We start from the raw sequence: 144,179 nt of genomic DNA, 5'->3' as shown, positions 1-144,179 counted from the left end.
ATGGCAAGCCACTCCAATATCTTTGCCAAGAAAATCTCAAATGGGGCCATGAAGCATTGGATGTGACTGAAACAACAGAACAAAAACAATACAACATGATCCAAGAGGTCATTTCAGAGGGGAAGTGAGGCAGCCACAAAAAGCAGTAAATGGGCACTGGGGAGATCCTGAAATGGACAAGGGTATGAAGAAAAGGAGGATGAAGAGCCTCCAAGGACCATTCTCGTGTATTTCATAAAGTTGCCCTATTTCTTAACCTTTTCTTTTATTCAACAGGCCCCCATCTTGAATCAAATGGATCTAAAATGACTGAAAAGACTGGATCTGAAATGAACAGACTCTTAAATAGAAGGAAAGCAGAAAATTTTATAGACAACCTCTTAAATAGAGGTCTCATATCTAAAATATATAGAGAATTTAATTTTATAAAGCCTTTCTAAATTGCTTCTTATGATAAAGGAAAGAATTCCAGTTTGGTGATTCACTTTTCTGATAGCTTGCTGATTTATTGAATGAGATCTGACATTGTGTAATTACTGCGCCTCTGTGGGTTAGTTCTCCCTCAAGAGTAAATTGGACCCTCACTTCAACTTTTGACTTGGTTTTTAGAAAACTTTATCCTATAGACTAGAATGTAATACACATATAGCACAAGAACTCTCCACATAAATGAAAAATTGCTTTTTTGGGCTCCAGAATTATCTGTTAGTAAGATTGGAGCTACTCATTGCAGAGTGGATTGAATAAATGCATTATTCAGTTTGGTGTTAGCAACCTCACCCCATTCTAAAAATCTCTGGAAATGTAATAAGTAGAAATGTTGACTGTCAGGTTCTTGTGTGATAAGAGTTTATGCAGGAATGTTATCTACAATGACCTAAGATTATACTTATTTCAGAGTGCTGCCTACCTGCATTGTTTTTGTCCTTTAAAGGCATATGATTCACACAAGAGGGCAGCTAGGTGGTGCAGTGAAAAGAGCTCAGGTCTTGGAATCAGGAGGACCTTAATTTAAACACTTACTATGTGACACTGACAAATCACATATTTTCTATTTGCTTCAGTTCTTTATGTGTAAAATAGGGACACACTGGAGGAGGAAATGTCAAACTACTCTAGTATCTGCCAAGAAAACCAAAAAGGGGAACATGAAGACTTGGAAATGACTGAGCACCAATTAAAAAGGGAGGATAGGCCAAGGTGTTAAGATTATAGATGTAGAGCTAGTAGGGACTTACTATATATGATCCAATCTCCCCATTGTTACAGATGTGGAAACCAAGGCCCAGGAAGGAAAAGTGAGTCTCCAAGGTCATGTAGGTAGTAATCCTCAAAGTCAGGTTCTTTGACTCCAGAGACAATGGTCTTTCCATTGTGTTACTCTGTCTCCTTGTGCAAGGGATGGAGAAATGGTTTTGTAGATGGCCCTGTAATAAGAATAACAATCACAGATGATGTATATTTAGTGCTATAAGGTCTATGAAATACTTGGCAGACATTTTTATTCCTTTGGTATCATAGAGACTATCAGGAGGAGAGCACAACCACTATCATTCCCATTTTGTGGGTGAGTACACTGATGAGCAAAGAAATTAAACCATTTGTCTAAAGACACTCTGAGCTATGGGTGACTCATGATCTAGGTCTTTTAATTAAGAATATTGGGCTGTTTCCAATCTTCCACTATCATTATAGTTCAACACATATATATAGCTACATATATAGGTAGTGTATAGCTACATCATAGTGAAATGGGATAGGGAATTGTGATCTTGGGTTTGATTATGAAGCAAAATGAAGAGAAGGCAGAAATAATATTGTATATATGTGTATGTAGATATATTTATTCATTAGAATCAATAGAAGGAAAGCAGAAAATTGGGAAATTTTTATAGTTAATCTCTCAAATAGAGGTTTCATATTTAAATTATATAGAGAACTTTGTCAAATTTATGAGAATTAAGAGCCATCTCCCAATTTATAAATTAGCAAGAAATGAACAGACAATTTTTGGATGAAGAAATCAAAGCCATAAATATAGGTATATAAAAATGCTCTAATGCACTAATGATTAAAGAAAGGCAAACCAAAACAATTCTGAGATATCATCTCACATATATCAGACTGGCTAAAATGACAAAAATGTGAAATGACATGTTCAAAGGGATGTAGAAAAAGGGGGACACCATATACCTTGTTGATGGAGCTATGAACTGATCTATTTTGGAAAGCAATTTGGAATTACACCTAGAGAGTTATAAAACTGTGTAAACCCTTACACCCAGTAGTACTATTGCTGGATTTGTTTCCCAAGGAGATCAGGGAAAAAGGGATAGAACTCATGTTCCAAAATATTTATATTGTAGTGGTAAAGAATTGGAAATTGAGGGGATGCCCATTAATTGGGGAATGGCTAAACAAATTGTGGTGTATGATTGTGATGGAATACTACTGTACTATAAGAAGTGATAAACAGGGTAATTAAAAAAAACTTGGAAAGAATTATATGGAGTAATGAACAGTGAAATGAATAGAAACAAAAGAACATTATGGAGAGGTACAGAATTAATACTGGAAGAAGAAAATTGTGATTGCCTCCAGAGCAAACTGAACGTTTAAAACATGAAAGACTTGTATGAACATTTGTTGGTCTCCCAGATGATGCCTTCTGTGATGTGGGGAGGGGTTGGGATACTTGGTGGAATTTATTATGTAGACATAAAGGAATATTTTTCCAACTAAATTGATTTTGTTTATGTACAATCTTCTTTTTCTTTGTATATGGAAATGTTTATTTCATAAAATTTGGAGTAAGAAAAGAATAAATGTTGTTTATTGGTTCCAAGGTCTCTAGAGCAAAGGCAAGGAAATAGGGATGTCTTGCCCAGGGTCAAGCTAGGAAGTTTCTAAGGCCATATTTGAATCCAGGACCTCCTGTCTCAGGCTTGACTCTCAATTCACTGAGCCACTTAACTGTCCCTTATTCTATACTGTTGTTATTGTTGTCCATTTGTGACTTTAACTCCATTTGGGAACAGATTGCCATTTCCTTCTTTAGCTCATTTTATAGATGAGGAAATTGTGGCAAATAGGGTTAAGTGACTTGCCCAGGGTCACACAGTTAGCAAGTGTTTAAGGTTGTGTTTGAGCTCAGGAAGATGAGTCTTTCTAATTCCAGGGCTGGGAATCTATCTACTGTGCAGCCTAGCTGCCCTATATTCTATATTATTATGCTTCTATTTTCTCAATTGGGTATTCTTGGACTGGAAAGGGCAGAACAAAAATAGAATTATTTCAAACCAATTGGGAGTCAAAGAGAAGGGTCTTTTTTTACCCATAGAGAGCAGAGGTGGAGCTAGAGCATCTGTACATATCAAGTAAAAGACAAGGGTTTACCTGGTGTGAGGGGAAGGTATGAGGGAAAAACACAAAGAGGAGGATGCCTTCTGAGGCTTGGATCTTCCATCTACTGATGGGTATCTGTATAGGTGAGTTCAGTAGATTATAGAAAAATTGTGATGGAGAAATTCAACCAACCATATTCCAAGGCTATAGAAAGAGAACCAAAATGATTCAGGCAATGGATAAACTGATCCTGAAGGAAAGATTTGATAGGTGTGTATATGAATGTGTGTGTCTCTGTGTGTGTGTGTTTGTGCACATGCTTGCAAAACATGCCAGCTAGTATGGGAAAGAACAGCCAAAGAAGATCAGAATTAACTGCCAACTTTGTAACTTTCCCTTTCATTTCTTGGGAAATCTTTTGCATGTTTCCAATAGTTCTTATCAGGATAACCTCTTAAATTTGTTCATTTATTTATTTGACACATGTATCAAGTGCCTATTCTGTGCCAAGTATTTGTGAGGGATTGGAATACAAGAAAGGATGGTTGGGTTGGGGTAGAGGAAGGGAAAGCAGGGTAGACTCTCCCAGAGTTCTAGCTTGGTGCTAAGAGTAGCCAGGTTAAAGAAAATAACTGGTGGCAGTTGGATACTAGGAGAGACTGGCTGGTAAACAAATTCTAGGGCTTGCTGGCAAGAGAAAAGAATAGGATGAAAGTTGGGTCACTAGATGAGGAAACTGCAGTCTCAATAGATTAAGAGGCTTTTTCTAAGTCACATAGTGGAAGAGCTAGGACTAGAACAAAGGATTCTTGATTCCAATCTTGTGCTCCTTCTACTGGTTCATGTTGGCTCAGAATTAGGAAATCTGGGCCTGGATAACTCATTGGACTGTGGATGATTTTACCAGAGCTACAGTCACAAATTTAGGTCCCAACTGGGGAAGGAAATGGCAAAATACTCAATATCTTTTCCAAAAAAATCTCGTGGGGCCACAAAGTGGAACATGATTGAAACAACTGAAAAACAACAACCTCTGACACTACCTTTGTGACCTGGGGTAAGTTACTTAACTGTTTGATGTCTCAATGATTGCCTCATTTCCTCATCTGTAATATGAAGTTGTTGGATTAGATAGCCTCTGTTGAGAGGCAAGTGGTGGCACAGTAGATAGAGGGTTGGGAAGACCTGAGTTCAAATCCAACCTCAGATACTTACTAGCTATGTAACTGGGCAAGCCTCTTAACTCTGTCTCAGTTTCCTCATCTGTAAAATGAGCTGGAGAAGAAAGTGGCAAACTACTCTATTATATTTCCCAAGGAAACCCCCAAAAGGGTCACAAAGAGTTGACATGACTGAAATAACTGAAAAATAGAAATGATGCTATGACTCAACCAGCACCTTCCCTGCCATAGATACACTCCTCATTCTGATAGCACAACTTATGAATGATAACTTCTAGTTGTAGGCAGGACTATGCAAAAGAGTGTGGAGGGATTAATACCCATCCATCATCACTACTGAAAAACAACTCTGAGAACATTCCCTACTAATTGCCTGAGTATATGGAGGACAGAATTTTTAAAAGGTCATTTGCAGCAAGCCACTCAAAGTCAAATAACGATTTCCCAGAAATTTCATCAAAGAATTTAAAGGAGGAAAAGGAAGTGAGTTGTTGGATGTCCAATGTATAGATTAATGCATCCATTATCAAATGTTCTTGCTCTCTTTTGGGCTAGAAACCAGTGTTTCTAGCCAAAATGACAGCTGACCCCTCAGTATAAACAGTGCTTTTTTCTAAATTGTTCCTCTGAAGTATGAATCATTTGGTTCGCAGGAGGCCTGTACAAAATGCTGAATGGATCTGCAGTGCATCAGAAGATTGCCAGAAATACCAGCGATCTGATTTTCTTGTCTGTTGCAATGTTCCAGACCCAAGGTACAGCTCTAACTCCCTTGGCCTTCCCCATTCCCCATATTCATTTGGTGAATATGTACTGATTACTGAATCTGTCCTGAAGGGCAGGTACATTGCAAAGTCCTTGGAAGGAGGCCAAGACATAAAAGAACTATGACTCTTGACAAGATTCTGCTAAATGGGTGATACAATTTTTATGAGGGTCATGCTCTATTAAATGTAATCTAGACTCTTGTCAAGACTCTGGCATCTTCATCTTTTCTGGTTTAGCACAATGCCTGGCACATAGTAGGTGCTTAATGTAATGAAGGAGAAGAGATGGTGAGGAGAAAGAGGGAATAGGGGTGAGAGATTGAAAGGATTGCTCTATTTGTTCTTCTCCTCCTTTACTTCTGGGGGAAGATAAGCCAGATCCAGTCCCCTTAAGAAAGGAGTATGTCTCCACAGAGATGTTTTCTGGGAGATGGAGGGCAGGAGACCAGAGTGGGACTGCCTCAGGGAGATGGCAAGATGCCTCCCTCAGAGGAGCCCAGGGCTCTTGGGGTCCAATCTGTCTTTGAGAAACAAGATGATCTCTTATGCCATTGCTTCCCAAAGGGCCATTAACTGTCAGCCCTTTTCAATATCTTAGAAGTGGTCCACTGCCAAGGAAAGATGTCAGTTCCTTTGGTCAGACAATCTTGAGTCATTGGGGTCTGAAAGTCAACTCTCTCTTAGGGAGAGGTGTGACCCTCCCAAATCTTCAAACCTCTTAACTATGTTATTTAGAGACAGGCCCAAACTCAAATCCTAAATGTTAAATGATTTATTGAGGTTCAAGCAGGAAGGAAATGTCAGGGATGTCAGGCAGTAAAGTAGGTAAAAAGGGAAGTCCTATAGACTTTCCCCTCTTGCAGGTTTCCCCGTCACCCCCCAGAATCCGGAGGTCACAGGTCTCTCAGCCCTGACCTCTCCCTTTTGCCAACTGCTTTCTTGCTCCTACTCAACTAACTAGACCTTGAAAGTATAAGTTCAGGGATAAGTAAGGGAGAGAGAGAGAGAAAGAGAGAGACATAGAGACAGAAAGAGAGAGAGAGAGAGAGAGAGAGAGAGTGAGAGAGAGAGAGAGAGAGAGAGAGAGAGAGACAAAGCGAGACAGAGAGAGACAGAGACAGAGACAGAGAGACAGAGACAGAGACAGAGAGAGATAGAGACAGACAGACAGACAGACAGAGACAGAGAGAGAGATCTCAGGAAAGGGTCTGTGGATGGCTCTGTTCAAAGTCCAAATCCATGATCCCTCTTAAGGGTTTTAGACTGCTGTAACTGAAAGTCTTAGTGGAGGTATTATTCAGGGTTTCAGAAGGGATAGTAGATCTCCAAAGAGGTAGGCTTCTTCTCAGCTTCAGGAAATCCATTTCTATCCTCTACCTCCCCCAAGCTAGAGATTAGTTGCCAGTTGAATCTTCAGGCTTCTGATTCTTCCTTAGAATTCTCAGGTTTTTTTCCTTGACCCCCCTCCACTCTCTCTTCAGATGGTCTCTCCCAGAGACTGGTCTTCCCTCAATGTAGAATCTCTCTTCTCTTATCATACATTAATAAATTTTTGTTGATTTACTGGCATCTTTGGTGCTGACTTCAGATCCTGGACTGTTATGGGATTCTCAAGGTGATGAAGAAGTGACAGGGGGAAATGGTGGCTGCTATAACATAGGTATGTCAGTTTACTATCTGCTTAGCTCTCAGTGGCATCAGCATAAAGAACTTTTAATCATTGTCTCTTTCTGATCAAAGGCGGGACTTCAAGGTAAACCAGATGCTTGAGCCATGGAGATAAGTGGCCCAAACTGACTTCAACAAGAGTGAAAATTTCAATCAATTAGTTACTGGGGAAGGAAGAAGCAGATGGAACTTAACTAGAGCAAAGTGGGCCTTCCAACTTCTCTAGCCATTGTGAGCAGCTCATGTGGTCCTGCATCTCAGACTTTGTCTCAGGATGTGGTCACTGAGGTGGGATGGACACCAATTGGACTGAGGTTCTTCCTGTTTTAGGGTAGGGTATATACATAGAGGTTATTCAACCTGCAACTGAAGATAATAAGCATTCTGTTAACGTTAACTGCAATTGATGTACCTACCTTTAATAATCTCGTTAAATTGAGTGAAAATAAAGACATTGACAAAGGATAGATGAGAGTTACAACAAAAAGAGAAGGTAATGGAAGGGTTGTGGCCAAGCAGGTAGGGACATACCTTGTAAGTTCAATGAATTGTACTCATTGGGACATAAAAGGAAGCTATGAGAAGTGGCATACAGGTTGATTCATAGCTATATCATTTCAGATGTGGATTATTGACCAAACCTAAACTTATACCTATATTTCTGCCTCTTACCTAAAGAAAAGATCTCCTGGATGATGATTTTAATACATGATAGTCCCAACCATGCTTCTGGGAAAGGAGACCTATCTCCTAGGCCAAAAAAAAAATAAGAAGGCACTCTTTAACCTTTCTGAGTTTCATTAGACATTCTAACCAACAAATATTTGTTGAGAATAATATTTATGAGCATCTATTACATACCCAACACCTCTTACTTCCTAGAATTCTTGGTTTCCTTTGGATTCAATGCAGATGTCATCTCCTTTGGAAACCCTTTCTTCCTTCCTTTTGTTGTTAGTGCTTTACCTTTCCTCATATTTTCCATACTTACTTATTGGACTGGATCAAAAAGTTTAGGCAGCTCCTGGAAAGAACTTCCTCTATTAGTAAAGTTTGATGCCTGTTCTGTAATTTAAAGACTGGGAGTCATTGAGAGGTTGAAACTTGCCAAAGACACAAAGCCAAAATTCCTCACCCAAATCTTCCAAGACTCCAAGATCCTGTCTTTTTCCACTATCAGTTTTTTGTCTCTCCAGTTTATTTATCCATGTAAATGTTGTATTTCCTCCTCTTCCTCCAAATGTAAATTCCTTGAGGGTGAGGAGACTCTTTTGTCTTTGCATATTCATAGCTCAGTACAGAAATTAGTATACAAAATAGATGCTTCATAAATTCTCAATTGAAATTGACTTGAGAGATCCCCAAATATAAGAAATAATCCTAATATTCAAAGACATTAGGATTATAGCTACTAGAGCTGAAAGGAACCTTAATGATCATTTTGTTCAACTTCATTTAAAAGATGAGAAAAGAGAGGCTGAGAGACACTTGCTCAAGGCAACAGAAGCAATTAGTGATAAAGCTCCTGCAAACTACTCCATATTGAATGTTCTTTCACATCAAATTAAGGACAGAGCCTACTATACAAATGGCTAAAGGAATGCCTTTAAATGAATTAAGTTAGAGAGGAAAAATTTTCTTTCCACCCCATTCTCAGGTGCAGATAAAGGTTGGACTTCTGCCTTAGTCCAAGGCAAAGAGTGTGAAGGAGGGCTTATTAATAGGGGGGATGAAGAGGGGTAGAACAAAAAGTAATGAAAACTATGCCATTAAGGCCAACGTTTCCCATTCCCTTGAGATGAGCAACAAGAATTAGGGAAGAGGATGTTGAAGAGCTAAGGTATATAAAGATTTGATAAACCAAATCCATAGATTGGAGAACAAGAATTGATAAGAGCGGAGAGAGAATTGTATTTATAGTTAGGAAGACTCATGTTCAAATGCTGCCCAAGATATTTACTAGATTATGGCCCTGGGAAGTCAATGAATCTCTTTTTGTCTTAGTTTCCACACATGTAAATTGAAGGTGTTGGAATAGATGACCTCTGAGAAGTCCATGACAGTTTTCAAACTATCATCCAAAGATACTCTAGAGTAGACCTACAAGATGAACAGTGAAATAGAAAATTAAATGTTCAGCTATGTGAATAATAGAAACACATTTTGAGTTGAGAGGGACTTCAGGGGTCAACTAGTCTAACCATTTCATACCTTTAATTGAATCCTTACATTCATATATCCAAAAAGTGGTCATCCAACCTCTGATTGAAGGTTTTAAATTAGGTAGAATCAACTATCTCTTGAGGCATCCCGTTTCACTACTTAAGGCTATCCATAATTAAGATTTTTTCTTGACATTTATACTAAATTTGTGGGACAGCTAGGTGGCATGATGGAGAGAGTGCTAGGGCTGGAGTTTGGAGGACCTGGGCTCAAATTTGACCTCAGACTGCCTTGCTTTATACCCTGGGCAAGTCATTTAACCTTGTGTGTCAACTCTTTGCCCTTCTGTCTTAGAGTTGTTACTAAAACTGAAAGTAAGGTTTTTTAAAAATTAATAAATTAATTTATTATTTATTTATTAACAATATTCATATTGTTAATGGTTCTGCTCTTTTGGGGGCCAAGGAGAACAATTTGAACTCCTTTTTGGCATAACAGCCCCATCTACCCTGAAGATAGCTACTATGATCCCTCTGAGACTTCCCTCAGGCAATTAAATGGTATAGAGAATAGAGCTTGAGATGTTGGGTCAGGAAGATTAGAACTCAAATCCAACCTTGGGCACAGTAGCTGTGTGACCAAGGGCAGTTCATGACCTCTATCTGCCTTAGTTTCTTCTTTTTTAAAAAAGGATAATAATGACATCTACTTCCTAGGGTTGTTGTGAGGATAAAATGAAATATTTGCAAAGCATTTAGCAAACCTTAAAGTGTTATATAAAATTTTATTAATATTATTGCCATTCTCTTCCTCAGGATAAATATTCCTAGTTCTTTTAATCCCCATATGGCATGGACTCAAATTCCTTCAGCATTCTGCATTCCTCTGAATTCTCTACAATTTATCAAAATCCTTACAGTATGGAGTCTGGTATAGAAAGAACATAATATTCTGTATCTGGTCCTACCAGAGAAGAGCAAATGCATCACTGGTCCTAACAAATTCAGAGAATAGAATATTCATTTGGATTGGTGTGGTCCATGAAGATTTAGAGACCAAAAATAGGTCTTGAAAGATGGGTAAGGTTGGATAGGCTGAACATAGTCAAGGGTATTGCAAGTATGGAGTTAAAAGGGCCCACTTCATTCCATAGATTCCAGTTCCTTTTGTTAAATGCCTACATTGCATTCTCTTCATGCCTCCATCTTATAGAATTGCTCTATTCCTTTCAGATGAAGTTCAAGCATCATATTTCATATGAAACCTTTCCTGATTCTCTTCCCCTCCCAACAACTCATTGCCTTTTCTCCCAAGCTATCTCATGTTGTATTTTGTATATATTTATATTCATAAACTTTATGTTGAGGCTGTGAATATTTTTATATATAATCTATATTCTCTGGACCCTATCTTAGGGTTCCAGAGTGGTGTTTCTCTTTTACTGACTTCATTGTGCATCTTCACCCCCTCCCCACTATCTAATTTCCCTGATGCTACTAGGGGCATGGGACCAGCACCCCAATGCCATTTAACCATTTAACATCAATTAGCTTTGATGAAAGGATATTTATTTAAAATATTTAACAAGTACAAACATTTCCTCCACCCTCCTTCCAACATCTCTGGGTCATACTTTTTCCTATACCATTTTGGTAACTAAGATAGTAGGCTCAAAATATAGGTCAGTTCCTTTACAACAATGGTCCAGATTTGGTATGACTTCCAGATGACTGAGAGTCTCAGTTTCCAGTAGTCAGAAATCTTGAATGTCACTGTCCAAGGTTGCTCATTGATCCTCAGGGTATTGATGCCATGTTGGTTTTGAAACTTGGTCTTGGAACTAAGCCTCCTTAGGCTTACCCATCTTTTTTTTTAAAACCCTTACTTTCCATCTTGGAATCAATACTGTTTATTGATACAAGTGATTTTCCAGAATCCAAGTGATTTTCACAGGGTCACATAGCCAGGAAATCTGAGGCCAGATTTGAACCTAGGACCTCTCATCTCTAGACCTGGCTCTCAATCCACTGAGCCACCCAGTTGCCCCCAGGCTTACTCATCTTAAACAAACCAAGCCTTGAGATCAGAGGAGTGTCTTGACTCCATGAACCAGGGGGTGCTTCAGGCTGTATTTTATGCAATTAGTACCATAGTTCTGACAAGGGTTCCATAGGTTTTACAATATTGGCAAAGGGGTCTAGCTCAATAAAAAATGGTGCCTTGCCCTACATTAAAGCAGAGGGAGATTCCCAAGCTACTCCTTTGATTGGATCACATGCCATTCTATTCCCTTTATTTTATTCCAACTTGGCAAATGCTCTCTGCCCCTCTCTGTCTCTTTTTCTCTCTCTGTCTCTGTCTTCTCTCTCTCTCTCTCTCTCCCTCTCTCTCTCTCTCTCTCTCTCTCTCTCTCTCTCTTAACTCAATTTATTCCAAGATTTGATCAACACTGGAAATTTTTATTCCCCCATATAGATAAATAAATTGACCTTCTATTAAAACAAGACAAATCAAAACATGGACTAGATATTGATGCCTAAATTTCTGTCGCTCACTACCTTGACCTTTCCTAATTCCCAAGGTTGGTATCTAATCCAACCTGAAACCATGATCACAGTAAAAATCTATTTAGGCCCATAAAGGCATTCATTTTTGGTTCTATTGTGTGCTTAGTGGTCATTCTTTGTTGGCTTTATGGGAATCATGGGACACAGTCAACCGTGAATGATTTTGGGTTGGAGCCTTCACATCACTCTTTTCCACATAAGTTCTTTGGAATTTAATTGGGAAGGGAATTAATTTGTTGTTTTCTAGCTTTTTGTGTTTGTTTTATGCTCAATTTATTCATTTATTCTTTTTCTCTTTTGTTCATGAAAGTATTTAGAGACATAATCTTTCCTCTAAGGACTGCTTTGGCTGCATCCCCCAAATTTTGGTATGTTGTCTCATTGTTGTCATTAGCTTTAATGAAATTATTGTTTCCATGATTTATGCTTTAACTTTTTTACTTTTTAGGATTAAGTTATTTAGTTTCCAGTTAATTTGCAATCCTTAATTCAGTGGCCCTTTATTGAATACAATTTTTATTGCTTTGCAGCCAATAAAAGTTATGTTTACTCTTTCTATTTTTTTGCATTTTCAATGAGATTTTATGTGCTAATACATGGTCATTTTTTGGGAGGGTTCTGTGCCAGCTTGGTTTGTTGTGATATTTGGGTTGTCCTTTTTCCAGGATAGAGTCAGAGCATCTTGTTTAGCACCCTTAGACCCACAGTTTTGGCCTTCAGGTTGCTTCAAAACCAGAATGTATCCTAGACATTTGGCATTTTCTTTTCAGTACCCGATGATAATATAACATAAATGACATATGTTCTGGGATACAATTCCCATTCCTATGTGGAGCTGTTTTGTGATAGAGATTTCCCTTTATTCAGAAACAATCAGCCACAATCTGGTCTCACCTTTCTTAGACAACCTTGGCTCTGCTCTCTCAGCTCCAGACTTAACTTGCCTTCCAGTCATCCTTGTCTCCTCTCTATTTATTCACAAAATAAAATTCTTTCTTTTAGGCTGTCTTTCTCTTGCCATTCTCCAGCATGGAGTATCTATCCATCTTTCCTTAAATGTTCACTGACCCCTCCTCTTTGGTCCAATTTCTTCATTTCTTCTTTGCTAAGTTTGAAGCCCAGAGGTCCCAGGGCCAACTCAACTTCGATTGCTCTGGTTCTATGTTTACTAAAGAAAGCAAATGTGTCTCTAGCCCCCAAATTCACTCAATTCTACTCTATAACTTGTTTTAAAATGGTTTTGTTTTATTATGATATGTTTTAAGAAAAATATAGCTCTGGGTTCTTTAAGAAATAGGATGTCCTAAATGAAGAAAGAATTTAGTATTCCTGATTTCTTTAGTTACTAGTGCTTAATTTATTCCTGAAATGTTTAGGTATTCTTTTATTTTGGGAGGTAATGTGGCACAATGGATAGAGACCTGGCCTTGTAGCCAGGAAGATTTTGGTTCATGTACTTTCTCTGACACAAACTGGTTGTGGGGCCTTGGGCAAGCATGTGTAACCTCTCAATATTCTTGGTAATTCCCTAATCCTATCAGTTATAGAGAAGGAGCTAATTTGAATTGTTGTTAACAGTTTATTATCCATTCCTTTCTCAAAACCAATCATGCTATAATGAGAAGCTGTGAATACTTTCCATTTAAAAAAAGTTTTTGTAACAGAAAATTAATCATGATTGCTGTGAAATTCCTATTCATGTTCTGTGATCCACAGCTAAAGAGAACTTACCATTTATCCTAAGACCCTATTAATCAACACATCAATTAGTCAGGAGGCATTTCTTAAGCATCTACCATATGCTAAGCACTCTGCCAAGCTCTGGGGATACAAAGAAAAACAAAAGATAGGCTCTGCCCTCAAAAAGTTTCGCAATCTATTGGAGAAGTCATCTTGTGGTAGGCAACTGAATTGTCATGCTGGAGAATTGTGAAGGAGAAATAGTCTATATGGATGGATTTGCATTTTCAAGTTTAATAAGTGATCACATCGCATGTCTAGTATAGCACTGGTATCAGAATACATATATATATATATATGTTTATATAAATACATGTATATATATATTCAATTCAATTCAATTTTACAAGGATTTATTGCTACATTTGCGGTTCTGGAGATACAAAGACAAAAATGGTTTCCATCTTCAAGGAACTTTGATTTTGGAGGGGAGTCCTCAAGAAACTACTCATTTGGATATAGTACCTAAGATGAACCTTAAAAGAAGCTAGCAATTCTTTGAGATGGAGATGAGGAGGGAGAGCATTCTGGGCACAAGAAGTAGCCAAAATAAAACAAAACAGAAAGAAAACCATGTTTGGGTTGCAACAAGTAGACCAATTTGACTAGACTCTGGAGTTTGTAAAGGGAAGTAAAAAGAAATGGAAATGTAGATAGGATCCAAAGTGTGAGGGATTTCAAATGCTAAGTTCAAGAGGTTTGAGGTAACAATGAAACTTCTTGAGTTGAAAAGGCAGGATCATGTCTGTGCTGTAGGAAAATGATCTGATTAGCTGTGTGGAAATTGAATTATCAAGGGAAGGGACAGGAAGCAAGAAGACCATTTAGGAGGCTATCACACTGATCAGATGAAAGGGCAGTCAGAAGAGGAGCTGAGCTTGGGTAGCTATGGTATGAGTGGAGAGAAAAGGATGGAGGTAAGAGGTAATGGAGCCAAAATTGGTCAGACTTGGGAACTGAATTATTCTGTGAGTGGTGGAGAAGTAGGAGTTGATGATGACTCCTAGCTTGTGACCTTGGAGACCTGGAAAGATGGTTGTGAGGCCCTTAGCAGAAATGAGGAATTTGGAGTAGGTTAGCTGGAAAGGAAATGAGTTCAATAAACACTTGGGTGGTTGAATTTACCCACAGTTTGGGTAAATATGCCATAAATAGATCATAAATTGGTGGAGAATAGCCTCATTTGGGTATGTTCATGTAGGAAGATAGTCAGAGTAAGTGTGAAGTGACCTTCCACATCACTGGGGAGACTAGGTAGGGAAGTATGCCTGTCCCTCTGCCTTCTGGAGACAGAGTCATACTCCCCAAGGACTCACTAAGTCATTTTCCATTTTCTGAGCACCTCTGAAAATATAAAGGGAAGGTCAGAGCCTGGAGTACATCTAAGTTACTGCCTTTCAGGTCAGTGAATCATCTTCAAGACAGGCTCAGCTCTGGTTCTGGATAGAAGAGTTGGTGTTTAGAACAGTTTGCTTTCTTTAATGCACAAAAAAGAATTGAGATTGATCATTTCAAAAGAAATGGCTTCATTTGCTGAATGTAGTCATTGCTGGAGGGGAGGAGTATAGCCAGATGAACATCTGGAGCAGAACACTCTAATGACTGGAATATGAAGCTTAATCCAAGAATATTGGGAGCAAGACTCTCTTTGTTTGGGAATTCTGCCAGGTGTTTAGGATTCCATGTTAAGGAGAAAAAAGGTCTCTATTTTTCTCTGGTTGGGAGCACACTTTACTATATGATGTGCATGGAAATGATTTTCTCTGGAAACCTTGTCTTCATTGTTCTTCTGTCATTTATGTGCAATTAAGTGATTTGCATCTTCTTGGAACCAGACAGTCTAAGAACTCTATTCTCCTCCAAATCCTCTTATTTTCACAGGAAACACAGGTCACCACATATCCAGCATGGCTCCCTGACTTGTTCTACTCAATGCACAATGGATGTTGCTTTTGGTTATCAGCTACCATATTGGTCATAATATATTTCTGGCTGTGACATTTACTAGCCATGCAACTACTGGCAAGTCACTGCATTTCCCTGAAATGGTTTCTCTTTTTGGAAAATAGGAATAATCATTCATGAATTATCTATCAAGCAGGTTTGTTGTGAGGACATTAAAGTGTTTTAGAAGTGCAAATTATAAATTATCAAGAAATTTAAATGGCAGTTTAGTTATAGTAGTAGTTATAGCAATTTTAGTCTATTTCCACAATGCCTAGCACACAGAAGGCACTCAATAAATACTTCTTGATTGATAGTAGTAGTAGTATTTGTAGAAGTAACAGTGATAGTATTATATGGGGGAAAGATAGTGATGATGTAATTTCTCTTAAGATGAAGCACTGGACTGGAAGTCAAGAGATTTGGACTCTTGTCCTGGCTCTACTAAACATCATTTGTTTGATCTTGACCTTGGCAAGGCTACTTCCTCTCTATGGATCTAGATTAATCTTTTTTTTTTTTTAATGAGGACAAGATGATATCTCAAGTACCAGAGACCATCCACAAGTATGGAGGAACATCTTTTGAAAGAGCTCTCTTTGAAAAGGGGAAATTGTAATTGAGTAAATGTAACAATAGAAATCACTGTGGCACTCTGTTGGACCCAGGAGGTTGGGGTGCTATACTTCCTTCTCTTTCCTAAAAGGCCCCCTTCAGCTTTGGGCACATGCACAAAGACTTGGTTCTACACCCTGACCACCTAAAAGAAGGCTAAAGTTCTTTGGTCTTGTCTCTGACTTTTTATATGTCTGCCTTTGAACCCCAGGAAAAATTGCATAAAGCTTAAATTTTAGCTTATCTCTAGGCTGCTTAATCTTTCCTGTGTATGTATGAGTGTGTATGGGTATGTGTGAGTCCTGGGGCAGTCTGGTGAAGCTAGTGGACTCCTTCTCACAATAATGCTCTTAAATATGTAAAATTAAATACATTTCTGTCTTTGTTTCTCTCCCATATGTGTAGATAAACATGTATGTGGGTATATCTGCATATATACAGATATATAATTAAATATGTATATCCACATATATGTATGCATATCTGTGTGTATAGATATGTATATATGTATCTATCCATCTGCTGATCTATCTATTATCTATATACCTACCTATAAAAATCAAGTTCATAGACCTTAGGCTGAATATCCTTTGTCTTCAGTCTAGTTATTTTTCAATCATATCAGATTCTTTATGACCCCATTTGGAATTTTCCTGGCAAAGATACTGGAGTGTTTGCCATTTCCTTCTCCAGCTCATTTTATAGGTGAGGAATTAGGGCAAAAGGGATTAAGCTGCTTGTTTGGGGTCACACAGCTAGTAAGTGTCTAGGACAGGATTTGAACTCAGCTTCTCCTGAAATCCAGGTCTGATATTCTACCCACTGTGCCACCTGTGGTCTCCCCAAAGTGGGGAGTAGAAAGGTTCTCAATACAATGTAGATCCTGTACAGGACAACTCTTTATTTCCTCTACATGAACTCAGTGATTAACAGATCTAAGACCTACAAGGGCAAATTGTCAGAAAAATTTAAACAAGAAACAGTCACTTACAGTGATTATTATATTCTCCCAGGTTGTCGATACTTAAAACATCAAGATATGAGGAGCTTGCAGACAGGAACTGCTAAAAAGGCAATTTCCATTTCACCTTGATTCTGCATCGTCCAAAGAACCCCGTCAGCTTCTCATGTAATAGTGGAGGAAGCCAAGCTAGGCTTAGATTCATTTTCCTCATGGTGGATTGTCTTGTCCTCCAAAAAATGCTGTCATGGAAATAGGGAGGGTGTCTTACTGAGTACAGCTGTGCCAATGGAGGGTCCAGGATCCATGTATCTTTCCAACCTCACAAGTGGCTTCCCAGCTGGAAATTGTTCTCATCAGGACTGTTGCTCAGTTGCCCCACTCCGGCAAAGCCACACCAACAGAATAGGCATCCAGGACTCTTGAGACCAGATCTCAGGCTTGCCCAGGCTGGGCATGTTGCTTTAGCTGCCATGAGCCCAGAGCTTCCATAGGACCTTTTCCCACCATTCAAGCAAAGATTCAGTTGGCCTTGACACAATCAGGAAACAGGAAGAGACGTCAGAGGGGATCTCTTTCATGTGAGATAGAGTGAATAAGCAGCAATTCCTCCTCTGAGACTAATAAGGGGATTACTTTGCTGCCTCGAAGCACAAAGCCCTTCCTATAAGTGACCTATAGGAATAAATGACCACAAGCCCCTGAAAATTTCCATGGGAGCATGGATGGCTGTGTGCTTTGTGGGATGGCCTCTCTGAGCCATTTTCCTCCTTGCTTCAGAGGGTACAAACCTTTTCAATGTATATAAATGTGCACTGAAAAAAAAGACCAATTATAGTTTGAATGCAGGCTTTTTATAGTATGTAATCCAGATGTTGGGAAAGAGTGTGGCCTATATTTGGATCAATATTGTAGCCAATTACATCAACAGTAACTGCCAATTTGAATAACTAGCACTACTAAAATCCACTTTGGGACTTGAATTGTCCATATTGCCTTTTTACATTAAGGAAAACAACATCCAGGCACATTCCTCAAATAGCATCTAATCTCATACGATACAATAAATATTTATTAAATTCCTACTATGCACAAAGGTTCATGGAGTAGTGAAGAGAAAAAGAAATTCATAGTCAGGAGGACCTGGGTTCCAGTTTTGCCTCTGACACAGTTTCCTACAACCAGTCAAATGGCTACTTTACCTCTCCTGGTCCCAAGACTATGAGTTGCAAGAAGGTTCTACTCTGTAGTAAATTATGTCCTGAGAGTTCCCAATGCTGATGTGATCAAAGCTCTAATAATCAAAATTACATAGGAGATCTTTTTCCAGACAGCTAGATGGTGAAGTGGTTAGAGCACCATGCTTAGAGTCAGAAGGACCTAGTTTGAAATCCAACTGTGTGACCCTGGATAAGTAATTTTATCTCTGCCTCAGTTTCCTCAATTGAACAATGAGGGCAATAATAGCACCTGTCTGTCACAGTGGTTGTCAGTATTAAATGAGATGATAAAATTGTAAGGCACTTAGCACAATGCATGGAAAATAGTAGGTTCTATATAAATGTTGGCTATTAAGTAAAAAAAAAAAACAAAACAGTTTTATCCCTCATGATGCTCATTCTACTTCCTTCAAAGTTTTTCTTGTTCTGTCTGACTTTTATCCTTTCTCCTACTCCCCAAGTTCCTCTGCTTCCCTTACTTATGCATTCAATACTTATTATAAACTGATTGCACTCCAAATGCTGATTCTTACTGTATGACTTTGGGCAAGTCATTAATTTGTCAGTTTCCTCTACCTGTAAAAGGAAGAAATTCTAAAGGATCTTCTAACCCTAAATCTGTGTAATCCATTATGTTCTCTTTGACTGTGTCTTGAGGGATGGCTGGGGTGTGTTGGCAGAAATGGATGGGGATCAGTACCTATCTAGTATGAATGGTTCTCTGAGTACAGCTCCAGGGAAGGATGGGAAGACCATGTAATTAGGAATCAAGAATATTTTCTGTTGGGCACTACCCTTTTTTCTGATCTGACCTTAGAATTCTTTTAAGAGAAAATTCAATTCAGGTAATTTCAAGATCCAAGATTTATGAGCTAGGTGCTAGGGATACAAAGCCAGCATTAAAATGGTCTTGTTAGAGAAAATGCAACGTGTACATGGATAAAGAAATATAATGTAATCTGAGGAGAGATAAAGCACAAAGACCTTGGGGGAACAAGAGAAGGATTCATGCCAGAAGTAGCATCTTAGTTAACTCTTTAAAGTAAGATTAAGCTTCCAAAAGGCAGAAATGAAGAGAAAACACATCCTAGGTGACAGATGGAAGACTCAGGGAAATTGATGAGGGGAGATAGAATATTGAATGCTAAGAAAAATTAGTGTCCTAGTTTGGTCCAAGTGTGCAGGGGGAATAATGTGAATAATTCAGGAAAGATAGGTTGTAGGCTATAACTAGTTCATCAAAGATCTTAAAATGTCAAGCTGGGGAATTTATATTTTAATTAAGGATAATAAGGAGCTATTGAAGGCTTTGGAGCAAGGGAGTGACATGTTCATATATGCTTTTTAAGTAGATCATTTTTGGCAACTGTGCATGATTAGACTGCAGAGATTAAGATAGGAAGACCAATTCAGAGGCTTTTCTAATGGATCAGGTCAGAAATGATAAAGGCTTTGAAACTAGGGTGGTATTTTTATAAGTGGAGAGAAGTAGATGTATTTGACAGATGATATGGAGGTAGAATTGGCCAGACATGGAAAGTGTTTGAATATTGATAAGCAAGAAAGAGGAATCAGGAAAGAGGCCAAATTTGAGTCAGAGGGATGGGTTTTACAGGGAACATCTTCCAGTGATTGATGGAACATGTAGGCACTGTTCCTATTTACCCTGAATATAACCTGGGGCCATTTGACTGAGGATGGAGAAAGGCAGATGTTACAGATGAAGTAAAAAAAAAAAACTCTATATTTCCAAGGACCTTTTGGGCAATCAAGTAGATTGTCCCAAATTCCAGATGAAACTTTGTTGCTTTTTTGGGAAATGGGATTCTGGAAAGAATACATGAATATGAATCAACAGAGAATAAACAATTAAATGTAGTAGAAAAATGATGGATTTAGATGCAGAAAACTTAGGCTCAAATATTGGCTCTACTACTGATTGTGTGACCTTGGGCAAGTCACTTTCTGGTCCCCTTGTTTCCATATGTAAAATGAGAGGGATGGACCTAATTAATGTCTAAGTGACTTTTCTCTGGGATTATCTCCAATTTTTCTTGTATAAGTTTGTACACAATTGTTTGCAAGTTGTCTTCCCCATTAGACTGTATGTTCCTTGCTCCTTGAGGGTAGGGACTGGATTTGTCTTCCTTTGAAATCAACATTTGGCACATATGAAGTGATTAATGGATTCTTGTTGTTTTGACTCGAATCTGATGTCTTTTCTAACTCTTAAATATTATAAGAATTCTACTGTTTCAGAGGCTAGATGAATGAGAATTTTAAGTTAAATTCTTAAAACTATTGCTCTTTAAGGATGAAAGGGATTTAATGGAGGGATCACTAGATAAATCACAAATCTTCCTTCCAAGATGCCAAGATTACAGACCCTCCAAGGCCCTTCTCTCTGTTCTGACAGTTCACCTGGGAGCAAGTTCCCTAGCATCCTCTACATTGAGAGGTCACATTAGCTGGGCCAGTGATGAGATGTGTACATGCACAGAATTCATCACATATATGGGTATCCAAATATATATGTATAAGTATGAATGGATAAAAAGTTGCAGAGATCCAACTGGTATCTTATATATGTAGTCAATTTTAGCTTTCTTTCCTTTTCCTATGTTATTCACACTGGCTTTGGATAGCAGGGGAGTCAAGGAATTAGGGGAAAGAAATGATTTCTCTCTTTTTTGAATTTAGTTTGAAGCCAAAAAAGAAATCTCAGCTACTAGTTGAATATCTGCCTATCTCAGGGCACTGAATTATTTTGGGAAATTCTTTGCCTGTAATTGAAATAAGGCAACAAGATAAATATTGAAGTTGAACAAGCTTGACACTTAGATCCATCAGAATATGCCACTTAACCTCTCTTCCTTGAAGAGGTGGAGGCCAAGGGTGTGCAGTGCAGAATATAATGGTTTTTTTTTTGAAAAATTTATTTAAGTCAATTTAGAATATTTTCCCATGGTTACAAGAGTTATGTTCTTTCCCTCCCCTTCCCCACCCTCCAGTAGCCGATGCGCAATTCCACTGGGTTTTACATGTGTCTTTGTGCTTATTAATAGTTTTGATTTCTTTATCTGAAAATTGCCTATTCATTTCCCTTGCCCATTTATCAAATGGGGAATGGCTTAATTTTTTGTACAATTGATTTAGCTCTTTATAAATTTGAGTAATTAGACCTTTGTCAGAGATTTTTGTTATGAAGATCCCCCCCCCCCAATTTGTTGCTTCCCTTCTTATTTTGGTTGCATTGGTTTTGTTTGTACAAAAACTTTAATTTAATGTAATCAAAATTCTTTATTTTATATTTTTAAATTTTTTCTAACTCTTGCTTGGTCTTAAAATGTTTTGTTTCTCAAAGAACTGACAAGTATACTATTCTGTGTTCATCTAGTTTACTTATAGTTTCCTTCTTTATATTCAAGTCATTCAACTATTCTGAGTTTATTTTGGTGTAGATTGTGAGATGTTGATCAAAACCCAATCTCTCCCATATTCTCTTCCAATTTTCCCAGCAATTTTTGTCAAATAATGGATTTTTGTTCCAAAAGCTACCCCAAGTATATTCCACTGATTCCCCTTTCTGTCTGTTAGCCAGTACCATAGTGTTTTGATGACCACTGCTTTATAGTATAGTTTGAGATCTGGTACTGCTAGGCCACCTTCCTTCACCTTTTTTTTTTCATTATTTCCCTGGATATCCTTGATCTTTTGTTCTTCCAAATGACTTTGTTATGTTTTTTTTTTCCTAATTCAGTAAAAATGTTTCTTGGTAGTTCTATGGGTATGACACTAAATAAGTAAATAAGTTTGGGTAAGGTTGTCATTTTTATTATGTTAGCTCATCCTACCTATGAACAATTAATGTTTTTCCAATTAATTACATCTAGTTTTAATTGTGTGGAGAGTGTTTTGTAGTCGTGTTCATATAGTTCCTGTGTTTGTCTTGGCAGATAGATTCCCAAGTATTTTATATTATCTAGGGTAATTTTAAATGGAATTTCTCTTTTTAATTCTTGTTGCTGAGATGTGTTGGAAATATATAGAAATATTGATGACTTATGTGGGTTTATTTTGTATCTTGCAACTTTGCTAAAGTTATTTCCACTAGCTTTTTAGTTAGTTCTCTAGGATTTTTAAATAGACCATCATATCTTCCGCAAAGAATGATAGCTTAGTTACCTCATTACCTATTTTAATACCTTCAATTTACTTTTCTTCTCTAATTGATACTGCTAGTGTTTCTAGTACAATATTAAATAATAGAAGTGATAATAGAGATAATTAAATTATAGAGGGTGTCCTTGTTTCATTCCTGATCTTATTGGGAAGGCTTCTAATTTATCCCCATTGCAGATAATATTTGCTGATGGTTTTAGATATATATTGTTCATTATTTTTAGGAAAGGCCCTTCTATTTCTATACTTTCTCATGTTTTCAATAGGAATGGGTGTTGTATTTTGTCAAAGGCTTTTCCTGCATCTATTGGGATAATCATGTGATTTTTGTTGGTTTGCTTGTTAATATAGTTAATTATGTTGGTGGTTTCCCTAATATTAAACCATCCTTGCATTTCTGGTATAAATTCTATCTGATCATAATGAATAACCCTCATGATCACTTGTTGAAGTCTTTTTTGCTAGTATCCCATTTAAGATTTTTGCATCTATGTTCATTAAGGAGATTGGTCTATAGTTTCCTTTCTCTGTTTTTGACCTGCCTGACTTTGGAATTAGGACCATATTTGAGTCATAAAAGGAATTTGGTAGAACCCCTTCTTTGCTTATTATATCAAATAGTTTGTATAGTATTGGGATTAGTTGTTCTTTGAATGTTTGATAGAATTCACTTGTGAATCCATCAGGCCCTGGGGATTTTTTCTTAGGGAGTTCTTTGATGGTTTGTACAATTTCTTTCTCTGCTTTGGGATTATTTAAGTATTCTTTTTCTTCTTCTGTTAGTCTAGGCAATTTATATTTTTGTAAATATTCATCTATATCACCTAGATTGGCATATTTATTTCCATATAATTGGGCAAAATAGTTTTTAATGGTTTCCTAAATTTCCTCTTCATTAGAGGTGAGGTCTCCCTTTTCATCTTTGATACTGTTAATTTCATTTTCTTCTTTCCTTTTTTTATTAGATTGACCAGTACTTTATCTATTTTATTTGTTTTTTCAAGATACCAGCTTCCAGTCTTATTTATTAATTCAATGGTTCTTTCACTTTTGATTTTATTAATTTCTCCTTTAATTTTTAAGATCTCTAATTTAGTTTTCATCTGGGGATTTTTAATTTGTTCACTTTCAAGTGTTTTGATTTGCATGTCCAATTTGTTGACCACTGCCCTCCCTAATTTGTTAATATATGAACTCAAGGATATAAATTTCCCCCTGAGTACTGATTTGGCAGCATGCCATAGATTTTGAAAGGATGTTTTATCATTGTCATTTTCTTCAATGAAATTATTAATTGTTTCTATGATTTGTTCTTTAACCAATTTTGGAGAATCATATTATTTAATTTCCAATTAATTTTTTATTTGGCTCTTCATGTACAATTACTAATTATTATTTTCATTGCATTATGATCTGAAAAGGTTATATTTATTATTTCTGCTTTTTCTACTTGTTTGTCATGTTTTTATGCCCTAGTACATGGTCAATCTTTGTGAATGTACCATGTGGTGCTGAAGAGAAAGTGTATTCCTTTTTTGTCCCTATTTATTTGTCTCCACATATCTATTAACTCTAATTTTTCTAAGATTTCATTCACATCTCTTACCTCTTTCTTATTTATCTTTTGGTTTGATTTATCTAGATTTGATAGAGGAAAGTTCAGGTCTCCCACCAATATAGTTTTACTATATATTTCTTCCTTCAACTCCACTAGTTTCTTCTTTAGAAATTTGGATGCTATACCATTTGGTGCATACATGTTGAGTACTGATATTTCCTCATTGTCTATACTGCCTTTTATTAGGATGTAATTACCTTCTCTATCTCTTTAAATCAGATCTATTTTTAATTTGGCTTTGTCAGACATCATGATTGCAACTCCTGCCTTATTTTTCTCAGTTGAGGCCCAATAGATTTTGCTCTAACCTTTAATTCTAACCCTGTGAGTGTTTACCTGCTTTATGTGTGTTTCTTGTAGACAATATGTAGTAGTATTTTGGTTTCTAATCCACTCTGCTATTTGCTTTTGTTTTATGGGTGAGTTCATCCCATTCACATTCAAAGCTATGATCGCCACTTGTGTATTCCCTAACATTTTAATATCCTCTCCTTGTTCTGCCCTTTCTTCATTTGCTATATCCTTTTAAACTGGTGGTTTGCTTTTAATCAGTCCCCCTAGTTCCCATCCTTATTATGCTTCCCTTTCTTCCCCCTCTTTTTTGTTCCCTCCTTATTCAGAATATAATGTTGAGCTTGACCGATGTGTTCATTAGTTCTAGTGAACTCTTCCACTTCTTTGAATTTGATTTTTGTTATAAGGTATAGCTCTCTTTGGTAGTAGGAAGAAAAAAAATGTTGAGAAACAAAGGTGATATAAAAAACTAAACCACAGCAATAAAAATTAATTTTAAAAAGTAGTGTTAGATGCCCCAAGTTGTCCAGACAGATCATATCTATAGGGAAAACTTCATTCCAATGACTAAAAAATGTCAAATCACTTTCATGGACACTTTTATTTGGAGACCTCAAAACTATGTTTTCTGGTAAATGATTTGATGAGGGTGAGAATGTTGTAATGTGCTAGGATATGATTTCATTAATGTTGAAACTAACTGGAATGTGGGGATGTTTATTCTTATAAATACTTTTATATCCCACAAGGGAAAATTGTAACCTTGGACTGATCAGAAGTTTTGAATCAACAGCTGGAAATATCACAGGAGAAACTCAGTACAGCAAAGAATATGGGAAGAAGAACTGAGACTTTGTGATTTGGCTACAGAGCACTAGAAAATTTTGGTACCTGATGGGTATAGAAGGGATAGAGTAGGCTGAGGCATCTCCTATGGGGTTCATGATTATCCTATCTGATTTTAAAAGGAATTACACAGTTTTTGAGATGAGGAGTGAAGCAACTAATCTTTTCTAGCAAAAATGTATGGCAACTATGAGATAGAATTAAGGTTCTTTTGATGGAGAATTGTGGGCTAGATCATGTTTTTTTTTTACTATTCTTGCTACAAGGGCATTTACTCCCTTCCTCAGTTTATTCCTTTTTTTCTCCTAAAATGGTAATTAATTTTTATATTTGTACATATTGTTATAATTTTCAATAATAATCTTCTGACTTTTTGTGATCCATGTTCTCTCTCCCTCCCATGCTTATCCCCTTCCCATGATGGCAAGCAATATAATAATACACATATTATTATATATTTTCATATTCATATTCATCATTTTGTGAAAGATACTCCATATAGCTTACCCTAAAGAAAAATTCATAGAGAAAAAAGTGAAAAATGGCATGCTTCAATCTGCATTCAGACTGTCAGTTCTTTCTATGAAAATGGATAGCCTTTTTTGTCCTGAGTCCTTGAGGTTTTCTGGATCTTTGTATTGTTGATAAGTTAATTCATTCACATTTGATCATTGTACATTATTGCTGTTACTGTGTACAATTTTCTCCTGGTTCTGCCTACTTTAGTTGGCATAATTTTATTTCCAGTTTTTTTTGTGATTGTTTTGTTCATTTCTTATAGCATAAGCCATCACAATCATATACAACCAACTTGCTGAGCCATTCCTCAGTTGATGGACAACACTTTAATTTTCAGTTCTTTGCCATCAAAAAAAGTCTTTTGGTTCAATAGATCCTTTTCTTCTATCTTTGAACTCTTTGGAATAAAACCTAATGGTGGTATTTCTGGGTCAAAGGATATGCATGGATGGCCCTGTGGGCATGGTTCCAAATTACTCTCCAGAATAGTTGTATCTGTTTACAGTTTCACCAACAGTGTATCAGTGTTCTAGTTTTTATCACACACTTCAACATTTATCATTTTTTATTTTTGTCATATTAACCAGTCTGATAGGTATGAGGTATTACCTCAGAGTTGTTTTAGTGTGCATTTCTCTAATTAGTAGTGATTTTGAAGAATCTCTGATTCTTCATCTGAGAATTTCCTGTTTATGTTCTTTTGACCATTTGTCAATTGAAGAAGGCTTTGTGTTATAAATTTGACTCTATATCTGAGAAGAGATCTCTGCCAGAGACACTTTTTCTTATTTTTTTCTGCAGTTTTTTTCTTTCTCTTCTAATCTTAGTTGCATTGGTTTTGTTTGTGCAAAATATTTTAAATTTAATGTAGTCAAAGTTATCTATTTTACATCTAGTAACATTTTCTGAAACTTGTGTGGACATAAATTCTTTCCCATTCCATAGATCTGACAGGTAAACTATTCCATGCTCCCTATTATTTCTGAATCATTTCCCATTTTTTTCTTTAATTTACCTTAGTATATGGCATAGGTGTTCATCTGTGTCTAGTTCTGCCAGTACTGTTTCCCAGTAGTTTTTGTTGAATAGTGAGTACTTCTTCCCAAAGCTTGACTCTTTGGTTTTGTTAAGCACTAGGCTTCTAGTGATCTGATCATAATCAGTTATTACTTCGTGTGTTGAGTGCCTAATCGATTCCATTGATCCACTACTCTATTTCTTAGCCAGTATCAGATTGTTTTGATGGTTGCCTCTTTCTAATATAGGTTGAGATCTGGTACTGATAAGCCTCCTTTCTTTTTTTCATTAATTCTCTTGAGATTATTAGCTTTTTATTCTTCTAGATCAATTTTATTATCTCAGTTCACTCTTAATATTTTTGCTAAGAGAACTTGGGTCATCCCCTCTTCCTGCCCAGAACCTACACCACTAGATATGCTATAGCAGGTATCAAAACTTGGAAACCTTGAAATGAGATTTAACTTGCTTTCACCAATGGTACTCCAACCAACCACTGATAGCTTTGTCTGAACTAATTTCCCAGTGGTTGATAAACTCCCATCCTTTCTTAATTTCTCCATTCCTATGCCATTTGTTTTCAGACTAATAAAGAGCAAATCTCCCTTTAACTGCTGCTGTTCACATTCTCATCCATGTCTATTTCAATTGTAGCCTTTAGTGTCCCTTTCTCTATCTGCCTTCTCCTACTGTGCTTTTAAAAATTCTTTTCTATAATTATTCTTCTTTTAATTTGAGACTTCTTCAACTCCTGCTCCTCTTATTTCCCAGTTTTCACTGGACAAAGGCCCCCTTCACATAGCACTGTGTCCCAGGGCTTCCTTTCCAGTATTGATTGCATTTTTCTCAAATCCCCTGAATTACAAATCCCTGAGTTAGAGTCAGAATAGTCCTTGATCACCATTTCCATATTGCCATTACTCGGTAACCTCTCTGAATTATTCTTTCCATATTATCCTTCACTATCTCAGTTGATATCCTTGACTTATAAAATAACTGATTTAAAAGTTACTTTCATTGGAAAAATATTTTTTAAAAGTGATATTCAAGCTTAATCTGAGTCAATGAAGGGACGAGGAAGCCAAGGAAGTGGATGTGACCTTGGGCTCCCTTTAAGAGAGGCACAGTGTTCAGACCTGGAAAGGAAAGAGTCTCACTCTATTTTGCACTGGTCAGTCTACACACCTGATATTTTGTGTTCAGTTCTGGAATCCACACTTTAGGTAAGACATTGATAAGGGAGAAGAATGTCCAGAGGAAAAGGATAAGGAGAGCAAAGGGCCTTGAATTCATGTCCTGTGAAAATCAGCTAAGGGAATTTGAAATATTTATTCTGGAGAAGAGAAAACTTAGGGGAGGTGGAACAGGAGAGTTGTCTTCAAGTATTTGAAAAGCTATTATATGAAATAACAAATGGATTCACTAAATCAATTGGAGAAGGAAATGGCAAACCATTCCAGTGTGTACTTGCCAAGAAAACCCCATCCCCTGGGGATCCATTTCCCTATACTTTTCTGTCTCTAGAATCTCATATCACTGTCATTGTTATAGGAATGTAGGATTCAGAACTGGGAGGACTATTTCAGAAAAGGAAACCAAGATGGAGAGAGGCAAATGGTTTGTTAAAAGTTGCATAAATAAGAAATTAAAAAGTTCAAAATTTATTCCAGCTGCTCCAATGACAAATCTAGTGCTCTTTCCAACACATCAGAGGCTTGTAAAGTTAAAAAAATATTACCATTCTATCCCTTCACCTCTGGTAGCTAAAGCAATTCAACCTCTTTTTGGAAGCCCCTTCAAGCTGAAAAAGGAAAAGAGAAACATCTTACTTTGGATGTCTGACTCAGTGCAGGCCCCTGGGTGACTCATTGTAATACCGAGCTTCTTTCTTCTGGGAGATGGGATTTTTTCCCCTTTCTTTTCCCAGAAAGAGCCTACAGACATCCCAGTTAATCTTAGGATTATAGTTATTATATAAGGATTGAATCCTACTTTGAATCCTCATTAAAAACAGAATTATAGAATCTAAGATTTGGAAGGGACTTTGGTGGCTATTTAGTCTAATCTTTTAGCAAAAGGAGAAACCACAAAGTGGCCATTTGGCCTTTGCTAGAAGACATATAGACAATATAGCTGCTCTGTTATGACACATATATAAATTTTTCCAGTCCATAATCATCTATTCCAGAAACTTCTAGTTTTTTTGAGGTGAAAGTGAGACTCCAATACAGTTGAGTAGTGTTTTGAGTTACAAAAACTTATCTTGATTAACTGGTCTGTTTTTGCTAATTAATTTTTATTCCAAAGCATATACTATGTGCCAGGAATTATGTTAGGTATGCAGAAAACAAAGACAAATATGAAATAGTTTCTGCCTTCAAGTAGTTTATGACCAAATGGTCTTGACTGTCAAGGGAATATTGACCTTTATAATGTACCCAAGGAAATACCAGATTGGAACTGAGTGAACAAGAGTTTGTAAGCCAGTGAAAGGATAACAATAATACCCTATTTAGAAATGGAGAATATTGATAAATTGGAGATTGGTCATAACAGTGCCTTGAAGATGGTGTAGGTCTTTGAGATCTCACCATCAAAGGATTGAATAGACTCAGAGAATTCAAGCTTTTAAAATTTCTTCTCAATTACATGTGAACAAAAACTGTAAACATTCACTAAAATTAATCCTTACCTTCCATCTTAGAACCAATACTGTAAAGAATAATTTAAAAAGCATGCTTTGATATGCATTCACACTCTATCAGTTCTTTCTCCAAAGGTGGATAGTATTTAAAAAAAATCCCAAGTCCTTCAAAAAATGTCTTGGATCATTGTATTGCTTAGAATAGCTATCATTCAGCTTATTATAAAATATTGCTGTTACTATGTATGATGTACTTTTCAGGTTCTGCTCACTTCCCCTTGCATTAGTTCCAACCATCCTTGTCATTTCTTATAGGACAATAGTCATCTACATTACAGTCATATACCTCAAGTCGTGTAGCTGTTCTCCATTTGATGGATAGTCCTCAATTTCCAGTTCTTTGCCACCACAAAAAGAGCTTCTCTAAATAATTTTGTACAGGTAGGTCATTCCATTTTCTTTGATCTTTGTTTTTTTTTTTGATAGAGATCTAGTAATGGTACTTTTGGATCAAAGAGTAAGCACAATTTTAGAATCCTTTGGATAGAGTTCCAAGTTGTTCTCTGGAATGGTTGGAACAGTTCACAACTCCAACAATGCATTACTCTCGCTATTTTTCCATGTCCCTTGTGACATTTCATTTTTTCTGTTATATTAGCCAATCTGATAGATGTGATGTGGTACCTCAATTATCTTGATTTGCATTTCTCTAATCAATACTAATTCTGAGCATTTTAAAATATGATTATAGATAGCTTTGATTTCTTCTTCTGAAAACTACCTGTTCATATCTTTTGACCATTTATCTATTGGGAGATGACTTGTGTCCTTATAAACTTGACTCAGTTCTTTACATATTTGAGAAATGAAGCATTTATAAAAGAAATAATATAATTTCTCTTCTCTCACCCAGTTCCTTGCATTCTTTCTCCTCTTGGCTGCATTGCTTTTATTTGTGAAAATTCTTTTTAATCTTATGTAATCAAGATCTATTTGACACCCCCATCCTTTGTTTGGATATAAATTCTTCCTTTATTCATAAATTTGCCAATTAAAATATTCTATGCTCCCATAATTTGCTTATGATATCACTTTTTATGTCATATACCCATTTAGACTTGATTTCATAGAGTGAGATGTTGGTCAATACAGAGTTTCTGCCAAACTACTTTACAGTTTTCCAAGCAATTTTTATCAATATAGTGACTTCTTGTCCTCAAATCTTGGGTCTTTGAGTTTATCAAATACCAGATTATTATGTTCATTTAATATTATCTATTATATATTTGATCTGTCCCACTGATTGATCATTCTATTTCTTAACCAGTGACAGATTATTTTGATGATTACTGCTTTATAATACAATTTAAGATACAGTGCTGTTAAACTATATTTCTTCACATTTTAAAAAAATTGATTCTCTTAAATTTTCTTGACATTTTGTTTATATAGATTATGATATGAATTTTATTAATATTTTTCTAGTTTACAAATTTTTGGCAGTTTTACTACTATGAGACTTGTATAATGTATGAATATATAAATTAATTTAGTTAAAATTGTAATTTTTCTTATATTGGCTCAGCTTAGCTATGAGTAATGAATATTCTTCAGTTGTTTTGATGTGACTTAATTTTTTGTGAAAATATTTTGTGATTGTATTCATATTGTTCCTAGGTGTGTTTTGGCAAGTAGATTCCCAAGTATTTTATATTGTCTAAAATTATTTTAAATGATCTTTCTATTTCTATCTCTTCCTGCTGGACTTTGTTGGTAATATATAGACAATAGAGTTATGTGGGTTTATTATACTTTGAAACTTTGCTTAAGATGTTAATTATATTAACTATTTTTTAGTTTTTAGTTTTTTTAGTTGATTCTCTAAAGATACCATTATATCATCTACATTTTGTTTCTTCCTTTTCATACTAATTTCTTCAATTTATTTTCTTGTCTTATTGCTATAACTATCAGTTTTTGAACAATATTGAATAATAATGGTGATAATGGGTATCTGCTTCACATTTGATTTTATTGGAGAGGCTTCTAGATTATCCCTGTTATAGGTTTTAGATAGATCTGCTTATAATTTTAAGGAAAACTTAATTTATTCCTATGCTTTTTAGTGTTTTAAACAGGAATAAATGTTATGTTTTATGAAAAGTTTTTTTCTGTATCTATTGAGATAATACCTTTTTTTATTGATAGAGTCAATTATGATGATACTTTTCCTAGTATGGAACCAGCCCTGCATTTCTGGTACCAACCCCACCTGGTTATAATGTATGAGCTTTATGATAGATCACTGTAATATTTTTGCTTTGCATTGTATTTGCTAGTATTTTATGTAAAATTTTTGCATCAATATTTATTAGTGAAATTGGTTTATAGATTTTTTTTATGTTTTAGCTCTTCTTGGTTTAGGTATCAGCACCAAATTTTTGTCATAAAAATTTTTGGTAGGACTCCTTTGCCAATTATCCCAGATGAATTATATAGTGTTGGAATTAATTGTTCTTTATATGTTTGATAGACTTCACTTGTAAATACATTGGATTCTAGAGATATTGTTTCTTAGAGAGGTCATTAATTGCTTGCTTAATTTCTTTTTCTGAGATAGGGTTATTTATTCTATTCCTTCTTTTGTTATTCTGGGCAACTCATATTTTTTGTAAAAATTCATTTCACTTAGATTGTTAGATTTATTGGCATATAACTGGGCAAAATAGCTCCTGATAATTGCCTTAATTTCATCTTCATTAGTGGTGAATTCATCTTTTACTTTTTTAAAACAGTAATTTTGCTTTGTTTTTCTTTAAAAAATAAAATTAACCAGTGATTTACCTATTTTATTATTTCCCCCCATAAAACCAGCTCCTATTTTTGCTTTTTATTTCAATGATTTTCTTTCTTTTAGTTTTATTAATCTTTCCTTTGATTTTTCAGGATTACTGATTTGGTGTTTAATTGGGGATTTTAAATTTGTCATTTTCCTGCCTATTTTTAGATACATGCCCAATTCAGTGATATACTTTTTCTCTATTTTATTGATGTAAGCATTTAGATATATAAAATCCTCCCTAAATCTGCTTTGGCTATATATATATATATCATAAATTTTGGTATGCTGTCTCATTATTGTCATTCTTAAGTTATTGATCAGTCCTATAATTTGTTCTATGACCCTCTCATTTTTTTTTTGTTGTTCAGTTATTTTCCAGTTGTACCTGACTCTGTGATCCCATTTAGAATTTTCTTTGGGATTAGATCATTTAGCTTCAAATTAATTTTTAATCTATGTATCTTGAGCCCTTATTGAATATTCTTTTTAAAATTGCATTATGGTCTGGAAAGCATATATTTAATATTTCTACTTTTCTTCATTTGGTTATGAAGTTTTTATGTCCTAAAAATGGTCAGTTTTTTGATGGAGTCATGCACAACTGAGAAAATGTATGTTCTTTTTTGTTTCTATTAAGTTCTTTTAGAGGGTTATTATTCCTAATTTTTCAAGAATTCTATTCATTTCTTTAATTTTTTATGGTTAGATTTATCCATTTCTGAGAGGGGAAAGTCAAGGTGCACCATTAACACATTTTAATATTATATTTTAGTATATTTTACAGTCTACTTCCTTTTATAATTCATTTAACTATTTTTTTTTTAAGAAACAGGATCCTTTGCCACTTGGTAAATAAATGTTGAGTATTAAAATTACTTCATTTTCTGTAGTACCTTTTAGATAAATAATTTCCCTATTTATCTATTTAAATTAAATCTATTTTTGCTTTTCATTTGCCTGAGATCATTATTGCTACTCCTGCTATTTCTTTTTTAACTTCAGCTGAAGCATACTAGATTCTCCTTCAGCTCCTATTTTTTACTCTTTGTGTGTCTTTATGTTTCAATGTGTTTCTTATAAATAACATACTTTTGGATTTTGGTTTTTTATCCATTCTATCTGCTTCCATTTTATAGGTGAATTGATCCTATTTACATTCAAAGTTGTGATTATTAATTATATTTCTCTCCATCCCATTTCCCCTATTTATATTTCTTTGCCTTCTACCCTATCCCTCTTCAAAAATGTGTTTTTCTTCTGACCACTACTTCCATTGATCTTCCCTCTCTTTTGTTAGCTCCCATTTACTTCTCTTGTCTCTTTCCCCTCCTACTTCTCTGTAGGGTAAGATAGATTTCTATCTCCAAATGAGTATGTATGTTGTTCCCTCTTTGAGTCAATTCTGATGAGAGTAAGTTCAAACATCACCAAAGCCTCATCTTCTCCTCCATTGTAAAAGTCTTTCTTTTACACTGGTTCTTCTGCTATCTTCATCCTTTTCACTAGATGTCTTCTAGAAAAAGCTGATTAGTCACTTGTGGATTTTGTAAGTGGGAAGTTATTTTTTTTCAGGTATGAACTGCACTAAAGGACTATGGGGGTCCTTTCTGACTCTGAATTTCTCTGGTTTTGTGATGTTAACTTCATTAGACTAAGGGGACTCATGTAATTAGTATGTACTTTAGATCAAAAGGGAGGCACTGCCCCTAGAATTGTGATTTTTCCTTAGCACATCTAAGGAATACATAAAGAGTATTTGTGGAGTGAATGCAATGAAAGAGTTTAGCCTGGAAAGTCAGGAGACTTGCTCCTGGCATTGCTGTTAGTTATCTGTGTGATCCTGGTGCAGTTATTTCCCCTTTTAGAGCCTAAGTTTCCCCACATGTGAAATATGACAGTTCCATAAATTAATCCCCAAGAGCCTTTCCACTTCTAATAGCCTACTTTTCTATTTGATCTTGATATTATTTAATGTCTTTCCCATAAAATTGGTCACCTACTGATAGTGTGAGAGATAGCAGGGACTCCAGCCATTTCATGTACTACATTTCCACTGAGTGCTAAAATAAAATAATCACTTGCCATCAAAGAAAATGATTAGAGAACTGGGTAAAGTCTTTGTGATATAGAAACTAACAAAAAGAAGCTCATTAGGAGCAGATGACTAACTTTTTCAGTGTTTATGCAGGGAGGACAGATTAGATGCTGGGAGTAAAACCCAGCTGTTGAGAAATTTTACTCCAAGATTATTCTGTTACTAGCTTCCATATATCCCCAATTTGCATCTGTAAAATGAATTGTGGGTGTATACCCCCAAGTAAAAATGTCATCTAACCTTAGTTATGGAGAAGTTTTGGCAGCATCATGCTATTTAGCAACCACAAACTTGTTTTTCTGCCTGGCACATTCCTATTGGCCTCCCCTCCCCTTCTCTCCTTTCCTCTCCTCTGCTTCTCTCTTCTCTTCTCCTCTTCCCTCCTGTCCTGTCCTGTCCTCTCCCCTTCTCTCTTTGTAAAAAGACACTTTTGCTTATTGTTAGAGGAACTAAATCTTTATGGAAGTAGAATGAAAGCTCCTTGAGGGCAGGGCCAGATTATTTTTTTTTTCATTTTGCATCTCTAGAGCAGTATTCTACCTATAGTCAAAACTAATAGGTGTTAGTTGAGTAGAGATAAATTGAATGGATGTGAAAATAGTATTGCCAGGTCAGTGCAATAATCATAGCATGCCAAGTACTCAAATCACTACCTAACAGTGACGTGGATGGAGACAAAGATGGCATGTTTACATTGGCTGCTGCCATAAAACTGGAAGTGACAGGCTCATTGGGTAGATAGAAATGGAAAGTAAAGAGATTTTAGATTGGGTTAATGGGGCACTTTGGGACTCTTCTAATCATGAAACATTTTTCTTCAAAAATGTTTTTTCTTTTTGTTTTTTAAAACTATAACATAATAGGGTAATTCCCTTTAGAGCAGAAATCTCTCCCTGACCTCTATATCATTGCTTCTACATCTCCCTGGGACTAAACATAATGAATAAATGAATGAAAATGCATTTATTAAGTACATGCTATGTGCCAGTCACTGTTAGATATACAAAAGTAAGACAGTCTCTACCCTCAAGATGCATACCTTTTAATAGTGAGGAATAACAGCAGTGTTAGTAATAACAGCAACAATAGTTAGTATTTAAATAGAGCTTTAAGATTTTCAAAGTTCTTCACAAATATTATTTCATTTTATCCTCACAACAACTTTTGAAGGCATATTCTATTATTATCTCCATTTTACAAATGTGGAAACTAAGGCATACAGAGGTTAAGTTACTTGCACAGAGTTATACAGCTAGTCAGTGTCTGAGGTCACATTTGAACTCAGGTATTCCTGACTCTGTATCTAGATTCTCTTCTTTGTGCTACCTAGCTGTCACAATGATATAATGTAGAGTGATGGCTAAGGAAAGAATTCACTTGGATGATGAGATTCTGGAGTGATTTGCCATTTCCTTCTCCAGCTCATTTTATAGATGAGGAAACTGAGGCAAATAGAGTCAAGTGACTTGCCCAGAATCACATAGCTATTAAGTTTTGGAGGCCATATTTCAACTCAGGAAGATATGTCTTCTGGATTTCAGGCTTGGCATTCTATTCATTGTGCCACCTAGCTGTTCAACTGCTATCAGATTGCTCTTCAAATGCTTGAAGACAGCTATTTCTTGTCCCTCATTTTTTTTTCTGAGCTAACAAACTTCATCTCCTTTACTTTAGTGGTCTTCAAAGACCTTTAGCCTGAGTTAGAGTACCAACTGTAAGATTTAAATTAGGTTGTAACTCAACATGAGAGTTATAAAAGTGGTCATCATTCATAAAATATTAGTTCTAAGTCAAAATGACTTTTAGCAGCTTTTATTTAAAACAAGGTAGAGATAGTGAAAGTATGAAATATGGAAGGAGACAAAGCCTGGTCTAGCCTTCCAGTCCTAAGTGCCACTCCAGTAAAGTCCAGCTCAGCCCCTGGCAGGGGCTTCCCCAAGTCCTGATCTCCATGTGGATTTCCCATTAGTCCTCAGTCAGAGTGTCTTTAGCTCTACTCACTGATGCAGAATCCAAGGGAAGAGTCTCTCCAGGAATCAGACTTTCCAAAAAACCAAGGAAGAAAAGAGGCCAGACCATATTCATCTCCTCTTTTATACCCCCTTTCCCACATCACTTCCTGTCTCTCCCCCTCTTTACAGGAACCAATTTCAGCCTCCGAATTTTCCTAGTACTGCCCAAGGTGGCGCAGGGCTTACGGTTTTTGGTGCTCTGAACTAGTAAGTGATTTGTGAACTCTCTTACCTAATGATTCACTAGCTACTATGTAGGGGTGCTTGAAGTTCTTGGTTTGAATAGTTAAAAGTAGACAAAGGGAGAGTTAATTCTATCTTCACAATCCTCCCTGTGATTCTGTTGGGAGAAGAGCATGATGAAATCTGCCAGATTTATATGCCTTGGGTCTCCAATGAATCATTTAATATATCCAGCTTATATCTCTAAAGATCTTCTAGCTAGAGGTGCATACAATATTGCATGTTCTAAGAGGAAGTTACAATAGTTGGAGATAAGAAGGAAATAAAAGAGAGAGACCAACACCAATAATTGGTAGGCACACTGACAAAAAGCCAATTAGGGGGAAATACCCTTTGGCATAAGAGTTTACATTCAAAATAAATGTGTTCAACCCCCTTCAGTTCAATTCACTACATCCCAAAGTTCATTCTGGATCTTCTGATGCAGTGTAGGTTTCTGCAGGCTTGTTGATGGCCCCCTCTCCAAACAGTCCATTTTCTTGATTTGGTAAATTAGTGAGCTTCTTTTCCTGAAATTTTTCTCAAAAAATTTTTAAATCTTAGATTTTGCAAAAATTATATAATTCACCCCATATTGTGTGTCAGGCACATAGTTTGCATTCCCCCTGCTTACCAGTTAGAACTTTTTAGACCTAGGGTGGAAATTTCAAAGCGGAATGGATTAAGTCCCTTATGGAGGTGAAGGGAGGCATTATCTTTGGAGTGGTTATGGGGCAATGCTGTATCAAGTAGGGATATCTATGTAAGGGATGCATCTAGAAAGCTGGCACGAAGAATTCAGCTGGCTAGGAATTGAGAGAAGGGAAAGTGGGCACGATCCCCAAACAATCTATGACAGAAGCAGTGAAATAGTTTGTGAAAAGGAGTGAACTTTGAGGGCTGGTCTGAAATGAGTCTTCAGGGAGGTATCACATTTGGAGGAGGGAATTTAGCAGAGCTAGAGTCCTTGCTCAAAGGATGTAAGAGATCCACCTGCAGTCTGAGCTACAGGCTTAGGAAGGAATTCTCTCTGTCTCTGACTCTCTCTCTGTCTGTCCCTGTATCTCTCTCTCTCTCTCTCCCTCTCCTCCTCTCTCTCTCTCTCTCTCTCTCTCTCTCTCTCTCCTCTCTCTCTCTTTCTCTCTCTCTCTCTCTCTCTCTCTCTCTCTCTCTCTCTCTCTCTCTCTCTCTCTCTCTCTCTCTCTCTCTCTCTCCCCTCTCCTCTCTCTCTCTCTCTTTCTTTCTCTCTCTCTCTCTGTGCCTGTATCTCTCTCCCTCTCCCTCTCTCTCTCTTTCTCTCTCTCTCTCTTTCTCTCTCTCGCTCTCTCTCTCTCTCTCTCTCTCTCTCTCTCTCTCTATGTATGTATGTATGTATGTATGTATGTATGTGTGTGTGTGCCTGTGGAACCTGGGAGCAAGTGATTCCCTGGAGAGCTGATTGAAGCTCTACTTGACAACCTCTCTTTTCTCAGTACCACAATTCTGATTAAAGTGTGTGGGGAAAGGGGTGATATGGGCAGAAGCATAGCAAGCTGTCTCGTGCAGGCTCCAAATAGCTCAATTTCAAGGTAGTTTCTATAAGAGACGACAGGAATTTTGATTTCTCTAGAGCAGGACTTCCTGATCATTTTGGGGTCGTGGACCTCTTTGGCATTCTAGCAAAGACTATGTTCTAATGTCTGCATTCATAATTGAAAGAAATTCCAAGTTTCTGCGAGTGAAAACAAAGATGTAATTTCCTCCCATCTAAGCTCATGGACTCCCTGAAATCTCACTACTCATCAGGCCTTTCTGGTGTTTCTAAGCTAAGCTCATCTGGTAATGAACAAGATCTCTACAGAAAACTGGGGAAGGAAATCTGCAGCCTTGTTTTACATCTTGAAGAAGCATCTTAGCAACGAAACTCATTTGCCAGAAGAATATGGCTTTCTCCCTTTGAAGGAAGGGAAACAAATGAACCATGAAGCCCCTGGTGTTTGCTGGTAGGTATTTTATGATAGACTTCAACACATTTCCAGGGTGGCCATTTTTATGATGAGTCAAATAACTTAGGAGTCCCTGCTTGCTCTGAGTTCTTCAGTCTTTTCACCAGGGAGACATATATGTTCCCACAGATGTAAGCAGGGCCAGAGAAGCTTATTTTGGCTGGTGCTGCTGAGGAGTCCCTCAGGGGGGGCATGTTTCCTCCTTCCAGCACCTGCTCACTGCATGGCCAGAAACTGACCGATAGACAACTGGACACCAGAGGAAGGGCCCCTGATCTGCTTCCTGTCAAAGGAGTCTACCATAGCTGGAGTATGAGCTCAGAATCCAGCCTGGGAGGAGATGGCTGGTGGTCTCACTCTGACCACTGAAGGAATTTCACAGATCAAACAGGAACAGACAATTTCCTCACAGTAGATGGCAGAACCATTCTACGAAAAAAACAAAACAAAACAAAACTGTGAAATAGATGCAGTTTGTTCTCAGCTTTCTCAGCCTTTTGTTCTGGGTTATTTGATCCCACATTATGATGCCTTTGGCTAAGCAGGAGTAAGGGTGTAGGGGTGAGGAGGAGCCCAGAAAAATGACTCTGTCTGTAGGGTCATTCTTTGGGAAAGCAAATGGTCATTCTCAAAGTACTGTCTTGGGCATTCCCGTTTCCTGTTTCTGATCTGTATGGACTGCCTTGGCTTTTGACCATTTGCTTGTGAACTTTGACCTCATTTTCTAGGTTAACCCAAGGATCCTGTATTGCTCTGATCAAAATTCTTGTCTTTGAACCAACAGAGGGTGTCTTGACTGATGGCTCTGTGCAATTCTTTGATTCTCACATTACATTCAGGATAATTGATTGTTTTGCTCCCTGGACTGTGACTCACAGCTAATAATTATATATAGGTGCAAAATTGCTATAGCTTTTTATATTGTTACTTCTAGCTATGCTGCCTATGGGCCAGCCATATGGTCCCCTACTAATACCATTATTGGGGTACCCACTACTATTTCTGTTACTGCCTGCTGAAGTGGATTTTCCTTTTATTAGCAGACTTTTCCAAGGTCCTCCTCTTGCCCAGTGGCCTTTAAACTGACTAGTTATCCCCAGTTCAGCAGTGGAAGGCTTAGTACCCAATTTCCAAGTAATTCATCCCCCTTTTCCCTAATCATCTCTTTGTAGAGACAACATCTAAGAGAAAAGAATCTGAATAAAGAGATGTTAAAGGAATATAGATACAGAGGAAATAGAATGTGATTGAGGTCACCAATAATACTACTATATGTTAAAAACAGTTTTACAATTTGCAAAAATCTTTCAACTCTTCTGGGAAGGATGCCATTATAAGTACTATTTTTTGCTATTGTATACACAAAGATTTTGAAGCTTAAAATCATAAAAGCGATTACTGAAAGGCAGTTAGGTTGCACTCAGAGATCCTAAGTTCTTTCTCTGGAAGAGAAAAGCATTTTTCATCATGTATCATTTACAATTGTCTCAAATCATTGTATTGATCAAAGATGCCATGTCTTTCATAGTTGATCATTGTTACAATATTGGTATTGTACATAATGCTCTCCTGATTCTTCTTACTTTACTTTGTGTCAGTTCATACAAGGCTTGACATATTTTTTCTGAAACCACTTGTCATTTTTCATAGCAGATTAGTATTTTATCACAATTAGATGCCGCAACTTGTTCAGCCATTCCCAAATTGATATGTATCTTTTCAATTTCTAAATTTTTGCCACCACAAAATGAGTTGCTATAAATATTTTTGTAGGGCATCTAGGTGGCACAGTGAATAGAGAGAGCTTTAGGTTTGGAGTCAGGAAGAACTGAGTTCAAAGTTCAGCTTGAGGCACTCTGGGCAAGTCAGTTAAGTATTTGCCTCAGTTTTCTCATCTGTAAAATGCTCTAGAAAAGGAAATGACATTGAAAACAATTAAATTTATTGAGTATCTTATGATTACCTTTTCATGCTTACCTTGTGCTTCTCTTGTGTCTGATATTTCAATGCCAATTTAAAAATTCATCATTGGTCTTTTCATTAGGAATGTTCTAAAGTCCTCTATTTCATTAAATATCCATTTTTTTTCCCTGAAGGATTATACTCAGTTTTTTAGGGTAGGGAACTTGTGGCTATAATCCTAGCTCCTTTGTATTCCAGCATATCATATTCTAAATCCTCCATACCCTTACATGGAAATTGCTTAATCTTTTGTGACTCTATCACTCTACAACATTTGAATATATATTTTTTGTATGCTTTCCATATTTTTCCCTTAACTTGGGATCTCTGGAGTTTGGCTATAATATTCCTGGGAGGGAATCTTTTTCAGGAGGCGAATGGGAGAATTTTTCAATTTTTATTTTAATTTCTGGATTTAAGATTTTGGGGCAGTTTTCCTTGATAATTTCCTAAAATATTAGATCTTGGCTTTTTTTTTTATTATGGCTTTCTGTTAGTCCAATAATTCTTGAATGATCTCTCTTTGATTTGTTTTCCAAATCAATTGTTTTAAATGAAATTTCCCCATATATTTCTCTTTTTTTCATTCTTTAGACTTTGTTTTATATTTGTATTAATGATGAAGTCATTAGCTTTCACTTGCCCAATTCTAATTTTTATAAAATTATTTTCTTCAGTGAGTTTTTATACCTCTTTTTACATTTGGCCAATTCTGTTTTTTAAAAAATTCTTTTCCATTTGTTCTATTCTACTTTCTAAGGAGTTCTTTATTTCAATGAATTTTTGTTCCTTTTTTTTTACCACTAGCCCAATTCTGGTTTTTAAATAGTTCTTTTCTTTAATTTTTTGTGTGTCTCTTTTGCCAAGCTGCTAATTCTCTTTTTATAAATTTCTTGCATCACTCTCATTTCTTTTTTCCTATTTTTATCTAGTATTCATCACTTTAATTCTTTTGGGAATTCTTATTGGATTTGCATCCATTAGCATTTTTCTTTAATGCCTTACTTATGGGTGTTTTCACATTATTAGCTTCTTCTGAGTTTCTATCTTGGTCTTTCCTGCCACGTTAGTAGCTTTTTATCTCAAAGTCCTTTTTAAAAAATCATTTGCTCATTTTCCCATTCCATTTCTCTAGTTGAACATTATGTTAAAGTTGGACTCTGTTTACCTAGGGTTTGGGAGGCACTATCTTAGGCTCCAGACTTTTTCATGATATTCTTTTCAGAGATAGCGCTTGAGTTCTATATGTTTTTGGCATTTCTAAGGTGGTTTGATCTGAAGAGAAGTGTGGTCACTGTGGTCACTGCTTTCCTCATCTTAACTCTGACCTCTACCTAGTAAGGGCCCTGTTCCAGCTGCAAGGGTGGCCTTGGAATTCTTATCAAGTCTCCTGAAATCATAAATGCTAGTCCTCCACTCTGTCTTGGAACTGTGGCCAGGGCCCCTACTCCCTCTTCATGGATCAGAAATGCTTCTTTCTTCTTCATACCTGTAACCCAGAACTGCTTATAAGCAAAAGAGTCACCAATCAGCACCAGCTGTACTCAATAGCAGCAAAGGGTTCCCTGTACTCTCTTTCTGACAAGTTGTTAAATTCCCTTCCTGTCTTTGGACTGAGGAGCTCCTGAAGCTGTTACTGCTGCTATCATAGCTGCCTCCTCCCAGACCCATTATTATTGCTACCATCATTCACTCTCTGGGACCTGCTCACATTCTTGGGTTAGAGATCTCTCCTGCTAAACTCTGAAGTTGTTTTAGGCAGGAAAAAATGTCTCCCTCTGATCTTTTATTAGTTCTACCACTCCAAAATTTGATTTGAGTAGTTATTTTAAGATTGTTTGGAGGGGAATGTTGAGAGAGTTTAGCTGGATTGCTGCCTGGATTCTGCCATATTGGCTCCACCTAATCTCAAATGACTTGAAAGCACATCAGATGTAAGGGTGTTGATCATTCCTTCTCATTCCTTCTCATTCCTAAAGACAAAGGGGAAGAAGTTTTATAGGTATTTGAGGCATTTTTTTTCAGTCTTGAATTTTTGTCTCCTACTGACTGACAGGGAGCAGGAGTTTTTAACAAACTTTGGGAACCAGAAGTGGGTTGAAATCCCATTTCTGAAAGTAAGTCACCATGAACAATTTACTTTCTCCTTTTGATCTGTTTCGTATCTGCAAAATGAGCGAATAAATGAAAAATTATTTAAGTACTTTCAATGTGGGAAGTACTCTGCTAAATTCTGGAGATACAAATAGAAAAATAAGACTGATCATCCAAATGTTTCACTCTACATTTGAATATTTCTCCCCAAATAAGCTAGTTATTACTGTCCTAACAACCAAACCAAACATCTGAATAGTTCCTGAACAATCCCTCTATTGTGAGGGTTGCTGGATAAACGAAAAAATGAAATAATCATAGTAATATGCATCTCTATATGCTTCTGGGGTGTACAAAATACTTTCCTTACTACTCTCCTGAGAAGTCAGGTGACTAGTATTACATACATTTCCTGATAAGGAAAATTAGGCCAAGAAAAATAAAGTGATTTCCTGATAGTCAAATAGCAAGAGCTGAACCCAGCCTTCTTCCACTCCTTTCTATATTATTTGTTGCCTGTTAAACCCCCAAAGCATGGCTATTATTCCTTTATCAATCTGTACTGAGTCCCAAATATCATCTTAACCTGTTTTATATACAGAAAGTTAAATAAAATCAGTTATGCTGAAGCTTTGAATCAGTCAACAATAATTTATTAATTATTTACCATATGTTGGGCACCATACTGAGTTCTACAAAGAAAAGCAAAAACACAGTCCTGGTATGAATGATGCCTAAATGATTGAACCTATTTGAGGATCTAGATTAAAGAAATTGAATGCTCAGAATATTGTAAGAAAAAGAATAATGGAATTAGAGAACTTTTATTCAAGTACTTTAGTAGCTCTGCTTCTATGATAATGGATAAACTTCTTAAGCTGTTTGCATCTCTGTTTCCTCATCTATAAAATGAGGAAGGTGCATTAGATGGTCTTCAAATTCACTTCCAGTTCTAAATTCATGAGCCCATAGAATTCATCCATTAGTTTATAGATAATATACAGACCTTGAAAATGGACAATGAACTCAATCCACATTTAACCCTGAAGAGGTTAGATAGTCTACTGGGTTGCATTTGCAAAACACTGAAGTTCTTGTCATGACTTTCAATTTCTTCCCCAAATAAAGGTCCATTGAAAAAAACACTAATGTATTTTTAGGGTCATATGACAAAGTATTGGAACACTATTGTCTCTGAGCAATTGAAGTTGAGTATCATCCAAAAGTCAAGGCACGTCAATATGGTCTTTTCAGGCAGGTTGCAACACATTAGAAATGGGGAATATACAGACCAAATGTGTAAAGAATTGTGCCAAAGAATCACAGAATTTGAAATTTGGAAGGTACATTAGGGACCTTATTGTTCAACACATTTATGAAAGGAATCTCCACTATAATATACAGGATGAATTTTTTAAAGTCTGTTTGAAGACTTCTAAGGAAGGAGAAGCTGCCACCTCTTAAGGTAACCCATTCCATTTTTGGACAGCACTAATTAGAAAAAAATTTCCAGACATCATGACTCAACTGGTCTCTGCAACATTCATACATTGCTTCTGGTTCTACCCTCTGGGATTAACAAAGAACAAGTCTAATCTTTCTCTCATATGATAGCCTTTCATACACTTGAAGATAGATGTCACATCTCCTTGAGTCATCTGATATCTAAACATCTCCAGTTTTTTAGCTGTTTTTCATGTGACCTCAATTCAAGGACCTTTACCATCTTGGTAGCCCTCCATTGGATTTTCTTGAGTTGACCAATATCCTTTAAACATGGCACCTGGACAGAAAACTTCAGATGAGGTTGATTGAGGGCAGAGTACAGTGGGACTATCTCTACTCTGTTTTTTGGAAGTTAAGCATCTCTTTTAATGCAGCTCAAGATTGTATGAGCTTTTTGGCTACCACATGATGCAGCTTACTCACATTAAGCTTTCAATTCACTTCTATCTTTATTAGCACAATTTCTGTCTAATCCTTCCTCTCCTCATCTACTTGTAAAGGGTTATTTTTTTGTACCCAAGTGTACCTAAGACTTTATGTTTATTCCTACTGAATATCTGCTTTTAGATTTAGTCTCGTGCTCTCATCTGGATCCCTGTGGATCTTGATTCTGTCCTCCAGTATGTTACTTAGCCCCTCTCCCTCAGTTTTTTGTCATCTGCAAATTTGATGTTATGTCATGTATGACTTTATTTAAGTTACTGGCAAAAATGGCACAGGGCCATCTCTCAGGGGACTCCTCTGGAGATCTCCCACCAGGTTGGCTTTGAACCATTGCTTTTGAATCCAGCCATCCAGCCTGTTTAGAATCCATCTCATTTTATAATCATTTAAATTAAATGTATGACCTCCTCAAAGGAAGATGGGCTGTTCAGGTTGTGAAAATGAGAAATAACTGATAGCTAGTATACTCTACATTACTTAGTGTAAAACACAGAAAGAGCAATAAGAGGTTACAAAGAAAATACTTTAAGGAGAAATCCACTCACTGAGGATTGTGCTAATAACAAAAAGCTCTATGTTATTTTTGGAAGAAGGGTTTTTCCATTATAAACTGTGATTATTAAAACCTGCTGTGATTTTGGAGCACTTTTTTTTTTGCTTTTGTGGCAACTGTTTTTTTTTTTGACAATTTTGTTTTCTTTTTAAGTGATTGCTTTATAATACCATTTCAGGCAAAATATAGGAGCAGGGATGCCTTAGTACAGACTACTAAGTATCTAATAATAATCATTCAAATATGAATGCAAATACTGGCTATGTGAGTCTGGAAAAATAACCTCTGTCTCAATTAACTGATCTTTAGAATAAGGATAATAATAATACCTACCTCTCAGTTTTATTGTGAGGATCAAATGATATAATTATTATAAGACATTTTCCATAATTTTGGGCACAGACTATATTTATTATTATTATTATTATTAAAATCTATGTTACATTAAAGATCCCAGGTATTTCCCTCCATCTTTCCTCCCCACACTAAGAAAAACCCATTATTTAATAAAATAAAGGTATATATAAAACTGTCTTGCTATGTTTTTATTTATCAGTTCTTTCTCTGGAGATGGACATATACAAGTTATTTTTCAAACAAAATTTCTGTTGCTGTATATAATATTCTCTTGGTTCTGCTTATTTTGCTCTTCATAATTTCATTTGTCTTCCCAGAATAAAAAAAAAAATTAGCCTGTTCATTATTTCTTTTGGTCTATTAGTATTCAATTACAATCATAAGACACAACTTTCTTACCCATTCCTCCACTGATGGGCATCCCCTCAATTTCCAGTTCTTTTCCATCACAAAGAGAGCTGCTACAAATATTTTAGAACATAAGTTCTTTTCCTTTTTTCCTCATCACCTTAAGAAGCACACCTAATAGTAGTATTTATGGGTCTAAAGGTATACATAGTTTTATAACTCTTTGGGCACAATTGGAGATTGATCTCCAAAATGGATGCATCAGTTAGATCACAGTTCCATTAACAATGTTTTTGTTTGTCCAAATCGCCTCCAATATTTGTTATGTTGCCCTTTTTATCATTTTAGCCAATCTGACAGATATATGATGATACTCCAGAATTGTTTTGATTTACATTTCTCTAATAATGATTAAGAAAAAAATTTATATGGCTATATACAACTTTTATTTCTTCATTTAAAGCACTCTGTATACATCCTTTCATCCTTTGTCAACTGGGTAATGGCTCCTATTCTTATAAATTTAACAAATTTTTCTATGTATTTTAGATATGAGACCTCAAACCATGACCCTATATATAAAATCCTCCCCCCACCTCTAATTTTCTGCTTTCTTTCTAATCTTGGCTACATTAGCTTTATTTGTGCAATCCCGTTTAAATTTAATATATTCAAATTTATTCATTTTACATCTAATTCTTTCTTTTGCTTATGCATAAATTCCTTTTCTATCTATAAATGATAGGTAACATGTTTATGTTCTTCAACTTTGCTTAGGAAATCTCCCTTTATGTCTATGTGATGTATCCATTTTGATCTTCTCTTGGTAAATTATGGAAAATGTTCTATACCTAGCTTCTGCCAGACTGTTTTTTAGTTTTTTGCTACAATTTTTATCAAATAGTGAATTTTTATCCCCAAAGCTTGGATTTTTACTTTTGTCAAACACAAAGTTACTATAATCTTTTACAACTGTTTGTTGTCCATCTGTTCTGTTGCACTGATTTACTTTTCTATTTCTTAGCTAGCACCAGAAAGTTTTGAGAATTACCTCTTTATAGTATAGTTTGCAATCTGGCACTCCTAGGTCTCTTTCCTTTACATTTTTTATTAATTCCTTTGAATTTATTAACCATTTGTTCATCCAAATGAATTTTGTTATTTTTTTTTTTGAGTTTCTTTTTAAATATATGCTTGTTTTCTTCCTTCCTTTTCTATTTGTAATCTATACATTGGCCTGTTTGACCAAACCAGGTTGAGGATAACCAATAAGTACACATTGATGATTTTGGAGGATAGTAACTTGTAAGTGAAACTCTGTCTCTTAAATCAAATTCATTTTCAAGTCAAGACATTACTCATCACTCCCTATTTTTCTCTAACACTGTGATAACATTGGTCCTCTTCAAAAATGGAGGATGAACAACTTGTAGTCTGTATATGGATTGTTCTTTTGTACCTATGGAAGTGCCTGTATTATCCTTTTAGAACTATTTTTTTAAATCCATACCTTCTGTCTTGGAATCAATACTGTGTATTGGTTCCAAGGCAGAAGAGTGATAAGGGCTAGGCAATGGCAGTCAAGTGACTTGCCCAGGGTCACACAGCTGGAAAGTGTTTGAGGACAGATTTGAAACCAGGACATCCCATCTCTAGGCCTGTTTCTCAATCCACTGAGCCATCTATCTGCCCCCTAGAACTATTTTCATTCTTCATCATTTCATAATCTCTTCAAATTTCTTTGAATTCCTTGTGTCCATCATGCCTTATATTAAAATGGTATTCCATTACATACATATATGCCACCATTTATTCAACTATCCTATCATTATTGGGAATATTATTTTCTCCCTCACTTTCTGCTTTTACAAATAGTACAGCTTTGAATATTTTTGTTTAGATTTTTAAAACTTCTATAACCTCCCTGGAGTATGTATCCCATAGTAGAATAATAGGATCAAAGGGCATGAATAATTTTATTATTTTTATTGAATAGCTCCATATTTCTTTCCAGGATTATCAGAACAATTCACAGTCAGATCTGCTTTTCTACTGTCCCATCCACATTAAGTTTTTTCTAACTTTTATTATTCTCATTAGTTTGAAGGACATAAGGTTTTACTTTAGAGTTCATTGGCTCATAATATCATAATTCAAGAGCTGACAGGTACCTCAGATACTATATTACAGATAAGAAAACTGAGAAAACCACAGAGATTCAGTGACTTGATTGAGGTTATATATGTAGTGATTTTGTATTTATGCAAATTACTGATTATATCTTTTGAACACTTTTTCAGAGGATTGTTGATAGATTATATTTCTTTTAGAAATTGTGTTCATATCCTTTGTTAATAGGCTACTTATTGTAAAAAATATCCTAAAGCTATGATTGTGGTTCTAAGTGCTCCATTTGAATAATGAATCTACCATAAATGGAACCATGAGAGCAGTGGGAAGGACTGGAGAAAAGACTCCACAAAGTTGGGAGTTTGATATTTCTGAAGATATCATTATTTCTTCTCACTTAAAAGTGACAAACTAAAACCATTTTATTTTAAGGCTGATCTTTTTAATCCTTTGGCTACCATGAAGATATATCCCATGCATTTGTAAATTTGGAGTCAGTTTTTCCTTGGATTAAAACAATATTAAAAGAAAATAGTATCAGAAATAGTACACAAGATGAGTCTTTAATACTTAGAGCAAAATCTATCAAAACAAAATCTATAGTAGCTTCCTGGAAGCATTCTTTAAGAGGACATCTCAGGACTTCATAATGATCTTTTCTACAACTAACTTGTTTGTGTGGAACCGTAACACTTTTTTGCAAGCTAGATGGATTGAAATAGAAATAGATGGATTAAAATATGGAAGAGCAACTTGTCCATACCTACCCTGGAGTCAAGTTGGGTCAAGACAAGAAACATTTTTAAAGAGCTTACTTTGTATTTTGCTAATTACCTGCAATAATGATGATGTCAATGTTTTCTGCAGTTTGAAAAATGCAAATGTCAGAGAGAGGAAATTCAGGTACCTCATTTCAATTAATCAATGAAGAATTTTCATTGTGCTAATCAGATAGTCTACACACTGTGATCTCTCTTTTTTTAGGTATAAACCTCTTTGATTAGGTCAAACTGATTGTTTTCAACCCATCAAGTTAATCCCAATTCTGGAGACTTTAAGTAGCTAAAGAAAATTCAGTAGGGAGCCAGTCAAAGAGTAAATAAGATTAATGATGAAATAGTTCTAGTTTGTGGGATTTGAGTTCAAGAGGGTTTAAGGGAGATTCTTTCTGCCTGTCTTTCTCCATCTATTTGTCTCTGTCATTCTCCCCTTCTCTGTCTGTTTCTCTGTATCTGTTCTCTCTCTCTCCACTCCCTCTCCCTCTCCCACTCTCCCCCTTTTCATACATTTTCTCACCAAGTCATCAGAAAGACTAGATTAGTATTAATTCATCATAGAGGGATCAGAGATCTGGCCAACAGGAGACGATATTTCTACCCAGGAGCAATAGGCATGTGTGCAAAGGCAGATCCAGGGAAGCAAGACTTCTTTTATTGGAGAGAAGTGACAGCAATAGAATCTACAAAGGCACCAATTGTCACAGCCAGGCAGAGTGTCACACTAAAAGGAAACTTCATGAACTTATACAAAGGTAGAAAAAAGACTTGCAGGAACCAGAAATTTTGCATTGGCCACATGCATTCTCTACTTTTGTGTCTTATTTCTTTATACTTTAAATTCATGTCCATTTTCTTCATAGATCTTGTTTAAGTTTGTAGCAAAGTGAACCCCAGACCACAAAGGAGAATGCTTATGTAACTATTGTTCTTGCAATACTATTTTAGTAAATACTTTTGCCAAAAAGCCAATTACCTGGCTGATCACTAGCGGGTAGTATGCCAGTGGGGGCTCATGAGTTAGGTATTAGGAACCTCCCTCCTTAAGAATATTTCTAGGGCCCTCCAAAAAGCCTAGTAGCTACCTTTGGAGTTTTGGCTCCTTAGGTGAGAGTAGCATCAGAGGGAGATAGTGTTATGCATATGAATATTTTGAAACATTATTTTTTCTTACTTCTTTGTTGTAATTTCTTATTTTGAGAAAACCTCTTACTTTTTCTGAAGACAGAGGGGCTCAGAAAAATCTCATTTTTTTTTCCTCACTTGACCTAAAGCTTGAACCTAGAGCTTGAGCTTACAGCATTCCAGAAAGAACAAGTTAGAACAATTTAATGGGACTCTGGGATAGTTATTTTTTGTTGTTCTGTACTATTATTCTCTAAGTATTTTTATTCTTATTTGAAATTCCCCTTCAGTTTCAAATATTCTATTTTTATGCATAAACATGTATATTTCACCTTGATCTTACTGAAATAGTTTCTGGCACTTTGTTCTTGCAATAATTCTAGATCTTCTTTTGAAAAGTTTTTTTTTTTTGCGTTAAAATATCCATTTACTTTTACCCATTTTTTTTGTGTTTTTTAAACACATGAATAAGTGCTATATTTTACTGGAGTTTTCTCTCCATTCATAATAATTCTAATCATAAGCTGTCAGTTGTTTTTGTTATTGATGATTTATTCTGATAATTGCTGACCTAATGTTGAACCATTTTTACATTCCTAAAACAAATCCAATTTGGTTAAAATGGATAACTTTTGGAAAACATTTCCATAGTCTTTTGCCAGTATTTTATTTAATATTGCTGCATCAATATCCATTAGTGATATTGATCTTTATTTATTTTCTACTTTATCTTTCCATGGCTTGAATATAGGAGTACATACCTCACCGAAAGTATTTGCTCAAATGCCTTCTTTTTCTATTTAAAACACAGATAAATACACACACAAATGCACATACACTCCCCCAGTCACAATATGGGGATTATTTGTTCTTTACATGTTTGATAGAATTAATTTATAAATCTTTCTAATGAAGAACCCCCTGTCAATGATAGCTAGTATATGAAATGATTGAATTAAAAACATATGGAAGATAATTTAAGATAACTAGTTCCTTGTAGCCTTTGACATATTTATTAAAATTTCAGTGTTGTTGGCATATAATAATATAACTTCCATTAAAATGTGAGATTCTTGAAAGCAAGAAAATATTGCTTTTAAAAATCTTCATTCCCAGAGTTCAGCACAGTGCTTTCTATATCTATATGTTTAAATAAATCTTTTTCTTTTCCATACTGATTATTGATCATTTTCTTTATATTTTCTCAATTAGTTGTGATTTTCCACTTCCAATTTTTTTCTGTCCTACCACCATCTATCTCTCTCATATAAAATGTTTATTGCCTCTGAAAAGTGTTTTCATTAGTTTGAATGAATTTTTGACAATTCCATTTGCTTCTTAAATTTTCAAAACTTTGATTTTTATGGTTGTTTGGGGATATTAATTTGTAGATTTTTCCATTTTTAAAATACTTTCAGTTTGTTCATCATTTTTGTCATATTAATATGAAATTTCAGGAATCTAACTTTATCTTTTAGGACTACTTTAGCACCATTCCATAAATTTTGGCATGCTATATAGTTATCATATGCTCTTTAATAAAATTTTATTGTTTTTATAATTTGGTCATTGATTCATCTACCATTTGTCATAGATTTTTTCTTATTATCCATTTAGTTTTGTGTGTCTGGATTTCTATTTCTCTTATTAATAATTATGTTTATTGAATTATGGACTATAAACTATATTTGAGATCTGCTGTTATTAATTTAAGTTTATCTTAGGCATGGAACATTCTTACTTATTATAAAAGCTTTTGCAAAAACCCTGAAAAATATGTATAATAAAATTCTTATTCAATTTTGTCATTGCCTATCAAATCTAGTTTTCAATATTCAGTTCAAATCTGCTATTTTCTTCTTACTTATTTTTCTGTCCAGTTTGTCAAATTCTGAAAAAAGAATGCAAAATTCTTCTTTTACTAGTACTTTACAATGTCTTTTCACTTTTCATTTAGTCTACTTAAAAAGTAATTAGTTGCTTTGTTTTTCAGTGAATACACTTTGAATATTGATACTTTTACCTTTTCTATTGTTTTAAAGTTTTTTTTCCTGTTTGTTTCCCATGTTGTAAAACATAATTGAAATTAAAAATTGAAATGAAAAAAAAATGTTATTACATTCTCTCAGTTTAAATCTGAATATGTCCCTATACTTCAAGTAGAAACATAAGTTGCTTATGTTTTCTAATCCAATCTGAAACTATTATTTTTTATAGGTCAGTTAAATATTCATTTTCAAAGTTTTAATTTCAAAGTTTGTTTTTCTACTCACTTCCCATTTTAGTATTTATTTTTATTAGCAGAGAATGGTACAATTTGTTTTGCTTGTCTTAGTCATTTCCTAATATATAAACATAAGCATATTTTTATATCATTTCCCCTGTTTCATATGCTATACAGGTTGTAGAAACTTACTTTTATAATTTTCATATTTTTTAAACTTCCAAAGTATATTTTATATTACTTTCTGGATTGTTTACTTCCCCCAATTTTGTTAATTTGTTTTCAACTTGCCAAAATTCATGTCAATATTAATGTTTTCCCTCGAAGCAACAAATTGGGAAAAAATCTTTATAACAAAAACCTCTGACAGAGGTGTAATTACTCAAATATATAAGGAGCTAAATCAATTGTTCAAAAAATCAAGCCATTCCCCAGTTGATAAATGGGAAAGGGACATGAATAGGCAATTTTCAGATAAAGAAATCAAAACTATCAATAAGTACATGAAAAAGTATTCTAATTCTCTTATAATTAGAGAAATACAAATCAAAACAACTCTGAGGTATCACCTCACATCTAGCAGATTGGCTAACACTACAGCAAAGGAAAGTAGTAAATGTTGGAGGGGATGTGGCAAAGTTGGGATATTAATGCATTGCTGGTGGAGCTGTGAATTGGTCCGACCATTCTGGATAGTAATTTGGAACTATACTCGAAGGGTGCTAAAAGGCTGCCTGCCCTTTGCTTCAGTCATACCACTGCTGGGTTTATACCCCAAACGGATCATAAGGAAAAAGACTTATACAAAAATATTTATAGCTGTGCTCTTTGTGGTGGCAAAAATTTGGAAAATGAGGGAATGCCCTTTGATTGGGGAATGGCTGAACAAATTGTGGTATCTGTTAGTGATGGCATATAATTGGGTTGAAAGGAATAATGAACTGGAGGGATTCCATGTGAACTGGAATGACCTCCAGGAATTGATGCAGAGTGAAAGGAGCAAAACCAGGAGAAAATTGTACACAGAGATTGATACACTGTGGTACAATTGAATGTAATGGACTTCTCTAGTAGTAGCAATGCAATGATCCAGGACAATTCTGAGGGACTTATAAGAAGTCCCAAATCCAGAGGAAGAACTGTGGGAGTAGAAACACAGAAGAAAAACAACTGCTTGATCACATGGGTCAATGTGGATATGATTGGGGAAGTAGACTCTAAGAAATCACCCTAGTGCGAATATCAATAATATGGAAATATGTCTTGATCAATGACATGTATAAAACCCAGTGGAATTGTGCTTTGGCTATGGGAGGGAACTAGGAAGAGGGGAGGGAAAGAACACGAATCATGTAACCATGGAAAAATATTCTAAATTAACTAATTAAATAAAAGTACAAAAAAATTTTTCCTTTCCCAACCCTAAACTTTATCTTAAAGGTCATACATATAGTTAAATTTGTTCTATTTTGATGGGGTTTGTTTCTCATTTCCTAACCATTATTCCCTTAGGTTTCCAAATTACAAAGCAAGATTTCAAAGATAACAGTATTTTTACTCTTTACAGCACTGTATTCACTATGAGTCTACAACTTGGTCATTTCCTACTTCAAAAACTCATTTACCTCATTAATTATATTGATAATGTGTTTCATTTATAGGAAAAAAATCTGCTACTTTTCCTGGGAAGTCATCCCACTGGAAAAATGGACAGCAATAATTCATGAAATTTGTTTGGTAAGTCACAAATTCAATCTGTCTTTATATTTTCTTTTTCCTTCCCTTTCATCAAAATATACTTTTATAAAGAGGGAGTTAATTTTGCTACAGTGTGAAAAAATATATTTTTTTCAGTTCTGTGAACTTTCAGGAAGAGGAGATGCTATAAAGATGCATAAATTTCAATGTATAGCAGCTTACCCCTACACTATCCTATAAATGTCTTCCATCTACATTGGGGGAAAAAGAAATGGTATGGGAAGAACTTTTATGATTCTGTTAATTTGAAGATTATAATTCTTATTTCAGACTGGCCTACAGGCCAACAGGGTGCTAAACATCTAGATGAAAACAAATATTGGGTCTTATGTAGGCAAAACATCTGAAATTTAAAATAAAAACTTTTATGAAAACAGAACAAAAATTAAGGAATTTTCCAGCTTTCACCCAGATGTTTGGCATGTGTAGACAAACCCATTGACTCCTGTCCCAGATATTTGTAATTGCTAAATTACAAAAAAAAATTGCTAAAATTCTGAGGACTTCTAAGACTAACTTCATAATGTTAATCCTAATAATTCCATCAACTAAATCAATAAGGATTTTATAACATTTTCTTAAAGTTAAAATCATGATTATTAAATTAAAATGATCATTAAAGTTCACCATACCTCTTTCCTTGCTGGTTTGAATAGTGTATATTGGCAAGTTTGTGTATGCTGGAGAACCAAGAGCTGAAAGATTTAAGAAAAATGTTCTGCTAAGAAGTGGTGCTGAAAACACTGAAGGATTTTCACAAAAACCTTGGTAACGGGATGGCTCTTATCCAGATGCACTGTGGTTAGTTTGTTTAGGGATAAAGGTGCCTATTTGGGTTGTTTTTTCTAGTATGGCTTTTCCTTGTGCCAAAACAATCCTCATTTGAGGGTGATTTGTTTTTTAACGGCTAGTCTTTCCACTCAACATGGTAGGTCATAAACTATTGGGCAATGTGAAACTTGCCCAGCCAACCTTGAGAACATGAGAGCATGGGATAAGAGTCAAGGCACTTTGGACCCCGGGGTATTGTCCGGGGCGGGTTATGGGAAGAAACATTATTTGGAAACTGCTTTAAAATCTTGTGGTTTCGTGTAAATGACATAGAGGAGATTCCACATTAACAAAGAATTTGTGACTGTTTTTCTCTTTTCTGTTTTCCAATAAGTTGGTGATTTTAATCAAGCCACAATTCTGCTGATTAACAATATTAGGGCTCCTCTCAATACTGATTCACCGAATTTTGAGAATGTATTGGTAAGATTCCATTTGAGGGGGAAAATTGATGCCTCCAAGTTTTTGTTGTATCATTTTAACAGTTGAAATAGTATGTTTCATTAACTTATTTTAAGAAAACATTTCATTGTCATTAGTAGTGATCTCTGATTAATGAGAACACCGAATGCATAGTAGCAACTCAGACTCATGGACTTACTCTCTCACCTGATTCTATTATTTTCAAGGTAAGCATATTTTTGTGTGGATAAAAGAGCACTGGATTTGGAATCAGAGAACCTGGGTTCAAATCTTGTCTTTGCTACTTGCTAACCATGTGAAACAGCCAAATTATATAACTCTTTGTTCTTCTGTTTCCTTATTTGTAAAATTTGCCCTCTAAGATAATCTCCATTTATAAGTCTTCTGTGACTTAATGGAAAGACTTTTGGGATTTAAAACTACTCATGCAGGCTGGCTCTTAACAGAAAGATCTGAACAGAACTCACATATCCATGAGTAACTTCTGTCATGTGCCTTCCTTTCTGATAACCTTCCTGAATGCATGAATCAATTACGCAGATCCTGATGAACCTGAATGTACTCTTTCATCATAGGTCATTCTTCGGGATGCCAGCTCTACCTAGACCTTCAATGGGGTGAACAAATGCTGTCACTCCCACAGAAAATGCCTGAGGGATGTGGATCGGACCTGTCTGTTTTTTCTTCTGTGGGAGGAATCCCAGCAGGAACCTAAGAACTAACATGCAGAAAGATGATCTTGGGGGCTTGGACTTTTGTAGTTGCACCACTTCTCTGCTGCAGAGGTCTCCCTTGATTCCTTTTACACCCCTTCCATACTCATACCCAGTATTCTCACTATTGCAAAGGGTCTTCTCCAAGGAGGAATGCCAGCAAGGGTGGCACTGTCTCTCTGGCTTATATGCAGCCCTCTTGGGGAGAAAATTCCAAAGCCCTTTCCTTGCTTTTATATTGAGCAAAAGGGCATCTTCTGAGTTAGAGAAACACAATCTCATCCTCCTCTTCCTCACTGAAAATATTAATCAACAATCATGTAAATGCCGACCTTGCTAAAGAATATGCAGAAAACTTCGGTCCTTGACCCAGAGATGATATTTATGCAAGCACAAAAAAAAGTAATCACTGCAAGTATAACTACATGAGATTACTAAGAGATTTTTTTTCAAGGCAAGCCAACAAAACTAATCCCTTCAGTCACCTCGTTCTGGACCCCAGAATGTCTAACTCCAATTCCAAATTTGGCAATAAATTGGAAGACTCCTACTTTAGGAAATGAAAAAGAAGGAGTGGGGAGGTGGGGAGCAAAATAATGCAGTTCATTTGGGGGTTAGGGTTGATGAAAAGTATATTCAGCCTTCTGACAAGTACATTCAGAATCTAAGACAAAAATTCCCTAGGAGGCACAGCTCCATGTCCCTCCATTGAGACTGTCCCAGTGATACCAGGTTGTGTTTTTATCTCGCCATTATATCATTTGGCAAATAATTGTATTTGCTTTCATAGACACCAAGTATACAAATATGTTTATGTGTATATATAATATATGCAAATAAATATATACACAAATATTATATATACACACATATACACAAATTATATATACACAAATATTTATATACACAAATATGCATATGCATATATATATATATACAAGCAGTAGATCTGAAAACCTTATTCATTGCCTCTTTGGTTTTAAATTAAATCAGAGTTCTTTGTGGAATCCCCAAATGATTCCTCTTCCTTATAAGACATTGAACCTAAAAATCTATCCATTGAGTGTCTCTTTGGATTTAAACTGAAAGCAGAGTTCTTTGTAGAGGTCCCCAAATGAATTGTCAGTATTTTTTAAAAACGTGTATCCCTAGTTCCTATCGGGTTATAATGGACAATAGCTCTTGCAGAGTTTCTGTCTCCAGATCTGGAAGTTGAATTTTTGGGATCCACAAAGGAACCAATTTCTAGGCCAACTCTAGGAGGCTCGGGGAGTTTCTGACATGTTGGATCAGCCTCTCTTGTTTCAGGAGTTCATCCAAACTGACTATCAGGAGGGTTTTGAGAGAGAGTCACCCAGCAAGAGGTAGAACATTCTTTCTGTGACCTTATTCCCCAAAGAAGAGCACCTTGGGTTTATGTCAGAGTATAAGAATTAGGCCTTCCTTTCTCTTGGCACTTTTATCCTCTACAAATAAGATTGGAGCCAGTTTTCTTGAAGTCCAATGAGGATTCAGGTCTTTGTATTGAATTTTTTCCCCTGATTAGAAAATTCTTATGAAAGTAGACATGCCATGCTTCACAGAGAGCCTTGGGAGATGCTTCCTCACCTCCTCCTGCCCTCTGAAGATGCCATTAAGAAAACATGCAGGAAAAATAAAGTACAAAACAACCCTTGCATCTTGAATTAATGCCTCCTCCCTTAAGGATTAGAGCTGTGATCAGCCTAAGATAAGGAAGAAATCTTTGATTGCTTCAGATAATAAAAATATGTCTTCAGTCTAACTCGGATTAGATCAAAAGGAAAATCCTTGTAGGGAGTTATAGAAGAGGATTAAATGATTTAGGATGTGCTCCCATTGTAAATGACTAATGCTCTGCTAAATGAATTAGAATTGTTAAGTAAACTTGAACTGGAGCTCCATAACTATTTTAATTTTTTTGTCCTTGTTTATGAATATAATAAATTGTTATTAAACTTTGCATGCATGAGAAAGAGAAATTTTCAAAGGCAGGACTGAATTCTGCCCCTTTGGATTTTCTTTCTCTCCAAACAACACTGCTTAGAGTTAGAATAACTTCATTAATATAATTGTCTCTGGCAGGCTAGTACTACCAAAGCAGAGGACAGTGTTTTTCTTCCCTGCCTTGATAGGTGCCCTGGAGTCCTGGCACATGGCCATACAGTAGAATGTATGTACATACTGGGTACATGCATAATGTGTGTCTCAAATAGGCACAGACTCAGCCCAAGTCCTACTGCTGAGTAATGCCAGGGTCCTAAGAAATTTGGAAAGGATTTTCATATGCTTTTTAGCAAGTAGTGGCAGCTACCCTTTTTGGAGAACTGTTAAAGAGAGCAGTGAATGTGGCCAAGCCCGAGCTCTGGTTCTAAATTACTCCCTTTGGGCTACTGTACTATGCTGTTACAAGAGTAATATCATGAGCAGAAGCAAGGAAGGCATCCACCCACCCCTTGTGCCTCACTTAAACCTGTAGAAGGCAGAACCTCCAATATCCAGACTAGCATTATTAATATGGTAAAAACAATTGACATTTCCATATCTCTTTAAAGATGGAAAGGAATTTTTTATATACATTATCTCTTTTGATTCTTACAACTGGCCTGTGGGATAGGTGTTATCAGTGTTAACACCCCCATTTTATAGTCAAAACTGTTGCTCAGAGAAAAGTGAATTGGTACTAGTAAAAAAGCCCTGAATGTGAATTCAGAGCACCACGATTCAAATCCAGCTTCTATCTATAAAATTACTTGTGAGTAAGTTGCTTAGTTCCTTTGGGTCTCAGTTTCCTCATTTGTAAAATGAGGATGTTGGTATAAGAGGACTTTAAAATGTCTAACTTTAATTCTTTGATTCTATGACTTTTTGATGCCACAAAACTAGTAAGCATCTGAAGTGGGACTTGAACCCAAGGATTTGTTGTCTTTAGGTCCAGTCTTATTTTCTCCATTATCATGTTGCTTGTATTATAGATGTAGAAGAGGTAAAATTCCACTGTGGAGAGACTTTCTTCTTCATGGTTGGTATTGAGAAGCTATTCAGTTAAGATTTCTTCATCAATTATTTACTGAATGTCTAATGGGTGACCACTCATTTCACAATCTGTGGGAAATTACAAAAGTGAGCTGAAAAAGCCTTTTAGAGATCATCTAATCTAAACTTCATATTTGAGAGATAAGAAAACTGAGGACAAGAGATGATAAATGATTTTTCCATGGACACTTATATAATAAGAGGCACAGTTCACGTTCAGACAAAGGCAGGGATATATTGGTAAATATTTACCAGTTTCTCTCTCTCTCTCTCTCTCTCTCTCTCTCTCTCTCTCTCTCTCTCTCTCTCTCTCTCTCTCTCTCTCTCTCTCTCTCTCCACACAAACACACACACCAACACACACGTGCATGACACATTTTAAGCTTAATCATCATTATAAACATTTTTCCATCATTTTTCTTAAACCTTGACAATAAAACAATAAATTAAGGCCTGATTTGTAGTGTTTATTTATTTTCAAAATTTAAACACTTATACTGGAAATTTAACAACTGGATTCTTGAGCCAGTCTGAGTTGGCTCCAGCACACATCTGAACTCAGGTTGTCTGACTTCAAATTCTATACTTTCATCACTATGCTATCCTGCCTGTAATATTTCAGTAGCTAGAAACAACCAGGGTCCTTCTTGATTCTTAGTAGCAATAGCTCAAGAGGATTATGACTCCCCTAGATGGTGTACAGTAAGTGCTCACTAATTATTGTATTAATTGTATAAAACAAGGATCCAGGAACAAGTAAATGATGAAAAAGGAGTATCAAAAACCAGGCTAGTGTCTAAGAAAGTGAAGTCTATTCCTCTTCAATAGACTTGTCTTGACATAGAAAATCAGGAAGCATTCAGTTTAGCATTGGATATTATTCTTTGGTTATTGAAAGGAGAACTGAGCTAACTGAAGGATTCTATGACACATCAAAAAATCACCCCAAAACTCTTTTAAAGTCTTTTCACTGAGACACTAGTTTAACTCTAGGATGAATTGAAATTATCTATTCAGATCTGCATGGGTTCTATTCTAATCTCTTAATTTTAGAGAGGAGGAAACTGAGGACCAATTGGGTCAAGTGACAATGAAATTCACATATCCAGTTAAAGAATTATAGAAGGCACAATAAACATATTGTTAAATCACTAGACAAATCTTCCCTGTGCTATATAACCCCATGGAGTCAGGTAACTCATCATATATAAATTGTATAATAAAATTGATATAGATGCAGCTGATATAAGAATAGAAGGACCACAGGTTGTACCTCAGTAGTAGTAATGAACAATAGAAAGAATCTAGTGGCAGGGGAAAATGTATAGCATGGAATTGCCCTCTCCGAAGATAACAATAGACATAAATTCCTGCTACTCCTCTATATCAATCAAACGTTTATTTTTAAAATGATGATATGCCAAGCACTGGAGATACAAAGCCAAAAATGAAACTGTGCTACCTCTTGAGGAGCTCACATTAAATCAGGAGAGACAACATAGACATAAATAAACAAATATGGAATGTGTGCGAAAAGAATGGGAGGGACGGACTACTGTCTACCTGAGGATGATCAGGAAAGGTTTCAAGTAGAAGTTGATGCTTGTGTTGTAAGAGCCTCTAAGAGGGAGAGCAAGAATAGGGAATGCATTACAGCCAGCACAAAAGCATAAAGATGAGAAATGGCATGTTCCATGTGAGGAAGAGCAAGGTGGAAGGGAACAAATATTTGTAAAGCACCTATGATGTGCCAAGCACTGGGCTAAGTGCTCTAGAAATATTATCTAAGGTCTTTAAGAATGTATTAAATCCCATGTCTTTTGAGAAGTCTCTTATTTTGACCCTTCAAAGATACTTTACTTTCAGGGAGCCTGATGTAGTGGAAAGGCCATTGGATTTGGTATCCCTTGGACTCAAATACCAGTACAACTTTTGCCTGCATGGATGTGTTCTTATCTTTGGGATTCAGTTTCCTGACCTTCAATGTGAGAAGTTTGACTGGAAGAACTCTAAGGTCTTTTCCAGATAAATCTAGGATCCTATGAATTTTCCAGCATTCAAGACAAAGGTTTATGTAACCAACAGCATAATGTGGTGTGTCATTAAGATTAATGGGTCCAGCATGCTTGGAACCAAAGACTGATTCCATACATTCAAATAGATAAATTACCACAAAGTCTGGAAACTGACATAGGACTATCTACACTACCCAGGGCCGTAGATGAATATAAAAGGAGAATGGGCCATTCTCCAATTTCCCCGAGCTCCTTCCACTCTTCTGTCACACATCTGGCTCCATGTGGTGCTGGTATCTGAACTCCATGGATAGACAATCACTTTTGGATATGGATGTCTTGGCTTTATAAAAGGCATTCCTGGAAGTCTAGGTTAAGTCCTGTCTTCTTATGCTCTTGTTCCAACATAGCTCTTTTCTGACTCTATGATTTTCTCTAGCCATGGTCAAATGTCTTTGTACTTAGATAGGGTACTTGATTTCTTGTTGATGGCTTCTATAAATCAATAGCAGAGAAGATGTACTGGATGCTTGTTTGTTTCAACTCACCTTTACTTCTGTTTCATGGAGAAAACAAGACAGAGGCAAGATGGAAAGAGAAGAAAACAGATGGCAATGACTTTAGGTGAATTGATAGATTCCTCAAACTGCACGAATGTCATAGGTCAGGCAGTATGTGTCATTCCAAGAAATGATAGTCTGGTAATTATGGTAGTAACTTTCATCTCAGCTAGCCACATTGAGCATTTCTGGGTTTAATAAAAATTATTCACTGTTTCCAGCATACTCTGTTACCCTATGGCTCCTTTCCCAAGATCCCCCCTATTCTCTTAGAACAGCCAATAATAGATTCAGAGCTATGCTTCACAAAATAAAGAGAAATTATATAATCATGGATACCCTGTCCCAAATACCATCTGGCTCCGTCTTTTATACAGGAGGGACCTTGAGGAGAACGATGCTATCTGATACCATCTGTCAGGCGGGTTTATGAAATCAACACCCGTTTTAGTCAGGAAAACCCTGTTTAATTCTATGAAAATGGGAGGAGCAGGAAACCATATTTTCCAACAGGAAATGGTGGTGTAATACAATTAGAGATTTTTATGCACTCAAAAACTTTGGTAGAGATGCTGTCAGAACAGAGTGGCAGCTATGGAAGTTGAAGAGGGTGATAGGTTTTTTGTTGTTGCTATTGTAATTTCTTTTTTAAACTTAGCCGTAGAAGTTGGATGAGATCAAGATCATCTACTGATACTATTAAGGCAAAAAGATGACAATTCTGGGAAAGACCCAAGTTGTTGAACTTTTAAGACTTGGATCAAAAGCATTGTGGATTGGGTGGGGTGACTGAGAAACATTCTTTTAAAAATGATTGCTAAACTGAAACAAATTCTCACAGACAATACACTAAATTCTCAGTTTTTTGAAGACAGATTATCCATAGTGCATAACACCAACCACAAATTTCTCAGCTTCTATTTAACTATTGCTCCCTTAGTGTTAGTAAGTGCCTTATTTATAGTGTCACCATCACATCGTTAGTCTATAGCCCAAAAGGTGCTATTGTGGGAGATCTGAATGGCTTATTTTCAAATCCAAAAGTTTGAATTATGTGTTTCACTTCACATAGAAGATAGAAGTCTTAACACATATAAGCTTGGAGAAGAAAGGTAGAGTTCTAGGAAGATCAATTTTCTATATCATAGAATTGTAGAATTTGAAAGCTAGAAGAGATGTCAGAAGTTAGTCTGATGCATGTTCCTTTGATATGGTAGACCAAGGAAGAGTTAAGCTAGAGCTTGGATGGAGAGCTTCGACAAGAGGTTGGGAAGAACTCTATTCCTTGGACCACCCATGTTATTGCTTCTCTGTTTGAATGAATAAAGTAGACTCTATATACAGATAAGGCTCATTTCAAAGAAGCTTTGATGACAAACTAAATCTCTTTTCTCCTTCCTTTTGACAACCCCAGTTAGAGGTTTTATTCATTTGTCTCCCAAGCCACTTGGAGGAGCTAAGATATTTCTGCTGAGTGTAAACTAAGCAGGCTTATTTGTGGTGGTTGTATTTCCTACAATGGCTTCATTTCTTAATTTTATACGTTGTACCTATGTGTACTTCTGAAAAAGTTTTCATTAAAATCAGTCAAATGGGGGAAAAGATCTTTATAATAGATTTCTTATGAGTTGGCTATACAAGATATATAGATAATTGAAACATAATATGTACACACATATCTGCACATAATTATTTGTATATGTATATATACTCACATATACATAGATATAAATGTAAATATCTATCAGAGTATATGACCAATCAGTTCTCCAAGGAATTGAAAACTATTAATAACTGTATGAAAGATTTTCCAAATCACTAATAAAAGCACAACTCTGAGGTTTTAGCTCCCATCCAGCTAATTGTTAGAGGACAGAAGATGGGAAGAGCCAATTTGAGGGATGGTTCTGGGAAGATATACAGACTAATGCACTGTTGGTGGAGATAGTTGTCATTGGGGAAGAAATAACAATTTAAACAAATTCAGAGATTCCACCACTAGGCATAGCCCAAGGAGGTCATTAATACAAAAAAAAAATCAAGTCCTAATATAGATCAAAACATTTTTAGCAGCACTTTTTGTGGTAGCAAAAAACTAAAAACAAAATAGATGGCCATCAACTGGGGAATATCTAAACATATTTGATTACATGAATGTAATTAAATATTACTGTGATATAAGCAATGATGAAAATGCTGAATATAGAAAACTTGGAAACTGATGCAGAGTGAAATAAACAGAGTTAGGATGAAAATATACAACAGCTACAACAATGTGATATAATGAACAGTGTCCCCAGAATAATTGAAAGTTAGTGAAGAGGACAAGCATGGCCCCCAAGAAGCAGTCTGAGAAGGCACTTTCCCCTACTCCTTTGCAGGAAAAGAAGGTCCATGCGTGTAGAACACTACATATATTTTCAGATTTTTTTCAGAATATTGATCAGTTTTGTTGACTTTTGGTTGATTCTGTTGCTTTCTTTCAAAAAATTATTCTTTATTACTCATGGTAACTGTCTCAAGGGGAAAGGAAGAGGAATACAGAGGGAAATTTAGCTGATATGAAAACAAAAGATATCTATAAAATTTATTTTACTTTTTAAATTAAAGAGCCCTAGTTTTAATGACTAGAGAAATGAGTATTAGTCCTATAATATGCTATCAGTATGACCTTAGGAAAATAATTTTATCTCTTTGGGACTCAGTTTCCTTATTTGCAAAATTAAAGGGGTTATAACATTATAAAAGACAGTTTGTGTGGTCCTTTCTATCCCTGCAAACTGACATTCAAGAAGTCTTCCTTTTGGACAGAATTTATGTAAGGGTTCAAACACATGTCTGCACTGATGTTCATTCTGGGTTGCCCCTTTCTTGTAAATTTTGATATCTGTTACAGCCATGTCTTCTCTTTGGTTTCTATCCCAGAAATTCCAGTTTTTTAGTGTCCTAAAAAGTAATGTATTTCATTAGTACCCTTTTACATACACTCAGAGGAACACAGTACTTTCATTAAATGTCTTTCAATAGACATTTTTCTGATAGATGAGTGACAACAGGGAATTCTATTTACCTTTATAGTGTCAATTAACAAATATTTACAAAAACCTATTGTGTTTAACTTAGTAGCCCAATGTCCAATGAAACCAACGTACAAATAAAAGCAATGTTCACTATGGTGGGAATTCTATATTTTTCCAGAATTTCTGAGAATAGTTTAAAGTTGTTGGGCAGAAATTAATCTGTTAACATTCTCTTATACCACATGCCACAATAAGTTCCAAGTTGATGCATGACCAAAGGTCGAATCATTAAAAAAAGAGCAGAATTAAGGAGCATTGGAGAGCATTCTTAACCAAACTAAAGGCAGAAATAATAATATTTAAAGCAGATTACTTCTATTGGTTAAAATGAAAAAAAAAAGCATCTGCACAAATAAAATCAGTGCAGATAGAATAAGAACAGAAGCTGATGACTGGGGGAATAAACAAACTTTACAGCCTATACCTGTGACTAAAAGTCTGCTACCCGAGGCAAACAGGGAGATGGTAATCCACATAAACAAGAAAGGAGTGGGCAGAGGATATGAACAGGAAATATTTAAAAGAAGAAATGCAAGCTATCAGCCACAACATATAACTTCTTCAAATACGTAAGAATAAGGCAGATGCAGATCAGAACATCTCTAAGGTTTCATTCCACACTCACTGTACTGGCACAGATTTCAAAAGAAAAAAAATGGCAAACTTTCAAGGGATTATGGGAACAGAGACTCAGCAACGTATTTGCTGTTTGTATAATTATGAATTTAAAGTAACCGTTATTGAAAAGAATTTGTTATTATATTCAAAAATCACTAAGCTATATAGCTTCGACCCAATGATATTGCTACAAGATGTACATAGTGAACAAGTCAAAGATAAAAGGAAAAGTTCCATATATGCCAAAATACTTATATGGCAACATTTGTGTATATGTATGTGTGTGTGCGTGCATAACAACAGATCATATTTGGCCCGGAGTCAGGGCCATCCTTCCCTTGAAGAGTCCTTAGTTTGGGGCTCAAGAGAAGGGCTCAGTTCCTTTTCTTGTTCTCACTGCCTCTCCTTTCCCAAGCATGAGTCCTAGGAGAAAGCATATAAAGCTTGAGAGTAGCTCAAATCTAGGGTCTTCCTCAAAGAGGTGAGAAAGTTTTGTAGGTTATTTATGATACTGCAATTTATTTTCTTCCTATTTAAGTAATGCTTAAACACCACCACCAATAGGTATGCTTTGACAAAGCTTTAGAATTCAAATAGTAACACATTACTCTTTTAGTCTCCTGGTAAGGTATTGCTTAAAACATGAGCCATTCTGTGGGATTGCTAAATAAGATTTCACTTTCACTTTGACTCTCTAGTTTTCAAACAACTCTCTCAAGGTCTAAATATTTTGGCAGTCCACTGCCTCTCTTGGATTCACACTTGTTAGTGGTCATCAGCTTTTATTTTAGGCTTTATTTATATTAATTTTTAAATTGTCATGCAAAACACACTTCCATATTGGTCATTGATGTAAGAGCAAAGTCATCCTTAACCAAAACCCCAAAATAAAACCAAAAAATAGACTGATATGAAAGATGATTCCAACACTTCTCTCTCTGGCAGTGGATAGCATCCTCAGTCATAAATCTTTCAGGATTGTCCCAGATCATTGTATTGCTGAGAGTAGCCAAGTTTTCACAGATAATCATTGTCCAATATTGCTGTTATTTAAGTGTACAGTGTTCTCCCAGTTTTGCTTATTTCACTCTGCATCAGTTTCCCGCAGATCTTTCCAGCCTTTTCTGGAATTATCTTGTTTATTACTTCTTATAGCACAATAGTATTCCATTACCAATATATACCATGATTTATTCAGCCATTCCAGAAATGAAGGACATCCCCTCAATTTGCAATTCTTTGCCACTACAAATATTTTTGTACAAGTAGGTCCTTTCCCTTTTTATTATCTCTTTGGGATACAGGGTGATTATCATATTTAAGGGGAAAAGGGAATAATATTTTCAAGCACTTATGATGTACCAGGCACTGTGCAAAGTGCCTTACATACACTATTTCATTTAATCCTCATAACCTAGTGAGATGATTGCTATTATAACCCCAATTTTATAGTTGAAGAAACTGAAAATTATTAGCCTCAAGTTCCATAGCTAGCAAGTGTCTGAGGCTGGATTTAAATTGTCTCCAGGCCCTGAATTCTATCTATTATACCCCCTAGTTAACCTTGAGAAGGTTGTAGTCTAACATTTTCTCTTTCTTCTGACAGAGGAACCCAAGAACTCCCAAATTTCTGAGATAGCTACTCTTGAAAAGTCCATTTCTCTGGATGTTCAGTTACTTATATGCAGGGAAAGAAATCTAGAGCAAAATCAATCAATTCACCAATGTTTAATAAGTGTCCTGACTATACCAGGCATGCTGCTAGACTTGGGGATCCAAATACAAAGAGTGAAATGATCTCTATTATCAAGGAATTTACATTCTATCAGAAGAGGCATCCACGGGCTATGGATCCACGTTCTGGTTTATCCATACAGCATAGTACAAGCACTTCAGCCATGACTGTGGAGGCTGATAGACCAAGAGGTATACGGGCCAGATAGTGAGTGGCTATCCTCTTCCCTTCCTGGGATAGCCAGGGGAGAGTTCCAAGCCACAAGGAAGAAGAGATCAAGAGCTGTCTTTTCCTTTGAAGTTTACTAATTGAATGACTTCCAGACTTAGTGGTAAAGTCTCTTGATGAACCCTCCTCTGCCCTGTTAAGGTGTGTCTACAGAAATAGCTATGACTATCTCACCTCAACTCCATGAATGTTACATGAGATATACTCTCTTACATGTGATAACAAAGAATTGGGAATAAAGTTGGTGCCCTTCAAATGAAGATTGACTGAAATAGCTGTGACACATGAATATGTTAGAATATATTACAACACTTAAAATGATAAATGTGATGATTTCAGGAATCATTTATGTACTAAAGCAAAGTAAAACAAAAGAAAAACTGTTCACAATGACTATGATAATGTAATAATTTTATGAGACACTGGGACTCTGATCAATGCAGTGGTCACTTATGAGTTCAGAAGAGTGATGGTGAAGACACCCTCCCTTATCTTGGCAGAAACAAGATGGACTATAGGTGTAGACATGGAATTTAAAAAGATCAATAAAAAAGGAGAAAAAATTCTTGTGTGTCTAGCAGTATGCACACAACCTTTCCCACATATATTTGTATGTGTATATATATATATATATATATATATATGTACATATATATACACACCTGGAATTGTAAGATATTCCCATTATGCATATGCATAGATTTATACACTCATATATATATATATGTATTTATTCCATATAAGATATATATCATAGGATAGTGGATGAAGAGCTGATCTCAGAGCCCAGGAAGACTTGGGATCAAGTGACTGTATGACCCTGGGGCAAATCATTTACCTTTCTAAGCACCCGGGCAATGCTGTAAGACTATAAGTTATATAGTAGATGGTAACCTGCTTGGTAGGAGGAGTTGCCAAGCCAGGGATTTTTTTTTCATTAGTGAAATCAGAAATTTAATCCAGAAAATCTACTTTGATATTTCCAATTATCCTAATTATACTTCGAACCTGGGTGATTTATGTCCTTATTTCCACATAAATCCTCTACTGAGGTCAACCCAGGGCTCTGGAAATCAAACAAGATGAGAAATTATGACTAAGTGATAAACTGTGCAATTTGAGGGAATACTTATATCCGTGAAGAGTAGGAGATGCCAAATGAGCAATATGAACAATCATATCTACAAAATGCTAAAAGAGCAAAAGGTAGATTTTCAGGAACCCTTCCTTCATCCCTCCCTCCCTCCTTTTCTCCCTTCCTCCCTCCCTCCCTCCCTCCCTCCCTCCCTCCCTCCCTTCCTTCCTTCCTTCCTTCCTTCCTTCCTTCCTTCCTTCCTTCCTTCCTTCCTTCCTTCCTTCCTTCCTTCCTTCCTTCCTTCCTTCCTTCCTTCCTTCCTCCCTCCCTCCCTCCCTCCCTCCCTCCCTTCCTTCCTTCCTTCCTTCCTTCCTTCCTTCCTTCCTTCCTTCCTTCCTTCCTTCCTTCCTTCCTTCCTTCCTTCCTTCCTTCCTTCCTTCCTTCCTTCTTTTTTCTCCTACTATGTATCAAGCATTGTGCTGGGTGGTAGAAATACAAAGAGAAAGACAAAATGGCCTTAGCTCTTAAAGTGCTTATAGTTACTTGAAGGGATAGAACAACATGTGCCCAAGTTATAAAATAAAGTACAAAATTTAAGTACAGTGTTGTGTGGATGGTGTGGAAGGGCACTAACAACTGGGTAGGGAGAACATGATAGACTCCATGTAGACGGTGTTACTTGATCTTGGAAGCTTGGAACACTAAAAGGCAGAATTGAGGATGGAGTATATTCTAGGCATGGGAAAAGGAAGGATGATAGAATTGCATCCAAGAGAGATGAAGGCACTTGCCCAAGGTCACATGGTAGTAATTAAAAGAATTATGATTTGAACCCAGGACTCAAAATAACATACTGTACAAATTTTCACACTGGAAAAAACATTCTTCCTCACATTCATATAGACCACCCTTGGTGGCCTACAGGCCACTAATGGGTGGGCATCTTATGCCTAATAAGTAAAAGGTTGGCAACTAGCTTGAAAAAGCAAAGGGCCCCTTAAGTTGGCAAGTGTAAAACTTCTTTGTAAAGCTCCTTAAATGTAACACTTTAAACAGTGGCAGGAACTTCTCCAACTCCAATCCTTGGCCTCATAGTCCTGCTCTTTCAACTGGAATCACACACTAAGATGCAACCTCCAAAGTAAGTCCTGGCCTGGAAAAATGCCCAGGAAAGCCAGGAATGGCTCCTGAGGGCTGGTTTTCCAGAGGGAGGAATTCTTTTCATTTCACCTTGAGGTCTGTGTGTGGGTGTGTTGGGGGAATTGGGGAATTCAGGGGCCCGAGGTGATGCAGTTTTTGTGAGTGGAGTGAGCTCTGTGTCATTTCACAGGAGCCTGCTAAGCCAGTGTTACTTTCTGCCTGGGAGCAATTAACTCCAGAGAAGGAACATTGCTGATTTAGTGGGAGGGAATCCTAACTTGGGACTGCTTGATGGGAAGGGTGACAGTTTACTTTTGATGAAAATCACACACACATATGCACAAACACACACATGTACATGCACATGCATACATACATGCACAGATACACATGTTATTTCTGTACCCAAACTGCCAAACTGGAGACAGATCATGAAAGTCTTCATGTTAATTTCTTTGAAGGTAGAACATCTTAAAGGACAGTTTTGGTGGGAAAAATGAGCATGATGGTGATTTCTGAGACTTGGAAGTCATCCAATTATATAGGACTGATTGACTTTCCCTTCCTCTGGTGCTCTTGCTCCAATCCCAGTAGCAGCTTTTCTAAACTAATGATATCTTGGTGATAATAACTATTCAATAGAATCTCTGAGATGGAAGCAAGATCATTGGTATAATTTGTCTTGACACACACCTAAGCCAGAATTTCTGCTACAATATTATCACAGGATGGTCACCTAGTACAACTTCTTCATTGGGCAGTAGAGGAAACAGAAGACTTGCTCAGAATCACTGAAGTAGGAAGGATAAAACTTAATAAAGGCTATTGAGTTTCAAGTTGACTTTAATTGTTTTTTGACTCAAAGACTCAGAGAAAAGGTTTTTACTGATTCCAGAGCCAGGGCTCTTTCTATTATGCCACAATGCCTCCTTGGATACTTTAAAATGGAGATTTGAACCCTAGACTTCAATCCCCAGAAGTCCTTGGTATTTCCCAGAATTCCCTCTAATGTCACCTGAGTCTCGACCTGGGTGAGATCACAATTAGTATTTTAACTGGAGGTAGCACCTATCTGTTCTATGCTCTTCTATGCTCACGCTCATTCTGCTCAGCCATTTGCAAGATGTAGTAAAAAAGCTTTGAATGGGCTAATCAGCCCTAGGTATATGGTTTTCTTATTTGAATTTTCTTTATTCCTTGATTTCTAATAATCCTTAATAAACCTTTTAAAATATAATATTTTTATTACTAGAAACTAATTTAATTTTTACAGTACCTAGTCTTTGCTGGGCTGTCTGGCACATCTTAAAGTGCTATGTAAACATTAACCTTTATTAACATTGCTATTCCTAATGGTGGGAAAAAAGGAGAACTGAATTTGAAGTCAGATGACTTGGGCTCAAATCTTGACTCTGGGACCTGTGTGACCTTGGGCAAATTACTTAACCTCTGTGGGGACTCAGTTTCCTCATCTATAAAAATAAAGGGCTACTTTAAATCAAGAGTTCTTAATCTTAGATCTATGGAACCCCAAAGGTTCTGTGAAATTAGAAGGGATAATATTACATTTTCATTTTTACCAATCTCTAACAGCAATTTAGCTTGCAATTCAATTATTTTAAAATGTTATTATGAGAAAGAGTCCACAGGTTTCACCAGATACCATTATGACACATTAAAATACTAAGAACCTCTAGACTGGATGAAGTTTAAAGTCCCATACAACTCTAAGTCTATGGTCTTGGACTCTCGTTCAAATCGGCTCTGCCATTTGACATTATGAGACTTTAAGTCATATGATCTCTTTGAAGCTTAGTTTTATTATCTTCAAAATGGGTATAGTAACATTTGAATTTGAATTAGAAGCAAGACTTTAACCCAATTCTTTGTAGCATGGAGACCAATGTTTTATCCATCACTACATCCTTTGAGTGATGTCAACTAAAACTAACATGCAATTTGAGCTTGAGACAATCTTGGTAATATCCTGTAAAGACTGTATTTTTACAGTAATAGCAGAGAAATATCTACTTCTGGGCTTGCCTTATTTTGACAATTGATGGAACCATTTGCCCTGCATTGTCCTTGGAGACTTGGTCTGATTGAATGATTTAGCTGAATCTATGTGAAACAGAGATGGAAAGTCTTATAAGGGATTCACAAAAATCTTTTCTCTTGCCAGAATTCAAGTTCAGGGCTTGAGATTTCTGCTAGTGATGAGCTCATTCCCTAATTGCATATCACATCATGAATTGGAACAAGAGGACCCCAATTTGGCAAGGGAATTAGAGAAAAGTTGACTTTCCCCTCCATTATATTTTCATTCTATTCACTAACATGGGGCTATTAAAGGCTTCTTTTTATGAGGGATATGTGATCTTTGCCATAGGTGTTTGTTTATTTTGAAATGATGTGATTCACCTTTAAAGTGAAATTGGCAGGCTTAGTCCAATAGCTACTTCCTGATACGGTATCTATAATTCTCAAGGGATTCTTCTCCTTTCATTTTGGAAACAAAAGGCCAGATGATTTGTGTTTCCCATAAATGGAAACAATATGGACTGAAATAACTTACTGCTCCTGAAAAACAGTGATGGCCACCTGAGTACCTGGTGATTTGATTCTGTGGAATGAACATTTTTAGATAACAAGAGACAAACCAAGAGTTGAGACACTATAGAGTTCAAATTCATGACTGATTGGGGTGGAGAGTAGCCCATTAACATGGTCGTTTGAATCATCTGATTCAGTCATTAAGATGACAAAAATAGCCAGATGGAACCTTACTCTGGTCTGGCTATGTTGGCTTGAAGGCATGTCCTCATTCAAGCATCCCACTGTTATTAAATAGCCATTTTCCACCAGTAGAGGGCAAGTTCTCTGTCCCATCATCCTCCAGTATACAGTGTGTGTGTGTGTGTGTGTGTGTGTGTGTGTGTGTGTGTGCAAATTTCCTCTTTTCTGTGACATGGAATTGATCTAACCTTTTCAAAAACTATTCTAGGTCATAAGCACATACAGATCCTATGAATTTAGAAGAAAAAAATTGAGGACTGGTTCAGTAATAGATTGGACGATTATTATTTAAGGACCAGATAAGTTAAGTTTTAAGAGAACCTTTATCACCTCGGTTTTTTTGTTTGTTTGTTTTTGGCCAAAGCAGCTATCTATTTATATATGGAGAATGGTTCAATGTGTGCCGTTACTATAATATATCCTTCAATACTGAATTAATCAAATTCATGACATTATTTTCTCTTTCTCTTCTTGAATGTAATCTTTAGGAAGGTTGGGTTGTTCAAGGAGGAAAGATCGAGTGATAGTTAGATTCTCACATACGGTTCAGTTCTCGCCTAAGACACTTACTAGCCATGTGACCTTTGACAAGTGACTTTATTCAGGCCCTCAATTTTATCATCAGTAAAAAGTGGCCATTAGCATTGGTGGCCTCTATGATCTCTTCCTATTCTAATTCGGTAATCTGATATTATCATAAATCCTCCATAAATATATGGTGAGTTGTATTATGTAGCTATTAATAAGGCAGTAAGAAAAATGCTGGGGTTAAGTGATTCTTTGGTTGCTGAAGATTGGGATTGCTAGAAGGTCAGAAATCCAAGAAATTAGAAAGAGGCCTGGGCAGTATATAAGAATCCAGGATCAGGAAACCATAGTGCAAAGAAAGAGGCCCTAGAATTAGTAATCAATGGTTGACCAAAAGAGTCTCATTCAGTTTGTAGGTATAGAACTTAGCATGTGAAGACTTCTTCTGGTGAAATGGGCAGATGAGAACAATTCATTCCAGTAGCCATGAAGGTGGCTAAAGTATGTATGTGTTGTAGAGTGTTTAGAGCTTGGTTAGACACCAAAGAGGCCATATCCAGTCATCTTGATCTTTGTCTTGCCACTGGACTTTATGACTCTGAAAGAGAGGGTGAGGCTGATGACTTTGCCCAGCTCTGTCTCTAAATCCTACTCATATGTAAGTCAAGATGTCCTCATGATGCCATTGGTCTTCGAAATAAAGGTCTTCGAAAAACCCAACAACAGAAATCACAGGATCTAAGATTTAGAAGTGTCTACAGAAGTCTTCAAATTCTTGTACCTAACCAACAATCTTCTCGACAACATCCCCACTAAATAGTGCCCTGAATTTTTCTCAGACCTCCACTGAGATTTTCAAGCTATTTCCTCTTAATGCAGTTCATTCTAATTTGGAATAGCTCTAAATGTTTGCAAGTTTTCTCCCTTACTCTTTAGTTGAAATTTAGCACTGCAACTTTTGCTCACTGCTTTTAGCTCCTCTCTCTGACATTAAGGAAGATGATTCAAATCTCTTTTCCACGTGAGACTTTCAAGTACTTGAAGGCAGATAGTTATGTTCCTTCCTAAGTCTTCTCTTCCCTAGGCTAAAAATCCCCAATTCCTTCAACTTACCCTTTTTTGGCAGGTATGTTTTCCTGTATTCCTAATACTTCATTCTTCTTCTGGATGCAACCTACATTGTATATGCGTTTCCTAAATATGATGTACAGAATCGAACACATGATCCCTCTTATGGTATGACCTAAGAAAGTTCCAAGCAAATGGAAATCTCCCACCTCCTCCCTCCCATTCCAGACGTATATCTCTATGTAGATTCAGATTCCATGAGCTTTTTTGGACTTTCATATAATTCTGTTGATTCATGCTCAGTGAAAAATTTTTTTATGGTATTCTGTTGTTTCATACTGACCTTTTTAGTCTACCAGAACCCCCAAACACCTTTGGCATTAAACTCTCAAACACTTTTTGCATCTCTTCCATTCTTGTACTTGTGGAGTTTATTTTTTAATCCAAGTGTGGCAACTTCCCTTTATCTCTATTAATTCTAATAATTTCATTTGGTCTTTAGTTTTGACCTGTCAAGATTGTTCTGGATCTTGACTGCATCATCTGACATATTAGTTATTTTCCTCAACTTCTTTTTATTTATATACTTTAAACATATATTTTCTATGGCTTCATCCAAGGTAGCAAAGAGTTAAAGAAGATATTTATGGTGCTAGATGTCCTAAAAATTAATATGAAATTATTGGTGACTCTTCTTTGGATACTGTCATTCAACCAGTCCCTGATTACCTAACAGACTCCGAAAAGTAGCACTGGAGACTTTATTGAATGCCTTGCTAAATTTTAGATATACTATGCCTTATTTTCCCTAATCTACTGGTCTGGTAACCATGACAAAAAGGAAATGAGATTATTTTTGCATGGCCTACTGACAAATCCCTGCTGGCTTTCAGTGGTCACTGTTTCCTTTTCTAAATACCTAGAAAATATACCTTTACTAACAAGATGCAGGATTTTTCTAGTAATAAGATAAAGCGATTAGCCTATCATTTTCAGATTCTGCTCTTATCCATTTTCTGAAAATCAGGACCTTTACCCTAGAGTATCTCACAGCTTTTGAAAGATAACAGAATAGATCAGCTACCACATTGGTCAAGTCTTTCAGTTACCAGAAATATATTTCTTTTGGTCCTTGTGACAAATTCATTGAATTCACTGAAGGAAAATATCCTTACTATTTCTTCACTAATCTTGGGGGTTTCTCCCCTACTAACTACTATTATTTGTTCTTTACATATAATTCTCAGAAAGAAAAATAGGATAGTAGTTCAACTTTATCATCATTATTTGCTATCACTATCACATTTATCTCCTGAGAAGAAATTCTATAAATTCTTTTATTTTCTTTTTACTCTTAACATGGTTAAATTTAAAAAAAAAAGGTTTTTATTTTCTTTTTTTAGTATTTCTTGCCAGTTTTTGCTCAAGATGGGGTTTAGAGTTTCTGACCCTCTTCTTACAGGCCATAATATTGTTTCACATTCTTCTTATTATTTGTACTCGGCTTCATCATCTATATAATGTGACTTTGTCATTGCACAGGTACATTTGCATCATTAGGCAGCTTCCATTTTCTTCCCTAATGAAATTTTTTTCTGCTCATGTTTTCAGAAGTTCATTCTAGTGAGCTTCTCATTCTTCTTGGCGCTATCTATCCTGCAAAACATTAGGTCTTTTCAGCAAATGTATTCTTTCCCCTGAACCCTTTGGAATTTGTTTTGAAACCTAGGGTGAACATGAGACTATTTTCAACTTTCCTCTCCTTTTCTACTTAGATGGAGTATACTCTGTTCTCTGGATCTTCCAGCATTTCTCATTCAGCAGTAAATACTTTCTGGGAAGAGTGAACTGGGATCACCTACAGAGTGTAGGTTATAGAATTAAAAGCTCATTCAGTGGCAGCAAAAAAGACCAAAATGGAAAGTGTTATCCAGGTTTATATTGTGCAGAGAATAGGAACAATAGGAGAAAGATTTGAAAGGATCAAAGAGAGATTAAAACTAATGCTCCTTAGCTGTCAAAGTCATATTTTGATGGTCATGAGCATCTCTCAAAGATTCCATCATTAGAGGGTTTGAAAAAATCTGGGGTTGTTGATGAACTCTTTGTGTACATATAAAAGTCTCATTAAAACTTTCCCTCTTTCCCTCTTTCACCTTTATCCCTGTACACTCAAGGCAATTGGGAACCTCCAAGTTTCTTTCTAGAATAAGCAGATTCTGGAAATCACTAGGTAGAGAAAAGCACCTAGTGGGAGGTTCTAAGGATGTAGTTCTTTGTGTTTATTGACTTTCTATTGACCTAGGTTTTGGGGGTTTCCATGGTCTCTGTTAACATGGATAAAAGATAATTTTTTTTTCTTAGTCTTCCACAGACAGAAAGAATCCTACCATATCTCATCTTTTGAAACTCCAATCTATAAACGTCATTCAATGTAATCTGAACTTTTATTACCAGTATTGAAAAAACAATTATTAGTGTTTAAAATATAGGATCCAGAGAGAATTACAGCCTGATGTGATTACATGCAAAATGTATAATCCTTTCTTCCTGCTTTTCTAACTTTGGAAAGCTTGTTCATGATGGAATTGTGTCCCTCGTTCAACTTAGAGCACCCTTTGTGGGTCAATTCCTTGTCTACTTCTTAAATTAGACTCATAGGCCAAGAAAAACAATTCATTTCCCAGAAGTATAGTTTTTTTCCTCCTAGATATATCCTATCTTGGCAGGATAAGTCCATCATAATGAATTCTAAATTTCCCTCCCACCATCTATAATTGTTCTTACCTGGATCTAAGTCTGTCTGTGTGAAACAAAACACAAGTTAATTCAGTCAACATGGAGCTCAGAGCAACAATGGCCAGTCAACATAGTAGTTTGGTGTCATGTAGACTAAACAAACTGATTGATTAATTTCCTCACTTCTCCCAATTTGACTGGTTGTTTTAGCCTTACATCATTCATTACGCTATATATCTCAATCTCATTTTGGAAGACATTAAAAAAAAAAAAAGAAAGCTATTGCTTTTGGAGATCCTATGCCCAAACATGAGGCTGGGAAGAAAAAAAAAGAGGCATAAGCATATGCCAATGGGAAATGGCTTTGTTGGACTGTCAAGTTTGATCCACAGAGGCAAATGATCATTCCATGTGGTAAGCAATAAAACTCAATTCCACTGTGTTTAATTAAGGTAATTTTTCTACTGAGCTCCAGATGTGGAGACAAGATTCCATCTTATTGTGTCTAAAAGAACATGTCCTTCCAAACCTACATGTCACCAGAATGGAATGTTTCCACTGATCAACGTATGACACAACTTCTTTCGATTAAAGGGGAAGAGCTAGAACAGATTTATAACTCAAATGCTAATCCCCCTGTTCTGCTCCTGTATATTTCCTCAATACACTGGGGTAACTTGAAAGATGATGGGGAAGATGGGGAGAAGAAAGGGAAGTGGAAAATCAAGAGGCCACGTGGAATGGTGGAAAGAGCACTGGTCTGAAGACTTGGCTTTCAATCCTGGCTCTGATACTTTCTGGTTATAAAACCATGGGCCAGTCACTTCTGTAACATGGGAATCATAACACGTGTTACAGCAATCAGAGACATTATTAGCCTAATAAAGGACAATGCAGTTTATGTCAGTGTGACATCTGCCAATATTCACAACCAAGCTAGAGTAGATACGTCTTTGAGACCTAAATTAAAAGACTTCTCAGTGATTGTGCAGCTGATGAGTAAGTCCAAAGGGGGTTTGGTTGCAGGTGCTTTTATTTCTAAGGCAAATACTCCAACTGCAATGTTATGCTGCTTCTTACTTAATATTTATCTGTTTCTTTGCTTCTGTATCTCTGATCATAGCATAATAGATAGTCTGGAAGAACTAGGTCCAAGTTCTACCCCCATTGATTGTATATCCCTGGGCTAGTCATGTAATCACTTGGGGCTGCAGGCAATTCTCCATGAAGCTCTGAATTGGCAAAAAGAATGTTATTGTTAAATATCTTACAGGAGTAAAATACCAGAAAGCACATGGTATACATACATATAAGATGTATGTATGTATGTATGTATGTATGTATGTATGTATGTATACTGTGGATAGAGCACTGCCTGGAGTTAGTAGGATCTGAGTTCAAATGTGACTCTACTAGCTGTGTGACCCTGAGAAAGTCACTTAATCCCTATTTGCTTCAGTTCTTCATCAGAAAAATAATGACACACTATAGGAGGAAGTAGAAAACTATCTAGTATCTTTGCCAAGAAAACTCTCTAGTGTCAGACATGAATGACTAAACAACAACATTTCCTAGATTTTTGGACAACTAGGTGGTACAGCCTGGAGACAGGAAGACTCATATTCCTGATTTTGAATACAGCCTCAGACATCTAATAGCTGTGTGATCCTGGGAAGGTCACTTAACTCTCTTTGCCTTAGTTTCCTCATCTGTAAAATGAGCTGGAGAAGGAAAGGGAAAATCACTCTAATATCTTTGCCAAGAAAACCTCAAATGGGGTCATCAAGAGTCAAACATGACTGAAATGACTGAGCAACAACAACATATACACATTATTTTGTATCATAAGGGATAGCATAATTTCATTGACATAAGGAATTTTCAAGTGTAGTAACTCTTTCTAACCATGCAGGCTGGTTCCTTCTCTATAATTTATGGTCTAAAAGAGTTGCCTAGAGAATCCTAAAGCTAAAGAGCTTGCCTGGGGTCACACAGACATTATTTGTTAGAGTAAGACTCATTGAATCCAGGACTTCCTGGCTTGAAGGCCATTTTTTCTATCCACCATGCCATATTAATGCTCAATACAAATTACATATTTATATTCAGATACATATGCAAGCATACATATATATTCTGTAATATGTAACATTTTTATGTGTAAATAAATACATGCTGCCCTGTCATCTAGTATTTAGTTACCCAACTTTGTTTTTCTATAACCTTGATACGTAGAGACTCAGAAGGATTGGTTTATGGTTCTTGGTCATTGTTAAGAATACCTGATATGCTCTTGTTCAGCGTGATGCTACAGTAATAAAAAGCAGATACATTGTTTGTGTAGTTGTTTCAGTTGTTGGGATTTTATTGGCAAAGCACACTGGAGTGATTTGCCATGTCCTTCTCTAGTTCATTTCATAGATGAAGAAACTGAGGCAAAAGGGTTAAGTGATTTGCTCAAGGTCACTCAGCTAGTAAGTATCTGAGGTTGGATTTGAACCCAGGTCTTCCTGAGTCCATACACCCAGTGTTGAGACCACCGTGTTACCTAGCTGCTCCAATATATGCTCAACCAGCTATGAATGAATGTAGCATTTACCTGGCACATACTCTGAAGCACTGTGCTAAGCTTTAGAGATAAAAATAAGAAAGTAAGACAGTTCCTGCTTTCAAAATGTTCCACACTGTGGTGGGGGAGACAATGCAAACAAAAGTTTTATCTACAAATCAAATAGAAAGGGGCCATTGTCCTTGAGGTGTGATGTCAAAATGGGTGGTGATGCCTTTTCTTTACTCATATCCGTTTCTGATACTGAACCATTCAACAGTGCCAAGGGCTTTGGGGGCAACAAAAGGGTTACACAGAGCAGAAGCAACATCATTGTTACCTTCACCATAGAGGGACTGCAGAGGCCATTCATAACCTAGATGCCTCATTGGATAGAGAAGGAAAATCGGATTCCTAACCATGCCAGTCAGAGTAAGAGAATTCCGAAATATCGAGCAAGCCCTTCTTTAACTGGACTTAGTAGTGACTCTGTCCCTTCAGTGAGATCAAATCTATAAAGCGTTCCGCAAACCTCCAACTGCTATTGACGGGATAGCTCTTGGCTCTCGATTAAGCCCTTTCTCTATCCTAGCTTTCTTGCTGATTCCCAAATATATGAGGTCATGGAAACATATGGAATATGAACTCATAGGAGCATAGACGTGGTGCTCAAATCCTCTTATTTTATAGGTGAGGATGCCAAGAAGATCTAAGGTAACACAGGTAGCAAGCTGCAGTCAAGACTGGATCTAGAGCCACTGGCTCCATCCAAATCCAGCCCTTTCCTAATGCTACCTACCATGTTGCCTCTTCCTTACTTGTGAAACTCTTTCTATCCATTTATGCTGAACTTCTGGGTTAATAGTTATTGCACTCAGCATTTTAACTCAATTCAGCAAAGATTCATGAATGATTACTTTATGTAGTGGAATGAAGACAAGATCTGGAAGCTTCCTATAGCGATGATATAGCAGGTCCATATTTCCTCCCAATCTGTAAGTGACAGGCATTGGGCCAGGCTCTGGGGTCACAAAGAAGAGGATGGAATGCTTTCTGCCCTTAAGGAGCTCACATTCCACTGCATGGATGCTAAAAGAATAGGATGCTGGGTCTAACTCCCAGAAGAATGAGTTATGACCCAAAGATCATTCCTCTATGAGGGCGGAGTCTCAGTGTTCTTATGCTGGCTTCATTTCTTTTGGGACATCAGGCTACTTCATAGCTTCCACTGCAGAAATAGACTCATTTTAAAAAATGCGTCTTAACAACTACTCATCAGTAGACTTTGCTTAATTACAATATTCCTATAGTTAATTATATGGCATATCAGTTTCTGATGCTGAACCATTTGACAATGCCAAGGGTGTTGAGGGTTATGTAAAAAATGGTAACTTTCTATGAAAGTTTGTATTCTGAATGTGGATTACTGGTGACACCTTGGTCATTTCCCAAAATCTCTTATAAGATTAATCTCTCTCTCTCTCTCTCTCTCTCTCTCTCTCTCTCTCTCTCTCTCTCTCTCTCTCTCTCTCTCTCTTTTCTATTCACAACCTCTTTCATGTAGTGAAGCAATTTTTACTCATATTTCTCTGTCTTTCTCTGTCTCTCTCTGTCTTTCTCTCTCTCTCTCTCTCTCTGTCTCTCTTTTCTATTCACAACCTCTTTCATGTAGTGAAGCAATTTTTACTCATATTTCTCTGTCTCTGTCTCTCTCCCTGTCCCTCTCTCTCTCTCCACCCCCCTCTCTTTCTCCCTCTTCCTCCCTCTTTGTCTCTCTCAGTCTCTCTCTGTCTCTGTCTCCCCCTCTGTCTCTCTCTCCCCATCTCTATTTCTCTCTCTCTCTCTCTCTCTCTCTCTCTCTCTCTCTCTCTCTCTCTCTCTCTCTCTCTCTCTCTCTCTGTCTCTCTCTTCTTCTTCTTTTTCTTCTCCCTCTTTGCCTCTTTCAGTCTCTCTCTGTCTCTGTCTCCCCCATCTCTATTTCTCTCTCTCTCTTTCTTCTTCTCCCTCCCTCTTTGCCTCTCTCAGTCTCTCTCTGTCTCACCCCCCTCTGTCTGTCTCTGTCTTTCCTTTCTTTGTTTTTGTGTCTCTGTCTTCCTCTGTTTCTTTGACTCTCTCTCTTTTGCTCATCTTGGAAATCTACATGTTTGACCAAAGCTCGATTGGACAAATTGAAATTATACTTGAATTTCATTGAATATTCACAATGACCTGTTAATCAGTTAGTTCTGCTTTTGCCTTGACGAATTGAGGCAGGGGTTGGGGCAGTTTGGGCTCACTGGGTGGGGTGGGCATATTTCCCTAGGGCCAGCAGAGGGCAGTGGCAACCTACCTCCTCACTCTTGGTGAGCTCCCTCCTAGTAACTCTAAGAGGAGATAGAACTGGAAGGGAACTCAGAGGTCATTGAGTCCCATCAACTCATATCACTCAATGAAGGCTTTGAGACTCAGGGAGATGAAGTTACTTGCCCAAGGTCACGCAGTGATTATTAGAGGCAGGATTCGAACATAGAGATTCTTAATTCAGAGCCATTATTCTTTCTATGGAACTATGCTGCCTCATCTGTAAATGAGAGAGTTGGAATAGTCAGACCAAAAGGCAGGAGTAGAGGAAGCAGAAAGGCTGACATAGTAGAGACTCCAAGAGACTGGTGGGAGTAAGATTGAAGGATTAAAAAGCAGGCTTATGCCAGGCCTGGGGCACAACTAGGTTAATGAGCCCCAAATCTTGGACTCTGATAAGACACAGAGGAAGACTTAGGAAGTACCTTATAGATTCCTGTGAAAAGAAAGCTGTGAAGAGGGTGACTTTGTTTCATGACAACAGTATGTCTTCTCTATGACTGACTGAGCTTAGGGGATTCCTGACCTTCATTAGGGGCTATTGGAAGGACAATGGTTTCCAGCTCACAGGACACTGCTTGTCTCCATCTTTCCACTTGGCTGCCTGTTTGAGCCTTTCTGCCATGCAATGGTTGGTGAGAAATTAGCAGTCAACTATTGTGGTTCAAGAGATCTGACATGGGGGGGGGTAGGGATAGGTGGGAAAAGGCCCCAACCAATGAAGTAGGCAGGAGCAAAGGACATGCTGAGAGGAGTAGTGTAAGCAAGACAGAAGGAAGGGGACAAACTAAGGACAGAGTAGCAAATGAGTACTACCAGCCTATAAATTCCATGTTGAGTTGAAACAGGTTATGGCAGTCAGAGGAAATTGTTCTTCTTGCCCCTCAGTTGTAAATCCACCCTTTAGAAGAGACTCAACTTTATTTGTGAATTCCAGCATTTCAGACTGGTTCCTCTCCCTTTGTCTTATTCTCTCCCCCATGTCTTATTCTTTACCCTTTCTCCTTGGTCTCACTGGTGTCACCTTACATAAATATCTAAGGGAAGGGCTTCAACTTAAGAGGCAGAACTAACTCTTTTTAGAATCCAAGATCCAATCCTAGACAGGGAAATCACAGAACCAGACAATCCCAGAGCTTGAAAGGACCTCATTGGTCATCTTGTCCAACCTTCACCTGACCAATAATAATATCTTATCCCTAAACAAGTAGTCATTTTGCCTCTGCTTGATTATCTCCAGTGAAGGGGAACTCATTACCTTCTAAGGCAGTGTGTCCCATTTGGGAATCTCCCTAACAATCAGAATGTTTTTCTTTATATTGTACCCAAGGCGACCTCTTTTCATCTTTAACTTACCACACTTGATTCTCTCCTTTGGAGTCCAGGTTGGCCAAGTCTAATCCCTTTTTCTTCAGAATAATCCTTTAAGTACTTGAAGGGAGTTATCCCATTTCTTGCATTCCTCTCTTTTCCAGGTTAAATAACCCCGTTACATGAGATTATAACCATTTAGTTAATACACATTTATTAATCATAGGAACCTGGATTTAGAACTGAAGGAGTTCTAGAGGTAGCCTGGCTCAGTCTCCTTATTTCCTTGAGGCAAAGTCACATCAAGGCCCTTGAGGATCAGGGTCATGTGAACAGTGATGGAGGCATATTAAGGTTAAAATTCTCTGGAGATTGTATCTTAACTCATAATTATTGAGTAAATAATAAAAAATGGGCCAAAGGACAAAAAAGTGCCAGCCAAATATGACTGGCTATTCCCTTTGTGGGTCTTTTCCCCCAGTTGGCTGTGCCAACTTCACAGTTAGGACTCAGATGCATGTGTGTGTGTGTGTGTGTGTGTGTGTGTGTGTGTGTGTGTGTGTGTGTGTGTGCTCATCTGCTTGCACTCAGGTGCATGCTAGGGCTTCCCTAGCCAGCACTAGCCCATGCTACAATCTCCTAGCTGCCTTCTCTGAGCCATCTTTGCAATCATACAACCTCTTCTCTACGGGGTTCCAAGGCAAAAAAACCCCCAAAAAACAAAAAACAAAAAACCCCCCAAACAACCCTACTTCCTTTCCCTGGTCTGATTTTTGCTCCTTGTGACAGATCTTTTCTGTGCCTCTCTGATTGGCAGGCTCTGACCTCAGTCTGGATTGGAAGCAGATCTTCTGGAATCCTGGAGTCACCAGGAATCCTCAGAATAGCCCACAGCACAAGTGCAGTGTTTTCAGCATTGTAGAATGATCTCCACCCATTGCCTCAGAGAGATATAGTTCAAAGGTCCAGAAGCCAGATCCTATGCTTTGGAGTCCTAAGTTGTTTTGACAGGCTAGTGTTAAATTTTCACAAGCAGATCCTCGTGTTATGACATTCTATCACCTCATCATCTTCTAATCACAATCCTCTAGAGATGAGATACTTAGGGGAGAGAATAGTAGAGCTGCTGGTTCCCTTTTTTTTGGTGCTCTGCCTCTCCACACAGTCTGCATAGATGTAGGCTTTTTTTGTTTTGCTTTGTTTTGGTATTTTTGGTTTTTTGGTCTGCTGTGTGACACCATTGATGCATTTTGAGCTTGTAGTCCTTTCCTAGATCCTTTTCTCAGTAATCTTTGGCTAGCCAAATCTCCTCTAGCCTGTGTTTGCAAAATTGATTTTTTACACCACAATATATACCTTTACATTTATGCCCAATACATTTCAATTTATTTGTTCTAGCCTGATGAAATTTCATCCCCGAGATCCTGACATATTAAGGATGGGGATTTCCTAGGAAGTCACATTTAAATTTTATCTTGAGCTGACCTTTCTCCTCACCAAAAATAGATGCAAATTTCTGGTGGAATTTGAGATAAAAGATCTACTAACGACATATTTCAAAAAGCCTAGAACTGGCTTGGTGAAGACTCATCAGATGGATATTTTCTCAGAAAGAGCACTTTAACTCACATATCCAGGCCTTCAATTCCAGGATGAGGTTTTGGAGGAGAAAAGGGTATTTTGAAGTCATGGCATGATCTAGAGATGCTGTTCAGACTCACACTCTAGCCCAAGGAGACTAAATACCTTATTTTGATATATAAAGACATTTATTACTATGAGATTTTGGCCAAATTACTTAAGCTTTTGGGGAATTACTTTGCTCATCTATAAAATAAAGAGTTTGGACTAGATGGTCTTTGGAGTTCCCATCTAGCTCTAAATTGATAATCCTATGATCCTGTGACCTTATACAATATGACTTCAATCTCTTTTTCCAGAGTTGTCTCCCACTAATCTCCTACACATATCCCCCTACTTCTGGCAAGTGGGTCCTACAATAAAGAATTCCTCCAGTGCCCTGCAACTCTTTATTCATTTGCTTTCCCCCTCCCATTCTTGGTTGTCAAAATGCTACTCAAACTATTGGATCCAGTTCCAATAATGCCTCCTCAACCAGATGTTATTTTTCTATCCACCGAACCTACCACCTTCCAATAGTATTTTATTTATTAGGGCCCAAACTAAGAATGCTTGACCTTCAGGTAGGAGCTTATCCCAGACTGCTATCTGATAGCTTTTTAACTAATTACTTTTGCTAACCTGGTATTATATTCTATTGTTTTTGTACTGCACATACTGTCAGCACTCTCTAAATTTTACACACTGGGTCAAAGCCCTATTTACCCCATCCTTGTTATGTCTCTATTACTTATTCCTCTCATGACAGGTTTTTCCTGTGATTATAATTCTTTGTATATTTTTCTCTGAACTTCTACTAGATGACAAACTCTTTGAAATCAAGTCCAGTGTCTAGCTTACTTTTTCATTCCCTGCTATGTGCCATCTATCCCCTCCAACGTGTTTTAGAGGTGGCATTTACAATACTGGACTTGGAGTCAGGAAGCCCTGAACTCAACTCCTTCCTCAGTCACTTACTAGCCTTGTGACTCTGGCAAGTTACCTAATCTCTTTCAGCCTCAGTTTCTTCATCTGTGAACCTGGGATAATAATAGCATGTACCTCTTTGGGTGGTTGTGAGAATCAGAAGAGCTATCTGTAAAGAGCTTTGCAAACTGTAAACTATAAAAATGTTATCTATTTTTATTGTTGTTATTAACACTACTATTATTATATTAGTGTAGATGCTCCATAAATGTTTATTTAAATAAACTGGAAATGCCAATTGGCATGGTTCATGTTTGATGAGTCAATTGAATGTGCTGTTTGAGAAGATATTTGTGTTTTCTTTGGGGGCACATAACAGTGTTTACAATATACACACAAACTATCACAGCAGAGCACAAACATTCAAGAGTCTCCTGCTGGAGCTATCCAGGAACTTAAAAGGAAAATCAGTTCTTTGTACTACCTACAAAGATAATAACTTTGGCCTATTCTGGAACTGAACCCAGACTATCTCAGTGGCTTTTTCTGGCTTCTTTAAGAGAGTAGAGGAGCAGAGCAATCCTTGCATTTATAATGAAGAGAACTGGATTCAGATTTCTTCTCTGACACATGTTGAGTGACAGGTAGGGAATTGGACTTTTTTTAGCCTCCATTTCTTCATCTGTAAAATGGGGATACTATTGACCATACACAATTGTGAGGAAAGTAAATTGTGAAGCACCATACTGAGAGGAGTTGTGTTATTCCTCCATTTTTCAGATTAATATATTGTAAACATTAAAATTTAGGGGAGATGGGGAGACTGAGGCATCTGAAATTAGTTTCTCTCTGCAAGGAGTATTATATTTTTTAGAGGTTTATTAAAGGCTAAAGATTAAAGAATGTACAAGTAGGAAACATGTGCCTAGGCCAGAGGCCTAGACAAAATAACCTCACATCACGCAAGAGACGAGCCTGCTCCAAAACGGAAGTCCAAAAGACCAAGAGAGCCTCAAAAGCCTTTGAATCAGCTTAAATAACTTCTCGATCTTGGCCCAGGTGAGATTACAAGTCATTCTGGGGAAGTGGAGCAAAGGCTCATGGGGATTGTAGTCCTGTATTCGAGTCTATTTTTCACAATATCAAGGCTGAGAGGTTAAGTGACTTGTGCAGGACTGTATAACATTTTTCACAAAAGGAAGGGCAGATTAGTAATTTTATTCACCTTTACTACAGTTTTTTTCCATTCTCCTTCAGGACAATATAAGCTCTATGAGGGAAAGGGATTTAATTTTACCTCTGCATCCCCATCATCTAGTATGGTGCCTGGTGTGCGTGTGTCTAATCTCTGACTTTCCATATCTCTGTTTATAGCATTTATCTATCCATCTTTCTCAGTCATCCCTGTCTTTGTCTCTGCCTCTCTGTCTCACTCTCTCTGCATTTCTGTCTTTTCTCTTCCATCTCTTTCTATATCTATAATAATCTGTATAGTCTATTTATTATACTTCTCTATAATATCTATATGTCTACATATTTATCTATCCATCTATCTTTCTATCATATCCATCTAATAATCTATACACACAAGTATTTATAAAGACATGTATATATATGTAGGTCTTTATATAATTTTTATATTTATATAATATTTATATTTACTTCATTTATTATAGGTAGGTAGGAAAAAGAAATATATTTATTTATGTATTATAAATATTTCTATTATATATTATATAATATATACATATAGTTTAAATTATTAATAATTTAGTATTATTAATAATTTATTATATTAATAAATTTATTATATTAATAATATAAATAAATTTATATTTATAATAAAAATAAAATAATTATATTAATAAATTAGTAATTAGTAATTAATGTAAAACATTTTTGACTTGATAAAAATTTAATTTGAACTTTAAAATTATGCATATGTTTAATGGCTGATTTCTGTGAATCACCAGAGGCTGTTAAAAAGGAAAGACATACTATTAAACATCAAAAAAAGTTTATTTTAAAATGAAAATAATCAGAATAAAAAGAATATTGGGATCACAATTCTCCAATTTAAGCTTGTTTCAATAAAAAAGTAAAATAAGATGACATTGTCACATATATTTAATAGATACTTTAAAATACTTTGTTATGAAATTAAGCAGGTACTAGTTTGGAGAATACAAATACGCAAAGTACCTTTGTTGAAGGTGCTTTAGTTCATTAGCATGATGCCTGTTTCACAATCAAGGGGAGAAAGTGACTTTTAATGGCAAAGGAATTTCCTAAACTCTAGCAAAGTTGATAATGGCCTTATTTTGAAAAATTATTTCATAACATTCAGCCTTGGAAGATTTTTCTAAGTATTTCAGACTTTGTATCTCAGATTTACATTCAGGGAGCATTGGCATCTTTGATGTAATGTCTTCTGGGACCCTTTTCAGGACTAATCAAAAACCCTTGGTGGGGGCAGCTGGGTGGCTCAGTAGATTGAGAGCCAGGTCTAGAGATGGGAGGTCCTGGGTTCAAATCTGGCTTCAGACACTTCTTAGCTGAGTGACCCTGGGCAAGTTACTTAACCCTCATTCCCTAGCCCTTTCTGCTCTTTTGCTTTGGAGCCAATACACAGTATTGATTCTAAGATAGAAGGTAAGGATTTATTTTAAAAAACCAAAACAACAACATATCCTTGGTGTCTCTTTTACTCAACTTTCACTTTTGGCTCCAAGAAGCTATACAATGTGCAGCAGCCATACCAGGCTAAGCCAGGTTGAGGGTAGATGTCTACCCATGTAAAGAATTCCCAGCGTGACATGGGAGGATAAGAATAACTTGTTCCAATGGCCATGAAGGCAGCTGAAGCAGGCTCTGTGGAGTGCTTAGAGCTTGGTCAGACATTGAAGGTGCCAAGGTCATCCTCTTCATCCTGAGTCATCACCAGGCATCCTGACTTTTGTCTTGCCCCTGCACTTGGATGACTCTAAAAGAGAGAAGGAGGCCACCAATTTTGTGCAACTCTGCCTCATTTAAATCCAGTTCACCTGAAAGTCAAGACATCACCTCTTGGTGTCATTGGACCTCTTTGAAATAAGGTTAAGTGACTTGTCCAAGGTCATACAACTATTAAATGTCTGAGAACAGATTTGAACTCAGGAAAATGAGTCTTTCTGACTTGAGGCTTAGCACTCCATCCACTGCATCACCCAGCTACCCATATGGCACATAATAGTTATCTGATAAATTATTGTTAAAATGAATCACTAAGGTGATACATGGCAGTGATTTCTTTGCCACTCTACAGGGTATATGGTTTAAAAAAATGCTGTCAAGGGAGAAACACATTCTGAACATCAGGCATTAAGTGTGCAGGAGATCCAGCACAACCCAGACAGCTGGCCAGCCCACAAAGCTGAATTATCTCAATAACAACAATAAAAACAGCAGATTGATGTTATTATAATGAGTCACAGAGTATGAATGCAGAGACTTTCAATGGGAACAGGATTTCAGATGGCATGGGCATGTAACAAAAAGCAGAAACATTGTTCGTTCAGTCTTTTCAGTCGTATCTAACTCTCCATGAACCCATTTGAGGTTTTTATGGAAAAGTCACTGGAGTGGTTTGCCATTTCCTTCTCCTGATCTTTTTACAGATGAGGAAACTGAGGCAAACAGGGCTAAGTGACTTGCCCAAGGGCACACAGCTAGTAAGTAACTGAGGCCAGATTTGAACTTAGGAAGATGAGTTTTCTTGACACTCTATCCATGGTGCCACAAAGCCACCTTGAATATGTGAATAGCAGCTTGCGTGGTTTCTGTATATGAAGCTTTACTAGTACATAAATTAGTACATGGCAATTTCATTGATTGAGGAACATCTCAGATCAGGGGATTGTTTCTACCAAATCATGTTGGCCCCTTCTTTGAAACTTAGACTCTTAGGGAGTTGACTGGAAGACCAAAGGGTTTAGTGACTTCCATTGATGCTCTACTTGAACCCAGGTCTTCACGGTATCAAGGCGACATCTCTATCCACTGTACCACATTGCCTCTGCAGATAGTTTTAAAATGGATGCTTTAACTAAATGATAAAGTACTGCAGACTCCCTTTTTTTCTCCTACTGCATTCAATTTTTCCTTCCAAAGCAAACATTTAAAAAATTCTAATAGAGATCGGAAAACTGTAACTTCCTTAAGATAAAACTATGACAAGGTTTGCCCTAAGAGCCACACTGGCCATATGAAACATGCAGGGTTAGGATCGCTTTCTTAAAACGTCTCATAAATATTGTTTGTGTTTCCTGACTCAGAAGAGAGACATTCTCCACTTAATTACTTTGAACTTTCTGAAGGAAAGTGCTCCATGTGTGAAATAGGCCATTATTTATGGATTAGAGAAGGAAAACACGAGGAAGAATGCTGGGGGAAAGCTGGTGGAAGAATCGTCATCATTTCTATTCTTTGCAGATGATTTTGATGGAAAAGATCTGTTTGTTAAATAATACTCATATAAATTGGAAAAATATAGCCAACAATTTCAAGGAGGCTAATTTCATTTAGAAGTATGTCTTTTAATTTGAAGACACTTAGGAATTAGAAGCTTTTCTTTGTATTTTGACAGCAAAAACACATAGGGCGATGAAGTCTGACAGAGCTGTAACAAGGGCAAGGCATGCAGGCCTTTCCCCTAGGGTGCTGACATCTGGAGATTTTCTTTCTTTTTTTTTTCATGCCTGGCCATTATCTGCCTGGCACAGCCATCCATAGGCATCTCCTGTATACCCATCGTCTTCATCTCTTTGGGCTATTAGCCCCAGGGTTCTGTCATCTCTCCTCTCAGGATCTGCCTTCCCCAACCCTTCCTCTATCCCATCCTCTAATATACAGAACGCCTTTCTCTTCACCTTTTCCTGAGAGTTCAGAAGTCAGAAACACAGACCAAAATATCTGTGGAACTGACTTGGGCTACAGAATCTGCTTCCATAGAAACTCCTGTCTTCATTTCACTAAAATTTATTGAGAAATATGTCCAGTTTCAGTCATTGCAGGTACTAGAGTAGATAAAGCCTTGGATTTGAAGTTAGAAGGTCTGGGTTTGAATTCTGGTTCAGCTTTTGTAGTTATTGTTGTTCAGTTGTTTTCAGTCATGACCCTATTTTGGGGTTTTCTTGGCAAAAATAATGGAGTGATTTGCTGTTTTCTTCTCCAACTCATTTTCCAGATGAGGAAATTGAGGCAAAGATGGTTGAGTGACTTGCCCAGAGTCACACAGGTAGAGTCTGAGGCTGTATTTGAACTCACAGAGATGAGAGGCTTTTTGACTCCAGACCTACCACTCTATTCATTACACCACTTATATAGCTTACTCCCTATGTGACTCTGGGCAAATCACTTAGTTTCTATCTAAATCTTGGTTTCTTCAACTATAAAATAAAGGATCAGATTATGATTTAAATTCCCTTCAAATTCCAGTAATATGACTATGGCTGTAGACAATGAAAAGCACCAGAAATATAATCAAATATTCAGTTAAACATAATACTAAAGAAATCTATATAAGATCTTTTATTTAAAGTTGGAAAGGACTTTGCATGATATTTAATCCAATTCCTATTTTGTAATGAGAAAACTGAGTCCTAAAAAGTAGAAGAGACACACTCAACAAGTTACTGACTGACTGACATGACTTTCCAAGAGTTGTACACAATGAATCAGGGATAGAACTCATCAGTCAACCCATCAATAAGCATTTATTGAGCACCTACTATATTCCAGGCACTGTACTAAGTGCTGTGGGTATGAAGAAAGGCAAAAACCAGTCCTTGCTCTTTAGGAATTACAGTTAAGTGAGGAAGACAACATACAAACAACTATGTATAAATGATATAGGTATATATACATATATATGCATGCATATATTAATTTGGAGGTAATTGCTAGAGAAAGGAGACTAGCTTTCAGAGTGAATCAGGAAAGACTTCTTGTAGGAGGTGGTATTTTTAACTGAGACTTGAAAGATGCCACAGAAACCAGGAGAGAAGAAATGATGAGAAAGTGAATTCCTGCCCTGGGAACAGTCAGGGAATTTGGACCAGGTGGGGATGGAGTATTCATTGAGGAAAAATAAAGAGGCCATTATCATTAGATCATAGAGTGCATGGAAGGGAAAAAGGGTAGAAAGGTAAGAAGGGGCAAGGTTATAAAGGACTTTAAAAATGAAATATTTTAGATTTGATTCAACTAACTGAAATTTTTTTTATTTGACCTCAGAGTCAATGGAGGTTAGAGAACAGGCCAGGTATGTGGTTATACTGCACTTTAGGAAGATTACTTTAGTAGCTTAGGGAAAGATGGATTGGAATAGAGATAGACTTCAGGCAGACAGATCTACCAGAAGGCTATTGTAAAAATCCAGGTGTGAATGGCATCCAGTCCAGGTGTTTCAGGGCATAGAGTGCCAGGCTTGAAATTGGGTTCAAATCTGGCCCCCCATACTTCTCAGTTGAGAAACAGTTAAAAAAATAATTCAGGTGTGAGTTAATGAGGACCTATACCAGGTTAGTGGCACTGTCAGAGGAGAGAAGGGGGTAGATACAAAATATGATTCAAAGGTAGAAGCAAGAGGGCTTGGCAGTTGATTGGATATGGAGAGTAAGAGTCATTAGGAGGGTAGTAGTGCCCTCAGCATCAATAAGGAAGTTGGAAAGAAGGAAAGGGTTGGGGTGAAGATAATAAGCTCAGTTTTGGACAAGTTGACATCTACAGAACATACATTTTAAAATATCTAATGGGCATTCATTTTGAGATGTCCAATTGGCAGGCCATGAGTCAGAAATTAGGGTTGGACAGCTAGTTCTGAGAATCATCTCCAGAGATCATAACTGAATCCACAAGAGATGTTGATATATTATCAAGTCAAATAGTAGAAAGGGAGAGGAGAAGAGGTCCTCCGATCATAGCTTTGGAGACACTCATGGTTAGTCAATGCCACCTACATGGAGCTCCAGCAAAGGAGACTTAGAAGGAACAGTCAGACAGTGAGGAAGAAAATCATCTTGAACTTTTGGAGAGGACTTGATTCTCTAGATCTTAGTTTCTTCATCTGTAAATTTAGGTTATTAGATTAAAGGATCATAAAGATTCTTTCAGATCTAAAAAGCAACTGTTCTATCCTTGACTTTGCATTAAGTAGCTGTACGATATTGAGCAATTCAACCTCTTTGGACCTATATTTGAAAAATAAAGCATTTGGACTGGAGTAGGAACTCTTTTTTTTTTTTTTGGCTCATGGTCAGTTAGCAGTCTAGAGAATGAAGTCTATGTATTTTTCCCAGAAGATTTTTTTATTGCATAAAATAAAATACACACAATTACAAAATAAACTCTTTTGAAATATAGTTATCAGAAAGCAAAAATAAATTCACAAACCTCAGGTTTCAACTCCCTAGAGATAATCCTGAAGCTCTTCTCTAGCTCTAAAATTATTTGATTATATTTATGTCTGTATAATATATATCTAGGGCTCTTTAGAGTACATTGAGAAGACATCTCGAATACTAATGCACTGGTCTGTATTCAGACATGCGTGTCCAGAGGCTACACTAACAGCTTTCCTGGGAGTTCAATCTTTCACTCCTCTCCTTTCTGTCTGAAATTGTATTCTTGTGCCAGCTGTGCTTCCAAATTCCACTGAATCAACCTGTAAATTTGTATGAAAATCGCAAGGGTGATTGGAGGAAAACACAAGAGGACTTCGCTTTTCCATCTCGAAATTCAATATCACTTTATCATCTGGCAGTGAACAATCAATGCTTCCAGCAGGAAGTTACACTGGACTTCACCTCTGGAGATCTTGAAGCATTTCCATTTAGATTTTAATCTGGCCAATACAAAGGCTGCCCCGACAATAAGCCATTGAAACCAGCCCATGTGGATACATTCTTGTGTTTATAGTTGCTCTTCCTTAATATATTTCGAAAATGTGCCTTAGACAGTCTTTTAGACATTCTATTTATTATTTTGTGCCTTGCATCTGTTTCTCCAAAGGGACCAGGAGAGTTAGGTCTTCCGCCCTTTGGGTTACACAAAGACATACAGTTGTTTTTCTTTTTACTATGTCATTGAGTTGACCTGCAGAAACATGTCATTTGGATTTTTGACAAAGCCAGACTCAGTTCAAACCCCACTGCAGTCAGCCATATTTAAGATAGAGGATTGAATGAATTTACTCTTTTGGCTTAGATACTTTATCTCCTGCCTCATGAATAATTCAGTTGAAGACAAACCTTATTAATGCTTTCCCACCTTTCTCACCTATTCATAATCATCTCAATCATAGCCAGTAGCCAATAGAGTCACTTTATCTTTATGACATTCCTGAGTTTGAAAACACCTACCCCCTTCCCCCACAACCTCCCAGAAAATTCCAAGGTATGTTTTTGTTTTTTGGTGTTTGGCAATTTTCGAACTTCCCAGGCAAATGGGGGATCCATTTCTTATCTTGGTCTCTAAAGATCTCAACTCATTGTGTGGACTGAGTCATGCCAAAGGGGTGTAGGCTGTTCATCCCAAACTTGGTACTTCAGGTGTTCTATTGGATCAAAGGAAAAATGGCAATATGCACATTTCCTAATAACCCATTAGGTAAGAGGAAAGACAGGGGAACAAAAGGTGGGCGAGACAATTTAGACAATACTTCTAGTCACTGGTGGATAATCTCTAAATTCTAATTTCCAAACTTTGCCAGATCTTATTCTCTGGGTTGAATATGATTGCCCTTTTGTTTGAAATATCTCTCCTCACCTTTATGTGTAGTAGGTTTCCAGGATTCCTTCTAAAATGACCTCAGGTGATATATTCTTTATTGAATCTTTCCAGCTGTCCCTATTTATTAGTGCTCTTCCCTTCTTGAAATATCTTGTACTTCTATTCACATTGGAATTAGGAGAGGCAGAGTGACATGGTAGATAGAGTGGTAATCTTGAAATAAGGAAGGCCTAATCCTGGTGCCATGACCCTTAGTGAGTCATTTAATCACTTAGTGCTTTAGGTAATTCTTTGAGAATATAAATTCCAGAGAACAAGCCTACCTGTATTGATAGAGGGAGTTTCCTCACTGGAAGTTCCCTAACCAGTGAAAACACAGGTCTTGTCTCTATCCCTATATTCATGCCCATATAAGGTTTGTTTTCATCTTCAGAGCCTCAGTACCTCCTTCAGTGTTTTAGAGATATTTGTTGTTTAAAAAAATTGTTGAATTGAAAGTGTTATAGCTTTCCCATGCTCTCATCATTGTAAGAAACTGTCCTTGATTTTCAGCTTGCCTAAGTTTGCCTAAGAGGACATGCCACTTAAGCACTTCTCCTGGCTCCCTTTTGCTTCTGGGATAAAAGGAAATTTCATCTTGGAATTAAAAACCCTTTATCAGTTGGCTTCAGTTTATCATTACAGTCATCAGTAATATTATTCCCATGTAAGCATTTATGTTTTAGCCAAATTAGTCCATCTCTTATAAATAGTATTCCCTTTTCCCTATGTCTTCTCATGGGGTAAGCCCTCTATTCCTGTTCATGACTCCCTCTTTTCCCCTGGTAGAAGTATGTCAATGTAATCCTCCATGATCCCACTTACCAAGTTCCTCCTTGGTCCCCAATACATTATGTATGGTGTTTTCCTTCTTTCCTTCCTTCCTTCCTTCCTTCCTTCTTTCCTTCCTTCCTTCCTTCCTTCCTTCCTTCCTTCCTTCCTTCCTTCCTTCCTTCCTTCCTTCCTTCCTTCCTTCCTTCCTTCCTTCCTTCCTTCTTTCCTTCCTTCCTTCCTTCTTTCCTTCCTTCCTTCCTTCCTTCCCAGTTTGGCTTATCTGTGCTTCAGTTCCTCCTTCCCTCATTGAAATAGAGACAATAATGTTGATTGGGAAAGGCTTGCACTGTGTGATCACTTAAAAAATAATTTTAAGCTCCCCAAAGTTTGTTCTGTTTTAGCATTTTTCCTTCCTACCTCAGATCACTAGTACTTTATGAGAGAGTGTACTGTTAGTCCTGACCAGGTTATCTGCATTATACATACATACATAGGGAATCCAATAAAAACTCTAATTTCAATTTGTTTATTGAAGAAGTTTAGATATTCATAGTTCAAAAGGGACTCAACATCAAATTTGATAGAAGGTTAATCAGCCTTTTTGCCTGAAGGCTTCTAGAGGCAGCCCTTTCCACTCTTTTTTTCTTTTTAATTGAAAAATAATTATTCAATTAATTTAAATTTTTTTTTCCATGGTTGCAGGATTCATGTTCTTTCTATCCTCCCCTCCAAGCCAACATGCAATTCCCCTGGGTTTTACATGTATAGATTAAGATCTATTTCCCTATTATTGATAATTGCACCAGGGTGATCGTTTAGAGTCTATATCCCCAATCATATCCCCATCGACCCATGTGATCAGGCAGTTGTTTTTCTTCTGTGTTTCTACTCCCACAGTTCTTCCTCTGAATGTGGATAGTGCTCTTTCTCATAAATCCTTCAGAATTGTCCTGGATCATCGCATTGCTACTAGTAGAGAAGTCCATTACATTCAATTGTACCACAGTGTATCCATCTCTGTGTATAATGCTCTCCTGGTTCTGCTCCTTTCACTCTGCATTAACTCCTGTAGGTCGTTCCAGTTCACATGGAATTCCTCCAGTTCATTATTTCTTTGAGCACAATAGTATTCCATCACCAACAGATACCACAATTTGTTCAGCCATTCCCCAATTGAAGGGCATCCTCTCATTTTCCAATTTTTTGCTCCCATAAAGAGCACAACTATGACTAATTTTGTACAAGTCTTTTTCCTTATGATCTCTTTGGGGGTATAAACCCAGCAGTGGTATGGCTGGATCAAAAGCCCTTTCCACTCTTGAACAGTTCTGATTTTTAGGAAGATTTCCTGTCACCAGACCTAAATGTGCCTTATTGCAACATCTATCCATTGCTTCCAATTATGCTGGGGGTCAAATGGGATGAACAAAAGCCCTTTATAACCTTTCCACCTCTCCTCCCTTTCCAGGCCTTTTATGCCTTTGATCCACTGATCCTGGCCTCCTTGCTATTCCTCCAACAAGACACTCCATCTTATGACACTCAAGCATGGAATGTTCTCCCTCCATCCCTCTGTCTTCTGTCTTCTGTGGCTTCCTTTGAGTTCCAGATTTCATCTTCTAAAGGAAGTCTTTCTCAATTCCTCTTAATCACAGTGTCTTCCCTCTGCTGATTAACTCCAGTTTATCCTGTTTATAACTTTTCTGTACATAGATGTTAGCATGATGCCTCTCCCATTAGACTGCTAGCTCCTTGAGGGCACAGACTATTTTTGCCTTTCTTTGTGACTTTAGCCATCAGCCTGGAACATAGTAGGTACTTAATAAATGTCTAACACCTAACTGGAATCTAAACCTTCACCCATGAGATAATCTTCTGAATATACCTATTATGTGCCAGGCATTGTACTAAATATTCAAAGACTAAAAGAAAGACATTCCTTCCTTCAAGAACCTGTTATTCTATTGGAAGAGGGGGCTGAGACAGCTACTGTCAGTCAATTAATCAGATGAGTTACTGTGTTTCCCTTCAGTCTTCTCTTCTCCAATTTAAGCATCCCTAGTAACTTCAACACATCTGCATGATGAAGTATGATCATGAGGACCTTTGCCATCCTGGCTATTCTCCTCTGGCCATTCTCTTTCTTTTCATTGCCCCTCAAAAATGTAATACTCAGAAATGAACAGAAAGTGCCATGTATATGTCTTGGCCAACTAAAGACAGGGATTTCCTTCCTAGTCCTGGACACATTTGGCTATTCTCTCATTTTGTTGATTCATATCAAGCCCCATTAAAATTGCTGGATATTTTTTTCAAGTGAATTATGGCCTACAATTTAGTTATCAGTTATTTGAGTAAAACTTTTATTAATGTTTTCTTTAATATAAGAGTATATTTTACTTCAGTTCTTAGAAGCATTTATTAAGTCACTATATTATATCATTCCAGGCTGTGGAGAAATAATGACAATAACATGATAGTGCTTGCTCTCCTGGGGCTTACATATGTTAAGGGTAAGATTACTTTGAGAGAATAGCTTATGGGTAAGAATATCAATTTATTGATTAGACTAAAATTTTAACTAATAAAGTAATAGGTCATTGGCTCTCTTGATGTTCATTGGCCCTCTTAGGTAGGTCTATAAGTAGAGTTTTAGGAGCTCATTATTCAACTCCTCCCTTGAATATCTCTAGGCATCTTTGATTGGTAAATAGTTAATTATAGGGTGGTCCACCAAACTATCTACTCCATATGATGGGGCTCAGGTAGATAGGAAAAGAATGCTTGTAGCTTTCATTTGTCAATCAAATTTTGTTAAAAAGAGGATATTCCTTGGAATTCTTCAGAGCAAAACAAATGTAAGAAGTGGTCTCTAACCCAGAATCCAGACACAGAATTACACAAAATTCTTTCTAATCCAGTCCCATTAAATAGAAATTAATATGGTATATGAAAATTTAATTTTCACATATTCTATATACCACTTAATTTGTAGATTTCTAAAGTGATGTATAAAGAACTTGTTTTTAGGAAATGCCAAGCCAAAAAGTTTGACAAGCACAGAATAACTTCAACATAGTAAATAGTAGATGACTGAGAAGTTATTGGGCTGAGTCTGTCACTCATTGACTTTAGCAGAGAGATAGAAAGAGTGGAGAATGGAGCAGAAGATGAAAAGCAGGCTGGATTAGTTTTAGCAAATCCATACAAAGTAGGCCAATGAGAACCACCAGCTTCCCACAATGATCTATGAATTCAAATGCTAGTCAGTAAAGCCAAGAGCAGAAACGTGGGTTCAGCTGACTCACATTCAAAGGAATGATGGACAGTTTCTCTGAGAGATCACAAACCAGATAAGGGCTCCTCAGAAGGCCAGGGTTGGCAACATATAGGGTAGAGTTCATCACTATAAAAGACACCAGGCAGGCTAGGTAACAAAGACAACAATAGATGGGTTGTCTGACTTACCTACTGGATGCCATAAGACTATGAATGGGAAAATGGGAGGCTTAAACTCAAGAGAATGAACATCTATTCTAGTTGTTTGGACAGGCATGAAGATAATGAGTAAGGACTCTGGCATTTGTTGGATGTGTTGAACAATGGCAGACCCAATTGAAAGGTCTTGGAGTAATAGACTTGACTTATTTAATTTGTCGTTTGGTTTTTGTTGGTGTCAATCCCATGCAATAATGCCACCGGCTTAGACTCAGTCCTACCCTATGAGTACTCTGCTCTCAGCCCAGGCTTCATTTAATTCTGTCCACAATTTCATCTTAACTGCTGCCCTCAGTGTTAGGATTCATATCTAGAACCCTCTCTCTCTGCCTTATAATATATCAGTTCTTTGACTGCCCTCTGACTTCATAGGGTCATAGTTCTCGAGATCATCTCGTCCAGTCTCTTCATTTTACAAATGTGGAAATGGAGGCTGTGAGAGATTATGTGACTGACTATCCAAGGTCATACGGTCCTAAATTGCAAGGCTGGGATTCAAACCCAGTTAGATCCGATGCCAGCTCTAAATCAATGTGCCTCTGACATGGATAGAATTTCCTTCCGATACTTTCAGCATCTCCAAAGTAAGCATTGGGGTACTCAGTACTAATATTAGCTATAGATACCCAATACTGTCAAAAGCTGGACTTTATAATATAACACATTTGTGTATGACTGTCCATTATTTTACCATGTTTTTATAATATATTATTATGATTAAAATTATCTTGAGAGATTGAGTTTTGGGTAAGAATATAAGTTTATTGATTATATCAGTTTTATTGGTTAGGCAGCAACATAACTGATAAATCAATATAGGTCTCCATGGCTCTCTTACAACCAGGGACAACTTGGCGCTGGGTTAGTTAGCCTCTTCAGTAGATTTTTAGGAGTTCATTATTCATCCCCTTCCTTAAACATCCCAATAATCTTTAATTGGTAGTAGTTAATTAAGAGATGGTCCAACCACCTATCCATCCTTCCCCCTTCTCACAAGTGGATAGGATGTATACCTGAAAAGGATACTTCTCCCCTTCATCCAATCATCAAATTCTGTTTCAAAAGGAAGCCATTTCTTGGGATTCCCAAGGACAAGGGAAATGCAAAATACAGCAGACTAGATGGTATCACAGACCCAGATTCCAGACACAAGGCTATATAGTCTTTCTCCTTGATATATAGGAACTAAACCAGTAGAAGAAAAAGCAGTCCTCACAATATCACCTATTCTTCATTACCATTATGTGAGGTAGATAAATCAGATATCATCAATATTTTACAGATCAGGAAATCGAGATGCAGAGCTAAGGCATGATTTGCCTAAAGTCACTTAATTAGTTGGGGACCCAGGATTTAGATCCCAGCTTCTGCTAAGTCCAATCCTCTTTCCCCTACATGAAGCAGCCTCAAAGATGGGGATTATTATTACATGACACTTACTCAAAGCTGGGAGTTTTCACCCTGGGCATCAGCACTCTAGAGACATGGCAAAATCATTTGCTATCAAGGTGGCAACTGTTCTTTTCATACTCACATCACTGTTACTATGTGGGTGTTATGAGGGCCTCAAGCTTCAGAGCTTATCACAGAGCAAGGCACAGAGTAGGCATCTAAATAAATGCTAGTTGATTGACTGCTTTCTCATGAACTTCAGAGAGGGGAGTGAGGGGTTGGGAGAGCATCGTTAAAATGTGATTGTTGGGCTGGATATCAAAGAGCATGGAGTTCTGGACCTGGAGACAGGAAGACAGGTTGTGGGAGTCAGCAGAGTGCTTGGCACATAGTAGGTGCTTAATAAATGTTTATTGAGGCTGACAGGTGGAACCCTATTACTTCTCCACTGCTCTCAGTGTGGGCTGTCAGTCCAGCCTGCAGTCTTTACCTCACCATGGTTCTGGCTGCTTTCAAAGGCAGCTGCCTTTGTTGCTGCTGTAACTAGGGGGCCAATAAAATAAAATCATTTCAAAAACACCACCCTCCCTCCCATGTTGCTTGGATTCAAAACATTCTCCAGAATCCCCACATGAGCAGGGAGGCAGAATTTGTGCCAGAAGGAAAGAACAGGCTGGAGTTAACATCAAATGAACCTTCTCCCAAGTAGGGATATTTTTTCAGGGGCTAGGGCTGACTTGGAGAAAAGGAGTTGGTGGCTATAGTTCTCTAGCTCAGAGCTTTTTAGAAAATTCCTGACTCAGTAGCAATGGTAAATGAGAACTATGTCAAGGGCAGGGAGATCCTTCTAAGGTCATTAGCCTAATATTAGACCTCCCATCTATTTGGTCTTTAAAATGTATCTAGAGGCCAGGATCAGGGGATGAGAGATCTAAAGTTTTTTTAAACCCTTACCTTCTGTTTTAGAATCAATACTGTATATTGGTTCCAAGGTAGAAGAGTGGTAAGGGTTAAGCAATGGTGGGGTTAAATGACTTGCCCAGGGTCACACAGCTTGGAAGTGTCTGAGGCCACATTTGGATCCAGGTCTTTCCTGTTGCTAGGCCTGCCTCTTAATCCACTGATCCACATAGTTGCCTAGGAGATCTAAGTTTTTACAGGACTATGGAGGTCATCTAGTTCAACCTCCTAATCTTACAGATAAGGAAATTAAGTCCAAGGAGAATTAAGTAACTAGTTCAAGTAATGATGCACTGTGTCATGAAATCACAGGGTCTTTGATCTTGAAGGATCCTCAAAGGTCGTCTCTTCCAAGTCTTCCATTGTATAGATGAGGAGACTGGTTATTAAATGACTTACACATGGCCACAAAGACAGTGAGTCTCAGAGGCACAATTTGAACTCACTTTTTCTGGCTCTGGAGCCAGGGTTCTTTCTGCTGTAGCAAGTAGAGGAGTTGGTTTTTGAATTTAGATCCTCTGACTTCCAATTGAATAATCTTCCCTTAGCCACTTTGGTTCTTAGGAAAGTCTGTTCCTTCCCTCTCACTGATTGTTCAACCACCAACGTCCATCTCTTTGGATCAAAGATGGTAGATTTTCACACTTTTTGAGATGTGATGCTCCCCAAAAAGATAAAAATGAATGTAGAGACTCTCTTGTGGAAAGCTAGAAACTTTCTATGGAATCTAGAAGCTTTCAGGACAGTAGATAGAACATTGGCATTGGAATCATAGGTCCCAGGTTCAAATGCTAAGTCCCTTACTTACTATCTCTGTAACATTAAGTTAACTACAATTTATCTTGTATAGAGCTTGTTTGTACATTGTTTTCATGTTGTCTTATTTATTACATTGTAAGTTTCTTTTCTTTTCTTTTTATAAAAGCCCTTACCTTCCATCTTGGAGTCAATACTGTATATTGGCTCCAAGGCAGAAGAGTGGTAAGGGCTAGGCTATGAGGGTCAAGTGACTTGTCCAGGGTCACACAGCTGGGAAGTGTCTGAGGCCAGATTTGAACCTAGGACCTCCCATCTCTAGACCTGGCTCTCAATCCACTGAGATACCCAGCTGCCACTTACATTGTAAGTTTTTTAAAGGTGGGACCCATTTGTGTGTGTGCATGTGTGTCCGTGTGTGTATTTTTATAGCTTACTTTTAGCCAAGTTTATAATAAAGGCTTATTAACAATTATTCACTACTAATTTAACTTCTCCCTGCCTCAAATACATTAGTTTGTAGTAGTAGTAGGTAAGATATAGAGAATTTTCAGTATATTTAGGTGAAGAAAGTTCTCAGCTGCTGATGAAATCCCAAATTTTTGGATGGAATTTTCATCAACATCTGTACTTGCCTCCTTAGCTGGGAATCCAGAAGCTGAGGAAGTTGCAGTCATATTATCTTGTTCAGAGGTACAGGGTATTCCATGATGAAAATTCCCTATCGCAGAAACAGTATTCATATCCTGAAACACATATGCTGACTCTCTCATATAAACTCTTTTTGGATTTATTTCTAAGATATATTTAGGCACGTGCCTCTATATACCCATTTAATTTGTTCTGACTTGTATTAAAAAAAGAATTAAATTCAAAAAAGAATTAAAGTAAAAAAGAATACTATCCACACTCAGAGGAAGATCTGTGGGAATAGAAACACAAAAGAAAAACAACTGCTTGATCACATAGGTCGATGGAGATATGATTGGGGATATAGACTCTAAGTGATCACCCTAGTGCAAATATCAATAATGTGGAAATAGGTCTTGATCAATGACACATGTAAAACCCAGTGGAATTATGGGAAGGGCTTGGGGGAGGGCAGAAAAGAATATGATTTTTTGTAATCCTGGGAAAATACTCTAAATTAATCAATAAAATTAAATTAAAAAGAATAGAGTAGAATAATTGTGTTCATAGCTATTACTCAAATGTTTTTTTTAATATAGGGGTACATATGGACTTATGTGTAGATAGTATTCTAGGAAATCCTGGGGGCACCAAATCATCAATACATTAAGCATATTCTCCATTGTCTAACTCTAAGGGACTCTGGATTTTTTCAGGTAATACTAGTAGAATTCAGACTGTGTCATGTTCTACTTAAAAAGGAGGAGCCTGGAGCTATTCTCCTAACCCCTACTAGCACTGATAGATTGGGTCCTTAGAGAGTGGCTAATAATGTATGGCCCCAGAGCTTTCGGGTTAAAGCTGAGGGAATGGAATGCTGGGGACTGTCCTATAATTCTTGAGCCCTCACCAGTGTATTTCATTCCATAATTATCCATTGATATGAATTAGTCAGCTAGGTTTAAGTGGCTTTTGGTGAGTGGTATTTACAAAGGTGGTAGAGTGAGAAAGTAGGCACGGAACATCTCATCCTCCCTTACATGTACATCCAGAATCTGGGGGGGGGAAGGGCTCAAAATTAGAGGGCTAGTGTGCCAAGTGGGCACCTCATAGCTTTCTGGTAAATGGCAGTCCTTTTCTTTCCTTCGTAAGGGATACTTCTGAGGTATTCCTTAGGTATGGTGTATTATTTTTTATTCTGGGCTCCTTTTAGATCCTTGTTATCACATTCAGGCTATTCTTACTTCCTGATTCAGACTATGCTATCAGTCCCAGCTATCCCTAGGGTGCTGCTAGGATTCTAGTAAGAAATCCCAATCCTTTGAGCATTCTATGTTCCCAAGATCTTTCTCTGATCAAGGAGGAGGGAAGAGACCAATGCTGAGCAATCCTACCACTCCATCTCCTCTTTACAAAGAGATTCTATCTCAGGGGTTTGCCTAGATGATTTTTTAGATGCTTGAATTCCTCATTCCAAACTAGCTTCCTGGTTTTATACAGCTCCATTGGGTGTAACCAAGACCTGGACCAATCTAAATAGACTCCATGAGTAACATAACTCCACTTCATCAAATGGCTTTCAAAGACATCTAAACTAATCAATGACTAAAGCCTATTCTATCACTAGTTGATACAACAGAAGTGATTGGTTGCTTCTAGTAGATATGTGTTCTTGCCTGTTTAGAGTATTTAGGCATAGGATCTTAACACTTATTTTATCTATTTTCTTAATAATATTTTATTTTATTTTTTCCTCAATTCCATGTAACAACAATTTTTATATTCTTTAAAAAAAATACTGTGCATTGGTTCCAAGGAAGAAAAATGGGGGGGGGGGGGAATAGGTTAAGTGACTTGTCCAGGGTCATATGGCTAGGAATTGTTTATATTAATAAAAAAAAACTTTATCCCTGCCTCCCCATTCCTTGACATGGTGAGAACTCTGATGAAGATTTTACAGTTATCAATTGTTTTAAGTGGAGTAGGAATAATTGTCTGGCGCTGGCAACCTCTCTCTTGATCACTCTCCCCCTCAAAAAACTCTCTTTTCCCATTGGGGGTGGGGGATGCTTCTACATAGCTGTAAGCTATGTGTCTGTCATCCAAGGACTAACTTGGATAAATTCGTAAAGGCTCATTAGCATAAAACTGATAAGAAAGTGATTAAATTTTTGGCTGTGACAACTCATGAAACTGTCAAAAACAAAATAAAAATTAGTGGAATATGTATATAATATGTATATGTGAGATATAAATTAAAAATCCTTCTCCCTCTAGCAGGAGGTGGGACTTTATTTACCTAGAATTCCAGTAAGTGATCTAAACTTATTTAAATAATATTGTTCAATTGCTTGAGTTTGGGGTGGAGTTTCAATGAATTGGAGAGATTGGGAACTTCTCCTTAGTCTTTACCTATGGATGAACAAATTTAATCCATTTGATCCTATGTTCCCCAGAATTCCTTTTGTATTTCCCAGAATTCCTCTCCTCTTTCCACCATGTTGCATGTTCACATTTGTATATAAGTTTCGGTGACTCCTCCCCACTTTTTTTCCCCCACGTGCCAGGCTGGGTGAGCTCACTCTTGACCTTAGCCTTTTACTTTCCTTTTGTTTCAAGTTAATATTAATAAATCTCATTAAATATAATACTTGGAGTATTTGGATATTAATTTCAAAATCTACAGAGACCTGGTTCAAATCTGACTTCAGTCACTAATTAAGGATATGACTCTGATAGCCTCAACTTCCTCATCTATAATATATGGAAAATAGTACTCATGGCAGAGTATCATGGTGTGCCATATGGGAAACCAGCCTTGGTTTTGGGTTCTCTCTCTGATACATAGTAGTTGTGGGCAAGTCACTTAATTTCCCAGGGACCCCGATAGGGCGAAGGCACTGATCTGTCCTAGCAGAGGTCATTCCATACGCCAATGAAATCTCAGTATCAGTTCTTGCCCTAAAATACCGGGTGACAAATATCTTCCCAAAGCACAAAGTCAGGAATACCCAGAGAATGGGAAAACACCCTTCTTAGACTAGGGGCAAATGAGCTCAGTTGGACCTCCCTGAGCTCCACCTTGCCAAAGGATGTCTCTCATGAACACATTTAGCCACTGAAGACATTTTGACTTTGTCTGGAGCTAAGACAGGGTTCCTGCATTTGTACTGTGAGGGTTCCTGGCTCCCTCCTCCTGGCTCCTGGCTGTCCCCTTTACTGCCTGTCTCTGGCGGCTTCCTGGTCATCCGGTTAGTCAGCCTTTTGATTGAGCACCCTGCACGTATTCTTCCTGTAGCATCTAATTCTGTACCCTTTGGGAGGAACGAGGCACAGGACTGTGTCACTCACTTTGGAAGGATTTTTTCCCTTGCCTGACCTGACATGGCCTCAGCTCTGGGGGCAATGTAAACAAATATGTCTGTGTATGTGTATATGTCTGCATATATGTACACACATGTACAAAACCCACATGCTAACACTTTCTGTATCTAACAATCATATATGCCTATGGGTATAAAACACATATTGATGACAATTTATATCAAAGATATTACATATAAGTTATATGTGAAATGTGTGTATACATGTATATGTAGAACATTGCAATCTCTGCATATTATTTTCTTTTCTTTAAAAATTCTCACCATCCATCTTAGAATTGATACTATGTATTGGCTCCAAGGCAGAAGAATGGCAAGGGCTAGGCAATGGGGGTGAAGTGACTTGCCCAGGGTCACACAGCTGGGAAGTGTCTGAGGCCACATTTGAATGCAGGACCTCCCATCTCTGAGTCTGGCTCTCAATCCACTGAGCTACCCAGATACCCCCATTGCACATTATTTTAAAAAGAAAAGCAAATAAAAGTCTTTCAAGTGGCATTTATTTGCTCTGAATTTGGTGTCTTTGCCCTTCAGTCAGACTCTGCCTTAGAAAGGCAGGGTAATATAATAGAGGGAGTGTTGGACTGGATATCAGTCATAGAATAGAGACTTTAGAGTTGGAAGGAGCTAAGAGATCATGGAGTCCAATATTCTAGTCCATTTTACAGATGAGGAAACTGAGACTTAAAGAGGTTATAATCACATCAGATGATCATTAAATCAGATCTAGAGGTAGAGGAGACCTCAGAGGCTGTATGGTCCAATATTCTCATTTTACAAAAGAGGAAAATGAGACCCAGGGAAGTTAAAGGATGTATCCAAGGCCATGCAGGCTGTCAGAAACAGAAGTAGAATCTGAACTCAGCTCCTCCATCTCCAAAGCCATTATTGTTTTCATTGTGCTCTGTTGTCTGTATATCAGAGACCTGGGTTCACATCCTTCTTTTGACATGCACCAGATGGGTATCCATGGGCAAGTCACTTAGTTTTTCTGAGCCTCAGTTTTGTCAACTGTAAATCAGGAGCAATAATATTTACAATACTTACAGGGTTGCTGATAGGATCAAACGGGTGGATAAAAGCCAAGTATTATAAAAATATAACCTTTGTCATCTTCATCATCATCACAATTACTGTCATCATCTCATCCTCAGCACTCCTGCCACCACCACCACCAGGAGTATCGTCATTAGTCCCTACCTATGTTTTTGCCAGCTTAGAGAATTCCTAGTATAGAATTCTCCATCAATAAGGAAATAGAACCTCAACAAGCCTCATCACCAGGGGATGCAATTGTCTGGCATTTCCCTAAGACTAGTAGCCATCTGGCCCATGGCTGAAGCCTTTCCTGGATGGCAGAACCCATCAGGACTTGGATTGGCTGTCATGGCCTTTGGGAAGCCAAGGTAATCCTCACACCATGAAGAAATAAGACAGCAATTTCATGGTGGTATTGGAAGAGAATGGGCATGAAAATGAGAACCTAAGCCTTGACGCCTGTATCCAGGGTGTAAAGAAAGCAGGACGATGGAGCAAAGCTGGAGAAAAGGGTCTAACTAAAACCAAACAACAGGAGCTAAACACTCAGCCCTCTCCTTTCTACATGATTTTCATTAGGTTTCAGAAAACAACTTTGATTTATTTAGGGGGGTGGGGTGGGGGGGACTTTAAACTGGCCTCAGACAAAAATCTATATTCCATTAGCTTATGGTTTGGGGAATGTAGAATCAAGAGTTGGATGGGACTTCAGAAACCATCTAAGCCTACTCTGTAGCATGAATTCCCTCATGGCATCTCCAGCAAGTGGTCATCTAGCCTCCAACTCTAAGGACAAAGAACTCATTACCTCCAGAGGGTTTCTACTCTATTTCTGGACAGTGCCAATTGTTAGGAATCATTTCTATATGCTGAGCCAAAATCTGTCTCTTTGTAGCTTCTAACTCTTTGTCTAGCAAGGAAAGCTTGAGGATGTCTAGAAGAGGAAGGCATACGATTGGTAAATAGAAGAGAAACATGAAAGAAAGGGAAGAAGCATTATATAGAGCCTCCTCTGGGCTAGCACTGTGCCCAGTTTTTTACAAATATCTTATTTAATTCTCACAACAACCCTGGGAGGTAGATTTTTTTAAATCTCCATTTTATAGTTAAAGAAACTGAGGCAAAGGTTGTGACTTACTGAGCATCATTCAGCTACTTGGATTTGAACTCAGATTTTCCTGACTCCAGGCTCAGCATTCCATTCACTGTACCATTAATTGTATCTAGAAGGCTATAAATATATGGACCAAATTATTTCTAGGAGTCATTTGTGATTGCATATTTTGTCTATAACTTGAAAAAAAACCCTTTGCTGTCCATCTTTGAATCAATACTATATACTGGATCCAAGGCAGAAGAGTAGTAAAGGTTAGGCAATGGGGGTTAAGTGAATTGCCCAGGGTCATCTTGCTAGGAAGTGTCTGAGGCCAGATTTGAACCTAGGACCTCTTGTCTCCAGGCCTGGCTTTCAATCTAGCTGAGCCACCCAGCTGCCCTCAGCCTATAACATTTTTAAGGGCAAGAAGCTTATTTTCTCAATTTTTTTTAACTGATAGCTTTTCATTTTATATGACCTCCATTTCCAAATATGTTCTCTATTCAGAGAAGTATCTCTTGTGATCCAGAAATAAAACCAGAAGGAGAAAAAACCAGTTGGACACAATCAACTAACACAGCATCTGTGTCTGCTAGAATATGTAATAGAATGGTTGTGTCCTATTCTGTCTTTGTAACCTTAGCACTTGGTACGGTGCCTGGCATATAGAATGCAACTAATAAATACTTGTTGATTGATTGATTGGTTGATAGAGCATACTTTCCCAGCCTTCTTACATATTACTTCCCTCCAGGGATATACTGGAACCAGCTCATGGCTCTCGAGAGCTGATGCTAAATTTTCAGCGTGAGTTATAATCGCTTCCCCTTTGAAACTGACAAATGCTACCAATTAGTGTTTGATTTATGATTTTGTTGATTGCCTGGACTCAAGAAAGTGATAGAGAAATCGCTAATAATACAGATCAACCCCCAAAGTGAGTGGTGAGTACATTTCCCAATGCCCCAGAAATCCAGTTAAACACAAACGGGACAGCTAGGTGAAATACTTGGGTAGGGTGCTAGATCTGGAATCAGAAGAGTTCAAATCTGGTCTCAGACATCTGCTTACTGTATAACTGTGGGTAAATCACTTAATCCTATTTTCCTCAATTTCCTTATTTGTAAAATGGGGATAATAGCATCTGACTCTCAAGGATGTTGTGAGAATCAGATGAGATAATATTTGTAAAGAATTTAGCATAGTGCCTAGCACATAGCTCTATGTAAATATTAGTTGTTAATTCATTTATTATTTTTATATTATACATATTACATTAATTTTAATTATATTATTAATCAGCACATCCCTGCTCCCCTCCATGAACTATCTTGCCCAGGCATACGGATCTACTTGCTGTTCTTCTACCTAGTACTGTATTGCCCATTTCCATTTTGTACTGGCTATCCTCCATGACCCCAATGCTTTCCCTCTTCATCTCAATCTTAGAGAATTACTATGTTTCCTTCAAAGCTTAATTCAAATGTTACCTTCCACGGGAGACTTTCCCACCTTCCCCCAGATGCTAACACTCTCTCCCATGATATTACTACCTTGGACTTGCTTTATATGAGCTTTGTTGAACAAATATTTATATACAATATACATATATAATATACATTTTTCTGTACATATTATGTGTATTACATATGCTATGGCCTAGGCAGTGTTTGATAAAATATACTGATTCCTCATATAGAATAGTAAAGATTGACATTTCTCAAAGAACAAAGACATGTGTGAATTTTAGATTTACTCCACCCTGCTTAGTCTTTAGAATTTTAGCAACCAGGAATGTCTACACCCCCACTTAAGGATTTACTTATAGAGGAGGATGGCCTATGAACGGCATGGGTTAGCAAGTGACAAATCAGAAACAACTGACTGACTCCCTGGTCTGTCCTAAACCAAGATTAAACTACCATTGGTACATGTGAGATGCAGGAAGTGATGTAAAGAACTGCCTATATATTTCATGTCACTTCCTGTGCTCTCTCGGTGATGTAGAGAGCTCTGGGCAGCATTTGTCATGCTTGTGGGTTTTGGCTCTGTAGTGTGGTTTAGGTGAGGCGTCTTCCCTGAGTGACTTTGGTGAGTGGTAAGGCTGATTCCTCCTTTCCTCGCCCTCCTGAAAAGCACTATCCTCCTAGGAGGCCCCTCATCTTGGAGGAGGCCTGGTGGCTGGAAGTTGAGCTAGATTTAATCTTCTGAGAAGGCCCCTTGGCTGAGGCCTCTGAACTCCCTTTGAGTTACTCCAGGCCAGAGAAAAATCTCCCACCCTTACCCTCTTCTTCTTCTTAATTTCTTCCTTCTATTGTAATTAAACCACCATAAAAATCCCAAACTGACTTGAGTATTTTATTGGGATTTAATTAATCCCTGGTGACCACTAATATAATATATTCAGTCAACAACCTTAATTTTACTCTTAACACATGGTGTCATGAGAATAAAATTGAGGGAACTGATTTGTAAGACAAAATATAAGTGGTACATTGGAAAGTCACTGGGCTTAGATGAAAACATTTGGTTTTCTGTCAATTTGGGTTCTGACCCCAATTACTATTAGTTATATGATGGTGAGATTTATCCTTAGTGAAAGTCTCCGTTTTCTCATCTCTAAAATGGGAATAAAAATTGCACTGACACCACTTGAAGTTTGTTGGCAGCATAGAAAAGAGAGTATTTAATTAATAATATGGAAATAGGTGTTAATCAATAAATCAGGTAAAATTGAGTGGAACTGATTATTGGTTGTGGAAGGGGGGTGGGAGGATGGGAGGGAAAGAACATGAATCATGGAACCATGGAAAAATATCCTAAATCAATTAATTAAATTAAAAAATTAAAAAAAAGAAATGAGAGTATTTAGCTTCTGGTTAGTAAGAATAAATAGTTAAAAGTGGAAGTAAACATAGTGGCTGGGCTGAGCTCCTCTGAAATACTACTATGCTTCCCTGCTTATGAGAGAATCTTCCTTGCATGGGTCTTCCCCCCCTTCTCCTTCCCTTTAAAAAGGGCACATTTTGTGCTATTTGCCTTAAGCACAGCAGTTCCTGGTTAGGATTCTGCAAATATCAGCTATTAATGTAAATGGGCATTAAATGACACAGTGAGAGACAGTGACTGTCAGGAGAGGAGGGTAACTTTCAGGTCATTGGCGAAAGATCCCCTCAAGCTCTTCTCCAAAGTCAGAAGGAATAAAGAACTGGGGTGATAGGAGACAGTTTTAATTTCTGGCTATAAGATGAGTGATTGTAGAATCAAATCAGAAATGCGTAGACTATAAACCATTTACTCAATGAAATTTCTCCTCCAAATAAAAGATGATCTGCTTGAAATGCCCACAGTGAGAAATTCTGCCCTTCATGTGTTTCAGTCTCCTTGATGGTGAAATTCTCCTTGGTTTATGTGAATGCCACATAATAATTAATAGAGTATTAATAATGACCAACCTAGTTAATAAGTAGATCTGAAGCACAGTCCTTTATAGTTTAAGCCCAAACTAGAGTTTCTCTATCTTCCCTCAATTGCTTCTACTTCTGACCACTTAGGTTAAGCAGAGCAAATCTAATCGTTTATCCACACAAAAGTCCCCACTTCATCATACCAAAGCCTTCTCTTTTTCTCTCTAAACATTTCAGCTTCTTGTTTGGCCTTTTGTGACTTCTCTCACCATCCTGCCTTTTTCTTTCATAGCTTTGGTTTGGCATATTAGCCAGGCTCGTTCTTAACTCGTGGTCCTCGGAGCCATAAACAATATTCCAGCTGTTGTCTGACCAGATTCCTTCCTCTCTTTCCATCCAGCCATGTTGCTTCTATTAAGTCATTAATTTTTCAGTTGTGACATTAGACTCTAGACCCTTATTTAGCCCGTAGCTGTCTAGTCCCTCCCCCTCTTTCCCCCAGACCCTTTTGGCATGAGCTCTTGTTCATCCAGACTTCTCCTTCTTGTATTGTGCAACTGATTTTTTGAGCCTTTTGGGGGAATTTCTCAGCTCAGAGATCCCAAGATCCTCCTGGAAAGTAATTCAGTAAGTCAGGAATATTTGAATTAAAATTTGGCCTCACTGTGTGACCCTGGGCTAGTCACTTTGCCCTGTGTGCCTCAGTTTCCTCATCTGTAAAATAAGCTGGAGAAGGAAATGGCAAACCACTCCAGTATCTTTGCCAAGAAAGTTCAAAGTGGGTTACAGAGTTGGACCTGATGGAAACAACTGAACAACAATAAAGTTCTATTTGGCTAGAGGTCAATAAGTTAAGAATCAAGGCAAAAAAGCTGAATTAGCATCAGCTGCTGACCATTTGCCAAGTGGCTAGCAACTTGGCAGAACAGAAGGGAATACATACATATATGGATGGTTTTACACAGCTTTAGGGCAGGTGACAAAAGGAACCCATCAGGTAAGGCTACTTAGAAATATTTTTTATTTGAGAAGTTGAGTATTAGGTACAGAAAATCAGGTAGTTGAGAGGAGGAAAATGTCTTAAGGTTTTAACCCTGTGTGAATTTAATATAAATGATACCCACTATTCCTTTTGAAAACCCATTTTGGTTGGTATCAGCCTCAGGCTTTGACTTGATGTACCTGTGCACTATGGGAGGATGCCAGAAGTCTCATGGCTCCCTGGACTCTCTAAAAAGGCTGCCCTCTAGTCCCAAGTGACTCCTGGAATCTAGAAGATGTGGCTCTGACCTGGACTGAGGTCAAGTCTGCCTAGCCAGAGAAACTCAGAAAGAGTGATGCCAAAGGCTTTCTAAAAGAAGGGACTGAGGAAGTGGGAAGCACTTTTTTTGGCTTTTTGGTTCTTGGCTCTCCTTTTAGGCTGGAGGCTCATGCTGTCTCAGCCATGTTTGGCTAGCAAATGGAGACCAGGGTGGCAAACTCAGATTAACTGGGCATGGCCAGGTGATCATGTGATTTCCTCTCTAACATTTGCTGATAAATAATTATAAATTCATATACAGTCGCTGGAGAATGTTAATTATAACAGCCTTGGGGTATAACTTTTCAAACCTGCCTGGTGTCACCAAGACCAGATCTTTCTGTGAGGGTGTTTCCCTGAAAATGAATCTCATCACACTATTTTAGTGGGGCAGGAGGTCTATATTCTCAACAGAATGTCTAGTTGGGACCAGAGACTTAAGATGGTGGAAGCATCCCTTTGAGATCAGAATTAAATAGAGACTTAGAGCCTCAGTACCTCCATTTCTTTGATCTCTCAGCAGGCTATTTCTGGTAAGAGGATGATTCTTGCAGTCACAGCACACAGGTTTTATCCAATCCATCTACAATCTCACATTTGTTACTTGACATTTCTTAGCAGCATGGCTACAGATAAATTGACTCACCTTTCTGAGTTCCACATACCTCATTGGTAAAATGGGCGCAGGAATCCTTGCCCCCTCTACTTCACAGAATGATAATGAAGAAATTGGTCTGTTTCTTGTACGTTACTTTTAATTTAATCTAATTAAATTAATCTAATTGAATTTAATTTAAATAATAATTTAAATTTAATTAACATAATAACCAGAACAGCCTATATTGAAGCCAGCTAATCCTCATATTTAATAGGCATAATATCAGTTCCATATCTGATCATGGTTGGCCTGCCTTATTCTTCTCTGCAGTGAACATGTTTCCTTTAAACCAATTCCTGAATACAGTAGAAGCATGCCAAGTTAAAACATGGCTACTCAGAGTAAATCAGCTGTTGAATTATTGTTTAAACTTTCTTTTATCCTCAGAACGGTTATTGTGCATTGTTTTTCCCAAGGGCTAAACTCTCCCAGGAGGTATAAAAAGGAGCAAAGAAAAAGATATTTGCTTTGTACATTGAATATGCTTTAGGCTGCAAGAGGGTAAAAGTTCAGGTTTAGAGCTGAAGGAGAATCCAGAGGTCATCTGGTCCAGCCCCCTTAGTCTATAGATTGCTTTGGCATCTCAGAGTGGCCTCCAACAAACGTTATGATTATTTAATGGCAAATTTCTAGCTCTTCTTCAAACATAATGAGTTTAAAGGGACTATTTTCTGCAGTTTGGAGATATTCTTTCTAATATGTCTAGGAATAGTGTGGGATTTAGAGTGTGGGGGGCAAGAGCTGGATGCAATACGTCAGGAGTCCTTCCCTGTCTAGATGGAGAATTCTATGGTCACTCAGCTCATAGAAGGGATTATGGGTATGTCTGTCTGTCATGGGAATGAAAGACAAGTCCTGAACAAGACTTCAGTTGTGGTTTTTCAGCTTGGTTACCCAAACCCCAACTGCTTCAGACGTCAATTTTCATTGGATTTATTTCTCATTTTCTATTCGAGTTTGGACTTGGTGTGGTTCATTGGTAAAAGGAACTCTGAGGGAGAAAATGTCTTCCATACCCCACATATCAGCTGAAATATACTTTCCTCTAGATTTTATGCATAGATCCCAGTTCTCCCTGATTGGAATGAATAGAAAAAGCCTGATTATTCTAAGTAGGCATCCTTTCAAACACTTGAAGACAGATACTGTATTCCCCCTTCATCTTCTTCAAGCCGAATGAACATCCCTTGCTTCTTCAACTGAACCATGAATGTCATAGCTTCCAGGAGCTCCTTCATCTTCTTGGTTGTTCTCCTTTGGACTTGCTCTAGATGGTTGATGTCTTTCTCCAACATGGTGCCTAGAATGGGACCCAATGTTTAGTAATTTATAGCATAGAATATTAGTATTGCCACCACCCTCATCCATATCCTCTGGGACCCCTTCTAGGTTCTGGCTGGTTTTTTTTTATTGATATCTCAAAAGCTCAGGCTCCTAGAAATCCACATCTGTCTCTGTTGCTATCTCTGTGTATCTATATGTTTGTATGTCAGTGTTTTATAATGACTGAAATTCTCAAGGGGCAGTATTTCTTATTTTAAATAGTTTATAAATGGACCATTCAAGACATTCTAATTTGGTTAAGTAATTATCTTCATAAACTCCATTGATTTTTTTTATGATGATTGGCACCTCTCTGAATACTATGTAACCCCAGAACAGGGGTGTGCTAGAATCAGGAGAACTCACTGTTAAATTTTCAGTGGATTTATACCTTGGATATCCACAAAGGCTACAAATCAGTTTGGTTTACTGTTTTGTTGACTTCTAGACTTAAGGACATGATGGAGAAAATGTTAATGATGCAGATTAACAATATGTCATGTTATCTTACCTCCAACTCTCAAGCTGGTTGTTAAATATTTACTAGCATATTCCTGCCCCAGAGCCATATAGCCAATGCCACAAATATTCCTTTCATTCCTTTATTCTCCTTTAAGTTTTCACTTTGATTCTTACTTGAAGTTACTTTCAGATTGATGCTCATCTTTTCCTTTTCCAATTTGTGCTTCTAAAGTACTTCTAGGTATCAGCTCACTGGTAAAGCAGAAGTTATTGATAATGATATCCTAAGACCAAAGAGCACAGGATATCTTTGACCAAACCCATTACATGCTATACCCACCTACCTCTTATCCAGTGATTGTGGCACCTCAAAACTCCACAGGTTCTGTCTTTGATCAATTAACAGACATTTAAAAAGTATCTATAATATGCTGGATACTAGGGATACAAATACAAAAAAAGAACTTACATTCTGGAGTGGTGAGGGTGGGTTAAGAAATATACAGATAAGGAAATACAGGATATTTGTAAAGTAAATGCAAAATAATTTAGGGAAGGAACCAATAACTTAGGGGATCTGGGTAGGCTTTCTGTAGGAGGAGGTACCTATTCTGGACCTCTAAGCTATGGAATTCCATTCAATCAACCAAAAATAGTATTTATTCAGCATCTTCTATATGTCAGGCATTGTAGACACTGAGGATCCAGACAAGAAATTAAGCAGTCCATGCCCTCAAGAAACTTATGTTTTACTAAATGTTGAGAAGTATATTCCTTTATTTGTTGGGATAGTAAACTAAGTGATCTTCCATCCCCGTAGATAGATTAAATAAAGTGTATATAATAATACCATCTCACTCTTAGATCTATTATTTAATAATGATCTATAATTTAATAATAATTTAGATCTATAATCTATTATTTAATAATGACTCACTTTATCAAAAAGTGAAAAAGAAAGCATATAATGTCAGTTAATTCCAACTTTAGGAGGCAAGAACAGATAACTCATGTCAAATCTGTATCCGGTTCTGAGTTCTATGGGTATTTTTTTTATCATATCTAACAAATCAGATGATTGTCAAATACTCTCTTCACTTTATAGATGTGGTTAAGAAAAATATGTCTCCCTATCAGAATGTGGAGGCAATGAGGGTGGAGGCTGGCCCCTGACACCTTGTTAAAAGCTCATGGAAAAAATGTGCTAAAGAAAGAATTATTTGAACCAAGCATCCTGTGCTCTTTGCCTCACCCCCTCCCCTTGAGCAACCAAAGGATAGGTCTTTAGAAATAATGTTCATCCCATTTATTCCCCACCAATAGTCAGACTCCTTTTTTGTGAGTCCAACAGCCCTGCTGGGAGGGAGGCCACACACATGGGCTTGGGGTTGCAGGTGAAGGGGGAGGGCTGGGGCGGAGTCTGGAACAGCTGGAGCAGATGAAGCTCCCAGGCATCAAAGATCCGCCGTTGGGCAGATGTTCACAAAAATGAAGGGTGAGGAGGAGATTGCAGATAGATCAGCTGAATTGTTCTCAGCAGAAAGATTCTCTAAGCTGTCTTCTGGGCTGAAGCACACATTTTAAGGACACTGACCTCCTACCCCACATCTCTTAATTTAAGGTGCTCCTGGAGGTTTCCACAGCTCCAAACCACTTTAGACTTGTAATATTTAAGAGCATACTAACATAGAAAGTGCATTGGCCTGGGAATCTGGAGAACTGAATTCTAACTTTGGCTTTGCTGTTTGGCCACAGAAAAGTAGCTTGCCCTATATTGGCTTTCTATCCCTCATCTATAAAAGGGTGGGTTGAATTAGATATCCTCTAAGGTCCTGTCCAGCTCTAAATCTTTGATTGTATGAATGGAAAGAAAGGAAATAAACATGATGATCTGTGCTGAATAATTTATGTTTCTAATTATGCCTCCTGTCATGATGTATTAACCACTCTCCCCTTTCCTCCTCTCTCCTCTCTTCTCTTTCATTTCTCTCTCCTCCTCCCCTCTCCTTTCTTTTCCTTGAGAGTGGGTCTTTATCTTTTCCAGACTGGGAATGCAGTGGCTACTCACTGCTCCATTGATCAACTCGGAAGCTTTAACCTGCTATGTTTTCCCTTTCTGAACCTGTTCACCCAGAGGAAGGGTATATGGGTAGAACATTGGCTTGAAGATGGCTGAAGAAGAGCAATGTGATCCATGTGGGTTGGGCTCTCAGATCTTAGGTCCTCAGGGTGGGAGAGACCAGTAGCCTCATTACCTTGGTGGGTCTACATACTCATCATGTTTTCAAGATTTTCAAGAATAGCGAAACTGAGAGGGATAGCCGAAACACTGTCTGCCCACCAGGATTCAAGAAGGGCTTGACAGATTATGCCACTGGGTGAGATCTAAAAAGAGGCTGTACATTTAGCAAATGAAAAATTTAGACCAGCCCTTCTGTGAATCATAGACCTCACCTGATGCATGCATTCTCTTGCCTTTGAAGCCTTCATCTGAAGCCTTAATGTCACTGACATCTAGTAAAAATGACAGGCAACATGATAATATAAAATAAAAAAAAATAGTTGTAATCATACTTCCAGATGTCAACTTGAATCACAAATTAAACCCTGAAACATGTAAATAGTCTTTAGTAGTTTACCAGATTTGGCCAAAATCACTTAATGCGTGCCTTCAAAAAATTGTAGTGAATGTTTTTCATTTTAGTTTATCTGTCTTTTTATTTTGGGACTTTGATTTTATATGAGTGTTCTCTCAATGGCCAATATGGAAATGTTTTGCATGACCATACATTTCTGATCCAGATCAAATCACTTACTGTCTCTGGGAATGGGGGGAGAGGAAAGGGAGTGAGACTTGGATCTTATAAATTCATAAAATGGATGTTGAAAATTGTTATTACATGTCCTTGGGAAAATCAACTATTAAAATGCAGTAGAATAGCTAGACTGATGCAAAATGGTGAGCTTCTTATACTCACTACACTACTTCTCCATTGCCCTTTGGGCATCCTCTCCCTTTATTTCTCACAGGTAATTAATACTAGAATTAGCTTCTGAGCCCAGGTCCTCTTTTGTTCCAAGTAAGTTCTCTTTCTACTATACCACAGCTGTTTTGGATCAACTACAAATCTACTGGAAAATAGGGGGACTGACCAACATGATCATGCCCAGATCTAATATTCTATTGCTCCACGAATTGGACATATTAGTCTAGGATGGATCAATCAACATATTTGCATATGAAGAAGGACATTACCTAATCAGGATCAAATAACTGAAATTAAGGAATTTAAAATTGTGGCTTCTTGTTAGCATGCCATATTGGAATATTGTGATTTTGCAAATAATTACAAACAACCCACATAATCAGTAAATCTTTGCTCATCAAAGTCATCTTTGATTAGACGAGTAAAAAGGATACCACATTCTTAAAACTTTTTGTGGCTATTTTCATTATTGGTGAGAAAGTGTGGGCTCTGCTCTATTTCTTTTTGTCCTCTAAAATAAATCACTTGGGTCTTAGAGCAGGCCTCTCTGCCAATGTTAGACAACAAGAATTTATTAACTCTTACAGTGTGCTAAAGTCTGGGACTACAAAAAAAGGCAAAAAACATAGCCCCTGCCCTCAAGAAGCTTACATTTTAATGGGGGAGAACAACATGCAAATTATACACATGGGAAATTTATACAACATAAAAGAATGATAATCTCAGAGAGAAGGCACCAGCAGGAAAGGGTGGTATGTGAGATGAATCTTGAAGAAAGCCAAGGAAGTTAAGACATGGAGGTAGGATTCTAGGCATGAAGGACAGTTAGTGAAAAGTAAGAGATGTAATATGTTTGAGGAACAGCAGTTAATGTACTCACAAAGTATGCAAAGAGAAGGAAAGTATAAGAAGACTGGAAAGGTCCCCATCAAGGACCAGGATAAAAAGGTCTTAAAAGCCAGAAGATTTTATATTTACTCCTGGAAGTAATAGGGCTACACTGGAATGAAATAACATATTCAGAGCTATACCTTAGGAATATTACTTCAACAATAGAGTGGAGAGAAAGGGCTGTATAATTGAGATGCTAGGAGGGTAGAACTGACAGGATTTGGTAACATTAAATATGGTGGTGGTAAGAGATGATGAGGAATGAAGGATGGTTCCTAGATGGGTGACCAAGAAAATGATATTCTTGAGCTTGACAGGTAAGTTGAGAAGAAGGGAGACTTTTGGAGGAAAGATGAGAACTGTTTTAGATATATTGAATTTGAAATTTTGTGAGGGTATCTATTTTGATATGTCTAATAGGCAATATATGACAGTGTTAAGATGGAAGTTGGGGACAAATCAATATATTTGAGAATCATCTGCATAGAGACAATAATTTAATCCATGGGAACTGATGAGATCACCATTGGACATAACATAGAATGATAATAGAAGAGGCTCAAGAACAAAGCTTTAGAGGATACCCATGGTTACTGAGTTTGACACAAAGGATGAACCAGAAAATAATACAGAGGAATGGGTCAGACAGGTAAGGGGAAAACCAGGAGAGACAAAAGTCACAAATACCTAGAAATGAGATATTGCTTAAGAGATGAATGATTGATAGGTTTGCCTATATCTCTTCCCCTCTATTCCCCTTTCAATAAACTCCAGTGGCTTCCTATTGCCTCCAGGATCAAATACAAAATCCTCTGTTGGGCATTGAAAATCCTTTATAACATAGTACCGCCTTACCTTTCTAGTTTTATTCCATCTTATTCTCTTTTTTATGCTCTTCAGTCCAGTGACACTAGCCTCTTAGTTGTTCTGGAAAAAGACATTTTCTAGGCTCCAGGCATTCCTTCTGGCTATCTCCCATGACTGGAACACTCTTCCTCCTCAACTCCACTTTCTGACTTCCTTGGCTTCCTTTAAGTCTCAACTAAAATTTTACTTTCTATAGGAAACCTTTCCCAAACCTCCTTAATTCTCGAATGTCTCCCCTCTTTTAAATATTTCCAATTTATGCAGTTTGTGTGTATTTGTTTGTAAGTTGTCTCCACTATTAGATTGTGAGTTCTTTGAGGGCATGCTCTCTCTCTCTCTCTCTCTCTCTCTCTCTCTCTCTCTCTCTCTCTCTCTCTCTCTCTCTCTCTCTCTCTCTCTCTCCTCTCTCTCTCTCTCTCTCTCTCTCTGTCTCTAGCACTTAAAACAGGACCTGGAACATAGTAGGTGCTTAATAAGTGTGTATTGATTTATTAACAGTTTCAGAGACTTCAGAGGGATAGAAGGATGAAGACTGAAAAAAAAAACCTTTTAGATTAGGCAATTAAGAGACCATTGATAACTTCAGAGAGAGCAGCATCATCTGAATGAAATCAGAAGCCAGACTGCAAAAGGTTTAGTGAGAGGAGTGAAGGGAAACAAAGTGGAGAGACCCTTTGCAGTGGAGGAGAGAGCCTTCTCAATGCCATGAATGGAAGGAGAGATATAGTATGAGCACTCATGGGGATGATCAGACCAAGTAAGCTTTCAAAAAAAATTAGGAGAGGGTCTACAAGCATGAGAATGTAGGCAGTAGGTAGGTAGACAATAGAGAGAATGAAGGTGAGTAAGAGAGTGGGGATAGAAGAAGAAACAATATGCTATATGGTAGAGTGGCCAGTGTGTGTGACCTAGAATCATGAAAAACTCACTTTAATCAGATATTTTTAGCCATTTCTCTCAGTCTCAGTTTCCCCATCAGTAAAATGAGGGTCATGATAACAATGGTAGCACTCATCACAAGGAGTTGTTATAAAGGTTGAGCAAGATAAATTTTACATAACACCTATTTAAAAAGAAGCCTTCTATTCTTTAAAGATAAGCATTATATAAAACACATTAGAAAAAGAAATCTTAAAGTACTATATACATGTGAGCTAACGTGATGAGGCAGCAATAGCTTACAGAGCACTGAATTTATAGTTAGGAAGATCTGTATTCAAATCCCACCTCAGAGGCTTTACTAGTGAATGATTAAATGAAAAAAAAATTAGTGCCTGCCTAATATGTGCTAGGTGCTAGAGATACAAGGATAAAAATGTCCAAGAGCTCCTTCCCCTCAGGGAGCTTACCTTCTAATGGGGAGGAAGATGACATATATACGAGAGGAAAGGGAGTTCTGGTTTGGAGTTTGAGACTATGACTCTGGGCTTCTCCAAGACTCAGTTTATCTCATTTGTAAAGTTTGAATTAATTCATTAAAGGACGTATTGTGTACAAGTTTACCCAGTGGTCACTGTGCTCATGAACCTGAGTAGACCCACGTCTCTTGTAGGCATTGTCTTTCCGGAGGGTGAATTCTGATTGTGGCTCTCTCTTCTGCATGAGTAGGACCCTGGCAAGTCTCCCCATCAGCTTGGGCCTTCACTCTCCCTCAGGTCCAGCAGAGGAAGTAGCACTCACTCCCTTTGTCCCTTTTGGGGGGAACCTAGCAGAGGTAAAGCAATAATTTTTGTAGAGCTGTTTGAGGTCCTAGAGTGAAAGTGGCTATAAAACTGGAAACTGATTTCTTTAATTTCCACCTGTGAAAATGAAAAGTAGTTCATTTATTTGTTCTGGGTGGTAAGGACCATGGGGAGATCCAGATGTAATTAGATTCTCACCTAAATAGCGCCATTCAAGGGCGCTCTAATTAGGCTGAGCCTCATCCAGACTCACGCTTTACAGCCTGCCTCAGATGCCCACAGGTAGTGAGGTGGTGCTGTGAAAAGTGTTGGGCTTGGAGACAGTAGTAATGATAGCTGAGTAATATTATCTTATTTTGTCCACAGTAACTCTGGTAGGTTGGAGCTATGGATTAGAATTTTTTTTTACATTTGAGGAAACTGAGGCTGAGATAGGCTAAGTGATTTGTCCAGCACTAGAAACTGCTATGATTAGATTTTTTTTTACATTTGAGGAAGTTGAGGCTGAGATAGGCTAAGTGATTTGTCCAGCACTAGAAACTATGAATAGAATATATTTTTACATTTGAGGAAACTGAGGCTGAGATAGGCTAAGTGATTTGTCCAGCACTAGGAACTGATATGATTAGAATATATTTTTACATTTGAGGAAACTGAGGCTGAGATAGGCTAAGTGATTTGTCCAGCACTAAAATTGGGCAGCATTTGAACTCCAACCTTCCTGACTTAACGTCCAGTGTTCCATCTACTCTGCTATCTCTAGAAGATTAGAGTTCAAATCCAGCTTCAGACATTTAACTAGCTCTGCAACTCTGAGCAAGTCACCTAATCTCTTTTCATCTCATTGTTTTCTTCTTTTGGAAAATGGAGGGTAACAATAGCCCTAAACTCCCAGCTTTGCTAGGAAGCTCAAACATGAAAACATACATAAAACACTTTGCAAACCTTTAAACCCTATATAAGTGTTATTTATTATTATGAATAGGCAGTTAGGTGGCACAGGGGATAGAGTGCCAGACTTGGAGTCAGGAGGACTTGAGTTGAAATCTAGCCTCATATAGTAGTTCTGTGACCTGGGGCAAGTCACTTAGCCCTTTTTGCCTCAATTTCCTTACCTGTTAAATGAGCTGGAGAAGGAAATGGCAAACCACTCCAGTGTCTTTGCCAAGAAAACCTCAAAATGGGGTCAGAAAGAGACTAAAACAACTGAACAATAAAAAACAATTATTACAATTAGACTTTTTGTCATGTGATATGTCATTTCATTACTGAAAAAGAATTATTCATGAATAATAATGTAAATACAGAGTAGAGGAATAAATGTCCAATTTAAGGTTATTTCAAGGTGAAATATCAATGTCCTTGAGCTTCTGGATACTGGTATTTATACATATTTTTCATGAAAATTAATATAACAAATATTTATGAATTTCAGCAATTGAAGGCAGTGAACATTTGATAAAATTGAACCCATTCCATCTCCTTTCTCAGATCCAGTGCCTCCTTGCTGCTTGTTCAGAAACCCGATGGCAGGTAAAAAAGGAGAGAATAGATTTAGAATTGATGGCACCTTCGAGGTTATCAAATCTTGATTCTTCATTATTTGGAGGAGAAATTCTTCTTTCCCGTGGCCATCCCTTGACTAAATTGAAACAGAAAATAAAAAAGTTATCATCTTTTCCCCCCGATGTCTTTGTTGGTATGAAATACTCAGGTTTCAAATTCAGATGAAGAGAAAAAAGATTGTAGAAGATTTTGTAATAATGACCCATGATTTGCTGTCTGAAATTGACACTGCTTGGGCATGAATGATGCCCCTCAGCTATTATAAGAATCTATGGACCCATGAGACCTTGGAAAGTCCTGGACTTTCCTCTCTTTGGACAAAATATAAATCTTCTGGACATATTGATAAATAGATTTAGGCATATTTTGCAGTCTCTATGCCATTTGCCAGTTTGAATAAATACTAACCAGGATTACGTATTTGGATAATAAGGAAAACTTTCTCTCTACAAATATAGGTCTTTTTGTATGAATATAGAATCTGCTTTTGCTGTAGTGTACATGAAATAAATCTTCCCTAGGGTGTTGTAGACATTTTGTGAAATTACTTGCACAGTTTGGAAGCAAAAGTGGAATTGTAACCCCAGAGCTTCCATTCATATTCCATTATGATGTTAGCGCGGATAAGATATCTCAAACTGGGCAGTTATTCTCTTTTTCTACAAAATAGGGACAAGTAGACCGAGGACTGCCAATACATCTTGTTTTTCTCAGCATGTTCATGTCTGATTTTTGGCATCTGTCGAGTAGGGGTCTAATAGTTCTTTGTTATATATATGGTCTTTCAGTATGTTATTGAAGTTCACGAAATGCCAGTCTATCAGCCAACAATTATTAAGTGCTCATTACATAGTAGGCACTGTGTTAGGTGGTAGGGATGCAAAAATAAAAATGGAACCCTTTCTTCCATCAAAGATGTTACATTCTATAGTTCTTTAAATTCAGGTACCATCATGGTTATTAATTCATGTTAATTGGGGAACATCTTAGTGCAAGAGCCTTGAATTCAGGGCTCAAATTTTGTCTGCAACACTTACTAACTGCATAAGTATGGACCAGTCACTTTGACTCTCTGACCCTCAATCTCCTCATCTGTAAAATGGGTTATTATAATAATGACTTTAATTGAGGCAGGTAGATATCAATTTAAATTATATACATAATCACAGTCCTTAAAAGAGCTTTATAAAGGCTAATAAAGCTAGCATTTATAGAATGTTTTAAGGTTTACAAAGCACTTTATAAATACTATCTCATTTTATTCTCCTAATATCCTTGAGAAGTAGGTACAATGCCTGTTATTGATGTGGACACTGAGGCAGACAGGTTTAAAAGACTTGCCATATCTAAGGCTAGATTTGAACTCATATCTTCCTGACTACAGGCCTAATGCTCTATTCACTGCTCCATTTAGATATCAGCATGATGGGATGAACAGAGAGACAGTGTTAGAGTCAGTAAAACTGAGGTTCAAAGTGCTTGCTGGTCCTGGAGTCAAGAAGATCTAAGTTCAATTATAGCCTCAGACCTTTACTAGCTATGTGATCTGAGCAAGTCACTTAAACCCTGCTTGCCTCAGTTTCCTTAATTGTAAAATTAGGATAATAACAGTACCTACCTCCCAGGGTTGTTGTGGGGATAAAATAAGAATATATTTTTAAAGCACTTAGCACAGTGCCTTATATATAGTAGTCAGTTACTATGTCCTTCCTTCCTTCCTTCCTTCCTTCCTTCCTTCCTTCCTTCCTTCCTTCCTTCCTTCCTTCCTTCCTCCCTCCCTCCCTCCCTTAATCCCTCCCTCATTCCTCCCTCCTTGTTTGTTCATTTGTTCGTTAGTTCGTTCATTCGTTCATTTATTCCTTCCTTGCTCCTTCATCCCTCCCTCATTCATTCATTTGATTTTTCCTTCCCTCCTTCCCTACTTCCCTCCTTCCCTCCCTTCCTCCCTCCCTTCCTTCCTTCCTTCCTTCCTTCCTTCCTTCCTTCCTTCCTTCCTTCCTTCCTTCCTTCCTTCCATCCTTCCTTCCTTCCTTCCTTCCTTCCTTCCTTCCTTCCTTCCTTCTTTCCTTCCTTCCTTCCTTCCTTCCTTCCTTCCTTCCTTGCTGGTCTCATGCATCACTGGCTATGTGATCTTGTATAAGTCATTATCTCTCAGGGTCCCAGACAAGTTGCAATCTGCATGGAAAAGGGTGCAACCTCATCTGGAAGGGGATCCCCTATGCAGATGAAATCAGATATCTGGTTGATCCTCCATTCCGAAAAAGAAAGAAGATGCTAATAAGTAATATTGAAAATAATAATTAGCTTTTTAAAGGAATATAAAGAGGAGACACTTAAATAGGAGTAATAGCAAGGCTTAACAGAGTGTGAAGGAGTCTTTTCAATTGAACCAGTTCTTCACTTTGATGTGCATTTAAATCCAGGAATATAAGCATATATGGTATAAAGGTATGACAAGATAGTAAGATGTGCCATTTTATATGTATTTAGAGTTTTGGATCATCTCGACTCATGGATTCTCAGGGTGAGATGGGACTCACTGGCCATCTAATCCAATGATTACGTGGAAACCATCTCTTGTCCAATGTCCCCGATGAATAGCCAACCAGATTTCGCTTGAGTTTCAGTGAGGGCGAGCCTGCTCTCTCCTAAGTCAGGACCATTCCTTCAGGATAGCTTTAACTATGGAAAAGTCAAGTCCAAACATGCATCTTTGCCACTACTGCCCATTGTTCCTGGCGCTGCTCTCTGGGGGCCACACAGAACAAGTTTAATCCTCCTTCCACATGGCATTTTCCCAGCCTTTTGACAACATAGCCACACAGAGTTCAGTTTGTCCTTACAAAGGTGGGATACCTGATTGCTATTAATAGTTAATAATCTTGTGTTCTCAGCATGCTAGTAATTCATTACCAAGGTCATGTCTTGAGGCGTCTCACCAAGGTTGTGGAGATGAAGAGGAGCCGCTGAGTCACAAAGGAACCAGTGACTTTCCCAAGGCCATTCAGCAAATCAAAGACTGAGCCTGGACTAGGAATCCAGCTTCCTGCTAGTCGGGAGACATCCCCCCCCTCCAACACCCTGGTCATTCTCCAGGCTGTTGCTTAAGTCTGGCAATGACTTTGTCTGGATTCCTATCAAGGCCAGGGATGCTTGTCCCTGGCAAAAGCAGGAAATTTAAAATGGTCAAGAGGCAGCTGACAACAAATCCATTCTAGGATGTGTTTTTCTCAAACAATACAGCATTTGGCACTTCCTCTGGGTCAAGGACCAAAATGGAATATGACCCAAAGCCAGAATCACCTCCCTATTGGGAAAGTTTGCCTATAAACTGTACATGGAGTAAGAATATATCTGCTCTATGTTTGCACATATCACCGAGGTTTTGTTAGCGAGCCTCTTATGGTTTCAGCTTTAAAAAGCATCTTTCTATGTGCCAAAGATTTTTATATCCTTTGTTTTGATGGAGTGCCTTCTTCTGAAAGTAAAAGACCAATGGGACTTGACATGTCTGTGTAGAAGCCAGTTGGCAAATCTCTGTGGATTATTAGGCTTCCATATTCATAAAACCTGCTGGGGGAAAATTAGAAGAGAGCTCAATTCTTTGTACCCCGAAGGTTGAGGACAGTGTGTAACAACAACAACAACAACAACAACAACAACAACAACAACAACAACAACAACAACAACAACAACAACAATGCCACTACTAATTATGGTTAGAATCTGTATAGTACTTTAAAGTTTGCAAAAATCTTTACTTATGTCATCTCATTGGATCATCATAATAGTCCTGGGACACAAATGCTGTCATTATCCCTTTTTTGTGGATGAGGAGACTGAGAGACTAAGTGATTTGCCTAATGTCACACCCAAGGTGGGGTTTGAACTCTAGACTTCCTAAATCCATGTCCAGCATACTTTGTTCTGTGCCACCTACCAATCTGGACTAGACAGAGTACGGGGGGTCCTAGGGTTCTAGTTCCAACTCTGCTACTGACTTTGCCACTCTAGGTCTCAGTTTTCTCCCTTGTTAAATGAGAGATTTGGAAGAAGATCAATCAACCAACCAAAAAGCCTTTATCAAGTGGCTAGTTCCAGGTGATGAATACAGAGCCTGCCCTCAGGAAACTGACATTCTAGTGAGGGATACAACATGTATATAATTAAATGAATACCAAATATATACAAAATAAAGACAAGACAATTGTTTGTGTACTATTTGTGGAGTAGATCAAGAAAGGTTTCCCATAGGAGGTGGCCTGTGAACCAAGAGCTTTGAAGGAAGCCAAGGAATCCAAGAAAAGTAAGAAGGAGGGGGTGCATGTCAGGCATGGGGGACAGCCAGTGGAAAGGCTTGGAGATGAGAGAATCTGGAGTCAGGAAGCATAAGGTCAGTCTGACTGCAGAGCAGAGAGAAGGAAGGGAAGCAATGGACAAAAATGTTAGAGGTAGAGGATAAGAACAGGTTGTAAAAGCCAAGAGAGAGGCTCATTGTTGACCCAAAAAGCAACAAGGAGCCTTCATAGTTCTGGGAGCCTTTGTAGTTTTGGGGAGAAAGCCCTTTAGTGGCTGTGTGGAGGATAGACTGGGGAGGGGAGAGATAAGTCAGGAGGCCAATTAGGAGACTTTTACAATAGTCCAGATGAGATATGATGACAACCTGAATTGAGTTGGTGGTTACATGAGTAGAGAGGAGAAATAAGTGAGAAATGTCTTGGATGGAGAAATGACAAGATACAACAACTATATGGAGTGATGGGGAATAAGGAGTCAAGAATAATATTGAGATTACATATCTGGGTACCTGGAAGAGATGACCTTGCCAGAAAAAACAAAGTTAAAAAGGAGAGTGGATTTTGGGGAAAGATAATGGGTTTAGTTTCAGACACATGTTTGAGATGCTTTTGGAACATTATTTGAAGTATCCAAAAGAGAGGTGGAGGTAAGGCTCAAAGATTATTTCCAAGGTTCCTTCCAATTGTAAAGGTATCTAGGTGGTTCAGTGAACAGAATACTGGGCTTGGAACCAGGAAGATCTGAGTTCAAGTTCTACTTCAGATATTTACTAGCTCTGGAACTCTGGGTAAGTCACTTAAACTACTGTTTGCTTGAGTTTCCTCAATTATAAAATGGGAAAAATAATAATACCTACCTCCCAGGACTATTGTGAGAGTCAAATGAAATAATATTTGTAAAGTACTTTGCATAGTGTCTGGCATGTTGTGAGTGCTTAATAAATGCTTAACTCTTTCTAAGAATCTATAATTTTTAAACCTGTCCAGTTTATTGGATCACATCCTTCTCATTAAGGAAAGAGTGATCTTGACTACCTGTGGTTATATGTTTATGTAATACCTTTTGAAGTTTTTTCCCTTCTGCCTAGCATGGTATAGTGGAAAGAGTAGAGAATTTAGAATCCGAGAGCCTGAGTTCAGATTCGGAATTTGCTTACTATCTGTGTGACTTTGAGCAAGTCATTTAATCTCTCAGACACTTACTAGCTGTGTGACCTTAGGCATTTAGCTCTGCCTCAGTTTCCTCATATGTACAATGAGCTGATGAAGAAAAAAGGTAAATTATTCCAGTATCTATGCCAAGAAAAAACCCAAATGGGGTCATGAAGAGTTGGGCATAACTGAATTGACTCAACAAGAACAACAGAACTTGTCTATATTTTCCTTCCCAGAAGGAATCTCTCCCCTTTCATCTTGTTCACAGTATTTTGTTTCAATTGTTCTAATGCACTTGAATATTTTTAAAAGATCTATGATTTCACTGCTGTGAAAACTCCTTTCACTGATGCAGATCACAAATTCTCTGTGTCTAATATGTTCTCTTAATGATTTCTTGAAGGAAAAAAATCATCACCAAATTGCCAACCTTCTAGTGTGAGCTCTTTCAGATTCCTGTTGGTTGGTTTCTGTTCGAAAGTCATGCAGGCTGTCAATGGGCCCCACCTTAGAATCTTTCCAATTAAGGATGACTTACCAGAACTTGGGTTTCATTGGCCAAGTCTTGGGTAAGTCAGGGTCACCTTCATAACAAGATGAAGCATCAGAGTAGAGCATTAGCAAAGGAATCCATGCACATATCACATTCTATATTACCTATGGCTATTTTCCCTATTTATCTGTCTTCTCTCTCCTTCCAGGTGTGAAATTCTTGAGCTCAGGGATTGCATCATTCATTTTTGTATCCCCAAATCTATGTACAACATCTCACATGTAACGATTGCTTAATAAATGCTATCAACATCAATGAGGAAGAAAAATCTTACTCTGCACTTTTGTGTTTTCTCTCTACCTGAAAACTCCTCTCTGCCTTATTTAAATTCTGGAAGGTTCCACATAAGTACTCATTTCTTATACGATCAGAGGATTTGATTTTTAAAGTTTGAATGGCCTGAGAATTTATCCTGTCCAACCACTTTTTTAAACAACTTAATAAATGTAGACTCAGAAAATTGATTTGGCCAAGAACACACACTTTGGTAGTGGAGAATTGTTTTCAAACCAGGTTCTCTGATCCTAAATATTCTGTGTTGCTTCCATTATGACACATCACTTCTTTGTAAAGCCTTCCCACACAATTCCAGCCCTTGGGCACCTTACTCTTTTCTAAATATTTATAGCACATGGCCAGCACTGACTATCCTCTATGGTAGAAATATCAAAAATGCTGCTTATGGGCCCATGAACCCACAACTCTTCCAAGGGTGACTGAACCAGATTAAAATGTAATTGGGAAATATTTAAAAAAATAAATAAAAACACAATATAACATTGATAATGCTAATTTATGGTTTTCTTAGTTACTATGTAGCCCACAGGGATATCTTTTTGTTTGAGTTTGATATCACTGCCTTGTATTGATTTCTTTTAAAATATTTATTGATATCTTGTTTTTATGTTACCCAAATTTCCATTTGTATTGATCTTTTACCCTCTCAGAGAGGCTTCCCCAATTACAAAGAAATGTTTTTAAATTTTTATAGGAAAATTTAAAAAATCAGCAAAACTGCTAAATAAAAAAATAAAACAATTTGAAAATATACTTGCATTGCTTTCTACTTATTTTATGATTGTAGATCTCATATGACCATGGGGCTAAAACAAGTGGGGCAGGTTACACATCTTTCATGAAGTAACTAATGGATTCCTTAAATTTATTCTTTGTCCTCTGATTAAGTAATATCAGTTTTCCTTTATAATTTCTTAAAATATGGTGTCTAACTTTATTTTTTGTTCATGGCTTTGAGATAGACCAGTAATTCTTAAATTATCTTTCTTCACACTTTCTTCTAGGTTAGTTGTTTTTCCAATGAGATATTTCACATTTTTTCTATTTTTTTCTTTCTTTTGACTTTTGTTCTTTCTACAACATTTCTTGATAGAAAAAGTCTCAAGGGGGTGCAGCGGGGTAGCTCAGTGAATTGAGAGCTAGACCTAGAGACGGGAGGTCCTAGGTTCAAATCTGGCCTCAGACACTTCCCAGCTGTGTGACCCTGGGCAAGTCACTTGACCCCCATTGCCTACCCTTACCACTCTTCTGCCTTGGAGCCAATACACAGTATTGACTCCAAGATGGAAGGTAAGGGTTAAAAAAAAAAGAAAAAGAAAAAGTCTCAAGGAACCACTAGCTTCCATTTGGCCATTTCTAATTTTTAGAAACTTATTTTCTTCAGTGAGGTTTTATACTGCTTTTATCATTTGACCAATTCTGAATTTTAAGTAATTATTTTTGTTTGCAGTTTTTGCTTCTTGAACTAAGCTGTTAATGCTCTTTTTTGCAGTTTTCTTACATTGTTGTCATTCTTTCCTTAATTTTTTTCTCTATCATTCTTTATTTGGCTTTTTGAAATAGTTTTTGTTCTTTTAAAATATCTTTCTTTAGCTCTTCTAGTAATTCTGGTTAGGTTTCTTTACAATATGAATTTTTCTTCAAGGCTTTGCTTGTAGTTGTTTTCAAATTGGTGTCTTCTTTTGAATCGGTACCTTGAATTTCCCTGTCACCAAAGAAATTTTTTTTAATGGTGAAGTTCTTTTCTCTCTCTCTCCTTCTGTCTCTCTCATTTATTAGCTTTTTTTCTGACTTTGGACTTTATATTAGAGTTGGGTTCTAATCACTTATGGAAGAGGGGGTCTATGACCTGAGCTTTAGGCTTTTATGTGCTTCCTTTGTTTTCACAGCTTAGTTTGGGGGTTTGAAAGTCTTTAATGATGCCAAGATATGGTGATCCAAGGATAGGAGTCTTCTCTGCCATATTGGTTTGTCGTCTGGTTTTTATTTTGGTTGAGCACCTATTTCCTCATAATCATTACCATCCTGGAACTATGACCTGGAACTGGGTAATGGGCAACAAAGTTTTGGTACCCAACTGTGTGCCAAGTGCTAGTGCAAGGAGTACTTAGGGACTCTTTCTGCCCAGCTTTTCTTCCTGACTTCATTACCTTTGCAGTCATAGCTTGGTACTATAGTCATCATTCAGCCTCAATTATATTGTTTTGTACTCTTCAACAGCCCCCATTCCAATGTATGCAGACCTCTCTTTCAATCTTTCTAACCTTCCCTGGGCTGGAAAAAAATGACTCACTGTGACTTTTGCTTGATTTTTTTCCCCTCAGAATTTAATTTTTTTTGTGTGTTTTCTGTATTGGTTGTAGAAGAGGTTTGGGGGGAGATTTTGGCATTAGTGAATTCTCACTTCATCATCTTGACTCTACCCTAGTACCTATATCTTAAATATCACCTGAATCTCCAACAATGCTCACCATAGGCACACCAGAACACCTTGTGAAATGGAAAGAATAATGATCCCTAGAACTAAGGGATATTCAGTCATTGACACATGAAACAATATGATGCTTGGACCAATTGCTTCTAGTGCTAGGAGCTATTTAATTCTATTCATAATTTCTAATTGGTCATTGGGACTTCAGAGGCAATGTAGACTCATCCACACATGAATAAGAATTTTCTTTGAGACACATACAACAATGATCATCTAATTTTTGCTTTTAGATTTCCAAGTGGAGGCCTTTGTTCTCTTGAGGTAGCTTAGTTCAATCACAGATAGCCCCATTTGTTAGGATCCTGTTTTATTGGGACTGTAAGTCTTCAAATCTCAGTTTCCTTATCTAAGCTTTGAGTGAAAATAACCCAGCGTGATCATCTTGAGCAATAATTGAGATTATATAGAAAGCTCTTTTCAGAAACTACAATCTGGGTTAATTATGAGCTGATTATTTCCTCCAAAGAAATTACTAAATAAAATTATGTGGCTAGATTTGCAAACCAGTCTATTTGATTTTTAAGGAGCTGGGAAATGTTTATTGGACTAAAAACATGGAAAGATCTCCCTCTTGCTCATAAAATTTCATACATTATTCCACATGTTCAATTCAATGAATTTAATAAACATTTAATGAGCACCTAATTGGTGCAAAGCATTTTGGTGGGTCAGGGTAGAAACAAAATTTAGAAAAGATTCAGTGTTTTCTATCCTTCCATCAAAAGCATCTGGTCCTGTTATAATCTGAATAAAACATTAGTTAGATGAATCACCTGAATCTGGGTCTCCACTCAACCTTAGCTCCCTATCAACCATTGGCAGAGCTCTTCAGTATATCAAATGACTCTTGGCAGATGCTATGCTTGTATAACCATCCAGGTTACAATATAATTATCCAGGTGTTAGACTTTTTTTTTTGTTGGTGCTGATAAATTTATTGTTCATTTCCTTTCAGGTGCCCTAGAATTGCTTCTTAGGAGGTTCACTGCGATGGCCTCTAGATGCATCTGTAACGTTATTAAATTAATAGGGGTAGATGTTTAAACATATAGCAGAGTATGCTAGTGAAAAGAAAAAAAAACCCATGACATGCATTTGGGGAAAGGACAGGGGCAGAAAGAAAAAGTGAAGAAAGGGATAAAGGAAAGAAGGAAAGATGTTAGAAGGAAAGAAATGAGGGAAAAAGGAAGGAAGAGGGGGAAGAAAAAACACTAGAAATGAAGGAAAAGAGAAAAAAGATGGGAAGGAGAGAGAGAGAGAGAGACAGACAGAGAGAGAGAGACAGAGACAGAGACAGAGACAGAGAGAGACAGAGAGACAGAGAGAAAAAGAGAGAAAGATGAAGAGGTGGAGACAGAAAATTAGAGAGAGATGACAGAAATACCAAAAGTGGAGGAAGGGGAAATTATTTGACTTCTCCTCCTCCCACCTAAGAAGACTTTCAAGATATGAGAAGATTCAAGCAAGGCTTTCCTTGCTCCTCCTCCTAGTCTGGTCACACCAAACCTCAGGAAACAGTAAAATACCCATCATTGTTCAAGCTGCCATTATCTCACATTTGCCTTCCAACTCAGAATGTACAATCTAATCTTCATGATAGATTGCACCTGCACATCTCAAATCTCTTCAGCATTTCCTCCTCAGAGACCCCAGTCTCTCTCAAGAACACACACTTTGTTTCCTGTGATTTTGGAAAAGCAATGTCCTTATCACTGTCCATAAGGAAGAACATTTTAAAACATTCTTTAACTTTCCTGACATTTTACCAGGTTTTTTTTAAGCTTTTACTCCTTGGTGGTTCACAATTTTAGCTTATTGTTTGTCTGTAGTCTTCTTCCATTTCTTGAATCTCAAAGCAACAGTTTATTTATCATTTTCTCCTAGGTGGTTCAGTGGATAGAGTACTGGACCTAAAGATATGAAGACCTGAGGTCAAATTCAGCCTGAGAGACATACTACTTGTGGGACATAGCACAAATCAATTAGCCTCATGTGTAAAATGGGGATACTAATAGCACCTACCTCACATGGTCGCTATGAAGGTCAAATGAGATGATATTTGTAAAGTGCTTAGTATAGTGACTGGTACCGTGAATTGTAAGGATAATTTAGGATTGTGTCCTAATCTAAATTTGATTTTTGGTCACCAGGGGATATTCCAAATAAAATACCCAAGTCAGTTTGGAAATATATGATGGTTTAATCAATATGTAGGGAAGAAATCAAGGAGAAAAGGGAAAAGGGAAAGGTATAGGATTTCTCCTGCCAGGTCTGTGCCAGGCGAGTTCAAAGTCCTCCACCATGAGGTCCTTGAAGATTAGAGGCTTTCTCTAAGAGGATAGTGTTTGGAAGGTAAAGGAGAGAAAAATCAGCCTAAACTCCGAGAGATCTCAGAGAAGAGCCTCATTGAAACTAGGCTACTCAGCTTCCTCCAGTATGGTATCAAGGAAAACTCACTTCTAAACCCAGACAATAGCAGGCACCATGCCAAGATGCTGACACTCTCAGCAAGCTACTGCCAGCCACCTCTCTGCTGTCAAAGAGGCTGGAGAGAGGAAGTGCCGTGAAATATATAGATGGTTTTACATCACTTTCCTGCATCTCACATGTACCAATCATATCTTAGGTTTGACTTAGGACAGCCCAGGGGTCTGTCAGTTGTTTCTGATTTGTCATTTGCTAGCACATGCCTGTCATAGGCCATCCTCCTAAATATTTAATCCTTAAGTATAGGTGTAGACATTCCTAATTTTGTTAGACTAAGTAGGGTGGAGTAATCTAAAGTTCACAATTTCCTGATTTTTGTTAGACTAAGTATGGTGGAGTAAACTAAAGTTCACAGTATGTATATGTGCACATAGATACATACATATATATATATATACACACATATATATATACACACAGACATGCATATATACCACACTAGTAGAGTATTATATACTCTAATATATGTACATATATAGTATATATGCCACTGTATAGGTGTTATAGAAGTGCTTTTTAATTTTTTCTTTTTCTTGACTCCATTTTCATTTTTTTTGTGATGCATTCATCAGTTGATGTTTCAAATACCTTCTAAGAAATACTCCTCAAAGATGAAACACCTGAACTCTATATTATCTGCATGGCATTGCATAAGTTAACTGATCTGTTGGAGCCCATTTCCTCATCTATAACATGGAAAGGTGAGCTCAATTATATCTAACTCCTTTTCAAGCCTAAATCCTATGATCCTTAGGCTAACTGACCAAACAACCATCTAAGCATAAAATTTCTGAGAATTATTTTCAAGTTAAACTCTGATATTTGATTAAACATCTCTGATATTTTGGTGGACTTCTGATCTTACCAGTGAAGGTACAATCTTCACCAGTATAGATTGTGACCCACTCACATTTTCTCATTTCTCATTATTCTTATTTATAATGTTTCCCCAAAATTCTCCATGGATGATTTACTCAACTAGAGCCGTGATGGTGAACCTATGGCACATGTGCCAAAGATGGTATGCAGAGTACTCTCAGTGGGCACATGCATTACCCTCTCTTCTTCCAGAGTTCATTACTAGAAAGGCAGAGGGACTTGGGAAGAGCTGCTCTCCTTCCCCTCTCAACTGGGACTTATGACATTTTTTCACATCCCCCACCCATTTGCCCAGTAGCCCAATGGTAGCTGACAGGAGGGAAGGTGGGTGACTCATAGGTGGTATTGCTGGAGGGGAACAGAGCACTTGTGTCATTCCTCTCCCCCTCTCTATTCTTGCTGAGGACATTCCTAACTTCACTCACCCCTCTGCCAAACAGGCCAATGGGAGTGCTTCCTCCCTCCCTTGTGTGGGGTAAGGTGGAGGGTAGGGCACACCTGGCACTTAGTGAGAGGGTACAGGGAACAGCTTTTTCAATGTATTATTAATCCCTTGGGCTCTTCTATTATTTTTTATTCAACATATGATTAGATTGCCTCTTTTTTAGATTTAACATGCCATTAATAGTGTTTTTGATGCCATTTCCTTCTTACAAATTGTCATCAGTAATATGATGAGACGTACTTTGATTACAAGAATAACTGGTGTTTGGATAGCACTTTAATAATGTATAAAAATGCTTTCTATCCACCATTTCATTTGGTCCTTACTTTTTATAAGCATATGCCTTCCCATTGGAGCATCATTTGATGTTTATATTCAATAAATAATTGAACAAAGTTATTACATGGTCACATAAGTCAAATGGTAGTGCATGCCTTCAACATAAGCATGGGAGATAACTTTTTGAAAGGGAGCCTTTAAAGCAAAGGTTCTTAACCTTTTTTGAATGCAATAGACTACTGTGGCAATATTTCTTGAATTCAATGGATACATTCTCAGAATAACTTTTGAAATGTGTAAAATACAATACGATAAGCTTAGAAATAGTTATGAAAATATATCAAAAAAGTTTCACACACCACAGATTAAGAACCCCTAATTTAAGGCAATCCTTTTGTTCAATGAAGTAAAAACAGTCTTTCAAAATCCACAAACAATAGGCAGAGTCTGATCTAGAACACATTTTAAAAATTCATCATTGGTGAAAAATGCTCATGAGATCCCATTTGGATTGATTACTTCTAATCATCCTGATTTTCTCTTTCCTTTATTTGCCTAAGGGAGACACCCCCTCAACTCAGATTTACATCCATCTCCAACCATCTGGATCTATCACACTGGGTGCCTGCAGCGGTTTTCAAGGCTTGTTTTGTTTATATTTCTGTTCTTTACCCTGCTGTGAACCATTTTTCCTTGCACTTTTCAAATCCAGCCAATGGCAAAAAAATGAAAAAATAAAGACCCAAGGGTTGAAATCTGACCAAACAGCTTTAATCAATAGAGGCTTTCAGAAGAAGACAATAATGTAAATCATGCTGTTTAGGCCAAGCTTGCATCTCACTAAGCACTTTGTAAAGGGCCAGCCACTGATCTGTAAGGCGGAAGAAGACGGCTTTCAACACTTATGTTCCACAGTGAGTTGAACATGTGTTTAAGGTATATGAAATGTGGAACAAGGCAGAGAAGAGCATTTGCACGCTAAGAATCCATTACTGGTCTTTGGAAGCTCTCACGTGGGGCTTTTAAAATGAGGGGCTCCATTTTTTCAGGTTCTTTCTAGCCCCAAAGTCTTAATCTGAAGCTTCCTCATGGCATGGAGATCATCTGGAGCTCTTGAGGCTGTGGCTAGTAGAGCACAAACTTGGGCAGATTCTACCCAGCTGGAAAAACTTCAAATACCATCTTGGCAAACCATCCTAGCCAAATGAGCCAAGAGGCTAGCTAATCACCAGGTAATAAAATTTTAAATTACACACAAATTGCTCTCTAATAAAGTGAAGACCAAGATGGAAGAACATACAGAGGAAGATGGTAGATTTGTGCTACTGGAGATCATAGCACTCTGTTCAGACATTCTATATTCTGTCCAACTTGACCTACATATTGCTTCCCAAGCATGAGAATGAACATCTCCCACCTCTGAGCCTTTGTAGAAGCTGTTTCCCTTCCCTTTAATATGCTTCCTCTTCATCTCTACTTTAATTTATCTCCAAGTTTCTTCAAGGCTCACATTTCATCTGCATGAGTCTGATCCTGCTTTCCACAGTTGCCATTGCTTCCTTCTCCCAGGAAGTAACTTACTATGATTTTATATCGATTTTTGTTCTTATCTACCTCAATGGTATTTACTTGCAAAGAAATGTAAGCTCCTTGGAGGAAGGAACTGTTGGATTTTTTTTTGTCCCCTTGGAATGATCTATAGTGCTAGTGCTTAATCAATGGCCATTGAAAGAAGGAATAGAACATTTTGATCTATATTTGTCTGGAGGGAAGAACCAGGCTGATGTAGCTATATGGCAAAGTAGATAGAAGGCTGGACCTGGAGTCCGGAAGATCTATGTTCAGATGTGAACTCAGACTTACCAGCTTTGGGACTCTGGGCAAGTCACTTAACTTTTCTTAGCCTCAATTTCCACATCTATAAAATGGACAGTTAAATGGTACAGTGGATAACCTTCAGTTAGGAGGACATATCTTGCTAAGTTCAAATCTGACCTCAGACACTAGCTGTGTGACCCTGGACAAGAATCACTTAACCCTGTTTGCCTCAGTTTTCTCACCTTTATTTATTTATTATTTGAATGGAAAAATTTTTATTTAATTCATTAATTTAGAATATTTTCCAATGGTTCCATGATGCATGTTGTTTCCTCATCTTTAAAATGGAAAAGAAAATGGCAAACCACTCTAGTATCTCTGCTTAAGAAAACCCAACTGGGGTTACAAAGAGTCAGACATTACTGAAAATGACTGAATAACCCAACAAAAATGGGAATGATAATAGCACCTACCTCCTAGGGTGATTATGAGAATAATGTCTTTCTTTTCCCTTTTTAAACCCTTACCTTATGCCTTGGAGCCAAGTATTGGCTCCAAGGCAGAAGAGTGGTAAGGGCTAGGCAATGGGGGTCAAGTGACTTGCCTAGGGTCACACAACTGGGAAATGTCTGAGGCCAGATTTGAACCTAGAACTTCCCGTCTCTAGACCTGGTTCTCAATCCACTGAGCTACCCAGCTGCCCCCTTAAAGTCTTCCTAAAGGGCTTTGTGAACCTTAAAACTCAACAAAAATCCTCGCTATGATCATTAAACCCTGATGAGTTTGGAGGCATAAAGTCCTCAGAAGGCACCATCTCATCCTGTCCGGTACTTTTTCTGCAATCCCCAACAGCACAAATATGCCAATGTCCATTTCGTTTCCTTCTCTATGTCTTGGCACACTTCAGGCTCTCTCATGCGATGTTAATTAGTAGAACGTTGCAAGGCCCCCCATCTGTATCTAGGAAGAAGGCAGAGATTGTGGGCAAAGAAAACAGACAGGAGTATTGGAGGAAATGGGAGGGAGACAAATGGAGAGAGATTTGCAATAAGATCCCCACAGATATTTTTCCCTACATTCCACCTACATAAAACATTCTTTTCCTTTTAAGAGTTCACAAACCACGTTTCCAGTGAATGATGAACATTATTATAATAGCTGAGAATCCCAAGAGATTAATTTCATTCAGATAACCAGGCTCGGGCATCTGCCTAATGTCTCTAAACGCTGTGACTTTGCACATGTTAGCTTGGAATCCCTAAAGCTGAGGTTTCTTGGAACATTTTAGCTCCCAGATCATCTTTTTGCCAGCTCTATCTATAGGTGGTGTGAGTGGTAAACTATTACTTATTGCACGAGAGCTGAAATGTCTTGTCAGCCCTGTAGTATTTCTTGACACAATATTAGACCCCAGAGGCCTTGATTTGTAGATTTTTTCCTGATTTCCAAGGTACAAATGCTCACCTTGAAAATTGAATAATAGCCTTTTTCACAAGCTCTACAAAATAGCTCCAGTACATCACTGCTGTTCAGTTCTACGTATCATACTTCTGTTTCAATGGCCATAAAGATGGCTGAAGAGGCACCGTGGAGCACTTAGAGCTTAGTTAGACATCAAAGACCCATCCCCTATAGCAATGAAAACACTGCTTTGCACGAAAAAGAAATGAGCAGAGCATAGTTTTAGGCCTTGGGGATAATGAGATGAAATAGGCATAATCCTCCTGTCATCAAGAAGCTCATGATTTTTCCCTACTTTGAGACTCTCAAGAGCAACAAGAAAGATAGCAAGGATGGTGAAACATGTCTTCTTTTGAACAGAACGTGATTAAGCTTTGGGTGCCTAAGGAGAGAATTAAAAAAGACACCATCAATGAATTAGAATGGATCTTAGAGAGCAGCTAGCCTAACCCCTCCTTTTTCATGGGAAGAAGAAATAATTTCCCTATTGTCATATGGCTAGTAAATAGCCAAGTTTGATCTCCAAACTATACATTCAGATATCTAAGCCCACAAGGTATCCCCCATCCCTTCCTGCCTCTCAGAGACTTGTTCTCTTTCCCAGGGATGCTTGTTCACTCGGTTTTTTCTTAATACTCCTTGTTCTACATTCACACCTGCTTTAAAGCAGAGCTGAAACGAAGAGGTTTTGGTGTATGGGACAAATAACATAAACCATGCTTGGGGCAAAGGCTCCAAATGCTCCCTTGGGCACAGAGCATGAAACTCACCCTGGACAGCTACTGGAAGGAGAGGAACTGCTATGCATGATGGAGTGGGAACCAGCAGGTCGGAAAACAGTTCACTTGGCGAGCCATTGGGCAGCTTCCCATTTTAATTAATTATTCTTGCTAACTGGGTGCTAAGCTTAGTGGTTTTTATACTGTCGGAGAACTGCTGTTAGCCCCCTCAAGATTTTGGCACCTTAGACAAAGCCTCTTTCACCCAACCCTTGTTATGGTTCCATGTTAAATGCATTATGAGACTGTATTTGCTTTTTTCAATGAGGCTTTTACCTACTAACATTTCTATGGACAGAGAAAGGGGAAGCTATTCCAAAGAAGATGAAATGAACTGCTAGCAGCAGCCTACAAGTATGTTTGGTAACTGGAAAATCCAATCCAACAAACATTTATGAAGTATGTTTTATATGTAAAGACCAATCTAAGCTAGGTACTAGGGATGTACGAAGACAAAATGAAAACAAAACCTGCCCTTGAAAAGCTTTGTTTAGTTGTTTTAATCATGTCCTGCTTTTTTGGGACCCCAGCTGGAGTTTTCTTGTCCAAGATATTGGAGTCCATCTCCAATGCCATATCCTTCTCCAACTCATTTTACAGATGAGGAAACTAAGGCAAACAGGATGAAGTGACTTCCCAGGGTCACAAAGGAGTAGTTGTCTAAGACTAGATTTGAATTTAAGAAGAGGAGTCTTTCTGACTCCAGATCCTCCATTCTATGTACTATGGAGCCAACTAGCTGCCCACACCTCAAAAAGCTTAAATTCTATTAAAGAAACAACATAGATACATGTGTATACACACATATAATTAATTGTGTATATAATAGTGTATGTGTATATATGTATACACATGTCTACATGCCTCCCATATAACTATATACCTCACATACATATATTTATGCTTGTATAAATATAAATACACACACATATATGTATATATATGTAACATATATATACATATATATATATATATAAGATAGGAGATTATGAGATAGGACAGATAACTCCAAGCATGGTACACATTATCCACTATGTTACCTGGGTGCCTAAAAGGTGATTTTCTACTGGCAACTATGTGCCTCAGATCTATTAAGCCAGAAGGAACTTCAAAGTCAAGGCAGAGGTAGATTGATTTTTGAAGTTTAGAGAACCTTTTGTCTAGAAACAGAAACTTCTATACTAGAGAAATTGAAAATCACCAGGGAGGAGGCTGTAATTTTGCAGGCTAAGGGGTTCCATGTTTGCTGCTCTTGGGAGTATGACTGTTGCACCCCTTACTGAGGAATTATTGACCTTTGTTCCATTTCAGCATCAGTGCCATCCCAGGAATAAGACTAGATGAGTCTTTTATGCCAATTTTGCCTACAGGGGATTTAATACCTTATCTTTCCCCACTGGAGAGCAGAATTTAAAAGATCATTAACATTGTTTGCCTTTAGTGATACTGAGATGGTAATGATTATTTGGGTACAAGGGTGGGTAGTTATGGGGACAGTCAGTTAATATGGATGAGAACTGGGTGAATAAGTCAATGAGGAAGATATTGGGGGGGCAGTATGGTACATTGAAAAGAATGAGAACTTGGAGTTAGAAGACCCAAATTCAAATCATGGTTCTATTGCATTTTTGTGTGAATTTAAGTAAAAGACTTACGTTGTCTCTGTCCCAGTTTCCTTCTGTCTTAAAAAAAAAGAAAAAAAAAGAAGGGAAGTGATGTACCCCTGAGGGGAGGAGAACTCCCTCTACAAAGGGGGGTTCAGGGGAGACAGCAGATGTAATAGGTTGGCTCAGAGAGAGGAGAGGGGGTTTGAAGATTTTCCCCCTTCTGCCTTCCCTCCTTAGCTAAAGCTGCTCTCCCCAATTCACACTTATCCCTCTTGTCCCCCCCCCACTACTAGAGACTGAAGGGTCTCCCCTTGATTACATTCATTCACACTCAGCTTGGGGAACAGATAACTTTAATGTTAACTCAAGCAGATAATACAAAAGGAATAATGGGAAGGGAAGAATAGGAAAAGGAAAGTGGGGAGAAGGGGTCCCTGTCTCTATCTGAACCCTTTCCCTCCCTCCTCAAGTTTGGGGAGAACTCAGACCTTGGCAGCCTGAGCTCCCTGAGAGAAAGCCAGGTTGACTCACCCCTGGGCAACAGGAGCTAAGGTAAAGTCTGCTCAGGTTTCTCTTCAGAATGTCCCTTCAATGTGGAAGGGTTGGGGATGGGGAAGACAGTCATCAGCAGGAAAAATGGGTAACCCTCAGGAGAACATCTTTATCCATCTTCTCTCCTCAAAGTCTCAAGAAGGAGAGACCCTCCCAGCTCTCCCAGCCAGAGTCTTCTCCCTCAGGATCTCACTCCTGGGGCCCCTTCCCCGTCGAGGTGATCAATTTCACATACTCTTCAATCTGGCACTTTTTCTTTAGTGCCAGCCTCTATCACACTTCCCTATAAAATATGGAAATTAAAATAGATGACCTCTTAGGTCTCTTCCACTTCTGCCCATATCTAATTTGTTGCCAAGTACTTTTTGATTTTTAATTTGTAATATCTCTTGAATATGTCCCCTTTTCTCCTCTGACATTGATATCATCCTGATGCAGACCGTCATCACCTCTTGCCTACACTATTGCAATAAGCTGTTTGTGGGCCTCTCTGACAGAAGTTTATTCCCACTCCAGGTCATCTTCCATTCAGCTGTCAAAGTGATCTACCTAAAACACAGTTCTGACCATGTTACCCCACTATTTAATAAACTTCCGTGGCTCACTATTACCTCCAGGATCAAATATAAAATCCTCTATTTGGCAATCAAAGTTATTTATAACCTGACTCCCTCCTACCTTTCTAGGTGTCTTATATATACTTCACTCAATCACATATTCTGCAATCCAGTGATAATGGCCTTCTTGTTCCTTGCACTAGATAATCCATTTCCAGATGGTGCATTTTCTCTTGTTATTCACCATAATTGAAGTTATTCTTCATTCTCATCACTGAATCCAAGATTCTCTGGCTTTCCTGAAGTCTTAAAAAGAATTTTCAAATATCACCTTTTAAATCAAACCATTCCCAGTTCCCCATAATTGTAGTGCCTTCATTCATGACTATCTCCAATTTATCCTGTTTATAGCTTGTCTGAACATGTTGTTTTCATGTAGTCTTCCTTATTAAACTGAAAGTTCCTTGTGGACAAGGATTATCTTTTGACTTTCTTTGTATCCCCAGTTTTTGTCATAGTCACTAGATTTGTGCCCTGTGATTAAAATGAATGCAATCAGTTCAAACTGAGTATTCAATTCAACAAGCTGTAATTAAGTATCAGGAATTGCACTGGGGATGCAAAGAAAAACATGATGAACTTCCCATTCTCAAAGAGTTTCCATTCCACTGAGTACTTTTTTTGGCCCTGACTGTTGGTGAGAGGGAAGTGAAATGAAATAACCTGGATTTTAGTTTCAGTTCTACTACCTGTATGGATCTGAGGACACTATAGCCTCTCTGCCTTAGGGTTTTCATTTGTGTGTGTAATATATATATATATATATATATATATATATATATATATATATATATATATAGAGAGAGAGAGAGAGAGAGAGAGAGAGATCCTAGTTACCTCATAGGTACATCATGATATAAAATCACATCCTAGCCTTGAAAGAACCACAAAAATCAATAATAATAACTCAGATTTACATAGCAATCTATGGTTACCAAGTGGAAAACTATTTTGTAAATAGCAGATATTCTCATAAGAGCATGTTTTAATAACTCTTCTTGTTAAACATTTTTATTCTTTGAAACACTTATTTTTCCTGAGCCATCACAACATTTTTCATTTAAAGGAAAAACATCTTTTCTCTCTTTAGTCAGTTCCAATCTCATGGTCAGGTTAATGAAATTGACCTCAAAAGATAAAGATGTGTAATATAGTGAAAAGAGCACTTGATTTGGGGTCAGAAGACTTGGAATTGAATACCAGCTCTGTTATTATATGCAAGGTACTAAGAATACAAGTATTCAATAATGAAACACCCCTATCCTCAAGAGATTTATAATCTAGAAGAGCCAAGATGGTGGATTAGAGACTATGACTCAGCCAAACTCCTCCAATATTCCCTTACAAACAACTTTGAAGAAATCACTCAAATAGAATTCTGGAGAAGTAGACAATGGAGGAACCTGGCAGAAAAGGTCTGTGACACTGAGATGGGGCTAACCTGGAATAAGCATAGCATCAATATTAGTAGCACCTTTGTGGGTCTCAGCAGAGAGATGTGAAGGAGGTTGAACAACTGGTCAGAAAGAGATTACAGGGGACCCTTTCCTGGCTTTTGATACAGCTGGTGCTAAATGGCAATTCTACTGACCATAACCAATCCTGGGTCACAGTTTCAGGGAAGGAGAGGACCACTGGTGGTTGGTCACAAAAAAAGCAAGAGCCCTGATAACATTTTCAAGACAAATATGAGCACTAGAATTTGTGACTTCAGGAGAGAAGGGGAATTGGTCACTACTCCAGGGTTAAGAGGAATGGTAGTGCTTGTGGCTGCAGAGGATCAGGAGTACTTCCTGGGTGAATACCAGAGTGCAGACCAAGAGAGCAGTGACTATGCTTCTTTCTGATCAAACTACCTTGGAAACCCTGAAAACTTAAGACCCTTACCCCCCCCACACACACCAAACTAG

At 37.4% G+C, this 144,179-nt stretch overlaps 2 long non-coding RNA genes across 2 annotated transcripts; one reads left to right on the top strand and one right to left on the bottom strand.

Moving 5' to 3' along the window:
• Positions 1 to 36,026: 36,026 nt before the first annotated feature.
• On the bottom strand, positions 36,027 to 106,512 carry LOC103092967 (uncharacterized). Its single transcript, XR_459943.2, has 3 exons — positions 106,322 to 106,512; positions 54,357 to 54,419; positions 36,027 to 38,876 (listed from the first exon to the last, which is right to left on the bottom strand). It is a non-coding gene; the product is annotated as an uncharacterized LOC103092967 (long non-coding RNA).
• A 59-nt stretch (positions 106,513 to 106,571) lies between these two features.
• LOC103092853 (uncharacterized) lies at positions 106,572 to 136,257 on the top strand. The gene is made up of 4 exons (XR_459942.3): positions 106,572 to 106,680; positions 108,163 to 108,352; positions 134,405 to 134,533; positions 135,996 to 136,257. It is a non-coding gene; the product is annotated as an uncharacterized LOC103092853 (long non-coding RNA).
• The last annotated feature ends 7,922 nt before the right edge of the window (positions 136,258 to 144,179 follow it).

This window comes from Monodelphis domestica, chromosome 1 (assembly GCF_027887165.1).
Source record: "Monodelphis domestica isolate mMonDom1 chromosome 1, mMonDom1.pri, whole genome shotgun sequence".
Lineage (NCBI taxonomy): Eukaryota > Metazoa > Chordata > Mammalia > Didelphimorphia > Didelphidae > Monodelphis > Monodelphis domestica.
This window is presented reverse-complemented; position numbering and strand designations above follow the sequence as displayed.